The 119119-nt window shown below is 45.6% G+C and overlaps 13 protein-coding genes across 15 annotated transcripts; 6 read left to right on the top strand and 7 right to left on the bottom strand.

The window, feature by feature from the left end:
• Positions 1 to 4437: 4437 nt before the first annotated feature.
• Positions 4438 to 8972, top strand: LOC122726115 (lymphocyte antigen 6 complex locus protein G6f-like). Its single transcript, XM_043963633.1, has 6 exons — positions 4438 to 4501; positions 5759 to 6088; positions 6313 to 6576; positions 7978 to 8139; positions 8604 to 8670; positions 8826 to 8972. Exons 1-6 carry the CDS (start codon positions 4438 to 4440, stop codon positions 8848 to 8850), a joined length of 912 nt encoding a protein of 303 aa, XP_043819568.1. The 3' UTR covers positions 8851 to 8972.
• Positions 8973 to 19547: 10575 nt separating this feature from the next.
• Positions 19548 to 20764, top strand: LY6G6D (lymphocyte antigen 6 family member G6D). Its single transcript, XM_043963634.1, has 3 exons — positions 19548 to 19641; positions 19763 to 19903; positions 20476 to 20764. Exons 1-3 carry the CDS (start codon positions 19587 to 19589, stop codon positions 20697 to 20699), a joined length of 420 nt encoding a protein of 139 aa, XP_043819569.1. The 5' UTR covers positions 19548 to 19586; the 3' UTR covers positions 20700 to 20764.
• Positions 20765 to 21816: 1052 nt separating this feature from the next.
• Positions 21817 to 25109, bottom strand: LY6G6C (lymphocyte antigen 6 family member G6C). Its single transcript, XM_043963600.1, has 3 exons — positions 25016 to 25109; positions 23319 to 23429; positions 21817 to 22854 (listed from the first exon to the last, which is right to left on the bottom strand). The coding sequence occupies exons 1-3, from the start codon at positions 25065 to 25067 to the stop codon at positions 22649 to 22651; spliced, it is 369 nt and encodes a 122-aa protein (XP_043819535.1). The 5' UTR covers positions 25068 to 25109; the 3' UTR covers positions 21817 to 22648.
• A 736-nt stretch (positions 25110 to 25845) lies between these two features.
• Positions 25846 to 27748, top strand: MPIG6B (megakaryocyte and platelet inhibitory receptor G6b). Its single transcript, XM_043964101.1, has 5 exons — positions 25846 to 25903; positions 26116 to 26475; positions 26719 to 26809; positions 27270 to 27480; positions 27644 to 27748. Exons 1-5 carry the CDS (start codon positions 25846 to 25848, stop codon positions 27746 to 27748), a joined length of 825 nt encoding a protein of 274 aa, XP_043820036.1.
• A 320-nt stretch (positions 27749 to 28068) lies between these two features.
• On the bottom strand, positions 28069 to 31293 carry DDAH2 (dimethylarginine dimethylaminohydrolase 2). Of its 2 annotated transcripts, XM_043964099.1 has the most exons (8): positions 31043 to 31293; positions 30637 to 30720; positions 29774 to 30126; positions 29543 to 29642; positions 29335 to 29408; positions 28944 to 29063; positions 28548 to 28697; positions 28069 to 28348 (listed from the first exon to the last, which is right to left on the bottom strand). In XM_043964099.1, exons 3-8 carry the CDS (start codon positions 30071 to 30073, stop codon positions 28232 to 28234), a joined length of 861 nt encoding a protein of 286 aa, XP_043820034.1. In that variant the 5' UTR covers positions 30074 to 30126; positions 30637 to 30720; positions 31043 to 31293; the 3' UTR covers positions 28069 to 28231. The 2 variants fall into 2 exon arrangements, with proteins under 2 accessions (XP_043820034.1, XP_043820033.1); XM_043964098.1 differs by lacking the exon at positions 30637 to 30720.
• Positions 31294 to 31711: 418 nt separating this feature from the next.
• CLIC1 (chloride intracellular channel 1) lies at positions 31712 to 38400 on the bottom strand. The gene is made up of 6 exons (XM_043964102.1): positions 38158 to 38400; positions 35145 to 35254; positions 34727 to 34852; positions 34289 to 34395; positions 33617 to 33798; positions 31712 to 32110 (listed from the first exon to the last, which is right to left on the bottom strand). Exons 1-6 carry the CDS (start codon positions 38194 to 38196, stop codon positions 31949 to 31951), a joined length of 726 nt encoding a protein of 241 aa, XP_043820037.1. The 5' UTR covers positions 38197 to 38400; the 3' UTR covers positions 31712 to 31948.
• Positions 38195 to 59922, top strand: MSH5 (mutS homolog 5). The gene is made up of 26 exons (XM_044003355.1): positions 38195 to 38263; positions 43310 to 43500; positions 44263 to 44398; positions 44541 to 44664; positions 44977 to 45057; positions 45324 to 45386; positions 45761 to 45882; positions 46075 to 46184; positions 46613 to 46648; positions 46985 to 47067; positions 47733 to 47778; positions 53088 to 53226; positions 53357 to 53419; positions 54652 to 54780; positions 55281 to 55353; positions 55667 to 55776; positions 56271 to 56351; positions 56856 to 56943; positions 57123 to 57312; positions 57452 to 57578; positions 57945 to 58094; positions 58295 to 58369; positions 58624 to 58767; positions 59267 to 59404; positions 59544 to 59617; positions 59710 to 59922. Exons 1-26 carry the CDS (start codon positions 38195 to 38197, stop codon positions 59819 to 59821), a joined length of 2754 nt encoding a protein of 917 aa, XP_043859290.1. The 3' UTR covers positions 59822 to 59922.
• Positions 59923 to 60651: 729 nt separating this feature from the next.
• Positions 60652 to 62694, top strand: SAPCD1 (suppressor APC domain containing 1). Of its 2 annotated transcripts, XM_043999752.1 has the most exons (4): positions 60652 to 60837; positions 61207 to 61347; positions 61889 to 61972; positions 62299 to 62694. In XM_043999752.1, the coding sequence occupies exons 1-4, from the start codon at positions 60721 to 60723 to the stop codon at positions 62404 to 62406; spliced, it is 450 nt and encodes a 149-aa protein (XP_043855687.1). In that variant the 5' UTR covers positions 60652 to 60720; the 3' UTR covers positions 62407 to 62694. The 2 variants fall into 2 exon arrangements, 1 of the variants encoding a protein (XP_043855687.1); XR_006356210.1 differs by lacking the exons at positions 60652 to 60837; positions 61207 to 61347 and adding an exon at positions 61578 to 61719 and having other exon boundaries at positions 62299 to 62356.
• Positions 62695 to 62698: 4 nt separating this feature from the next.
• VWA7 (von Willebrand factor A domain containing 7) lies at positions 62699 to 74352 on the bottom strand. The gene is made up of 17 exons (XM_043999751.1): positions 74149 to 74352; positions 73438 to 73680; positions 72224 to 72505; positions 71789 to 71885; positions 71207 to 71317; positions 70418 to 70613; positions 70134 to 70303; positions 69321 to 69433; positions 68960 to 69076; positions 66226 to 66402; positions 65234 to 65366; positions 64905 to 65057; positions 64707 to 64799; positions 64310 to 64599; positions 63888 to 64027; positions 63511 to 63685; positions 62699 to 63293 (listed from the first exon to the last, which is right to left on the bottom strand). The coding sequence occupies exons 2-17, from the start codon at positions 73663 to 73665 to the stop codon at positions 63117 to 63119; spliced, it is 2652 nt and encodes an 883-aa protein (XP_043855686.1). The 5' UTR covers positions 73666 to 73680; positions 74149 to 74352; the 3' UTR covers positions 62699 to 63116.
• A 379-nt stretch (positions 74353 to 74731) lies between these two features.
• On the bottom strand, positions 74732 to 92425 carry VARS1 (valyl-tRNA synthetase 1). The gene is made up of 30 exons (XM_043963331.1): positions 92304 to 92425; positions 91094 to 91523; positions 89137 to 89271; positions 88780 to 88918; positions 88195 to 88319; positions 88020 to 88104; positions 87524 to 87624; positions 87208 to 87335; positions 86315 to 86479; positions 85840 to 85921; positions 84397 to 84516; positions 84149 to 84257; positions 83975 to 84069; positions 83352 to 83442; positions 82901 to 83025; positions 82584 to 82687; positions 82336 to 82494; positions 82086 to 82176; positions 81602 to 81707; positions 81435 to 81505; positions 81078 to 81203; positions 80468 to 80572; positions 80071 to 80139; positions 78736 to 78814; positions 78421 to 78548; positions 77902 to 78057; positions 77273 to 77479; positions 77046 to 77157; positions 76554 to 76879; positions 74732 to 74885 (listed from the first exon to the last, which is right to left on the bottom strand). The coding sequence occupies exons 2-30, from the start codon at positions 91478 to 91480 to the stop codon at positions 74817 to 74819; spliced, it is 3795 nt and encodes a 1264-aa protein (XP_043819266.1). The 5' UTR covers positions 91481 to 91523; positions 92304 to 92425; the 3' UTR covers positions 74732 to 74816.
• An 8014-nt stretch (positions 92426 to 100439) lies between these two features.
• On the bottom strand, positions 100440 to 105894 carry LSM2 (LSM2 homolog, U6 small nuclear RNA and mRNA degradation associated). The gene is made up of 5 exons (XM_044004264.1): positions 105621 to 105894; positions 104279 to 104346; positions 101216 to 101246; positions 101015 to 101074; positions 100440 to 100919 (listed from the first exon to the last, which is right to left on the bottom strand). The coding sequence occupies exons 1-5, from the start codon at positions 105621 to 105623 to the stop codon at positions 100794 to 100796; spliced, it is 288 nt and encodes a 95-aa protein (XP_043860199.1). The 5' UTR covers positions 105624 to 105894; the 3' UTR covers positions 100440 to 100793.
• A 3913-nt stretch (positions 105895 to 109807) lies between these two features.
• Positions 109808 to 111974, bottom strand: LOC122753725 (heat shock 70 kDa protein 1-like). Its single transcript, XM_044001358.1, has one exon. The coding sequence runs from the start codon at positions 111957 to 111959 to the stop codon at positions 110031 to 110033; it is 1929 nt and encodes a 642-aa protein (XP_043857293.1). The 5' UTR covers positions 111960 to 111974; the 3' UTR covers positions 109808 to 110030.
• A 1159-nt stretch (positions 111975 to 113133) lies between these two features.
• LOC122753724 (heat shock 70 kDa protein 1) lies at positions 113134 to 115598 on the top strand. The gene has a single exon (XM_044001357.1). It carries the CDS (start codon positions 113350 to 113352, stop codon positions 115279 to 115281), a length of 1932 nt encoding a protein of 643 aa, XP_043857292.1. The 5' UTR covers positions 113134 to 113349; the 3' UTR covers positions 115282 to 115598.
• Positions 115599 to 119119: the final 3521 nt, after the last annotated feature.

Below are 119119 nucleotides of genomic sequence, written 5' to 3'. Positions count from 1 at the left end.
GGCTAAACCAACTACAAGACATGAATGTAACGGAATATTACTGCACTATAAATAATGAGAAAATGCAGATAAGCATGGCAAGACATTAGAAACTGATGAAAATTGGAGTAAACAGAACCAAAAGGATGACATGCATGACTGCTGAACAACAATGTAAATGGAAAGAACAGCAGAAACTAAATGGTGTGTAATTACAATGACTAAGATACTTCAAAGAAGAGATGAGAAAATGCATCTCTTTCCTTCTTTCTAGAAGCATTTATTCTACTGGTGTGGAACACTGCAGACTTTGTCTTCACTGATGGATTGGTTAGTTTTGCTAAACTTTCTCTCTCTCTCTCTTTCTCTCCCTCCCTCTCTCCCTCCCTCTTTCTCTCTCATTCCTTTGATATAAAGAATACTCTTTTGGTAGGGGAGAATCCCTTTTTCAAATATTTTTCTGATATATTTGGAAATTATGGGAACAACCAATGCAATTAGAAGGACCCCTTCATGGAAGTTGGAGATCCATAGGTGTTGCACATTGCATACATATTCCCATTTCTTCAATGTATTGATCAGTTGTACTGCCTTTTTCATCTTCTTTTTGTTTAAAATATACTATTTTCTATATGGGATGGCTGGGGCGGGGAACTATGATGATATAAAAAACAGAAGACATTAACTTTTTAAAAAAAAAATTAGAAGGGAGATAATTTAGAATATCTTTGCTGTGAGTTTACCTGATAAAAATTCTTATTTCCAAAAGATACAAAGAACTGATTCCAATTTATGAGAATAAAAGCCATTCCCCAAATGATAACCAAGATATAAACAAGCAGTTTTCAAAGAAAAACATCCAAATAATATATAAACAGCCATATGAAAACATGCTCCAAATCACTAATAATTCAAATAATGCAAATTGACACAACCCCAAAATTCTACCTCACAACTATCAGACTGGCAAAGATGACCAAAAAATATAAGTGACAAATGAAGGGACTAGGGAAAAATGCACTGTTGAGGGAGATGTGAATTGGTATAGCCAATTTGAGAAATAATTTAGAACCATGCTCCCCAAATCATTAATCTATGTATACTCTTTTACCCAGCTACACCAACAGTAGGCCTATACTCCCAAAGGGGTCAAAGAAAGAAGAAAAGGACCTACATATACAAAAATATTTATAGCAGCTCTTTTTGTGGTGGCAAAGAACCAGAAACTAAAGGGTCAGTTGCCATTTGGGGAATGACTGAATGGTGGTGGTAGATGGATGCAATGGAAGTATTATACTATAAGAAATGATCAAAGGAAATCTGAGTTTTGGAGAAACCTGAGAAAATACTTGTATGAATTGATGCGGTGTAAAGTGAGCAGAACCAGGAGAACAATAATGGCAACAATGTAAAGACAAACAATTTTGAAAGACTTAAGAACTCTGATTGACACACTGATCATCTATGATTCCAGAAGATTTATTTTTGTTTTTGTTTTTTCAGAAGATTTATAATGAAACATATTACCTTCCTTCTGACAGAGAGGTAAAAGACTCAAGTATAGAATAAGACATATATATGTATATATACATATATATAATTTTTTTGGACATGGCCAATGTTATAATTTGTTTTGATTTACTATGAATATTTGTTTCAAGGGTTTTTTTTCCTTCTTTTTTCAATGGGGGGAGAAGGGAGAAAAATATTTTTTGTTCATTGAAAATAATTTAAAAAAAAACAAACCAAGGAAAGCTGTAGGCAAGTCTTTGACTGGAACACTACCTATAGGATTCTGGAGCCAATGGATATCCAAACTAGAGTTTTCCCATTATTGGATAAAAAAGTGTCAAAAAAAGCCATAATTTCTTTTTTTTTTTACTATTTATTTATTTTTTAAATTATAAAAGTATTTTATTATTTTCCAGTTACATGTAGAAATAGTTTTCAACATTTGTTTATATAAGATTTCCAGTTTCCAATTTTTTCCCCTCCCTCCCCCCTCCCCAAGACAGCAAGTAATCTGATATAGGTTATATATGTACAATAACATTAAACATATTTCTGCATTAGTCATGTTATATATAAGAGAAGAATCAGAACAAAAAGGAAAAACCTCAAAAAAGAAAAACAACAGGGGCAGCTAGGTGACACAGTGGATAGAGCACCAGCCCTGGGTTCAGGAAGACCTGAGTTCAAATCCAGCTTCAGACATTTGACACTTACTGGCTGTGTGACCCTGGGCAAGTCACTTAACCCCAATTGCCTCACCAAAAAAGAAAAGAAAAGAAAAACAACAGCACCAAAAACAAGAGAAATAGTATGGTTCAATCTGTATCCATATTCCACAGTTCTTTTTTTTTTTTTCTGGATTCGGAGAGCCTTCTCCATCATGAGTACTTTGGAACTATCTTGTACTATTGTATTGCTGAGAAGAACCGAGTCTATCACAGTTGATCAACACATAATGTTGATGATACTGTGTACAATGTTCTCCTGGTTCTGCTCATCTCACTCATCATCAGTTCATGGAAGTCCTTCCAGGTTTCTCTGAAATCTGCCTGCTCATCATTTCTTTCTTTTCTTTTCTTTTCTTTTTTTTTGGTGAGGCAATTGGGGTTAAGTGACTTGCCCAGGGTCACACAGCTAGTAAGTGTTAAGTGTCTGAGGGCGGATTTGAACTCAGATCCTCCTGACTCCAGGGCCGGTGCTCTATCCACTGCGCCATCTAGCTGCCTTTTTTTAATCTTTTTTTTTTTTAATTTTTTTTTTAGTGAGGCAATTGGGGTTAAGTGACTTGCCCAGGGTCACACAGCTAGTAAGTGTTAAGTGTCTGAGACTGGATTTGAACTCAGGTCCTCCTGACTCCAGGGCCAGTGCTCTATCCACTGCGCCACCTAGCTGCCCCATACTCATCATTTCTTACAGCACAATAGAATTCCATTACATTCATATACCACAACTTGTTTATCCATTCCCCAATTTATGGGCAGCCCCATAATTTCCAATTCCTTGCCACCACAAAAAGAGCAGCTATAAATATTTTTGTACATGTGGGTCCTTTTCCCTTTTTTATGATCTCTTTGGGAAAAAGACCCAATAGTGGTATTGCTGGGTCAAAAGGTATGCACAGCTTTATAGCCCTTTGGGCATAATTCCAAATTGCTCTCCAGAATGGTTGGATCAGTTCACAGCTCCACCAACAATGCATTAGTGTTCCAATTTTTTCACAGCTTCTCCAAACATTTATTATTTTCCTTTTTTGTCATATTAGCCAATCTGGTAGGTGTCAGGTGGTACCTCAGAGTTGTTTTAATTTGCATTTCTCTAATCAATAGTGATTTAGAGCATTTTTTTCATATGGCAATGGATAAAAAAGCCATAATTTCTAAAGAAGAATTGAAGGAGATTTAAAAATGTCAATAAAATTTTAAATTAAAAAAAAAAACATTTAGATTCCTCCTCTCAGGGAAACCCTAGTCTGATGGAGGAATAAGAAGTATACCTAGGAAACAACGACCACTACATTATAATTTTCTTTGCTAAGAAAAACTCAGTGACAGAGGGCTGGAGCTAGGTAAAAAAACAAACACACACACAAAAACTTAGAAATTACCTAGTTGGGGCAGCTAGGTGGCGCAGTGGATAAAGCACCAGCCCTGCATTCAGGAGGAGCTAAATTCAAATCTGGCCTATGACACTTGACACTAGCTGTGTGACCCTGGGCAAGTCACTTAACCCTCACTGCCCTTAAAAAAACAAACAAAAAAACAAAAAAGAAATTACCTAGTTCATTTTGAAGATAGGGAAACAGGTCTAGAAAAGGGAAGTAAATTGCTCAATTGATTTAACAGATTGAGTAAAGTGAGGATAGGGCAGAAAGGGTAAGCAATACAGAGCTGAGACAAGCTATTTGTCCATTCTATACATGATTTATTGTGTCCCCTGTTAGTCTCTAGCAGAGACTGTCTTCACCATAATGATTATACCATAAATCATATGCATTTTGGGACTCTCTAGCATTAAAAATATGTTCTTTTTAAAAAAGTATTAAAAACCGTCTCTTGTTTTGCCTCCTTGTGTGCTGTGTTGAAGACAGTGTGTGTTCCTAGTCCAAAAACTATGCATGGGCTTGAGAGTCTTTATTATGGAATAATGTTCTATCTAGTATAGTCCTTTTTGTGTTATAGGAAATGGTAAATGGACGCCTCCATATATGATAGCTCCAGGAGATGATGAAGGGCTAAAGGAACTCCCCCAACACATGCACCAGAGAGGCCACTCTCCCCTTATCTCCAGTGGACAGAATAGCTCTTGGTTTATTATTGCTTGCCTTCTCATCCTCATAGGGGAACCATGTCATCCAGGCCCCTGGAACTAAGGTCTGTTATCTTGACCCTCTTTCCTTCTAATGATACCCCATCTCCCTGTGAAAGCATTCTTATGTAGACACTCCCCATGGCTTGCCTACTCTTCTACTTCTTGTTTCTCCTGCTCCCATTCATCCCACAGATCTCATCTGGTAAGTAGGTAGGGACCTCAAAATGTCCTTAGGATTAGGGGGTTTAGACTTTTCTCTAGATGACAGGTGAGGAAGGAGGGGGTGGCCAGATGTTAAGGTGGAAGTGTCCTTAGTCTTCACTGCCACAGCAACAAAAGAGAATCACCAATTATCTCTACCACCCCCACATCTAATGATGAAATCCGGCCAGGGAGGCTGTGGAAACAATTAGGGTACAGAGCATAACCATTTTGATCCAGGGATGGTAGGAGGAACTGCCTAGAGGCAGAGCTGGGGAAAGAAAAAGAGACTGACTCAGGTTTCTCTATCTAGCAGTGGTGCTGGAGTAGGATAAGCACTGTCATCCACCACCCAATGTTAAGGTTCTCTGGAGTGATACTTCTGTTTAAGGTTCCTTTGGTTCCTTAAGTTTCCTTGTCTGGTGTTTTCAGATGTGTTTTGGTAACTCCATTCTTGGAAAGAGTCTTGAAAGGCAAGATGTAGATTGGGTTTGGTTCATTTTCCTATCATTTCCCAACCCCTTTGCATGATTCCATTCTTTTTTTTTTTTTTTTTTTTTTTGCGGGGCAGTGGGGGTTAAGTGACTGCCCAGGGTCACACAGCTAGTATGTGTCAAGTGTCTGAGGCCGGATTTGAACTCAGGTACTCCTGAATCCAGGGCTGGTGCTTTATCCACTGCGCCACCTAGCTGCCCCGCATGATTCCATTCTTGGGAAAGAGGAAGGGGAAATCCATTTCTCCCTCTCCAGCTAGAGCTTGGTTACATCCCCCATTATGTCTTCATTTCTATAAAAGGAAGAAATTTTCCTTCCATTCTTCTCCCCAACTACATCCTAAAGCTTGAGGAGTACCCCCCACCAGGTAATATTAATAATAACCTAACATTTATATAGTGCTTACTACATGCCAGGTACTGTGCTAAGTGAGCACTCTACAATTATTATCTCATTTACCTTACAACAACCCTGCGAGTTAGGTACTACTATTATCTCCATTTTACAAATTGGGAAACTGAAGCAAATAGGTTAATTGACTAGTCCAGGAATACACAGCTAGTTAGTATCTGAGGCTAGATTTGAACTCAGGTCTTCCTGAGTCCAGTCATGGTACTCTATCTACTTTGCCACCTAGCATAACCAAGAATCTGACAAAGCCTAATAAGGAGAAAGGAAGAAAGGGGTCAATCAGGTGTGGGTGGGATGGGGTCTGTTCCCTCTTTTTGGATTACCTCCTAACACTCACCCTCCTTCTACACAGATGATATCCTGTCCACATATGTGGCCCTCAGGGAGAATGTGGAGCTTCCATGCCCTGAACCACCTACCTTGTATGGAGACGAGACGCTATCATGGTTCCGAAGCCCCGTATCCAGATCCAATACTATCGAGGTGATCCGTATCTCCATGACCAACAAGCATGCAGAGGCTTGGAAGACAGTGAAGGAAGTCAGACTAAGTCTGCTGAGGAATAATTCTCTGTGGCTAGAAGAAGCTAAGGAGGAAGATGCAGGACGATACTGGTGTTCTGTGCTTGGCAACTATGTCAGGTACCAGAACTGGAGGGTATATGAACTCTCTGTGATCAGAGGTGAGAGGGGGTTTATGGAACCTCTTGGGGATGGGGGAAAGAGAGAGGATACAGGGGGCCAAGGGAGTCCCAAATGAAATGGGGAGAACACTGAGCTCTGAAGATGATGAAGAAAGCAAGGCAAAAGCTGTTAGCTGCCCCGGTTGTTCACTCTGACTGCAGGGGATTGGTGAACATGGGGTAATATAGTAGATTCTTCCATCCCTTTTTTTTTTTTCCAACAGGCTCCCAGCTATCAGCAAAGACTGCTGAGGGTTCTGTCTGCTCAATACTGGTGTGTTCAGTGGTCTCAGCAGTGTTCCTGGACTCTGTGGTTTGGCTGGAAGGGAAGGGGAAAGTGAAGGGTAGGGTGGAGACTTTCATGGGAAAGGATGCTTCCCTTCTCATGGTGTGTCCTGCAGAAGGTACATCAGAGTCCCGGATCCGAAGGGCCAGAAGTATCCGTTGCACTTTCCCTCAGGACAAGGGCATCAGTTTCAACCTGACAGGTGAATTTGGTGTAGGGAATAATAATAAAAATGATAGTTCACATTTGTATGGGTCTTTAAGTCTTGGGGAAAATACTTTCTTTTCAATAACCTTGTGTAGTAGATAGTACAATAGAGTTATGTTATTACTATTATTATTATTATTATAAAACAACCCATTATAGTATAGGAACTGGAGTTGTGACCTTGGGCAAGTCATTTACATTGAGTCTGTTTTCTCATCAGTAAAACATGGATAATAATACCTGTATTTCTTACAAGGTTATTGTGAGTCAAACAATTTACAAACACTGATGCACTATATAAATGTGAATCATATATATATGTATATACATATACATACACATATATCACAGAGGAGAGAGGATGATGAAACCAAGAACTTTGGGTAGAATGGTCTGCATTCCAAAATGATCAAATACAATGCTTTTTAGTAGAGTAGAAAGGGGAAACAATAACACACAAAAATGTTTCTGATGGAATTGCTGCTATAGAAAGTATATGTGGGCCCTGCTGGTAAGGGGAAGGGGAGGAGAGAAGAAGAATAATCCCAGTGGGATAGCTCATTAGACAGAAAAGAGCAACTTATAATGCTCTTTGGCGTGGCAGAGCCCATTTCCAGGGATTGGGGAAGAACCATGGAAAGGGAAAAGAAACCATCCACATATTTCAGGAAGAAAGGACCATTACAGGAAGTTTTTGATGGAATGGTATGGGCTGGGGGAAAGGCAGAATTCACTTTCATGTACTATTGCATTACTAGAAGAATCACCCACTATTATCAAGAAGTTGGAAAATAATGTAGTTCTTCAATATGGTTTTTCTCTTTGGAATTGAGGTAGACAGTAGAATGTGTGGCAACAGGTTGTTCTAATCACACTTACAATTGTATAGAAGGAAAGTCAAAGGCAATGAGCAGTGTTCAATCATTACATTTGGGTTTTTTGTTTGTTTGTTTGTTTTTTTGTTTTTTGCAGGGCAATGGGGGTTAAGTAACTTGCCCAGGGTCACGCAGCTAGTAAGAATCAAGTGACTGAGGCGGAATGTGAACTCAGGTCCTCCTGAATCCAAGGCTGGTGCTTTATCCACTATGCCACCTAGCTGCTCTCAAATCATCCATTTTTATATGGAATGTAATTTGGAATAAGGATTAGAGCTTTTCACAGGCATACACACACCCCCCACCCTTCATCCTCATCCTGAGTTCACATCTCACCTCAAACACTTAATTAACTATGTGATCCTGGGAAAGTTATGTAAACCCTTTCAGCCTGTTTCTGGGAGATAGCAATAGCACCTACATCATGAAGATCAAATGAGATATAAAGATCAAATGAGATAAGTATGCAAAACACTTTGTAAACCTTAATGGGCTAAATAAAATGATTATTCTCCTTCTAGCTGTGGCCTCCCCAGATGCCCCTCCTACCCGCTGTGTGGTCTCCCCAACCTGGGATATCCAAAAGATCCTGTTGCTGCTTTGTGTTCTGGGGCAGGGAGTCACCATCTTGGCCATGGGAATAGTTCTCTGGAGACGCCGGAACCACAGGGCTCAGTATGGAGGTTTGTCTACCTTCTCCAAAACACACACACACACACCTTGAGAGAGATGTTGAGGGGCAGCTAGGTGGTGCAGTGGATAGAGCACTGGCCCTGGATTCAGGAGGACCTGAGTTCTCATCCAACCTCAGACACTTAACACTTACTAGCTGTGTGACCCTGGGCAAGTCACTTAACCTGAATTGTCACACCAAACAACCCCCCCCCCCCAAAAAAAGAGAGAGAGGTATTGGCCAGAGAAGGAGGAAGGGAAAGAGGTATTTAAGCAGAACTATAGAAAAGGCTCTGGAACCTAGACTTCTCCATTCCTCAGCCTCTAAACTCCCCTTGATTTCTGCCAGTAGGAGAGAGTGGGCAGTAAGAGGTGAACAGGAGTGCAATTCCTTTGTGTGTGCATATGTGTGTGTGTGTTTGTGTGTGTGTGTGAGTGTAAAATCATTCTGTCACTTCTTTATGCTCTTCCACAGATGATTCCACTTCTCATTTCAAACCAGAAACCCAAGTTTATGAAAATATCCACTTGGCCATTCCCAGGTAAGAAAGAAACTAGAAGAAGTCCAGGTGCCCGAGTGCCTAATATGGTGCAATGAGAGGGAGGCAAAGATCCTGGACATCTGAAGACATGAGGACTATGTCAGTGGTCTGTTTCTCTATTTTCTTACCCATTTTCTCCTTCCTCTATCTTTTAGTCCACCTGCCCCCAGGACCATGTGATCTTGATGATGTCATCTGCAAGGAGAAGGCATTCGCAGGTCTCCTTGGAAACCCAGGATGAAATGAAGCCACTGTTACCTCATCAAAAAATATCAGGGCTCAGAAGACTGTATTAGCACTGTTTCTCTTGTCTCCTCTGGGGAGAGCTGTTGGAGGGAGGGAAGAGAGGGGAAAGAATGTTTCACAAATGAAATTATGTTGTCACCTATCCTAGTGTACACCTACACCAATCTTAACGCACTGGGGAATGCTGAGGTCAGCCAGGTTAAGGGGGGGGGCGGCATACTGCAGAAGGAAGGAGATAACATTAAAGAAGGGAGACTAAGGGACAAAGAGAAGAATGAGACTGAGGGAAGGAGGGGGGCCCAGAGAGGAAAAGACTGAGAGGACAAAGAGAAGGACTGAAGGACAGTGAGAGAGCGAAACTAATGGAGAAATTAAAAGGAAAAACTTCAAGGTGGACACATCTCCCATTGCCTCATCCTCCCAAAAGTGAGTCATGAAAGAAACCAAAAGGATCAGAAGCCTGTTAATCTCTTGGCATTACATAGCTAGCGAAAACTGGAGGGAGGACTGTCACTTTAATAGAAAGGTGAGTGAATGAATGCAGGCCACAGAGAGGTCCAGGGAGCAAAATCCCACCAGTTATCCAGGACACACACACACACACACACACCCCTACACACTCGCACACACACAGACATTCCTACACACTTGCACACTCTCTTCACCTTATTTTCCCAGAGAGAAATGTCCAAACCAGTTTCCAGCACTGGTATTCTCCACACCCTTTCCACTGCCCACGAGTCCTCTAGTCCCCTTCATGTGACCTCACCCTTCCTGCCCCCACATCTCCTGAGAGTGACCGTCCTCAAGGACTTGGGGGCCCAAGGACTGGGTGTTATGGTCACTCTCTTGAACATCCAAGCTAAAGAGAACTTTTTATCCCTTTCCTCCTAGGACTTTAAGGCTTGGTGAACAATTGGCCTCTTGCCAGCGTCTAGGTTAACCCAGGTTCTTAAAGGCATTATCTCCACTCTTCTGGTCTCTTTCCACAGACAACTCCCTCCTCTCTTTTTTTTCCCCTCCTCTTTCTCCAACAGAGAAACTTGGACTGAGGAGTTAGGGTAGGGTGAAAAAAAGGGTGACCCATACCTTCTCTATCCCCTGAGGACCTCTAGAAAAGAAGAAACATGCAGAAAGTGAAATGCCTAGCTCATGATTTGGCCCCTTGGAAAAGTTTTCTTGTGATTAAACCCTGCCCTGGGAGAGGAACAGAAGAAGATGATCTAACAACTGGATCTTGGTTTCCCACCTGTTGGGTCCACAGCTTAGATTACAGGTTCTCAACTTTTGGGGGGCCCTTGGCTTTCAGTAAACCTTCCCATCTCCCTTATTCAGTATAAAACTCTAGACATAAATTCTAGAGTTTACCATGCATGTACACGGGAGAAATAAAGTAGATCAATTTCGATTAGATGATATAGTTACCTACCAATATTCCCCATACTCTTTGACAAGCTTCTCCTACCTCCCTGGGGGTACATATACCCCAGGTTGGAAACCCCAGATTTGATCACCCTGTCCTTCAACACCCTGCCTTCTCCACTCTACCCCTCACCCCCAATCTCCTAGTTACCTGATCCCACAGGAAATTACTAGAGGAAGGGAAGGAGGAGGAGGAAAGACCCTTTGACTTAAAATCTCTAGTACTGGAAAAGGAAAGGAATTGGATTGTGACATCTCCTTTTCTTCAATATATTTCAATCCCATTCCCGTTCCCTTAGAGAAACTCATCTCCCACTACTGAGAGTTCTGCTAGCTGCTTCAGGCCCAGAAATCATTGACCTCTCTGCAAGCTTCCTCAGGACATTTATGGCCTCCATTTTCATTCCACACCCCCTCCCTCTTCTTTCTCCTGCTCAGGTCCTCCTGTCACTAACCCCATCCTTCACTCCTGACCTCTACCTTTATATATTAATCAAATGGATTGAGGGGGTGATCGAAGTATCTTTAGGAGTATCTATGGAAATGAGGATCCAGTTATTTCTAAGTTTCTGAGGGGGCATACGTGGTGGTATCAAGGGTTCAGACAGTGCCTTTGGATAGGGGGTCCACAAGATTATATAGAAGAGGAGTGCTGTTGCCTGTCACGATAGAGCCAATAAAACTAGGAGTCTGCAGCTGACTGCAGGCCTGTGCTCATCTCTGCTGTGGTTCTCAGTAGCATCAGCCAGGCATACAGCCCTAGGGGCACGAATTATAAAAGCTCCCCTTCCAATAAGTAGAATGTAGCTGGGAAAAGCAGCCCAACATCTCCATCTCTGGAAACAAAGGGCGTTTGGGTCAAAGCTAGATGATGGAGGGGCAGCTAGGTGGCTCAGTGGATAAAGCACTGGCCCTGAATTCAGGAGGACCTGAGTTCAAGTCTTACCTCAGACACTTGACACTTACTAGCTGTGTGACCTTGGGCAGTCACTTAACCCTCATTGCCCCACAACAACAACAAAACAAACAAACAAAAAAAAACTAGATGACTGAAGGGGGAGACTGAGCAAAGAGCTGAGAGAGTGGAGGGTGGAGAGAGATTCAGGCTGCCTACTCAGACTTCTCCAGCAAAATTTGAGCAAAGCTTCAAGTTTAACAGTGAAGCCATTGGGCCAGTGGGGTAGTGAGTCCAGTTGGGAGAGCAGGTCTACAGCACAACAAAGAAATAAAAAGGAAGAGACAGACACTGAGGGGAAAAACAACAACAACAACAACAAAAAGCCAGAGACAGATGGTGGACAACAGAGAGTGATGAAGGGATCAAAGGATTTAAAGATAGAAGGACCTTAGACATCATCTAATCCAAGATCCTCATGTTACAGATGAGTAATTCGAGGGGAGAAAAAAACAATTGAGAGAGGAGGGGGAAGAGATATCAAGGAAGGGGAAAGGAAAAAGAAGACAGAAATAAAGGATACAGAGATAGAGGGCAAGTCAAAAACTTGGAGATACATAAAGATAAGGAGATACAGTCAGAAAAAGTGGATGGAGAAAGACAGTGTAGGCAAAACAAGTGTCAAGTGTCTAAGGCTGGATTTGAACTCAGGTCCTCCTGAATCCAGGGCCGGTGCTTTAATCCACTGCACCACCTAGCTGCCCTCAAGCCAAAACAATTTTATTCACAACATTTCAACTATAACTTGTAACTTAATTATAATAGCTAGCTTTGATACAGCACTTTAAGGTTTGCAAAGCACTGTTCATATATTATCTCATTTGATCCTTAAAAAAAATAAAATTGGGAGCAGCTAGGTGGTGCAGTGGATAAAGCACTGGCCCTGGATTCAGGAGGACCTGAGTTCAAATCCGGCCTCAGACACTTGACACATACTAGCTGTGTGACCCTGGGCAAGTCACTTAACCCCCATTGCCCTACAACAAAAACAAAAACAAACCAAAAAAATAAAATAAATAAAATTGGGGCAGCTAGGTGGCACGGTAGATAGAGCACCGGCCCTGGATTCAGGAGTACCTGAGTTCAAATCTGACCTCAGACACTTGACACTTACTAGCTGTGTGACCCTGGACAAGTCACTTAACCCCAATTGCCTCACCAAAAAAAAAAAAATCCCGTGAAGTTTTCCTCCATTTCACTACCTTCCTTCCCAACATAGGCACAATTGTATGCACACACACTCATCTCCTGGTTCCCACATCTCAGTCACCTACTTCTTGCTTACTTGAATAACCAAGATCTTAAATCCCTCTCTCCTTTCCCAATGCTACTTTCACCCATAATTCTAGTGAGGATTAAGAGGTTCATTGCCCCAAGACTAGAGGAAGTTGAGGAGGGGATAGCTCTCTCCTACTATTCCAACAAAGATGAAGAAAGAGCATTGGACCCAATAATGATCTGGTATCCTAAGGAGAAACCACCATCCTTTTTCCAGACCAGATCGGCATAGGGAGATAAACAGAAGCCTGGCAGACTCTGGGAAAGGAATCTAGCCAGGAAGACCTGTGCAAAACTTTTTAGCTTCTTGGCTTGAGCTGCCTCTAATATCTTTGAAGAGCACAGCATGAATTTGGAATTATGCCCAAAGGGCTATAAAGCTGTGCATACCCTTTGACCCAGCAATACCACTTTTGGGTCTTTTTCCCAAGAAGATCATAAAAAAGGGAAAAGTACCCACATGTACAAACATATTTATAGCTGCTCTTTTTGTGGTGGCCATGAATTGGATGTTATGGGGATGCCCATCAATTGGGGGATGGCTGGACAAGTTGTGGTATATGAATGTAATGGAATACTATTGTGCTGTAAGAAACAATGAGCAGGAGGAGTTCAGAGAAACCTGGAGGGACTTGCATGGGCTAATGATGAGTGAGATGAGCAGAACCGGGAGAACATTGTGTACAATATCATCAACATTGTGTGTTGATCAACTGTGATAGACTAGATTCTTCTCACCAATATAACGGTACAGGAGAGTTCCAAAGGACTCATGATAGAAAAGGCTCTCCGAATCCAGAAAAGAAAAAAAAAAAGCAACTGTGGAATATGGACACTGATTGGACCATACTATTTCTTTTGTTTTTGGTGCTGTTGTTTTTCTTTTTTGATGTTTTTCGTTTTTGCTCTGATTCTTCTTGTATAACATAACTAATGTAGAAATATGTTTAATATTATATATATATATATATAAACCTATATAAGATTACCTGCTGTCTAGGGGAGGGGAGGAAGGAGGGAGAAAAATTTGAAATTGGAAATCTTATCTAAACAAATGTTGAAAACTAAAATAAATAAATAAATTTTTTTTAAAAAGAGCACAGCATGATGAAATAGTTTATCTGTCAGATTTAAGGACAGAGGAAGAATTTAGGACCAAAGAAGATATAGAGAGCAATACAAAATGTAAAACAGATCATTTTGATTATATAAAATTAAAAAGCTTTGCAGAAACAAAAACTAATGTAACCAAGATTATAAAGCAGAAAACTGGGAAAGAATTTTTGAAGCAAGTATCTCTGATAAAGGCCTCATTTCTCAATTATATAGAGGACTGAGTCAAATTTACAAGTCATTCCCCAATTGATAAATGGTTGGTTTTTGTCTTTTTTCCCCACAGGCATTGGGTTGATGTCTTGACATGCACTGAACTGTACTTAAGTGAGGGAAGGCTGTGTAAGGTTACCAATGTCACTCTCTTCTCCAGAGCCAGAGCTGTTTGAGTCCAGTGGCAAGATATACATTGAGATGACTAGAGATGCCCCTGGATGGTTGTGGGTTTTTTTGTTTTAAATCATAAAAGTATTTTATTATTTTCCAGTTACGTGTAAATATTGTTTTCAACATTTGTTTTCATAAGATTTTGAGTTCCAAATTTTTCTCCCTCCCTCCCTTCCTTCCCTCCCCCCTCCCCAAGACAGAAAGCAATCTGATATAGGTTATATATGTATAATCGCATCAAACATATTTCTGCATTAGTCATGTTGTGAAAGAAGAATCAGAACAAAAAGGGAAAACCTCAAAAAAGAAAAAAACAACACAAAAAAAGTAGAAACAGTATGGTTCAATCTGCATTCAGAATCCACAGTTCTTTTTTCTGGATGTGGAGAACATTTTCTGTCATGAGCTCTTTGGAATTGTCTTGGATTACTGTATTGCTGAGAAGAGCTAAGTCTATCACAGTTGATCATCACACATTGTTGCTGTCACTGTGTACAATGTTCTCCTGGGTCTGCTCACCTCACTCAGCATCAGTCCATTTAAGTCTTTCCAGGTTTTTCTGAAATCTGCCTGCTCATAATTTCTTACAGCACAATAGTATTCCATTATATTCATATACCACAACTTGTTCAGCCACTTCCCAACTGAGGGGCACTTCCCTGATTTCCAATTCTTTGCCACCACAAAGAGAGCTGCTATAAATATTTTTGTACATGTGGGTCCTTTCCCCTACCTTATGATCTCTTTGGGATATAAACCCATTATTACTGGGTCAAAGGGTATGCACAGTCCTATACCCCTTTGGGCATAGTTCCAAATTGCTCTCCAGAATGGCCAGATCAGCCTACAACTCCACCAACAATGCACCAGCATGCCCTGGATGGTTTTTGAAGGCATTTGGGGTTAATGACTTGCCCAGGGTCACACAACTAATAAGTGTCTGAAGTGAGATTTGAACTCAGGTCCTCCTGGCCTCAGTGCCAGTGCTCTTTCCACTGTGCCACCTAGCTGCCCTAAATTGATAACTGGTCAAAGGATATGAACAGGCAATTTTCAAACAAAGATATCAAAGTTATACACAGTCATATGAAAAAATGCTCGAAATCACTATTGAACAGAGAAATGCAAATTAAAACAACTCTGAGGTATCACCTCACACCCATCAGAGTGGCAAATACAACAAAAAAGAAAAATATTGGATATTGGAGGGAATGTGGGAAAACTGGGATGCTAATCCACTGTTGGTAGAGTTGTGAATGGATCCAACCATTTTGGAGAGCAGTTTGGAATTATGCCCAAAGATCTATAAAACTCTGCATAACCTTTGATCCAGCAAATACCACTGCTAGGTTTATATCCCAAAGACATCCCCAAAAAAGAGAAAAAGACCTACTTGTACAAAAATATTTCTAGCAACTCTCTTTAGGGTGGCTAAGAATTGGAAATCAAAGGAATGCCCATCAATTGGGGAATGACTGAACCAAGGTTATATGTGATTGGGATGGAATATTATTGTGTTATAAGAAATGACAAACAGGACGATTTCAGAAAGGCCTGGAAAGACTTATATGAACTGATGTATAGTGAAGTGATCAGAACTAGGAAAACATTGTGCACAGGGACAGCAATATTGTCTGATGAATTGTGAATGATTTAACTACTCTCAGCAATACAATGATCCAAGAAAATCCCAAAGGACTAATGATAAAGCATACTATCTACCTCAAAAGGAAAAACTGATATTGATTGAACACAGACTGAAGCACAAAATTTTTCACTTTCTTTAATTTTTTTCTTTTATTCAAGTTTTCTTATAAAAAATAACTAATATGGTAATGTTTTACATAATTGCACATATCTGATTGCTTGACACCCCAGGGAGGGGAAAGGGGGAGGGGAACAAGGGATAGAAATTAGAACTCAAACCTTTATTTATTTTTTTGGTGGGGCAATGAGGGTTAAGTGACTTACCCAGGGTCACATAGCTAATAAGTGTCAAGTGTCTGAGGCTGGATTTGAACCTAGCTGCCCAGAACTCAAAACTTTAAATAAAAGTATTTATTTTTGTTTGTTTGTTTTTTTGTTTTTTTAATTTTTGCAGGGTAATGAGGGTTAAGTGACTTGCCCAGGGTCACACAGCTAGTTAAGTGTCAAGTGTCTGAGGCTGGATTTGAACTCGGGTACTCCTGAATCCAAGGCCAGTGCTTTATCCACTGCGCCACCTAGCTGCCCCCTATTATTATTTTTTAAAAGAACAGCATGCAATACATGGGTGGAAAACAGCAATAGGAACCCAGAGAATACAGAATATGACCAAACAAGATTTCAACATTCCCTCCAAAAGTGGGGAGAGTCTGGCCCTAGCACAAAGTCCCAATTTAGGAAATGTGACTAGAAGAATGAATAAACAAAACAAAGGGAGGGGGAAGAAACATAATAAAGACCTTTTATGGAGCCAGGGATGTCTAAGATACAAACCTAGAAGGAAAGAATAAATCAAGAACATCTATAACATTCAAAGCTTCAAAGAAAGAGACAGCTTGTCCACACAATCAACTAGAATTACTAGAAGAAATAGAATAAATTTAAAAATAATATCAACAAATGAATCAATATCATATCAAAAGTGTTAGAAAAAGAAGTGAGTATAATTTTACTGAAATAAATGTAATTTAATTTAAAAATCAAAAAGTATAAGAAACAAGAGCACATGATAGGCTTGGAAGGAGATCAACAGTTTAGTAATGGACTCTTTACAAAATTAGAATACACTCCTCCAAAATTTTTTTTTTTTTGCGGGGCAATGGGGCTTAAGTGACTTGCCCAGGGTCACACAGCTAGTAAGTGTCAAGTGTCTGAGGCTGGATTTGAACTCAGGTACTCCTGAATCCAGGGCCGGTGCTTTATCCATTACGCCACCTCGCTGCCCCTCCTCCAAAATCAATGACTCCATGAGAAAACAATAAATATTAGAACAAAGTGCAAAGGCTGAAAAAAATTGAAGAAAAGATAAGGTACAACAAATTGAAAACAACTGATCCAGAAAAGATTTCAGAGAAAAATCCCTAAAACATTGAACTACCTTAAAAACCACAATTCACCCCCACCCATGCTTTAAAAAAAAAAAAAGAGTCTGCTGTGTGACCCTGGGCAAGTCACTTAAACCTCACTGCCCCACAAAAAAAAAAAATGAGTCTGGGTACCATACATCAAGAAATCATGGAGCAGCTAGGTGGCACAGTGGATAAAGTACCGGCCCTGGATTCAGGAGGACCTGAGTTCAAATCTGGCCTCAGACACTTGACACTTACTAGCTGTATGACCCTGGGCAAGTCACTTAACACTCATTGCCCCACCCAAAAAAAATCCTGAAGAAACTCCAGGACAAAGTGAAAAATACAAAGAATCTTTCACTTACCTCCTGAAAGAAACCCTAAAATGAAAATTCCAATGAACATCATAGCCAAAACCCCAAACTAGCAGTCAGAGAAAACATTTGCAGTCATTCCAAAAGATTTTAGATAACTGAAAAGCCACAGTCAGAATCACAAAAGATTTGGCAGCTACCACCAAAAAGGAAAGGAAATTAGATATAGGAAGTTGGAACAATATAGGAAATGCAAAAATCAGAATAAGAAATCCATGAGTCTGATACTAGTGTGCCATGTGTCCTGGGATTCTCAAATCTTAGGAAGTCACTGAGTTGCATTGGGAGGGGCAGAGAGACTAGCCTTGTTGGGGAATCTAGGAGAGAAAGAGCCTAGTGTTTTCCACATCTCTGTTCCCCTTAACCTAGGCAAGCCCTTCTCCCTGCCTCTATATCTTTTATCTTCTTTATTCCTCTTTCCTCTGATTTTTCACTCCAGTGATGGTGTTCTCTCTTTTTATCTGTCCATCTTATATCTAAGAATTTTTTCTGTCTCTGTTTGTCTGTCATTTTCACCTCAATTTTCCTTCCCTTTGTCTCTTTCTTATTCTGTTCTTTTTTCTCTTCTCTCTTCTCTCCCTTTCTCTTTCTTCTTTCTCTTTACTTTTTTCTGTATAACATTTCTTTCCCATATTGCTTCTCTTTCATTTTTCCTTTCTTTTTTGTTTTCATTATCTTCTTTCCTCACCTTTTTTCTTATCTCTTCTCCTTTTCTCTCTTCTTACTTCACCTCTCATTTTCCTTTTCTCTCTCTTCTCTCTCCTCTTTCCACACTCATTTCTTTCATCTTTTCCCCTCCTTTTCTTATTTTTCTTTTCTTTATCCTTCTTTTACTTTTCCCCTCCCTCTTTCCTTGCTCTTCCCTTTCTGGCCTCTTAATTTTCTCTTTCCTCCCTCTCTTTTATTTTCTCTTCTCACTTTATCTTTCCTTACTCATATCTCCTCCTCTTTTTTTTTTTTTTGCGGGGGCAATGGGGGTTAAGTGACTTGCCCAGGGTCACACAGCTAGTAAGTGTCAAGTGTCTGAGGCCGGATTTGAACTCAGGTACTCCTAACTCCAGGTCTGGTGCTTTATCCACTGCGCCACCTAGCCGCCCCCATCCTGCTCTTTATTGTAGCTGGTTTTTTCCCTTTCTCATTTCTTTTATCCTCTTCCATTTCTCTACTCTTTCCTTCTCCTTCCCTCTCTTAATGTGTTGGTACTTCTATTAGACTTTTTCCCACTGAATTGAGATGTCACCTAAGTTGCCCTACCTAAAGATGTATGTGAGAAATGTGGGAACCTTTGGGAAGGCCATTAGGGTGTGTAGAGTGGGATAGGGGAATGACCCCACCCAGCCTCAGTTCCCTTTGATTCATTGGAGCTTCTATGTTTCTAACCTATAATTACTCCCTCCCAGTTTTACTACTATGAAAGAAAGAGTTAAATCATTCTTTTGTTTTGTTTGTTTGAAAAAGATGGAGGTTATGGAGAGAATAAAAAGAGGGATATAGAATATGAAAGTTCTAAGAGACCTACTCAAGAGACACTGAGATCTCTATTGGGATTGAGTGGGGAGGTGCTATTGGTAAAGAGCTAGGCAAGGGGCATGACTTTCTTTCTTTCTTTCTTTTTTTTTTTTTGTGTGTGAGGCAATTGGGGTTAAGTGACTTGCCCAGGGTCACACAGCCAGTAAGTGTTAAGTGTCTGAGGTCGGATTTGAACTCAGGTCCTCCTGACTCCAGGACCAGTGCTCTATCCACTGCACTATCTAGCTGCCCCGGGGCACGACTTTCTAACAGAAAAAGGATGTAGCTAGGGGAGAATTGAGACCTCTGAGAGACAAAGGGCTGTCTGAAAAGGATGGGGGAAGGGTGTTATAGGGGCTTTAGAAGATGCTAAGATCTCCTTCAATGATTAGAGGCCCCACCCAAGCCCTACCTCAGGCCCCCTGGCGTGGTGAGGTGAGGCATGACTCTGACTCCCCTTTTTTTAATTTTTTTATTGCCCTGTAAAGTCCAGCACCAGGGGTATATAAGCCAGCTGCTTTGGTGTGGGGGGGGGTGGGAGGGAGGGAGGAAGAGAGAGACTAGAGGAAAAGTAACAGCATGAACTCTGAAATCCTGTGGATCCTTCTATGCACCCTGTTGGGGAAGACCCTAGGTGAGGGAGGAATACCCAAGTGACTGGTTCTTCTAGCCCCCTACTCTACCTTTTCCCATCTCCCCATCCCTCTTCTTCTCTCAGGGACCCAGGTATCTGATCTTCCCTATCTTTGGATCAGGTAATCGAATGCGATGTTATGACTGCGATCCAGATGGTCCTTGCTCTGAGATTATAAAAACATGTGGGGAGGGTGAACGCTGTGGATTCCTGGAGCAGAGACTCAACCAAGAGAAGGAGCAGGTCAAGTTTCCAGGGAACCGTGAGTCTGGCAATCTGTTTCCTCTACCCACCCCTGTGTAGAAGGAACCCTACTCCTGATCATTCATCTTTCCTTGAAGATCTAAGCATATATATATATATATATATATATGTGTGTGTGTGTGTGTGTGTATATATGTATATATGTATACTCCTTTTCTAAGACCTCACTCTCTTCTCCTTCCTTTCAAAAAGGAAAAGGATATGATAAACTCATTTAGACTTCTGTTAGAGTCCAGTACTTCCCAAGAGATGGCTGGGGGATGGGGATGGGGAGGGGGAGAGGGAGGATAGAAGGAGAATGGTCAAATTTTAATAGAGACAAATTCTTAAACTAAATGAGGTCTAATGTGGGAATTTCAGGCATAAGATAGAAAGTAAGGCAGACTTTGGGGGTGAGATATATAAAGGGACCTTCATTATCCTTGAAATTACCCCAAGTAGGCAACCCATCCATTCCACCTATAAATCATTCTGTAGCCACTTGTAAAAAAAAAAAAAGTGATCTGGAGCCAGTTTTTCTTGCTATCTTCTTTCCTCACAGCTCCAAATAGTACTTGTTCTCTCCCACAGCCACAGTCACCCTGATCCATCACCGCCCTACCTGTGTGGCTGCCCATCACTGTGAACAGGAGAAAACAGAGTTGGTGGGGGGTGTGCCCTACACCACTCACAGTAGCTGTTGCCATGGTGACCTCTGCAATGGTGCTGCAGCTACTATGGTTCCTAGTATTGCCTCGGTCACTCTGGTGGCTACCACACTGGCTTGGATCCTTCCAGGACTATGGGGAGGGTAATGGCATTTCTGTATGGGCAGAGGGAGGGAGTGGGGCTGGGATCCCTTCCTCCAATGTTAATTAAATTCTACTGACTGATGTACAGCTGAGCAGAAAATTCTCATGGTGTGATGGAGGTAGGGAGAGGAACGTGAGGGAGCAAAATGGAAAAAGGGCTCTGGGGCCTCAGGACGTGATCAGTTTCAGCAGCCAGAGATCCTAAGAGATGATGAGAGCACAACTGGTGTGACTACTAGATGCTGTTGTTAAGAAAAACCTTTCCCTCACAATCAGATTTCCTGAAACAAGGTATGTGGGTGGTAGGAGAGACTCTTCAATATTCAGTGAGGTGGCCAGGCCTCCCTAGAGCCATCTGTATGTCTTCCTAACCGCCGCGCCCCCCCCCCCGCCCCGTCCAGTCCCCCCTCCATACAAATAAAGGAGGGTTGTTTGGAACTCAGGAGACAGGAGACAGGAGACAGAGGGGGAATCCAGGGGTTGTTTCCCAGACCCGAGACTCCCCTAGAAAACTGAGTCAAAATCTGTGTTAAGAACCACCATAGGGCCACCTAGGTGGCGCAGTGGATAAAGCACCAGCCCTGGATTCAGGAGTACCTGAGTTCAAACCCGGCCTCAAACACTTGACACTTACTAGCTGTGTGACCCTGGGCAAGTCATGTAACCCCCATTGCCCTGCAAAAAAAAAAAAAAAAAAAGAACCACTATAGTATTATTGGGGAGAACTATCTACTAGATTCCAAGGGGAGGCAGGGAATTGTCCCTACCTCAATCTAATCTTTCCCCACCCAACTGAAATCTCAAGCCTACCTGCAGCTCTGGGTGGAAAGTTCTCCAAGGGTGTGGTCCCCATGTGGTGTGTACAACATGTTCTCCCAAACATTAGGTCCTCTGTACCAATTCTCCAGCAGAGGTAGGGACAAATAGGCCAGAAAAACTTGTTGGTTCAGCTCCTCCCTACCCCACTCCAAACAGAGAAATTCCCTGAGGGAGCTTCAGGGATAAACAACTTGGGTGCCCCAAGGGATCAGGAGTACTAGGTATAAAGATGGGGAGCGATGCCAAGGCTTAGGGGAGAGGACACCAGAATCTGTAGACAATAAAACACAGGATTCTTTGGAAAATAGACATTTATTTCAACAGGGCTAGTCATGAGTCAGAAGTGGTACTGGGGAGTGGCACTGTTGCCAGGTTTCAGGGAATCAGACCCTAGAGAAAGGACCATCACATCCCACATAGAATCTATATTGAGGATTGTGTAACAACTCCACTTCAGGTCCAGACTTCAGTCTCCCTGCTGGAAAAACCCTGTTGGGGAAGAGAACTGGGTAGAAGAATGGAAGTAGGGGATAACCATGAGGGGAGGTGAAGGAATTGGAGTGAGATAATTCTGTGAAACAGGGAAAGGTCCATTACAGCTCAAACATTCTACATTTCCATGACCATGGGAAACAATTGGGAGAAAACTGAGATGAGAGAGAAAGAGAAGTCTCGAGAAAGGTCATTAACTAAACTACATGATTCATAACATTTCAACATGGGAAAAACTTTAGAAATGACCTAGTCCTACCCTCTCACTTTTTTTTTTTTAGGTGAGGCAATTGGGGTTAAGTGACTTGCCCAGGGTCACACAGCTAGTACGTGTCAAGGGTCTGAGGTCAGATTTGAACTCAGGTACTCCTGAATCCAGGGCCGGTGCTCTATCCATTGAGCCACCTAGCTGTCCCCTGCCCTCTCACTTTTACAGAGGAAACCGAGATCCTGAGAGGCCAAGGTCACACGGGTGATAAGTAAGAGAAAGCCAGGACTTCTAACTCCCAATTCAGTACTATTTCCACAACACCAGAATATAGGGAGACACTCTAGAGGGACCAGGGAGAGTAAGGAGTTAAGCATATAGTTAAGTGGGAAGATGTGAGGGTGGGATGTGGGGCGGAGCAAACTGTTGAGTTTCAGTGTAGAAGCCAGAAGCCAAGGCCAGCAAAAGAGGTGAGGAGGCTGAGGCTCAGGGCTGGAGAAGGGCGGGGTGCAAAGCTATTGCAGGAGTCTCTGAAGCAGCAAGTGGTATTGTAGGTTAATTCATTGGTCCTGTTGATGCCCTCTATACAGGGTTCCTCAGGCGTACCGCACCGATATTTGGAGTAAAGCCACATCCTACCTGGGGGGAAAAGGACACAGAGGATCAGCCTGAAGAGACCCTCATACTGCCCCCACCTTCCTTACCCTCTCTAACTCAGTCTCAAGGTTGTGCCTTTCACTCTTTTTTTTTCCTTTTTTTTTTTTTTTAAAGTGAGGCAATTGGGGTTAAGTGACCCGCCCAGGGTCACACAGCTAGTAAGTGTTGAGTGTCTGAGGCTGGACCTGAACTCAGGTACTCCTGACTCCAGGGCCAGTGCTCCATCCACTGCGCCACCTAGCTGCCCCCCTGCCTTTCACTCTTCATCTCTGCTTTTTCCTCTGCTCTCCCACCTGCTCTTCTTTCTTGTTCCCATCTAGTTCTCTTTAAAGTTACTTACCTCTCAGTCTGGTATCAGCATTAGTCTCAGCCTTTCCCTTCCCTTTTACCATTTACTATTCAATTCTACCTCCACGCCCTTTCCCCTTAAAGCGGGTCCTTTTTACCTAGGTAGACATCTGTGGACAAACACTGATGTCCTTTTTCCAGGAGACAGGATTTTCGATCCACACAGCCAACCACAGGGAACTTGTTGCAGGAATGACATCGAACGTCAGCTGGGAAGATAGTAAGAAAGGTTCTGGTTGGGTAAACCAAACTCAGGTTCCTGAGTGGAATGGGAAGCTAAAAGGGAGGCAAATCATCACTTGGGGATCTCTACTATAAACTCCACCTGCTGCCTGTCCCAGTGAAGATAAAGCTTAAAAAAGATATTAGAAAAAGACTCTCCACAGGTGTGGGGTGTGGCTGTTGGATTTGAAAAGATCCTCACCTCATTCTTGTTAGCATCAGTCTCTTCTCCTCCACCCCTGCCTAGTGGCTGAGTCACAAAAGAGGCAATACTGCCAAAGAAAACATTGACTAAGGGAGGGAGAGACAGAATGAAAACTTTTCATCAGAAAGAACGGGACTGGAAGAAAAAACCTGGAAAATGAAAGAGGTGGAGGGAGCAAGAGGGGAAGAGACCATGGAGAAGACAGGAGGATGGGACTGGACAAGAGTCAATATGATTAGAAAATGGAAAGATGGAAATTGGAATAAGGAGAGGGAAGGTGATAAGGAAGAATTGAAATGTAGGATACCATAAAAGAAAACTAGAAGGAATTGGGAAAGACTATTATGGAGAGTAAGAGTTGTAGAAAGGACTCAGAAATTTGGTCTGCGGGATGATTGTCCTCTGGGAACAGTCAAAGGAACTATATCCTGGAGTTGCTAAGAGCAAAGGGGAGAGCAGGCAGCTTCAAATTCCTCATCCTGAACTACCCTATAATCTGAAGAAGACAATTGGTTGGAGAGAAAGGATCACCTAAACAGTCCCACAGAGCATTCCAGAAATGAAAGAGAGTGAATTCAGAAATCTCTGCCCGAGTTCTCATCCTTAGCTAATTCAAGGCTTATGATGGTAAATGACCTCATTGACACTGGGTAGTTGGGACTCTAATCCTTGGAGAGTCTGAGACCTGGATCCCAAACTGAGTAGGGAATACTTGAAATGGAAGCCTATCCACTCCCCCACCCCACAAAAAAAATACCCTGCCCATAGAATGATTCAAGTATCCCTTCCATAGTAACTATAATGATTTCTCCCAAAGGAGTCGTAGGGACTCTTCTGGAGTTGACTCAGAAGCTAAGAGCCATCTCACAGGTCCCTTTAGCTCCAATGTGAAGAAGTAGTTGCCCCAAATCTAGGCTTTGGAAAAGGTTCAGGGGTGGGTCCTAAGGGGAGCATAGGCAATAAGAGCAAGGACTAGGAGAACTATATATCTTGACCCCTAAAAAAAGTGGATCCTAGTTCAGGAAAAGGGGGAGAAAGGAGAGCAGAAAAGAGAATGCTAAATACCTGAGAACTAGCACAAAGAGGGCACGGTGTTTGGGGAACTGGAGAACTTGGTCCTTGAGCAATGAGAACTGGGGGAGGGAGGGAAAAGAATACCAGGGAACTAAACTAAGATATCCAAATCTCTGAGGTTGGCCAGGAGAGCAAGGGACTTTGGGACTTGGATCTCTTGAACCCTAAGAAGAGTGCTGGGGAGAGGGAATGGAAATCAGGAGCCTAAGAAGCTCAATACCTAGATCCCTAAGCAGGAGCTAAGGATTGAGAGCAGAAGCCAATAGGACACCTGGGTCCTCTATAGGAACTCACCTGAAACCCAGCAGACCAGTACTGAGAGGCTGAGGAGCAAGAAGGCATTCATGGTAGGGTTGTTGGAGATGACAGCAGATCAAGGTTTCCAAGGATGCAGCTCTTGGAAGGGAGGGAGATATTTGGGATTTATAGCCATAAAGGCCCCTCCCCTTCTGACCCAGGCAGCACCTCCTTTCTCAGTTTCATCTGATTAGGGACAGAGACTATAGGGTGGTGAAAGGAAAGTTAAAGACTGAGGGAATGAGGAAGCCCCTCTCCCACCAAAAAAGATTCTTGGGAAACTTTATTGGACAAAAACTATCTATAGTTCAGGATAGCCGCCCCCCCCCCCCAATCCTTTTACTTTCCGGAGAGAAACAAATAGAGAGGGGACTTTGACATCACCAAAACCCATTGTGATGTCATAGTTCCTGAGGCAGTGTAGGCTTTGGAACAACACCCAACAGGGTGCGGCTAACAGGTGGAGGATTGAATACCGCCCAGCCCCAAACCCAGCTCCCTTGAGAGAGGAATGCCAAGCCCCCTAGCTCCTGGTGGTCCTCTCCAGTCCTGGTGTGACTGTCTGCCCTAATGGTCCCCACGTGGGAAGCTCTAGGGTCTGAAGGGAGAGTGGGAAAGGCAGCAGTGAGGGCTAAGCCTGAGGGAATGATAGAACGTTAGGCCACCAAAACTCCCTTTGGGACTTAGTGTCCAGGGGATTTAATCCCCGCCTAGTCTCCTTATCTGTGCCCCCAAGCCAGCAACTGCCCCCTCTTTCTAGCCAACTTCCCTCCGGTCTCCCTTGCTGACTCAGCTCCCCCGTTTCTGTCCCCACCAGATGCCTGACCATGGTCCCAGCTCTGGGACTTTTGCTGCTGCTCTCAGGGACTGGAGGGAACTTGGGGGGTGAGCGGGGGTGGGGTAGGAGATGGGGGACTCGGGGAGGAAAAAGGACTGGAGCGGGTAGGGTCGTCTCCTGAATCCCAGGAACAATCCAAGAATGGGTGCGGGGGAGAGGAAGGGGTGTCTGACCCCTCAAGGAAAGCGAGGCTTCGGGGAGAAAGGTTAGTGGTAGAAGGTGTGACTCAGAATCCCACCCTCACCCCAACTCTCCACAGTTCTTTTGGAGGGACGCCCAGGAGATCGGGTGAATATCTCTTGCACTGGGGTCTCTCAGGCGACCCGCTGGGCTTGGGCTCCCAGCTTCCCTGCATGTGTGGGCTTGCTTCGGGGCCGCCGCCCTGTCTTCTGGGCCTCCACCCCAGGAAATCCCACCCCAGCCTCCTCCTCGCCCTTTGTCGGCCGCCTGCGTACTGTGGACCCCAATGGCATTCAACAGCTGGAGCTGCTCCTGGCTCGAGGAGACTCCGGTACTTTCTTTTGTACCGGAATTGGAGGTCGCCAGGACAATGAGAGCCGTACCTTACTCAAAGTGCTTGGGGACTTGGCTGCGTGCCGAACCCCCAGTCCCACCTCGGGTGAGTAGGGGAAAGCATGGCCGCATAATGGTTTGTCGGGAGAATGATCTGATCCTCCCCGGGGGGGAGGGGGGAAGCTATTTAGGTTTTGTTTGGGGTTTTTATCCCCTGCACTGGGCATAGGACAGGCACAGAATTGGTCGAATGAATGGGTGGAGATGGGTATTGGTTGGGAATTAAGGAAGGGTTCCTTGCAAGGGGAACTCTAAACCCCCCCCTTTTTGACTCTGCTCCCCGCTTTAGGATCCTCGTATCCTCTGCTCCTGTACTCTCTGTTGGGCGTCGGGTTGGCTTTAGGGCTGGCGGGGCTGGGGATGGCTTGGAGACTTCGTCAGTAAGTGCCAGGAACTACAGGGTGGGGAACGCAAAGAAGGGGAAGGGGTTGGATCTAAGGTGAAGAGCTCAAAACTGAGGAGTGGGGCTACCCCGAGTGAGAGTGGAACTGATTTCTGAGGAGACTGGAGGGGGCGGTGGTTGTGCAGAAAAGGGGAGGGATCAAAATTTGAGAAGGGTTTGAGCTATGTCCCAGAGGTTAAAGTTTGGCTGGGGATGAAGGGAACGGCGGTAGGGCGAGCTCTGACCAACCAATCAATAGACACTTATTAAGTACCTATTGTATGCTAGACTGGGAAAAGACTGTGGGTTGTAGGAAGTGACTGGTTGAAAAGCAGGAGCCTGCTCTGCGATTTTGTGCGGGGGAAATTTAAGGAGATAGCTGAGGCTTGTGTTGGCTAGAGATAAGAGAGTAAAAGGTTGATCAGAGCCCTAAATTTCCCTCCCCCATCCCTTTCTAGGCTACCCTCTTCCGGGCCAGTCAGAACCACCCCAAGATACGGTGAGAATAGCTCCTCTTCCCACCTCCATTCTATGACTTGGCATATACCCTCTCCCCATCCCTCAGCTCTGCCCCCGTCCCCCCCCACAAAAACTCCACCCGTGAACACCGAGATCCAGAGTCGATCGAAAGAGGAGACCGGGAAAAAAGGGGACTCGGACGTAGAAAGGGTGAGGACTAGAGGGAGGCGTGAACTGGGGACTGGGAGAGAGTGGGTTAATGGGAGTGTGCATGAAAAGGGCCCATCGTCTGGGTTCCCAAGGGGAGGGTGTAGTCCGGGACTAGATGGTGGATCCCTGTTCTGAATTCTATCCTCCTTTCCCATTTTTCCAGAGTCTTCTTTACGCTGATCTGGATCACATTCCCGTCAGAAACCCTAGATGGTTGCGCACCACCGTCCCCAAGGATGCTGCCACTATTTATGCGGTCGTGGTTTGAGAAGACCTCATCCCAACACACAAAGTGGTACTCTCGACTTTCCCTCCCACCTGGCACTTTCTCACTCCCAAAGAGTCATCAGAAGCTAATTGTGCCTTGGACACTCCCTGCTCCCTACAGCTCTCAAAAGATAGACCTGAATTCTAAACTCCACCCTTTCCCAAAATTATAGGCCCACCCAGGGCCACTCCAGCCCCTCCCCACATTGTGCCGCTCTTGGTGCTGGACAGGAGGAGACCAGTTTCTACTAGCCCAGCACCCAATTCCATCTCCCCAAATCAGACACTAACACACAGTGAAGCCTAAAAGGTTAGTTCCATTTTATTCTCAGGGAGATGATGTTTCCCCTTTCGTTTCCCCACGCTGTCCCACCCCAAACCCTGGCTCCTACCCCATACCTAGCTGCTTCTACGCATCATCCTACGGGTAAGCTAATCCGTTTTCTATTCTTCCTACTTTCCTGCTCCCACATTTGGGGATCTTTTAGCTGTGGGGGCGGGTGCTGAGAACCAGGCAAAGGGAGCTGAGCCCGGCCCCAGCCTTTTCTAGCTCGGAGCAGGATACAGGTACGAGAGTCACATCAGGCAGTTTCTGCAGCACCTAGGAGAAAGGGGTGGGGTTAGTGATCAGCCCCGCCCATCTCTCGATTCCCCTCCAGCCCAAAGCTCTCTCCCCGCCCTGCCTAGGAAGTCCAGAAATCCTGCTTCTCTAACTCCGAGGCTTTGTGACTTATCCCCTTCCTCACCTCCAAGAAAGGTTCCCTTCCTTTTGCGCTTCTGAAAAAATGCCACCTTCTCACCTCCTGGCTGTTGGGCAAGTCTCCACCTCCGCGGTGCAGCAAGAAAGGGGAAGCCCCAGGGAGCCCGGGACGCAGAAACAAGCAGTCTGCCGCGGCATCATCTGGGAGAGTCAGGGAGGCGTAGGGGTGATCGGTCAGCGCTGCCATAGCCTAGAGGGCAGAATGAAAAAGAAAGGATTTTGAATCTGGTTCCCAAATTACCGGGCTTTTCGGTTTCTAAAACGTCCACGGAACAAATGATCGGGGGTTAAACTAGGCTCAAGCATTTTCAGCAATTTCATATTCCTCCCCGTCACACATATGCCCATCCCGGTACCCAAGGCCTTTTACTCATCCAATAGGCTCCTCCCCCAATCATCAAGTCCCGCCCACCTGTTGCACCCTGTCCCTCCTCACCCTCACAGCCTTCTGGGCAGCTTCGCTGCTGCCAGCGACAACAGTTCGTGGCCCCCCCATCCCACAGAGCCCCCGCAAATGGGAGGGGCCTGAGACAGGCACGGTGGAGACTGCAAAGTCCTAGGGAGATGGATACGGGTGGAGATATGTGTTGGAAAGGCGAGATGATAAACAGAAACCTCCCGAAATCCTAGAGAGCAGCACCTGTTCCCCTAGGTCTTGCCCACTGCTCCTCCTCCCAACTCCTCCTCTTCTCTCGTCCCGCCTCTTCTCGAGACTCAGTCCTTCCACTCCTGAAATCATCTACCACACCCAGCTCTCCAGTTTGGGGGCCCCTGGCCCACAACCCCCTGAGACCTTTTCTTAGGAACTAATCAGTTCCTCTCCTCACCCGGAACGTGTCGGCAACAATTTCAGCTCCTCGGTGGTTGGTCCACTTAGAGAGGCCTACAAAAAACTCACGGCCTGGAAGAAAGAATTCAGAAAAGAAATCTGTCTTCCAGCCCCTTCTCATAGAATCTTTCCCTAGAACCGTGCTCTCCAGGGCACCCAAGCATATTGTCCTTCCTCTCCCCATCCCTCCCTCCCCCAGGCCCCACCTGTGAACAGCACATCTGTCCCATCCAGTGTGGCATTCTCATCTTTGATCTCCACAATCCGAAGCCCCAGGTCCTGTAGGGCTCTTCTGACACCATCGACCTGGGAGCAAGGGAAGAGAACCTGAGTTTTAAGATACTAGTGTCCTGCTACACCAGCCTTGCTTTCTTAAAAACTCTGGACCTCGACTTCTCTTTCCCCTCTTCCCGTCCACTTCCCTCTCCTGCACTCACTTCTGGCCGCCTGGCAGGACTCCAGGGTCGAGTGATGAGGGCTGTATCCCCGTGCACCACAGCTGTATCTCCTAGCAGGGGTCCAAGTGGCAGTTGCTCCTCAGGGGGCAATTCCAATAGCTGAAGTCCCAGGCGCTGCCTCAGTTTCCCTCCCAGCACCCCGTGCTCTCGCTGTGCCTTCGCCAGGTCCAGAGGTGGAAGACCAACTGCCACTCCTTCCCCTTCTTTGCCCAGACTTTCTGGGACCCCCCGGATAAGAGCATGGGAACAGCGGCCCAGCCCCTCCCCCGGGGTCCCCATGCCCGCTACACACTCTTGTCTCGTTGTCTTTATTCGTTTTTCTTTCACTTTACCTGCCAGAAGGGAAAGACAAGCAGTTGAAACAGATAGGGAAGGGTAGGTAGGGGTTTAAGGATTCCTGGGTCTCTAGCCACCCCCTCCTGTTTTTCCATCTGTCATCTTAATTCCACTTTGAATCTGACAGCCTGTACTGGAGAGAAAACTGGGACCTTCCCCCCCACCCCAAACCACCACCACCTGTTGTCTTTTCACCCTGAACCACCACTCCGCCCCCCCCCCCCCGTCTCCCCCCTTCTATCCCTCTTCATTAGCCTCTCCCCGCCTGGTCACCGCTAGGATGCGCTCACTCCCTAAAAATGAGACGGACCCATCCCCTTAACCCTCCGTTATTTGTAGATGATGGGGACTCCGCGGTCAGATGCTTGGGACTCTGAGGGAAGTAAGAGCTATGCGAGGGGGAAGGAGAGAGGAAAGACAGATGAGTTGGATGCCTGGATCCTTAAGGGAAGCGAGGACTAGAGGAAGGAAAGGAGAGATTGGAGACTATGGAGTTAATCATCTACCCCAAGGGCCAGTCTTGTAGCTCTTAGTGGACCCAGTATAAATCAGATCGAGTCCCACGAGACTGGGAGAGGTCCGGAGTGAAACTAGAAGGGGCGGAGAAAGTGGGGGAGGGGGGAGGGAGGACATAGTTTTAGACAATGATACTTAGCACTGCCCTGGATCGCGCCCCCCAATAAATTTTCTCTATGGAATCCTACCTTCCCAGTCCTGGGAATTCAGGCGGTCGGCCTCCCCACCCAGTTTACTTTAATGTCCCAGGCGTTAGACTCCTCTATTGCTCATTCCCCTCAGGACCCCAGACGTCCTCACCCCGCCCCAGGACCACCGCTTTCCTCAAGAACCCAAGCAGTCCGCACTTGCCCCCCGCCACCCGGCCCCTGTCCGCTATATCGTCAGGTCACTCACCGCTGGCTGCCTCACCCCGCCCCTTCCCCTTTCCGACCAGGGTTCGGGGGTCCCCTCCCCCCCCGGGTACAGGGAGTGGGGGGGAGGGGAATTCGAGTCTGTAGGCCTTGGGAGGGGCTGGGGCCCAGGGTTGGGATGAGGGTCCCTGGACAAGCGGACAGTCTCAGAGGGAGCTGAGGGGTGGGGGCGCGGCGGACTGGCGGCTTCGGGGCATTGTCTGATCGGGTACGGGCTGGACTCCGGGAGGCCACGCCCCTGCCGCCCCTCTAGACCACACCCACTCTTCTGGGGCTTCCTTCGCTCCAGCCCATAGCCACACCCCTTCCCTTCCTGGATTTCTCCTTTTGCGCCCCCCCCCCCCATTCTTGAAAATTTGGGACAAATCATTCCCCGTCCCAGGCTTCCTCAAGCTTCTACTTTGTCGACCACGCGACTGCAAACATTGCAGGAACAAGAGGAGAAATAAATTGTTTCCCTCCCCTCCCCAAAGTTTGGCCCTCCCGGCTTTCACATCAAAATACCCTTCTGGAACTTGAGAGTTCTGCTTCCCGGTTCTCACAAATAACACCTAGTCTAATTCCTGCAATCTTCACTCAGATCCCTCAATACCTCAAATGCATCTGTCTTACCAGACCCAGGCTCCCAGGCTTCCAGCCTCCCAACACCAAGTACAAAAACATCACTGTATTTTAATGGTTTTATTATTGAAATATTTTCATCCTATCCCCTTAAAAAAAAAAACAACCTCATTTTCCTCCCCATCCTGCCTCCCAACAACCTTCCCTGCCCTTCTGTATTTTATTTCAAAATTCTGGATCAGTGGCCATCTTGAAATGTGTTCATTGGGTTGCCTTATGAAGCCATTTGGTAAAGAAGGGGAAGGGAGGAAAGAAGCTCTGTCCATGGCTACTGTAGGGCTTTGGCTACGAGCTCATAGGCTAGCTCTATCTCCTCAGCATCTGGACAGGTAGAGGCAAATTCCTCTCTGGCATAAGCATTGCGCAGATATCTTTGCACCCCTCGAAACTCTTCTGGGATAGAAAATCCCCTATATTTCTTACATACAACCTGATGGGGAAAGAGAGGAGAGACACAAACATACCATTAGCTGGTGCTCAGTATCAATGATGGTGGCCATGGAAGAGGTCCATTGATAGCCTGTCGATATCTCTAACTGACTCTAAAACCATCAACATTTCTTATAGCATAAATCCCAAGCTCTTTGGCCTGAAATGTGAAGTGTCTATAACCTGACCCCAACCTCCATCTCAAGTTCTCTACTACCCCTTGTCCAAACCCACCACCCATATCAAAGTAGTCTACTCACTATCCTGACTCTGACTCTTTATTCTTGCTCCCTAATTTAGAATGCCTTCCCATCTTTTCCCCCCTCTATTCTACCTACCCAAATCCTACTCTTCATTTTCAAGGCTTCAGGAAAAGACTCCACTATGAAATCTTTGTCAGCCCAGTTAAAAGTTCATGTATTCTCTAAACTTCTCCAGGGCTAAGTAATACTAATTTTTTGGGGGGGCGGGGCAATGGGGGTTAAGTGACTTGCCCTGGGTCACACAGCTAGTAAGTATCAAGTGTCTGAGGTTGGATTTGAACTCAGATACTCCGGAATCCAGGCACAGTGCTTTATCCACTGCGCCCCCTAGCTGCCCCTGAAATAATACTAATTTACTACTTGTAAATTGTCTTATGTTGTTAGCTCTTTGTGTGAATGTTCTATCTCCTTAACTGGACTGCAAGCTCTTTAATGGAAAAAAAAATCTCCCCCTCTTCTCCTCAGTGTTTCATACAACATTTGTTGTCGATTGAAGTTGAGTTTCTCTTCTAAGGAGGCCACCAATACATTTGAAGATTATGACAAAAAGGAAAAAGTCATTCATCTTCCACCAGGGGGAGTAGATTGATAATGCAATGGGAAGAATGGAGGTTAGACCCAGAGAGAATTCCTCTCCAGAAGAGATATCCTCCATCTATTTGACAGAAGGGTAGTCCACAGGATGACCTCAGTAGTGATCATAATATTGATGACTGTTGGATAGGCAGACTTAAAGCAAGAGTCCTTAACCTTTTTTATGTCATGGACCCTTTTAGTTAGGCTGGATCCCTTCTCAAAAATGTTTTTAAATGCATAAAGGAAAACACAAAAGATTACAAAGGAAAACAATTAGACTAAAGTAGTATCAAAATATATAAAGGTTTGCGAAGCACTTTATGTTATCTCATTTAATCCTCACAATACTGTATTATACCTATTTTATAGATGGGGAAAAAACAACAGACTTGAGAAAAGAAGTTGAAACTTGCCCAGGGTCACACTACTAAAAAGTGTCATAGATACTAAGAACCTCTGGGCTGAAGTCTAGGGAGCCAACTCAATTGAGCAGAACCTAGACATGAACATCTAGGGACACTGGGTAGTATTTCCCATTATCAGCTACCTTGGAAAGTCACCACTGAGGAGTAACCATGATTGGATGGTGGTCCTTATGAAGACGGTTGTGGTGACAGTTCCCAAAGGAAAGTTACCTTAGCTACTTCCTCCTTACCCTGCTGACCTACCTGTACGATGTGAAGCTTGGGCAGTAGGTTGCAATCGGCCAATGTAAGCTCATCACCATCCAGAAACTTTCTGTGGGAGACACCCTCATCTTCTGCACTTGTCTCATCAATCTCCTCAGGAAGTGGTGATGTCAGATAGTTGTCCAGAACCTTCAGGGCTTTCAACAGCCCCTTCTCCAAGTCTATTGAAAAATTAGGACCAAAATGGTGGGGACAGTCTCACAGAAATGATCAGTACAGAAAAGAATGTAGGCTCGAAGAAAAAATGAATTGCTAATCAAGAGAGACCTGAAAGTAGTTCTGAGAATGAAGCAGTCAATTAATGGTCCAAATGTCTTCTTATGGAATGAACCACTAGACATTGGGTGGAACTAATAGAAGAAGAAAGCCTGGGAAAACATTGCTGGAGATTCAAAGGGTCCAACTAATGAAAATGGAGGGAGATGCAGGGACTGGCATGAAAGAGGATTTTATAATGCAAGGTTAAGGATAAAATATTAGTCAGTAACTGCTTCCCTCACTTAAAAACTATTAGCATTATTTTCCTTCTTCTATCCTCTGTTTCCTAGACTTTGTTTGACCCTGGCATCTAGACCCTCCCAGTCCCTGACTTTGCCCACCCAGTTCCCACATTCCAACAGGACCCAAGCCTCTGGACCATAAATAACTTACTGGCATTGAGTGCTGGGTTTGAATTCTTGATGTAGGCAGAAAATTTGGCGAAGACATCTAGGCCAGCTGTGTTAGATTCTGGGTTCTTTGCTGCCAACTTGGGATACCTGAGATTAGGTGGAAGATAGGGCAGTAAAAAGATGTCCTAAGTAATACCTGACAACCTGGGGGCTGCCCCCATCCCAGACTTTTTAGATTCTTACTACATTCTTCCTCATTCCCCTAATCCTTCTGTTCTTTCTTTTATGTATTTATTTATTTTAATTTTAGTGAGGCAATTGGGGTTAAGTGACTTGCCCAGGGTCACACAGCTAGTGTTAAGTGTCTGAGGCCGGATTTGAACTCAGGTACTCCTGACTCCAGGGCCAGTGCTCTATCCACTGCGCCACCTAGCTGCCCCCTTTCTGTTCTTTCTTAACCCACATCCCTCATACATACCTAGGAGGACTAAGCACCTCCTCCAGAAACTCTTCAATCTTGTTAGTGTCTGTGTATACTTCATTGCCATACAGTAAAAATGGGAGCTGACCTCCAGGACACAACTTCTGTACTGTCTCAGTTCTCCTGCAGTAGGAAGCCAGTCATCAGGGGAATGGGGAGGTGGCTTGGGATTTCAGAAAGTCAGAGACTTAGCATGGGGAAGGAGCTAGAAATAAGAACAAGAAGGAGTGGGGAAATCAAGTCTGGGAATGAGAAAAAGCTTTGTAGTAGGAAGTAGCCTCCAGGAGAGAAATTCAACATAACAAAGTGGGGTAGAGGTGGGACTGAGGTATAGAGAAGGAGGAATAGAGTAGAGCTAGAGAAAAAGTAAGAGTGAGGAAAGAAAGGGTAGGAGTGGGTAGGAGCAAGCTCTCACCTCTTGGTGTCTACAGTGGTGACATTGAAGGTGACACCCTTAAGCCAGAGTACCATGAAAAGTCTTTGAGAGAAGGGGCAGTTCCCAATCTTGGCACCATCACTGCCGGCCTGAAATGTACCCCCACAAAAGTCAGAAAGGGCTTCTTTAGAAGAGTTTGGAGAAGGCGCAGGCAACACAAGGTGTGTATGAGGGACACTCTTTAATATTACTCTTAATAAATATTAATGCTGGAAAAGTCTGTTTTCGGCATGTAGGAATTCTATGCTGTTGTTATATGTGTCATAGTCATGCTGTAGTCATGACAGACAGGGTGACACTTTCAAATATTTCCCTTTTTTTTGGTCGGGGCATGAGGATTAAGTGATTTGCCCAGGGTCACACAGCTAGTAAGTATCAAGTGTCTAAAGCTGGATTTGAACTCAAGTCCTCCTGAATCCAGGGCCAGTGCTTTATCCCCAAACATTTCCTAGCATCACTGAATGTTGCAACTGGAAGAAACTTCAGAAATTTAGTCTAACCCCTTCACTTTATAGCTAAGAAACTGAGGGGAAATGACCTGTCCAAGGTCATAGAACTAGAAAGTACCAGATCTGGGATGAACCCAAGTCTTGATAATCTTTTTTTGTTTTTTTTAGTGAGGCAATTGGGGTTAAGTGACTTGCCCATGGTCACACAGCTAGTAAGTGTTAAGTGTCAGAGGCTGGATTTGAACTCAGGTACTCCTGACTCCAAGGCCAGTGTTCTATCCACTGTGCCATCTAGCTGCCCCGAGTCTTGGTATTCTTAAATCCAAAAGTCTTTCCACCCTACCATGTTTCTTTCCAATATAAATACTGTGTTTCAGCTCTGCCCCTGACTTTGCTTACCATGTTTCTCCCCTGACTCAACTGCCTTCTGTTCAAAGACTCCATAGCCTGGCCCTATCCGAACTGCATCAAATTCTCCAAAGCAGTCCCCTTGGCCATTTCTGGGGGAGGAGCCAGCCTGGACCTAGGATTGGGGGAGTATTATTTCAAGGAAAACACTTAGTTCCTGAATAAAACTTGGGACTAGGAGGAGGTAAGGGTCAGAATTATGGGGTTTCAGGAAAAGGAGTGGGAGGAAGGGAAGAAAGTGAGGACTATATTATAAGGAGAAGCTTATAGGGCCAGTAGCCTTGATTCTTAAGTAAGCAAGGGATGGAGAAAAGAGAACAGGAATTTGGTGCCCAATGCCTAGCCCTCTCAAATCCATCTATGCAGCTGGGTGTGGAAGGAGGGTTCCCAGTCACGCTCGGGGATGGGTGAATGGAGAGGGGCCATCAAAAGGGGCAGTACCCTCTGATTGGCAAGTGGTGACCTCATCCCCCTGGGGACACCCCTCCTCCCCACTTGACTGAGGGTGATTCATTTCTGTCTCCGGTCTGAGCCCACTTCCTTCCTGGAGGTGAGGGAAAATGGCATAGTTTCCAAGGCCTTGGTAGCCTAAGGCTTATGTATGGTCCCTCTCTTTCACTAAAGCCTACATTTCATTTTTTTAGATACCACATAGGATCCCTTAGCCTCTAGATCTCCCCTGTCAGGGGACATCTAGGCCCCTAGCTTCTCCTTTAGTCATTTCAACTAGATCTCAGGCTAAAAATAGCCCCTGAGGCTAGTGTGAGAGTAGGGAGGTAAGGACCACGCCTAAGCCAGTGCTTCTACTCTTCACTTGGGGGTGAGCTAAAGGAAAGACATAAAACCAAGGCACAGACACTTGGGGGGGGGGGCAGAGTTGTAGCAAAGACTGAGAGAAGAGACAGTTTTAGGAAGGAGTTAAGAGAAGGAATGTAAAGCATAAGAAAAGGAAAGGAAAGGAGACAGGTCACCTGCAGGAGGTTGAAAAAATGAGGGGGGGTGGGGAGGAGGAGCAAAAAAGAGAGACTAGTTGAAACCGGGGAAAAAGAGGAAACAGAAAAGAGAAGACCAGACAGGTCAGGGAGTGACACGGAGACATGACAGAGAGAAGCTGAGGGGAGGGAGTGGGGGAGACATCCCACCCAGGGTGGGGTGGATAGGGGAACAGAGCAGAGGAAGAGGGGAGGATGAGGAGGGAGGGAGATGACTAAGGGAAATAGCCCCAAGTCTGCTCCTCACCTTGATACCCAAATCTTGGATGCCATGAGAAAAGAGTTTTCTTAGATTCCTAAAGTTCTAAGAACCTCTTATTGATCACTTTACAAAGAAAGGAGAAAATGGAAGTGAAATCCCTTATGATCTCTTCATTCATCACCCTCATTTCTCCCTCTTTTTAATGCCCTATAGCTCACCCCCTCCCTCTCTCTCCACTGGACTATTCCCCTAAATTCTCTGCCCTCCAGCCTTTTGGTTCCCTCCCAATGGGTTACCCATTCCTCCTTTCCTTTTCCCCTCAGATCCTTCCCCTCCCCAAGTCTATCTCCTATCAATCCCTCTTCTCACCTCAGTCTGGTTATCCTTTTCCCCAAGCTTTCCCAAGCCTAGAAAAGTAACCCCGGTGCCACCACTTTTTCCCTTACTTCTTTCTACCCACCCTAGACCTCACTGCTGCGCTCCCACCCCACCCCCCAAAACCCTTCTTATCTTTTCTAACCTCTAATCTTTGGGCAGTGTGGGGGCGGGAAAGAATTCCTCCCCATACTGCCCCCACAATCCCGTCACCCCATATAGCCCCCCTTTCCTCGAAGCCCAGATCTGTTCTGAGCCTCCCATCATCCCAGTTTTCCCAACTCTCCTTCCCTCTTGTGTTTTCCCTTTCTCCACTTTCACAAACTTTTGTTGTTGTTGCTGCTGAGTCCGAGGGACGCAAGGCTCCTGGTGCCACTTTCCATTCTCCACCCCACCCCTCAAAGAACCCAGCCCCTTGGGCTCCCTGCCTGGAGGAAAGCCCAGACAAGGATTGGAAGGAAAAGGGTAAAGGGACCAGGGGAAGGGGACCAGAAGGGTATGGAAACAGGCAAAGTTGAATTCCTTGATATGCGTGAGGGACTGAAGGACAGACGGGGTGATCTTACCTTGACGAACAACTCGACCTGTGTCTGCTCTTCAGCCATGGCTGCGACTGGGACCAGGAAGCAGCAGGCGCTGGGGGAACTGGGAGGGGCCGGGGGTGGAGGAAAGGTGGGTTGTGAAGTTTAGGGAGCTTTCCCCTCAAATGTCCTAGGACTCCCTCTCTTAGGTCACCAGGCAAGACACACACTCTCACACACACAGTCACACTTAGACACACCAGCTTGGTCCAGATCCTCCCCCACCCCCCATTCACCCCCCAGCTCCTCCTCTACCTTGCCCCCGCCCAGGCTAGAACTGATGACTCACCAACCAACCCCGCCCAGGAGAAGAGGGGAGGACTCCTGGATCCTGGAAATGGGGAGGGAGGAGAACCTAGCTCCCAGAGAGTCCTGGTTGGGGGAAGGGGAGAGTGGGACTAGGCACTTAAAGCCCCTTCGCTCCTCCGATCTCAACTCTAGACCCCTTCCTTCTTGTCTCATTTCCGTTATTGGTGAAAAGGAGAGAAGCCCTGCTTTCCCCCTACTCCATACATGTAACCTGACACCTTGAATTAGGGAGCCTTGGAGAACCAGGGTAGGTAGGGGTGTTTTAGGAAGGGTAAGGGGAGATTATTTTCACCACATCCCTATACCTGTCCCAGAGCCAGGGGGCTGCAATTTAGTCCGGGTCAGGGAAGTTAGAACAAGATCCAAGGTGGGCGTAGGCTGGTAGAAAGTTTGTAAAGTGTGCAGAGTGTGATGGAAACAATCGGCCCGTGTGTTGAGGGGATCAGGCGGTTGAGCCAAGAGGCCCCATCGGAGGGGGAAGGTCCTCTCAGAACTCTCATCCTTTCCACCCCTTCTCTGCTGCTCAACCAGTGATCCTTAGTGTTGACTGGTTGCCCAGGGAGAAAGGATGATGGAGTGGTTGGGGTATATAATTCCTTGAGTTATAAAAAAATGTACCTGAACCCTGAGGTTTGCTTTGCTGGACTCACACTGAGTCAAAGCAAAAATAGAGATAAGATGAGAAAAATTAACAGTGAAGAACAAAGAAGACTTTTTTCCATTAACCTACACTAATGGGGTACTTGGAGATGGCGGTGGGAGGGTAATGGTTAAGTTATCATCCTAAAATCCAATATTTCAGTGTTTCCTCAGAACCTGTCTTCCCTGCTACCATTCCTGGATCCCAGATCTTGGACTTCTCTGCTTCTTTCCTAGTATTAACCCTGTCATTCTATTTCACTAACCAATGCCTCTACTTCCGAAGTGGAGAAACTCACTAAGAGAAGGGGTTAGAAGAAGGAGAAGAGGAGATCTTAGAGACAAGGCAAAATGAGGATGTAGTATGAAAGAAACTAACAGTTGGTGGCTTCCTCTCTGGTTTCAAGACATCCCTCCCCTGTTCTCTGTATGCCTGGAGAGCACTAGTATTCTTTCATCAACTAGAGAGAACGTGTACCTGGGTTAGAATGTTCTAAACTAGAGACAGGGATCAACCACTCTATTTTAATGTGTTTTAGGTTGTTTGTGGATGATTCCCAATGCTTGTACTTCTTTGCTATGAAGAAAGTGGGATCAGGTTTTCTTTACTTAAGTATTTTACCTCAAATTGATGACCCCTGTTAGGGGCAAGTGAGAGTGGCAAAGGAATGGGGCCCCATAGGGGGCTAAAACAAGTCCAACAGTCTCTTCCATCTTTTGCTACCCTTACCAGCCTCCCCCACCCCCACTTGCAAAGCAGCTTCAGCTGTCTTTATCATTAATATTGTCTTTGGCCTGCAGCCCTGGACTGCTGAACCTCTTCTCCCTGATTGCCAAACAACTGCCACCCTTTCCTTGAGACATCCATCAAAGTCCCATGAATTTGAGAGTAGGGGATTTCACCTCTAAATTATGCCATCAGAGACAAATCCCATTTCCTACCTTTCTGGATACATTTCTTCTCCTGCTCCCACTTCTCTTTTCCCTTTATTTCTCCTCTATCTCTCTCTGTCCATTTCTCTGTGTGTCTCTCTCTGTGTCTCTGTCTCAGTTTCTCTGTCTCTCTGTCTCTCTCACACACACCCCTTGAGCACACATTAAATTTTTTTTCTTCCCTTCCACCTCCTAATCCTCTCCTAGTTTCTACTCCTTCACCTTTCCTTACCTTTCTATAAATCAGCACCAGTGTCTGTAAAGCTATCCTCAATCTATCCTCACCCGATTTGAGTTAATCTGCCAAGGTGTGGCCCTTTGCCCATCCCCCTGATTTGACACTCCCTAGCTCTGGTACCCTCCTCCCACGTGTTTCCACATTGTTATTATTGCTCCATAATGCACCCAGGGTAACAATTAATTTAGGTCTCCTCACATCTACCCCTCTCCATCAAGGGGATTTTCCAACCACTAGTCTTTTCCCTTACTCATGCCAAATTACCCAAATCCTCATACTCTCCTCAATTCCCATCTCTTCCTGCAGGGCTCATTTATGTCAACTATTCTTTTTAAAATTAATTTGTATTCATATCTTTTGTTTTTACATCACCAAAATTTCTCACAGTATCCCTCACCACCCCCTTCCAGAAAGCTATCCCATATAATATAATATTTTTAAATAAAGAGGAAGAGAAATGGAGCAGCTACCTAGCACAGTGGTAGAGCACCAGCCCTGGATTCAGGAGGACTTGAGTTCAAATTTCACCTCAGACACTTACTAGCTGTGTGACCCTGGGCAAGTCACTTAACCCCAATTGCCTCACCCTAAAAAAGAAAGAAAAAAAATCAACAAAACACAATACATTGAAAAGATCTGAGAACATATGCTTGTCCTTTGTAATCTTGCAACATTGCCATTTGAGTGTTTTTTCCATTTACATCGTTGTAGTCATTATGTATATTGTTTTCCTCCACTCTGCTTACTTCACTCTTCATCAAATCATACAGTCTTTTGACCATCCACCTGTTCACACAACATAGAAAAGAGGCATGGAGATGTATAACCAGAGGTGTGCTGGTAGAGATGTTTTCTTTTTTTTTCTTTTTTTTTTGGTGAGGCAGTTGGGGTTAAGTGACTTGCCCAGGATCACACAGCTAGTAAGTGTTAAGCGTCGGAGGCCGGATTTGAACTCAGGTACTCCTGAATCCAGGGCCGGTGCCTCATCCACTTTGCCATCTAGCTGCCCCCTGGTAGAGATTTAAAAAGGAACTCTCCAGAAATACAAAACATATTTTTACATATAATCATTATGAACATTTTCTCCATCACTTTTTAAGTCTACAAGACAATACAATAAAGCAATAAATTCAAATCAGTAATTAAAATAATAAATCAATAAAACAATAAATGGCTTTTATCATTTGCAAATTTTCAAGGTGTAAATGCTCACACTAAAAATTAACAATCAGTTTTTTCCACCACAGTGTAGCTCCAGCTCATTAGTGTACCCTACTTAGGGTGTAGACATATTGGGGGAATGGAGAAGTTACCCCAATTTACAGTTTAGCTTTAAGTTGTCTTCCAGGAAAGAGGTATGGGACATGTGCTCTGTACCGGAAAGGGACATTATGTGAGTGGTAAAAATGAGGAATTTGAAGTAGACACTTATCTTTATAACCCATCTCACCTTGTCTGTCAGTGGTGCTGATCTTGCTTTTGGAATGCTTTTGGAATTTAGCTGTCATATATAAAGACCAAGTTTGGCCCTAAAGCAGAAAAAATGCCTTTCCCTCCCTTCCTCAAGGGGTTTGGGAATATTGCCTATAGCATCAGACTTGGTTGAGGGGTTAGTTAGTTTTGCTGAACTGCTTTTAAAGAAAAACTTTTTTAAAAAAATTAAATTAATTAAAGAAAAAATTAAGGGATGGCTTTCTGGGTAGAGGAAAAGAGAGATATATTTGGATATGATAACAAGAAAAACAATGGCAAACTAATTTCTAAAGTAAAATTAATAGTTATAACAAAAAGACTAAAATCACCCACCTACTTTTTCTTTTGTATTATTGTCCTTTGTTTTTATTCCATTATGTTTATTTTTTTTAATTAAGAAGCTTTTTTTTTCTCCCTCCTACTTGCACCCCCTCCTTAGGAAAAAACAAAAATCGGGGGCAGCTAGGTGGCGCAGTGGATAAAACACCAGCCCTGGATTCAGGAGGACCTGAGTTCAAATATAACCTCAGACACTTGACACTTACTAGCTGTGTGACTCTGGGCAAGTCACTTAATCCTCATTGCCCTCCAAAAAAAAAAAAGGAAAAAAAAATCTTGTAACAAATATACATAGTCAAGTAAAAAAAAATTCCCAGGTCCAAAAATGTAGTCTCATTCCAAGCATCTTGAGTTCTATCACCCCTCTATCAGGGAATTCCTTCATTCATTATTGATGCTCTTAGTCACTGCTTTGATCATAGTTCTTAACTCTTTTAAAGTTGTTTGTTTTTACAAAACAAACTTATTTTTTATAAACTGTTTTCCTTGTTCTCCTCACTTCACTCTGAATCAGTTCATACAAATCTTCCTAGCTTTCTCTCAAATCATCCCTTTCACCATATCATAATTTTTTTTTTGGTGAGGCAACTGGGGTTAAGTGACTTGCCTAGGGTCACACAGCTAGTTAAGTGTTAAGTGTCTGAGGCCGAATTTGAACTCAGGTCCTCCTGACTCCAGGGCTGTTGCTCTATCTACTGCATCACCTAGATGCCCCCACCATACCATAATTTGCTCAGTCATCCCCAAATTGATGTGCACCCCTTTAGTTCACAATTCTTTGCCACTACAAGTATTTTTTTTTGCACAGAGATCCTTTTCTTCTTTATTTTATTTCTTTGGGGCACAAGTCTTATTTATTGGGTCAAAAGGAATACACAGTTTAGTTACTTTGGGGGGCATAAAAAGGCACACACATCTGCTTTTTTTAGGTCAGATGAACAGATTTAAAAAATAAACCCAGGGAATTTTATTTTATTCATTCATCCACTCACTATTCACTCATTCATTTATTACTCAATTGATTAATATGTATTGTTTATTCATCTGCCATAGTGTCTTCCTCCTTGCCAGGGGCCTCTGCCTCTGCCTCTTTAAGAATCTCCCCCTCCCCTCCCCAGCTCTCTCGCTCTCCAAGAACATCCTCCATTCCCACTCCCTCCTCTCTCCTCTCCTCCTCTCCCCTCCCCTCCCCTCCAACTCGAAAAGGCGGGAAGTTCGAAAGCTGAGCCCGACCCCCGAATGTGGATCCACCAATCAGCTTTCAGGTTTGGGTCACGCGTCTCTGTCTCCTGGTCTAAGAAGGCGAGGCCGACCCCCACCCCCACCCCCGCCAGTCCAGGGCTTCCGCCCAGACTCACCCCACCCCCAGGCCCTTACCGCGTGCACCGGAGCTGCGCGTGCGCAGTGGACGGGGGGGAGGGGGACCCTTCTCTTGTTCTAAGATAAGTCTGTGGGTGTGGTCGATGCCCGGAGGAAGGGCTGGAAATACGAGAGAGAACGAGAGTGGGCTCCCACGTTTTGCGTTACTTAATGCCTCCTGTATCCTTTCCCACCCTCTCAAACTCCAGGGGGAAAAAAGCAAATTCCAAAGTCAACCGGCCTTGCCGGGGCCGGGGAGGGGCCCTGCTGGTTTTGTCCCAAAGCCCTTGAGCAGGTCCCCTTCCTCCTGAGAGTCATCCTCAGCCACCACCACCCACTTCCCCCCTTCCCCCGCATCCCATGCCATTTCCCACAGTCCTCCAAGAAGGCCTGAATGCCAACGAAAGGTTTAGGTGCAAGTAATGGCTACAGGTTTTGAAGCACAAAGACTGCTGTGTGACCCTGGGCAAGTCAATCAAGTGCTGTGGTCCTCGATTTCTTCACTTGTAAAATTGATGGGATGAACTAGAAGAGCTCTTAAATTCCACTTCCTCTTGTTTTCTAGGATCCTTCATTCTATATAGATTCAACATTTATTGAGCATGGGGGGGAGGGGTTCTTTGCTAGGTTTGGGGAGGAGGGAGAAGATAAAAAAGTAAAGATGGCTCGGTCCCTGTCCTCCAGGAGCTTAGGGTAAAATCGCTCATAGTCCCCAAAGAGAAGCTTTGTCCTCCTTGTGAGACATTTGGGGGAGGGGGGTGAAGAAAAGGAAGACAGGCTGACACTTTCTCTTTTTCTAGATCCCCGGAGTTCCCAAGAACCATGGCCCAAGCAAGGGCTATCCCCCAGGATCAGGAAGTAGGAGCACCTTCTGTTCCCCTCCTCCCCACAATCCTCGTGCAGGATGGAGAGGAAGAAGAGGAAGAACAGGGAGAGGTGTTTGGGGGCAAGGGGAGCATTGGAAGCCTGAGTCTCTGCCCTGACAGAGGGGGTTATTGGAAACCAGGGGCCTGTAACCCCCAAAGGAGAGTTGGGAATGATGGGAATTTGGAGATGACTATGGGTACTTCTCTGACAGACCTACCTGTGTGTGCTGTGGCATTCTGGATGCCTGGGGATAGCCTATTATGACAGTGCTGACTCCACTATCCATTTCTTGCCCGACACCCCTGACTGTGATAACCTCAAACTTCTCCAGAGAGGTGAGAACAGTCCTCTGGAGGTGCCAGCACTGCACCCATATTCATGTATACATGATAATACCTGTCCCTAATTAATTTTGTTCAACCCTTCTTGTTCAGTGTATTATAAGAGATCTCCTGGGAGGCTCTCCACCCAGATAACTTTACTGCTCTCCCTCCCCAAGTTCCCTGGGCATTCCTGTCAGGTCCCAATGTGCAAATGAGCTCTTTGAGTAACAAGAATGAGTGCTTTGGCAGAGAGTGGGAGGTCTTCTAGGTTGCACAGAAAGGTGAAGTTTCATTTATTAACCAAGTCTGCTTTCTCCCACCAAGTTGTGGATGAAATCAACCCAAGATCCATCATCACAAGTGCCAAGCAGGATGAGAACATGGCTCGGTTTCTGGGGGACCTGGGTGAGGACTTGAGGGGAAACTTTGAGTGTATGTATAAAGGGCTTTGGTGTCTAGAAGATTAGGTGTTAGATGGCAAAGAGCTGGAGGTTTTGGGGGAGGACTAGTGGTGTCTGGTGAAGGGCCCATGTATCTGGGAGACAACTAGGTATGTCTGGAAAGGGTTGGCAAAATCTTGGGGGAGGGTGAAGATGTCTGATCAAGACTAGGGGGAAAGAGACAAACTGGGGACCTCAAGCTAAAGTCATCCTTCTCTGCTTCTCCTGTAGTCTCATCTGAGCACAAGGAGCTGGCAGCCCCTGAAACTGTACTGTTGCCTCGGGTGGATTTTGGTATCAGCTCCCCCCCCCCCAACCTTTGTCCTGCTCCCATGCCAACGATCATTCTTTAGCTTTTTTTTTTTTTTTTGGACAGGGCAATGAGGGTTAAGTGACTTGCCCAAGGTCACAAGCTAGTCAAGTATCTGAGGCTGGATTTGAACTCAGGTCCTCCTGAATCCAGGGCTGGTGCTTTTTCCACTGTGCCACCTAGCTGCCCTCTTTAGCTTCTTTTCTTATCCGCCATCACTCATCACCATCACCAGAAGTCTCTACCTCTTTTCCCCAGTCCCAGACCTAAAATGAAAGGTTTGGACTAAGTGATCTCTAAACACACTACCAGCTCTGACATTCTGTGACTTAACTCTCCAATCACCCTATCCTCACAGGTCTAGAGATCAGCAAACAGCGCATCCTCTCTGGTAACTTTTCCTTCATGCCAGAATCTTTGACATGCACTGAGAAAATCCTCTTCCTCTCTTCCATCATCCCATTTGATTGTCCTCTTATGGTTAGAAGGGTCCTTGGGGGGGGGGGAAGGGAAAGTTGGTCTGGGAGGAAGAAAACTGCCCCAGACCAGATCAGAGGCCATGGGAAGGACCTAGCCAATCCCTAGAAAAGCTTCCATTTGGGTTCTGCCTAGGATTCATATAATCCCCCAACAATGATCTCAGAGGGACAACTCTCTTTCTGTTATCACTAGGTACGAGCCCTAGGAGGCTTGCTCAAGTTTCTGAATTGGAGAAGAGTCGGTGTGGAACTGGAAGACGGTAGCATCAGTGTCCCAATTCTAGGCTTCAAGAAATTTGTCTTGTAGGTAATCCCCCACCCCCCAAGGGGGTGGGAGGAGTTAGGACTAGGGGAAGGTGATACAGGGCAGGGTCATAAAATCTTAGGGAATCTCAGAAGCCTCCTCTACCGACTTAGACCTGAACACAACTCCCCTGTACAGTATCTCCACCTGACAACAGATCATCCTGCCTCTACTTGAAGACCTCCAGGGATGGGGAACTCACTACTTCATAAGGCAGCCCTTTTCACCTTTCCATAGGTTCTAATTTTTAGGAAATTTTCTCATATAGACTTTGGAAAAGACATGGTCAGCATAGATGACATACAGATGATCAGAAAACAGAGGGCAGAGAAGGGCTACAAAGTGAGATTCCTGGCTAAGATGACATTGGGAGAAATGGGAGTTTCTCCGATCTCACTTGCCTTTTTGCTTTGTCGTCTATCCTCAGGACAGATCTCGTGAGCATAGACCAGGACACATATAGGTGAGGAGATGAGAGAACAGAAGGGCCTTAGGGGCAGGTGGAAAGGAGGATTAAGTCCCTAATACTCTAATAAGCCTACTGAGGCTCCTTCTCTAACCCAGGGTCTGTCTGGAGGAGGAGAGCAGAAGGGATTTGGGGTGGGGGGGGCGGAGAACAGATGTGTATCATTTTTTTCTAAAGTCAAAGGGAAGACAATTGAAGGAAGAATCTATTTCTGGATCCCAGGCTTGTGTGTCCCACTCCCACCTACATATATTCTTCACGCCCCTCAGGGCATGTCATCTGGACTCCTAGATTATACCTTCCTCTTCCCTCCCTCCCCAACTATTCCCACAGTGTCCTACAAATATTTAAGAGTGAGACCCACCCATCAGTGTACAAAGTGGCCAGTGGACTGAAGGAGGGGCTTAGCCTGTTTGGTAGGTGGCATCTCTTCCACTCTCCCCGAAAACGCAGGACACTCATTCACTTCCCCCACACAGGTTTTGTCTGCTCTGTGTGTTTGTGTACAGGACGGCTTAGTGCCTAGCAGCTAACTGTGTGCCACTCACTATGTTTGTCAGCTGGGTCCCCTTTGTGTGAGAGCTTTTCTATAGTTAGGAATCTCTGGATTTTGTGTTTCTTTGATGGAGAGAAGCAGTGTAACTATTTGTGTTTAGTTTATACATGTCTTTTCTTCACTATCTTTGCTGCTTCTATAGGTTTTGACTTTTCTTTTGTTCTGACAACCTCATATCCACGTTTCCTCTCTGTATATAGCTCTGTCACGTATATGTCTGCTATCTTTATGTGAAATTAGGTATGTGAAATTCTGTGATTTGTGTGTGTGTGTGTGTGTGTGTGTGTGTATACCCAGCCCTGCCCCTTTCCAACACCCAGTAATCCTGGCTCAGGATGTGGCCTGGCACCTGGCTCTGGCTCCCTTTGTATACTAAATCCGGGAACGCCCCCGAGCATGCCTCACCGACCCTAGGGCCCCAGGCACTGATGCCCCAGCCCTAATCTCCCTGCTGGGTCATGCCCCCTGGTTGGTCTGACACACCCATTCCCCCTGACGCTTGACACACCCACTCCTCTTTCTCAGGAATTCTCAATCGCTGCCGATCCAAGTGGGGTGAAAAACTGCTCAGGTGAGTCTGTTAGAATCACTGTACCTCAGAGTTGTATAGTCATTTACAATTTACAAAACACATTCACATTCATTGTCACACTTTTCAACATTAAAAAATATTTATTTAATTGGGGAAAAAAAAGTGACCAACTTTTGGGGGCAAAATGGGGAAGAAGGAGCCATAGCCCCACTCAGCTTTACTGATCCCCAAATGCAGCACCCATGGAAAGCAGGAAATGGGAGATAGTACAACCTCTGCTACAGTTTCTGGTTTCAGCAAGGGCTCCTGGGCAAACAAAATGCATGGAGATAGGGAGGGCAGGGACTATTATCCTGGTTTCTTTTAATAAAGAAACTGACCCAGAAATGTCAACTGACTTTTCCAAGGTCACACAGTTAACAATCATAGAGCCTTGAAACCTAGGCTTCTGTGTCTTTAAAGATACATTACCTTACATATAAACGCTCACAAACAAAACCACTTAGTATGTAGAGACACACATGTCACACCATAATACATACTGAACACTTACACAAATAAAGTGCATGAATACACACAGGGACAATATACATATAGAACACATGCAGAAAACACTGACATGGCACATACATATACAATAATATACTTTAATGCAAACACATGGTTTATATTAGCACTCATTATAGTTTACACACACACACACATACACATACACACAGACACACTCATCATAGCACTGAGACTTATACCACTCACTCACCAATGTTTACCTGTTTCTTCATCTGTATACTAAAGAAATTCAGCTAGGTAATTTTAAAAGTTGCTTCTATCATTGGACTAGAGGCATCGAATAGTAAATAATAGCTAACATTTATATAGCACTCACTATGTAGCAGACATTATGCTAATTACTTTAAAATTATCATTTCATTTGATTGTCACATCAACCCTAGGATGTAGATGTTATTATTATCTCCATTTTACAGATGAAGAAACCAAGGCAGACAGAGGCTAAGTGACTTGCCCAAGGTCACACAGATAGATTCAAACTCCTCTTTCTCACTCTAGGCTCCCAGGCACTCTCTCCGCTGTGCTACCTAGTTTACCCCAGAATCAGGAAAAACTTGGGTTCAGGTCCTACTCTGAAACACAATGGCAAAAAAAGAAAAGAAAAGATTTTTTTTTAAAAAGGCAGCTAGGTGGCATAGCGGATAAAGCACTGGCCCTGGATTCTGGAGGGCCTGAGTTAAAATCTGGCCTCAGACACTTGATACTTATTAGCTATGTGACCCTGGGAAAGTCACTTAACCTTCATTGCCCTGCAAAAGAAAAAAAGAAAAAAAAAGACATAATAGCTATATGTGAATGTGACCCTGCTCTAAGTCAGAGATATCAAACAAAAGACCCATAGGCTGGGCTAGCAACACTTTGAGTGGCCCAAACCAGATTAAAATATAATTAGAAAGATTTAACAAAATAAAAATACAACAAGACAATGTTAAAATGTGGTTAATAAGTCAATATGCACCCACAGGGATCCCTAAATACTGTTTAGTGACCATGTTTCTATTTCAGCTTGACAACACTGTTATAAGACAAAAAGCTGGGAAGAAGGCATTTCCTTATTTTAGGGAATTCCCTCTATCATTGAAGTCATGGATTTGGTTCCTTTCCCTATTTAGTTCTAATATTCTATATCCATGAATATGGGTGACATTTGAATTGATCCAGATATATTTGACATTGCTAGGTAGATTATAGAGCTGGAAGAGACCACAGAAACTATTTCTTCAAGCCCCCTCATTTTACAGATGAATCCAAAGCTTAGGGAAATGAAGCATCAGAGGTGGGATATGAACATATCACAAATGTTTTCAGGCTTATTTCACAGATTAAGAAACTGAGATCCACGGGACGGGAGTCCCGGAACTAATAAGTGTCAAACCTGTGATTTAAACATATGGCTCTCCTGAGATTTATTCTACTACAACATGCAGCCTCCCATGATACTGAAAATGAGCTAACAAATAGGGCAGTTTCATAACCAACATGCTCTCCAATGCTTTAGGGACAAGTTTCTGATCCCAACCTAATATGTATGGTAGACATTCCCTTTGATTCAAAACAGTTTTTGAATAGAGTCATCCTTCATTTCTCCTCAAAAACCATCAATGAGGTAGCTAATTGCAGATTGTTGTTATTGTTGTTGTTGTTTGTCCTTCATTCTTGAAGAGGACCATGACATCAGGAGGTGATGTCATGACTTGCAGTGAATTGGATTTAATTGAGGGAGGGCTGGGCAAAGTCACCAGCCTCCCTCTCTCCTTTGGAGCCAACTGGGTTCAGTGGCAAGATATATATCAGGACAACTGGAGATGGCCCTGGATGTTTGAGGTAGTTAGGGTTGTGACTTGCACAGACAGGGTCACAAAGGTACTAAGTGTCAGAGGTCATATTTGAACTCAGGTCCTCCCAACTTCAGGGCCAGTGCTCTATCCACTGCACTGCCCAGCTGCCCCTTATTTCCACATTAGTCATGTTGTGAAAGAAGAAACAGAACAAAAGGGAAAAAAAAACACCAAAACAAAACAAAAAAGTGAAAATATTATGCTTTCATCTGCATTCAGACTCCATCAGTTCTTTCTCTGAATGTGGATAATATTTTTCTACATGAGTCTTTTGGAATTGTCTTAGATCATTATATTGCTGAGAACAGCTAAGTCAGTCATAGTTGATAATCACAAAGTGTTACTATTACTGTGTACAGTGTTATCCTGGTTCTGCTCACTTCACTCTGTATCATGATGTTCATGTAAATCTTTCCAGGTTTTTCTAAAATCCACCTGCTCATCGTTTCTTATAGCACAATATTCCATTACATCCATATGTTACAACTTATTCATCCATTCCCCAATTGAAGGGCATCCCCTCAATTTTCAATTCTTCACCACCACAAAAAGAGCTGCTATAAATATTTTTGTACATTTAGATCCTTTTCCTTTTTTTAATGATCTCTTTGAGATATACCTAGTAGTGGTATTGCTGGGTCAAAGGATATGCACAGTTTGATTGCCTTTTGGACATAGTTTCAAATTGCTCTCCAGAATGCAAACCTGGTTGTTCTTCATCTTCACCATCACCTCATTGATTCCATATCCTACTCACCACCATGGTCACCCCAAACATTTTCTTCTCTCTTCAAGCCCCTAATACCACTTCCTATCCAAACTTTCTCTCCTGAAGATCTAACTTCATACTTCATTGAAATAATTGAGGCCATCATAGAAAGCTCTCTCTTGTCCCTTCTTTCTCATCTCACATCCTTTTGACATCATTTCCCACCATCTCCTTCACCCTAGTTTCTGAGCCCTTCTGCTTACCAAGACCAATTCCTTTAGGTGTATCCTGGATCCCCTATCATCTTCTGCAGCCCATTGCTTCCATCATAATCCCTGTTCTCTCTTGAATCTTGAATGTTTCCCTATATAGTAATACCTTTCCTGCTACCAACAAACAAACCTATATGTTCCCCAGCTTCAACAAACAAAAATCCTCAGTAGTTTCTATCATACCTGCTATGATAGCCCTATATTTCCTCTCCTAAATTCCCTTAAAATACATTTATAGGGGCAGCTAGGTGGCGCAGTGGCTAGAGCACCGGCCCTGGAGTCAGGAGGAGGTGAGTTCAAATCTGACCTCAGACACTTAACACTTACTAGCTGTGTGACCCTGGGCAAGTCACCCCAATTGCCTCACTAAAAATACATTTATAATTGCCTCCATTTCCTAAACCCTCTGCAATCTGACTTCCCACATCATTCAACTGAAATGGCTCTCTCCAAAGTGACCAAAAATCTCTTAATTCTCCAGTTGAGGGTTTCTTCTCCTAAACTCCAGGTCAGAATCATCAATTATTTCATTAGACATTTCAAATGTGGGGGCAGCCAGGTGGTACAGTGGATAGAACACTGGCCCAGGAGTTAGGAGGACCTGAGTTCAAATTCAGCCTCAGATACTTGACACTTACTAGCTGTATGACCCTGAGCAAGTCACTTAACCCCAATTGCCTCACAAAAAAAGGACATTAAAGACATTTCAAACAGACATCTCAAATTCCACATGTCCAAAACAATTATATTTCCCCTTGAAGCACCACCATCTTTCCTGTCCTAATCTTTGAAATTTTGGCATAATCTCTGTTCTTTTCTCTTAAATTAATTGCCAAATCTTATAATTTCTTTCTTTACAACATCCCCCAACTATATCCCCTTATTTCCACTCAAATTGGCACCAGTATAGTTCAAGTGCTCATCACATCTTGCCTGGACTATATAGCTGTATGTATATATATTTGGACTCCCTGCCTTGATTCTCTCCCTAACCCAATTCACCCACCATATAGCTGCCAAAGTGACTTTAGTAAAGTACTTTACAACTTGGCTCCTTCCTAGCTTTCTAATCTTCCATTCTACTCTCCTCTGCCCATTCTACAATTCAGCCATACTGAGCTACTTTCTATTCCTCGCACATTACACTCCAATCTCTCATCTCCACAACTTGTACCAGTCCCATGCTTGGAATGTTCTCCCTCCTCTCTAACACTTAGAATCCCTGGCACCTCTGGCCCCTTCTAGCTCTAAATCTGTAATCCTGGGACACATGAAGACTGTCCCACACACATTAACAATGATACTAAAAAAAAAAAAAACAACAAAAAACAATACTACAAGGTTTTGAGAAAAGCTTTGTAATCCCGAAATTAGGAAATAGTTATGAGTTGCTGTCCCTTGTATTTTATTTTATTTTTGAGGGCAATGAGGGTTAAGTGACTTGCCCAGGGTCACATAGCTAGTAAGTGTCAAATGTCTGAGGCCAGACTTGAACTCAAGTTCTCCTGAATCCTAGGCCAGTGCTTTATCCATTGTGCCACCTAGCTACCCCTGTCCCTTGTAGTATTTCCTTTGCTTCTTGGTAGGTAGGTGGTGCAGTGGATAGAGGACTGAGTCTGTTGTCAGGAAGACCTGAATCCAAATTCTGTGTTAGACACTTACTTGCTGTGAGACCTTGGGCAAGTCATTTAGCCTTGCCCAAGTTTCCTTAACTGTAAAATGTGGATGATATTCTTGTGAGGATCAAATAAGATATTTGTAAAAACTGCTTAGCTCAGTGCATAGTAGATGCTAGATAAGTTCCTTCTCTTCCTACTAGGAATACAAATACAGAGCCACACAAATACATTCTAGTGCATCATCACAGTGACACACACTTTGTAACACTGACTTTTGAGCCAGAAGCCCACAGACGGACAAAAAAAGATAGACCCAGCCTCTCTCCTGTCTGTATCCCAGGCTGTGGCTGATGCGGCCAACCCAAGACTTGGAGGAACTGAATTCCCGTCTGGATGTTATCCAGTTTTTCCTGCTGCCCCAGAACCAAGAGTTGGCACTGACCCTGCACAGACTCCTGAGCCACATAAAGAATGTGCCTGTAAGCCAGGCGGCCCAGGGTGAGGGTGGAGGAAGTAGCATAAAGGGAGAGACTAGGGCTGCCCTGGGAGTTTGGAAACTGGAGTCCCTTTGAGGAACGGGCAGTGACAGGTGCCCTGGTTTGTTGGTAGCTTATCCTGAGACGAATGCTCCTGTCACACACCAAGGTCAGCGACTGGAAAATTCTCTATAAGGTAAGAATCCCTACCTCCCCCATTCCTGGGTGACTTTCTGCTCCTACCCCATCCTTTACCTGCTAGGGTCCAGAGAACTTTCCAGACTAAGCCCAGTGAGGGCTGGCACTCTGTCTTCTCTGAACTTTGTATCCCCCAATACATAGCACAGACGTCTCATTCTTGCTCCACATCTTTGGGCTATTGGGTCCATGCTGGAATGGAGGCTTTGCTATCCAAATCTGCACCAACCTTCCAGGCTTAATTCAAGTTCCTCCTCCATGAAGCTTTCCTCAACTACCCTGGCTTACACAAATTATAGGAGCATGGGATTTAGAGCTACAAGGGGCCTAAGAGATTATCTAGTCCATTTCCTTAATTTTACAGATGAGGAAACTGAGGCTCCAAGAAAGGGCTTCAAAAAAGGCATCCAAGGTCTCCTTTTTCTCCCCATATAATTTCTTGTTACATTCATTATGCCACATATTATAGCAATCAATTGTTCTGTGCTTCATGTACTAAGATCCTGCTCTCATGCCATACTTCATTAGATTCTTAAAGGACTCGCCACTGAAGCACAAACCCTGGCAGATCACAACAAGCTGGAAACTTTGAGTATGGGTTCACCTCGATTCTCCTCCGAGGTCTCTTTATCCAACCATGTCCCTCCTAGAAGTATTCCTTTCAATAATGTACTATCTGTTGTCTGAGGATCAGCCTACCAAAACTTAGCGAAGCTTTTTCAGCCATAGCAATTGTTTAAGATTGTTTATATAAGACTGAATTATAGAGAGGAACACTCATGCTAAGGATCAAATCCTTAAATATATTTAAATATTTATGTACTTTAGTTGCATTTCTCTAGCTAAAATATAAGCTACTTGAGAGAAGAGATTATTTTCCACCACCTCCTCCCCACCCTTTAATAGCAGGAGCTCTTTAAATATTTGTCCCAAATTGATATCCCCAAGCCTTCCTCTTGTTTACTCTTCCTTACCCGAATTCAATTTCTGCCAGACTCTGCTCTCTCAAGTATCACTTCCTTTCTTCACCTGCTTCATCCTAACCATGCCTCTCCTTCCTGTATTTCTCTGTCTTTTTGTTTATAGGTCTTTCTTCATGGCCTATTTCTTCTTTTTCTCCAACCTTGGTCTCACTTTTTCTTTTTCTCAGTGTCTGTCTGTCTTTGCCACTTTTTTCAGGGTGCCCTAGAAAGGGTACCCCCCTAATTGTTCACCCATCCTCCTCTGCAGACAGTCTATAGTGCTCTAGGCCTTCGAGATACTTGTCAATCTCTGCCTCAGTCCATCCAGCTTTTCCGGGATATCGTCCAGGAATTTTCTGATGATCTCCACCACATTGCCTGCCTTATCAACAAAGTGGTGAGGGAAAAGAGAGAAAAAAGGAGGAGAACAGGACAGAGAGATAAGACTGGATTGTGGGAGCGGCTAGGTGGTGCAGTGGATAGAGCACTGGCCCTGGATTCAGGAGGACCTGAGTTCAAATCTTGTCTCAGATGCTTGACCCTTACTAGCTGTGTGACCCTGGACAAGTCACTTAATCCCAATTGCCTCACCAAAAAAAAAAAAAAAAAAGAAGACTGGATTGTGGCAGAATGATGACAGAGGGAGGGTCAGGGTTTTGGGGGACAGCAAAGGATGTGGGCTAAGGGGAAGGGATGGGAAATAGAGTAAGGAAACTGGGAGATGAAGAACAAAATGGAAATAGAATGGGATTGGAAGATGGGAGGGATGGGCTGCAGAATATTAGAGATTAACCTGGAGAATGGAGGAGAAGGACAAAACCAGGAAGACCTATGGTCTGGGGGAGATAGGAAGTAGGGTTGGGATTGTGGTGACAGGAATAGGCTCTCTCCATCTAGGTGGACTTCGAGGGCAGCATTGCTGAAAATAGATTCACAGTCCGACCTAACATTGATCCAGATATTGATGAGAGTAAGTGAGTTTAGGTTGAGAGAGGGGCCCCATCCTCCTTGAAACATAGATTTGCATCATCACAGGATATTTATTGTTCCTGGAAACCTCCCTCCCCTACCCCTATGGCTGAAACCTAGAGAAGGGTGGAGGGAGGAGATAATCTGTCCTTATTTTTTTGCAACAGCAAAGATTTGCAGAGCTCTCTGCTAGGTGCTGGATAGAGGATATACAGATTAGATCAAACAAGGTCCCCACCCCTATGAAGTTTACAGCTCTGTCCTCATATGTGATAAATACATCTGTGTCATTCGATCATCACTATCTTCTCTAGAGAAACGGAGGCTTATAGGACTCCCCAGTTTCCTCACAGAGGTTGCCCAGAAAGAGTTGGAGACTCTGGATAGCCGTATTCCTTCATGCTGTGTTCTCTACATCCCCTTGGTGAGGGAAGAAGGATTATGACATCTCCTTTACACAAATCCTGACACTTTGGGGCAGTGGTGCACTGGTAAATGTTTGACAACCGGATCTCCAAATGGAAGAAAGAGTACACCAACACACTGTTCAGTTTAATTTATATTATTGACATTTTCCCCCATCACTTTCTTAAGTCTAGACAATAAACAAAACAGTAAACCAGACTCTCATAGTGTGTGCCAGTTTCTGAGCTGTAAATGCACACACTGAAAATTTAACATTGCTGTTTCAAGCTGACTCCAGCACAACTCTGCTTTTAGGGGACAGAAGTCCTATTCTGATTGGAGTATAGATGGACCCAAAGGCCTCTGGGGGAACCCAGTGAATATTGAGGGAAACGTTAGAGCCTCTTGGGAAGACATGAAAGACAAAGGTCTTTTGAGTTCCCCTTGGATATCTAGGGAGGGTCAAGCCTTAGAATAACTTCTACATTTATTTGTCCTTATTCACCCCTCCAGATTGGCTTCCTTCTGTCTATTCCCCGCCTGTCCTTTATGAAAGATCCAAGTGACTTTGAGATCGTGGGCCTAGATTTCATGGTGAGAACCTGGTCCTGTTCAGGATAGGAATGGTGGTGAATGAGGTGAGTTAGGGACCAGGGTGTGCTGTAGGAATGGTGATGAATGAGGTGAGTTAGGAATCAAGGCAGTTCTATTTCTCAGCCTCAGCCCAAGGTGGTGGGCCTCCATAGTCTGATCTTTAATTTGGGGGGGGGGGCAATGAGGGTTAAGTGACTTGCCCAGGGTCACACAGCTAGTAAGTGTCAAGTATCTGAGGATGGATTTGAACTCAGGTCCTCCTGAATCCAGGGCTGGTGCTTTATCCACTGCGCCACCTAGCTGCCCCCACAGTCTGATCTTTGTAAGCTCTAGAGCAAAGGAAGAGAATAGAGAAGAAAGGAAAAAACGTAGAGAGACAGAATGGTTGGAGAGAGGAGGAATGAGATGGGAGAGAGAAGTAGAAAAAATTGAAAGTGGAAAAGGGAACCCCCGATGGAGAAAGGTTGTGAGTACCACTATGGGTTCAAGCCCTTGTCTCCACAGTTTTTGTCTGAAGAGAAGCTACACTATCGAAGTACCCGAACTAAGGAACTGGACTCCATCCTGGGAGACCTTCACTGTGAGATAAGAGGTGAGTGTTGACCTGGAGAATCCTCCTCTCTCCCCCAGCTGGCTGCTTCTCTCCATCCACGCTTCCCCTATCTGATCCTATGTTTCCATGTTCCCCTTTTCTGTGTCCCTTCATCTTCCTTGATCTCCCCCAACCCTTTCTCCTGCCCTCCCTCATTGGCTCTCTGTTTCCCCACCCAGATGCAGAGACACTACTGATGTACCAGCTGCAGTGCCAGGTGCTGTCCAGGGGGGCAGTGCTGAACCGAGTGATAGATCTCGCTTCCCGACTAGATGTCCTACTGGCCCTGGCTGGGGCTGCCCGGGACTATGGTTATTCACGACCCCAGTATTCCTCTAAAATCCTTGGGGTGAGAATACAAGATGGCAGGTCAGTACTATATACTGTGGGAGTCAAGATGGGATCACAGGGACGAGTGGGCATGATGGCTCCCATATCACTGCCCTCTGAACATCCGATAGAGGTCAGGAATAGGCAATATAATTGACATTTTTCTGGCTATCCCCAGACACCCACTGATGGAGCTGTGTTCCTGCACCTTTGTACCAAACTCTGTTAAGAGTGGTGGGGACAGAGGAAGGATCAAAGTCATCACAGGCCCCAACTCGTCAGGAAAAAGCATCTACCTTAAACAGGTGAGGGGATTCCTGCCTTAGGATCTATCACCATCTCCACCATATAGACAAATGTTGAAGAGCTTTCCATTTCTGTGCCTTGATTTGGCCTTGATTTTCTTTACACCCAGTTCCTCCTGAGCAAACCTATTCCTTAACCTCAGAGTGACATGAGAACATTAGATCAAGGATCTTGGGGCTGGGTGGTGGGAACAAACTGTTCTGTCCCCCCCTTAAATTTTGTCCATTTTTCTCACTTCCATAGCTCCCCCAAATCCTTTAGATATCTTAGCCTAGAGGCTCACCTCACCTCAGCCCACAGACCTTGGGCCTTTCTCATTCCCCAGCTCCCCTCCCCACTACTTTTCTTTCCTCTCCACCATCCAGATAGGTCTCATTACATTCATGGCATTAGTGGGGAGCTTTGTGCCAGCAGACAAGGCTGAAGTTGGAGCAGTGGACGCCATTTTCACCCGAATCCACAGCTGCGAGTCTGTCTCTCTTGGTCTTTCCACATTCATGATTGATCTCAATCAGGTCAGGGGGAGCAAAGGGAGCCAGAGGTGGCAAAGAAGTGGAGGGAGGGGCAGGTCAAGGGAATCTCTACCCTGAAAACCACTCAGCTTATGAGACACATCCCCTGTTTGAGAGCAAGGTGGGGGGGATGGGATTTACCCACTGCAGAGTCTGGGGAATGGATGAAATTAATCCTCCCATCTCCATCTCTCTATTGTCAGGTAGCAAAAGCTGTGAACAATGCCACTGAGAGGTCCCTGGTCCTCATTGATGAGTTTGGGAAGGGAACGAACTCGGTGAGGCAGGAATGAGTGGGAACCAGGGAGGAAGAGGAGGAACTGGGAGTGGGTGAATGGGAAAAAGAAGGAAATGGAAAGCCACGTGGAAGTGAAAGGAAGGGGAAGTTTCAAAGAAAAAGGACAAGGGAAAATAATGGAGCGAAAGATTAGGGCTGGGGAAAGACAGATCAAAGCAGGCTAGAGGAAAAGGGAAACTATAAATTAGGATATGATCTGTTATACCCATTCTGCCCTCCTATATCCCTCCCCAGGTGGATGGATTGGCACTCCTGGCCTCTGTTCTCAGGCACTGGGTGTCACAAGGGCCCAGCTGCCCCCAGATCTTTGTTGCCACCAACTTTCTGAGCCTCATTCAGCTGCAGCTGCTGCCCCCTGGACCCCTTGTAGAATGTCTGGTGAGGATAACAATCTTACCTTTCAGATGAAAGCATCTTCTAAATCTAAAATTCAGAACCCCGGGCTGGAAGTTTTCTAAGAGCAATGATGCTCTCTTCTTCTTCTTTTTTTTTGTTATTTTGTTTATTTTAATATTTTTTGCGGGGCAATGAGGGTTAAGTGACTTGCCCAGGGTCACATAGCTAGTAAGTGTCAAGTGTCTGAGGCCACATTTGCACTCAGGTACTCCTGAATCCAGGGCTGGTGCTTTAACCACTGCGCCATCTAGCTGCCCAATGCTCTCTTCTGATAAACCAGAAGCTAAGGGTGGGAATTCTTGCTTGCATCATTCTGTGAGCTTCCCAAGGGTAGGGATTTTGTCTCTACAGTCAGACTAGGAGCTCCCAGAGGGCAGGGAAATGTGTCACCTCTTTCCTCTGTCTCTCAAAGAAGCAACTCATCCAGAACACTCAGAAAAATAAGGTATGTGATAGATTGTCCATTTCTTTCTTCCACAAGACCATGGAGACCTGTGAGGATGGAAATGACCTCATCTTCTTCTATCAGGTCCGAGAAGGTATTGCAAATGCCAGTCATGCCTCCCACACAGCAGCTCAGGCTGGACTCCCAGCTAAACTCATCACTCGTGGATTGGAGGTAATGAAACATAGCATCCAGCTCCGTAATCACACAGCTCTTTTCCCCTTGAGTCCCCACTCCATTGTGGGACCCAGGTATCTGGTCTCTAAAATCTTTAGCCCTCTCCTCACCCTATCTTCCTCCTTTCCATTCCCAGGTCTCAGAGTTGATCCGCAAGGGAAAACCTATTAAGCCTGATAAAGGACTTTTAAAAGAGAATCAGATGGAAAAGTAAGCATCTAACCCCAGCTTCCATGTTACTCAGTTCCTTCTCTTCTAGGAAACTCAAACATATTCTTCCCCCAACATCCTCTCTACTTTAGTTGCCAGGCCTTGGTGGATAAGTTCCTGAAACTGGATTTAGAAGATCCTGAATTGGACTTGAGCATTTTCATGAGTCAGCAAGTTCTACCTACAGCCTCTTCCATCCTCTGATCAGCCCTCTCCAGGATACCAAGTGCTCTTCTATCTCTTCTCAGCTCTGGACCCTCTACCCCTAACTTTAGTATTGTTTGCCTGGGGGGAAACTGTATGACTTGGGGAATAAAGTGTATAATTTGGAAAAGGCATTGCTTTGGACCCTCCAAAAACAGTCAGGTGGAAATGAAGCACCCCCTTAGAGAAGTAGGCACTTGTCCAACACCACCAAGATCCTAGAAGAGTGACAAATAACTTTTTTTATTTTTTGCGTGGGGCAGTAGGGGTTAAGTGACTTTGCCCAGGGTCACACAACTGGTAAGTGTCAAGCGTCTGAGGTCGGATTTGAACTCAGGTCCTCCTGAATCCAGAGCCAGTACTTTATCCATTGCACCACCTAGCTGCCCCGACAGATTACTTTTAAGAAACCATATGGATAACACAGGAGAGACTTAGCAATAACAAATCACTTCATGCTGGGAATCTATTAACTGGCTCTTTTGATCCAAACTGAGCCAGCTGTGGGTTATCTGGTGAGTAGAATGGCAGCAGCACTATGGCTCAGTGAGAAAACCCCTGGAGAAATTTGGACCCAAACCCTGGTTCTGCCACTAACTGTGTAACCATCATCCAGTTGTTTCCCTTCTTGGGACCTGTTTATCTGTAAATGTTTTCTAAGGTTCCTTCCAACTTCAACATTCTGTAATGCTATAAGATCCTTCCAATTCTAAAACAGAATGTCCCCAAAAGAAACAGAAAGATACATGGGAGGAAAGGTGCAGTCAGAAAGAAAGAATGAGGCACAGAGGAGGGCTGTATGGAGGGAGGGTGGTGGGAGGGATGTGTCCTCTGGTGGGTGGGGCTGTGCCCTGGGCTGCATATGTGTGCTGGTCTCTGACCTCCATCCAGCAAAGGCCATGGGGACTCAGAAGCTTGGAGGGTACAGGGTCTCGGTGCAAACCCCTTATACTGTCTTGTTGCTGCCACTGGAAACCAACCGTCAGGATCCTGGAGCACTGAGCTTCTTCCTTTGGGTGAGGTGGGGGAATGAATGGGGGACGTCATCCCTCTCAGGGCCTCAGACATCCTGTCCTTTCAGGCTTCATTCAATCTTGGGTAAAGGAGCCTTTCCCATCCTAGTTTTCAGCACTTCCCCCTCTCTACTTTGGGGTCTTAGCTAGCTAGTACTGGATCTCGTACTCAGTAGCCAGACAATGAACCCATCTGAGGATTAATAGGGACAAAGAGTGATGTCCAAGGACCACCCCCCACCCCCAATCCTGAAAGGGGCCCTAGGAGCTTGAGGGAAGCAGCTCAGCTTCCTCTGGTGGGAATGGAAAACAAATGATCTTGAGTTATGTCGTGGGAGGTTGGTCACCCTCTCATACCCTACCCTCTCATAGCTTCAAGGGATGCATGCCATAGAGAGAGAGCAGGATGCCCTGTGGCAGGGGCTGGAGCTTTTGGAAAAGAGCCAGGCCTGGTACAAAGGGAGTCTAAAGGAGGCTCAGAGATGGCAGCTGCATCTGGGAAACCTTGGTGAGGTATGAGGGATGAGAGGGGAGAAATAGGAAATTGGAGGAAGAAATCTCTGGAAGATCCCTGGAAAGGAAGAAGTTAATGGTGGATATCTGAATGGGATTGGATCAGACCATTGTACACGGGAGGGAAGGGAGGGTGGTTAAAATTGGTCAATTGGATGGGGGATGGGTAGACTATTAGGCCGTTCCATTGTTATGGGGGGCACTGGGATATTCCACTGTCATAGGGGAGTATAGCGAGTTCACCTGGGGGTGGTAAATTGAGATACCTAAAGAGAGATTGGGGGATGGGGAGAGGGAATGCTGGGTTTTCATGGTGTTGGAGGTTATGGAATGGTAAAAGAAATATGAGGATGAATTGGATAAATGAAGACTGTAAGGAAATACAATACTGAAATTCAGGAAGGAGGGGAGAGGGCAGTGGGATTAGTTTTTCTTTGTGGCTGGGGTGGAGGGAGGGTGAAACAATGGATTGGAATGTTTTACCCTGAAGAGATTGGGGGTGGGGGAAGATGCCATCCTTCTCTCTCTCCTCTCTTCCTAGAATTTCCATTCTGAGCCCAGGGTCCCCCTCCTGGCCCAGATCCAAAAAATGAACAACTGCCTGAAGAGTCTCATACAGGGGAAGGTAAATTAGGTTTTTCTTTTCTTTTCTTCTGGGGAGACTGGCTAGGGGACAATTGAAATCGATTTCCCCCAGTTTTCTCTACTTTCTCTGAAAGTGTCTTATCCTTCCCTACCCTGGGCCCTGTTTGACCCAGCGAGATGGGCTGGGACGAAATGCCAATTGAACAGAACGTGGGGCTGCTGCTAAGAGAATGGAGAGAAGTAGCAAGGGGCAGAATCTCTTATCAGTGAGGGATAAGGGGTGAGGAGGGTGCTGGATGTACGTGATCTCCCTCCCTGCCCCAAAAACAAAAATACACACAATTCTCTACTTTTTCCCTCTTCCAGGACCTGCAAGGGCAGCAAGAACACAAGCAAATGGCCCAGCCTGAGGGGGAAGAAGAAGCTATTCAGCTGGGCCACATGAGAAGGCAGAGGGGTCCCACTCTAGTCTAAGACTCTCTTCCATCCCACTTTGTTGAGAGAAGAGATTGCTAGAAATCCATTACTTCCTCTATTCCCATTCTTGTCCAAGCTGAAATAACTTTGGATGGCAAATACATGGATATTCCTACTTCTCAGGCCTCACATGGGAGAGAAAAAGAATTAAAGTTTCTTGCTAAACCCTCTCAGGCTCTTTATCTCCTTTAAATCTTCCCAGTATATTCTGTTCTCCCATCCCACGTCCCCCAAAAAAGCAATACCATTTATTGAGAATTTATTTAAATTATTAATATCAATTTCCTGTCATCTTTCCCTACAAAAATAAAACAGAAACCAATTCACAGGCCCCAAATTAAAACTTCCATAATCAATAGTCTCTGGACTAGAGAGAAGGGGATTGCGGAGAGGGGGTAGGGGGGAATGCCTAAGGGAACAAAACTAATTTTATCCATAAATAAAAGTCCTTGATTCCCAAAAAAGGTTGTAGGGGAGAAGGCAAAATAGTGCATTATGGGAAAATCTTTCTCCTGATCTCCCTCCCCCAACTCTTTCACCTGAAAGGTAACAAAATGACTGCCAAGATTTGAAGGAGAAACCCCAAACTCTGGAAGGTAGAGGACAGGCAGGGTCAGGGCCTCCTTATCACTAACAGGATCTGGGCAGGGTCATGGAATCTCCCTTTCCTACCCAGCATCATATTTGGGGATGTGCTTAGGAAGATATCACCAGGCTGCTATGCCAAACACCAGCAGTAATGCCCTCACTGGCCCCCACCAAGGACCAGCTCCCATGGTACCCCCAGCCCCACCCCTTGGAGGCCCCATACTGGAGGTGTACAGGTCTGGCCTAGCTATATTGTGACTTGGCCTTGAAGAGGGGCCAGGGTCATCCAGCTGCTCCTGGAAGGAAAAAAAAGGGGTAAATATAGGGCACAGGAGTGTGTGAAAGAAAGAAAAGATGAGAAGAAAGGCAGGAGAGAAGGAAACAAAGACAGGGTGAGACAGTCAGAATGGAACTGAGCTTCTTTCCCACTCACCCAAAGCTAAAATCTAATCCTTATGGTTGCCTCCTGGCTTCAACCATCTAAGGGGTTGGTGAAGGGCAGGTAGGTCTCACCTGTGGGGGGAAGGCCTGCACCAAGAACTGGACCAGAGCATGTGCAGGGGCGGGAGGGTCGTTGGACTTGGCTTCTGCTGTCACTGTTACTGTTACCAGTGAATCCAGTGTGGCTGAGTCTGGAACCTGTAGCCAGAGTTGCCCCCAGGCTGACTCATTCTGCCCCATGTGAACCCTGTGAAATTAGACATATTTTGCTCACTGCCCTTTTACACAGATGCTAGGGTCCTCTTAATAAAGCATCCCAAAGTGAAAGGTCTCAGAAGCTCAGAATTAATCTGAGCCCCAATGAAGTAGGTGGGGTCAAGGAGACTAGGGTTGACAGTCAAAATCAGGGAGTGGTATTTAGAAGTAAGTCTAAGGAGGCAGATACTTACCTAGAGATGTTGGAGGTGAGGGGGAAGCTGGGGCTGACGGAAGCTGTAATGATGAGATCCCAAGGGCCTGAGAAGCTAGAGATTTGGAGGCTAAGCAGAGCCAGGTGGCCAGGGTTAAGAGGGCCAGAAGGACCACTGAGCTGGAGAAGGGAAACGAGGAGGGCTGGGTTGTGGATGGAATGTCTTCCCCTCCTTTAAAAATTCAGCTCATAAATGCATCCATCACTAGAGCCGGACAGGGACCTTAGAAATCAAGTCCAATCCTCTTATTTCAGAGATTAAAGAATATCTCAAAAGGGGAAGTTATTTACCCAGTTAAATTCACCTACTATGTACAAGATACCACTCTAGGATAGAATGATGAAAAACAAGTCTATTTCATTTTCCTTCCTTTCCCTCCTACCATAACCTCCAAATCTTACCTCAAGAAGGACGGGAACCACAGTGCAAGGCTGAGAGGCTACTCTCTGAAATCTAGATCCCCTATCATCTTGTCCATTCAACTCTAGGATGAAAGGTCTTCGGGTGAGGAGGATCTTGGGATCCAGGAGGGCAGTGAAAAGTCCCCGTTTAGGGGCCCCACTTGGCTGCAGGACCACATGGCCCAACTCTTCACCCTCTGGGCTTCCCCGAAGGATAACATGAGAGTGATTCATGTTGGGGATGCCAGCAGTCAGTCCCATCACTTCTACTAGAAGCAGAGTGTAGAGACCTAGGGTGGGACAAAAGCAGAAAAGATTGTGGAGAAGAAAGAAAGATGTGTCTCTGAAGCCTGGAATGGAAAGTTGTGGATGGAGGAGCAGAGAGTAGAGTAAATACCCGAAACTGGTTGGCTTAGGAGATAAAGGCCCGGATGGGGTCCATTCTCAATAGGAATCCCAAAAGAGAAGAGGAAATCCAGGGAAGTCTTAGCTGGAGGAGGAAAGAGGGGATGTGAGCCACTTACCTGCTATCTCAATCATCTCTAGAGGTTCCTGTGTTTCCTGCCACTGCCCCGCTCCCCAGCCTCTTCCTTACCTTTCACTCTTACTCCAGGTATCCCCTGTGCTGTGATCTCTATCACCCAGGCCCCCACCTGAGGGGGGTCATTTAGGTCCACTGTCCAGAACTGACCAAAGCATTGAATATGACCCAGAGGCCCCCACTCCTGATAGATAGCCTGAGAAATACCTGGAGGGCATAATGAGGAGACAATCTATTTCTATCTCATATATAACAGAACATCTCTAAGGGGAGGGAATATTAGGCCTCTTTAGCTTTCTTTGTTACACTGAATCAGACATTCTCCAACCCAAATTTGTACCTCTTTTACTACCAGTCCCCTTTTCTGCCTTCCCCCTAAGTACCTGTGGGGTCTGAGATCCTGAAGGTGCTTATCTCTCCATGGAGATGGATGATGATGCCATGAAGCATCTTGTCCACATGGAACATAAGAGACCCCATAGGGGGCAGGACAGGAGGCACCAGGGCTAGAGTCACCTTGAGGTTGTATGGGAAAGACATAAAAAGAGAGATACATAGGACAGGGGAGGGGGGAAGAACAGAGACAGAAATTAGGTGACAAAGAAAGGAGAATAAGAGATGGAGAAGAAAGGGGAGGAATGATTCATAGGAACTGATGAGGCTGCATTGTAGGTGATCATATATCTTTTTTTTTTTTAGTGAGGTAATGGGGGTTAAGTGACTTGCCCAAGGTCACACAGCTAGTAAGTGTTAAGTGTCTGAGGCTGGATTTGAACTCAGGTACTCCTGACTCCAGGGCCAGTGCTCTATCCACTGCGCCACCTAGCTGCCCCTGTGACCATATATCTTGTCCCCAGCCTTATAAGATGACTGTACTTTCTTTTTAGTTTGTTTGTTTTTGGGGGGGGGGGCAATGAGGATTAAGTGACTTGCCCAGGATCACACAGCTAGTAAGTATCAAGTGTCTGAGGCCAGATTTGAACTCAGGTCCTCCTGAATCCAAAGCCCATGCTTTATCCATGACTGGACTTTCAATGCATGCCCCCAGAGCAAGAGATAGTAGACCAAAATGGGTGTCATTGTTTATGGTGGGTAGAAACTGGAACTTTCAGGATAGTCCAGGTGGTTCTGTATGTCTGATGTCTTACCAAGCTTCTAAATGGCAATATTTTTGATGGGACCTATTTCCTTTGCTCTAATAATGAAAAGAAACTGGGGAAATCCAGAGGGAGACCATGAAGCAACCCCCCTCCTCCTTCCTCGCCAGCAAAGGATTTATTTCCTATTTCCCTCACCCTCACAACACGATTGCATTTCCTGTGTAAGTTTTCTTGGGTTTCTATTTCCCCACACCCAGTATGCTAGGGCTACTCACCATATCCATCATGCTCTCCCCCACCACACTTGCCACATTCTGAATATACTGATCCTTAGTAAAAATGACTTCTCCTCCTGAAGCCGTGGCTATTGTCTGGTACGGCACAAACCGCTTTGGGGAAAGGACCTCTCTTCGAACCCGCCTTGATGGATCCTCTGTCACCAAGAATGTCACCTGTGGTCAGAGAGGCATCAAATGATCAGGCACATTATTAACAGGTTTTGCAATTGTTGTCCCTGACTCTGGAGGCCTGTAGAATATCTCCAAAGCTAGGGTGTTATGGGTAGGGTCTCATGCATCCTCTGGCTGTTGGCACTGACTAGTTATTGCAGTGTTCCATTTGCCAGCTATGTTAAGAAGGAGTCTGCAATCTCAGCCTCAGGTCACCGGAAAGTCTCATGCGCTAACACTATGTCAGCATTGTAGGTTCATTCTCTTGAATATCTCCCATAACATAACCAAAGTTCCTTAAGGCTGGAGACCATGACTTCTGTTGTCACAGACCCCCCCCACCCCGCCCCCCCCAACCTCCATAGATTCATACCTCTATCTCTCTCTCTCTCTCTCTCTCTCTCTCTCTCTCTCACACACACACACACACACACACACACACACACACACTTCCCATTTTGATTATGGGATGGGAAAGGCTTATTTTTGTGTACTTTCTGAGGGGGTAGATAATTTTAATATTATTATTATTTATTATTATTTTTTTTAGTGAGGCAATTGGGGTTAAGTGACTTGCCCAGGGTCACACAGCTAGTAAGTGTTAAGTGTCTGAGGCTGGATTTGAACTCAGGGTACTCCTGACTCCAGGGCCAGTGCTCTATCCACTGGGCCACCTAGCTGCCCCTAGATCATTTTATTATTAAGTTGATGAGATGAAGTTTAATTGTATGGGATAGTTCCTTCTATTCCTTCCCTACTTTGGTTGAGGAAAGGAAGACAGCTAGTTAGCAGAGTGATAAGATCTTAAGCTAGAGGGAGCACCAACAGTCATTGGATCAGGAAGCTTCCTAATTTGCTGAGAGGAAGACCAGGATTGCAGAAAGGACTAGTGAGCTTTAAATCCAAGGCACCACTCTAAAGCAGGTAGGGAACTGCAAATTTCGTAGAATAGGGTAAGGCTTTTCAATATTTTAAAGCCTCATATTTTGTTTCTTTAAATGCTATTTCTATGGGATTTTTGGGGGGGGTGGGGCAATGAGGGTTAAGTGATTTGCCCAGGGTCACACAGCTAGTAAGTGTCAAGTGTCTGAGGCCAGATTTGAACTCAGGTCCTCCTGAATCCAGGGTCAGTGCTTTATCCACTGTGCCACCTAGCTGCCCCCTTAAATGCTATTTCTAATTATATTTCTCTGGTATATAATTTCTGAATTTGTTATAGTTGCTTTTCCCTGGAAAAGAAACCCTGGAAAGCAAAGTCTAAGGTTCAAGGTAGAGTGAAAGGAGGAAAGGAGTAGATGTCAGAACCAGGTGAATCAAGAGAACAGGAAAGGCAATTAGGGTTTGAGCATGACAGATCTCTGAATGCCCAAAGCCAAGCTTAGGTATATTTGGGATCTAGTAATGAGGGAAGGTTTAGCAAGTAGTGAGAGTTAAAAGGCCCAAGAGCAAAGAAAGGCAAGGAAGGTTTCAGGCTCAACCTCTGAGAAGAGCTGGCCCCCAGAGAAACCAGCACATCAGTGGCAAGGCAGTAAGCTCCAAAGCTAAGGGGGTGTTTCTCACAGCTTGTTATAGAATATAGCATGGGAGGGGTGTTTGATTCATGTTAAGAATATATGCTTCTGGGGCAGCTAGGTGGTGAAGTGGGTAAAGCACCGGCCCTGGATTCAGGAGTACCTGAGTTCAAATCCGGCCTCAAACACTTGACACTTACTAGCTGTGTGACCCTGGGCAAGTCACTTAACCCCCATTGCCCCGCAAAAAAAAAGAATATATGCTTCTGGAGGCAGCTAGGTGGTGCAGTGGATAAAGCACCGGCCCTGGATTCAGGAGGACCTGAGTTCAAATCCGACCTCAGACACTTGACACTTACTAGCTATGTAATCCTGGGCAAGTCACTTAACCCTCACTGTCCAGCAAAAAACAAACAAAAAGAATACATGCTTCTTTGTGTACCACTAAATAATACAATGACATACACAATTATGCTCATTTCAAGAGTGAAAGATAAATAATCATTGGGGAGATTAGGAAAGGTCTTATATATGAGGTGCCCCCTTTGTTGAGCCCTGAAGGAAGGCAGAAATTCTCAGTGGTGAAAGTGAGGTAGGAGTATATCCCAGCCATGGAAGGTCACCTGTGCAAAGGCAGAGATAGGGGAGATGGGAAATCATGTATGGGGAAGAGCTAATAGAGCAAGTTAATTAGATTGGAGAGTACATGAGGGCAAGTTATATGAAATAAGGCTGAAAAGGTAAACAAAAGCTGTATTTTGAAAGGTTTTATGTGCCAGGCTAATGATTTTATATTATATTCTAGGGCAGAAGTCTCAAATATGGGACTGCTGGCTGCATGGCTGGAACCAGAATAAAATGTAACTGAGAAATAAGAAGAAGGGAGAAAGAAAAAGGAGGAGGAGGAGGAGAAGGCAAAGTAGGAGAAGATGATGATGAAGAAGATGATGAAGAAGAGCTTCTTGAATTACTCTTTGTTTTGACACCTCCTATCATTAACACGGGGTCCCTCCCAGCTAATGCTCACTGCATTATTGTGGGGTGCTCACCTTGCAGTGCTGCTTCTGGCTCAGGGCCTCTACACGATTGGTGAGATAGGCATCCTTGGGGGAAGCATCGGTGAAGACAAAGATATCTGAGAATTGGGGTGTGTGGAGAAGGGCCAACTGGGATGGGGAAGAGAGAGAAGAAAAAATTAAAAATTGAGTAGAAAGAGTAAAAAGCTAGAGCCTTTTTCATCTAAGGAAGAAAGGGACATGGTCTAGAAGCAGCAAACTGTTGGACAAAGAGCAAGGGGCTAAGTTATAGAGGAGAAGGATTCTTGCTCCCAAGGGAGAGAAGGGAAGGACAACCCTGGGGACAGAGATGGGAAGGAAAAAGGCAGGGTGGGGACACTTAAAGGGGAAGGACCTCCAGGGCTGACAGACACATCTCAGGCTCATCTCCACCCCCCAGGGCATGGATCTCATTAAGATGTTTCCAGAAAGTATCAGGGTCACTGGTCTTAAGGACGGGTCCAAATCCTGAAGGAGAGAAGAGGATGCAGTAAGTGAAGGAAGGTAGCAGCCCCAACCCTATTTCTGAGTTATTTGAGTAATTCCTTATCCCCAAAGAGCCCTTTCTACCTGGAATGGGAAGGAAACACAGATGGGAAAATGCTACCATTTTGAAATCATGTTAACAATAACACCTCCAATGTGTACAGTGCTTTATACTCTTCAAAGAACTTTCATGTCCGTTATCTCATTTAATCTTCACACAGCAACCCGGGGAAGTAAACCAGGTGGGTATCATTACCTTCATTTTACAAATAACAAAAATGTGACTCGGGAATTTAGTCATTTGTCTAAGGTCACAAGCCGTTGGCAGAACAGGACTAGAAGAGCAACAAATATGATTGCCATTGCTACCCCTTGGACATCTATGCGCTCTCTGTTTCACACTGAGCTCTACCAGCAGATTCCAGTCCAGCTCCCAAAACAGAGGAAACTGGAAATGATTAGTTGTCATTTAATTCCCTTCCCCTGTCCCACCCCCAAGATAAGCCCCTACTGCTTTCATACCACTCACCCTCCTAAAGATAGGCTGTCATTTTGGAAAGCAGGGCAAGAGCACTCACTACTCTTGGACTGCCACAGAAAGCACTGCTGTTTTATAAGGGAAAAAATAGCAAGTGGAGGCATAACCCAGGGTCCCTGCCCTCTGCCCTGGGGCCACTGTTACCAGGATCATGGAAAGGCACAAGAATGTAGTGGGTAGGTTCCATGGGGCCACCACGACGTTGGTCAATGATTCTCCGAGCCTGAATTTTGGCTGCATTTATTTCTTCCCCCATACTGCCTGTAGTGTCCAGGACAAAGCTCAGGCCTGAGGCTGGGGAGATTTGCAGGAGCCTGGAGGGTGAAGAGGCCCCAATGAGGGGCCTAGTTCTCTGACCCTCCCCTCCCTGAGGTGACAACTCTCATCTGTCACCTCTCACCTGCCTCCTACCTCCACATCCGACTCACCTAGAAAATCCAGCATCCCCTAAGCGGCCCCAGAGGAGGTTCAGGGCCTGGATTGAGGCCTGGAGAGCAAGCTGGGCAGCTTGAGGGTGCAAATCATGGTGTGGCGAGAAAGCTGGAGATGTGCTGTCTTTGTTGATGCCCCCTCGTGGGACATCACGGCTGCTCTGGTCAAAATGGCCCCCGTGGCTACATTTCCCTAAATTAAGGAAAAAGGTCCAAGAGAGATAAACAAGGGAAACATCAAAACCTCCCTGCCCCAGACTAGAGGGAAGCCCCATTTCCTGAACCTCAACCTGCTTCAAACTCCTTAGGGACCAGGAAACTTTCAGCAGCAGTTAGAGCCATTTTGTGGAGTTCAAACAAGAAGTGAGAGGGGCAGCTAGGTGGCACAGTGGATAGAGCACCAGCCCTGGAGTCAGGAGTACTTGAGTTCAAATCCGGCCTCAGATACTTAACACTTACTAGCTGTGTGACCCTGGGCAAGTCACTTAACCCCAATTGCCTCACACACAAAAAAAGAAGTGAGAGAGTTGGCATCACACCAGTAACCCGGAGGCAGCCCCTCATTGTGTCTTATATGCAATAGAAAGCTATTCCCAGAAAGATGCTGCATGATTTTGAGAAGACAAGAAGAAGAGGACTACCCCTCCCCACTCCCTGCCTCTTTTATTTTCATTCATTGGTCATGGTCATCCCAATGGTGCCAACTCTAATATTATCCTTCCCCTAACTTTTCAGAGGAAGTGGCACCTTACTTTGAAAGAAGTGGGACCCCTTCCTGTGCGATACCTGGAGGCTTGGGGGGCTCTGCTCCAAAATAGCCAGAGGTGAGAAATATGGAACCCAGCAAATTTCCACGGCAGCTCAGCTCTTCACAGTCAGAGCACATCGGGTCCCCAGCTGAAAAGAAAGGATTGCCATGGTGGGGAGGATGAGGTAGTGATGGGACAGAAAATAAAGAGCTTCCCAGTTCCCCAACATTTTCCCCCTTCTCCTACTTGTCTACTTGTCCCGCTTCCCAAGAAAAGGAAAAAAGACTAACATAATTGGTGCCTCGACATTCTTATTGGCAGGACAGAGTAAACTCGGGGATGGGCTACACCAGGTAGTTCCTCTCCCGCCTCCCCAAAACAAAAAGAAATAGCAAGTGATGTAGGTGGGAGGCAACATGGTACTTTGGGCAAGTCAAGTCTCATTTCTCTGAGCCTCAGTATATCTGTCTATAAAGTAAAGGGATGGTCCTAAGCTGTCCCTTGCAGATTCTCTCATAAATACCCTGCATGGGGACACTTCTGCCCAGGTGGGTGAGTTAACCAAATTGACTCTTAGGACTTCCTACCCCAGTCCAGGTGGTATGGCTTGTAACCATACCCTGTGCCAAGTTCTTGAGCTTCCGTCCTGGCCACAGGAGATCAGGGTGGGGCTTCTGTTCTCCCAGCTCTACCCAGTTGCTATGACTGTAGAAATCCTTGTGGTAGAAAGAGGTCAATAATGGCTCATTCCTTTCTCCTCCAATTTTAAATTCCATCCTTTGTCTCCATCTCTCTGCTGCCCCATCAGGAGACTTTCCTTTCATAGCTCCTGTTCACCATGACACTGTCATGGGTACCCCATGAGGCCAATTCCCTACCAATCTCACCACTGAATTTCAATTTTCCAACCTGAAGACAAACCTCTTACTGGAAGTACCACCCTCTTGGAAGAGGGGAGATAGGAAGGGGCCTCAAATCTCTCCCTCATCCTAACTTTCTCTTCACCTTTACTAATATCTATCATACTCTTCCTCTCCCTTGGTCTCCAGCCTACCTGTAAGGCATGTAGCATGGCTCCTAGGTGTTGGCGGGCCAGAGAGTATTCTAGGGCATGGGCAGCACTGAGGGCTTCCCGAAGGTTCCCCACAAGGCGGGCCCGGCTCCCCACCAGCCGTTCTGCATCAAAGTGCAGCTCAGGATCATGCCTGGTCACTGAGAGGAAGTCCTGGGCTGCATTGGCACGAGCCACCTCACCAAGGGCCGCCCGGAAGCGGCGGGTTGGAGTCCCGAAGCCAAAGTAAGCAGCAAAAAGGTCATCAGCCAGCAGTGTCCGGCCCTGAAAAAGAGGGAAAGATCTAGGGTTTAGGAATCTAGAAGGAACCCCACTGTTCACCAAATAATGCAATGAGCACCCTCAAAAAACCATGTCTCTAGACTATGCAGGGGAACTAGGCACGCACAGGCCTTTGTCCTAAACAATACACTGGGAAGACCTTTCCCTAGAAATCAAATTACCTTTAGTTTACTTATCTGTTGTCTTCCCTGGTACAACATCAATTATTTGAAAGCAAGGATTATTTTGTCTTGGTGCAGTTAGTCAGTCAATAAACATTTATTAAGCACCTACTGTGTGCTACAGTGTGCTAGGCACTGTGCTAAGCAAAAAAAGGCAATCTAGGTGGGACAGGTGCTCACTGTCTAATGTGGGAAACACCATACAACAAGCTAGATATGTGATAACAAGTAAGTAATCAATCAAGGGAAGGGGTTAGAATTAAGAGAGATTGGGAAAGGCTTCCCAGACAGGGTGGGATTTTAGCTGATTTTACACTTGATGGTGGAAGTAGAAATGAAGAGTTCCAGGCACAGGCCACAGATGGTGAAAATGCTCAGTCTGAAGGTTCAGTGTTTTGTTCAAGGAGGCTAGTGTCATCATGTGTATTGGAATAGGGTTCCCCACCCCCAACCTTGGGACTCATAAGAATATGATCTGATATTTAGAGCTGGAAATGGACCTAGAGGTCCTCTTGTATGTGACTTGATCAAAGTCTTACAGGTGGCAAGGAGAGAATTTGAACTCAGATCCTCTGACCCCAAATTCTGTATTCCTGCCAATTGGTGGGGATGCCCCCCTTCCCACTAAATCAGTTTGCTGAACTGAACAGAGGGTGTCCTTCCCTTAGCAACCAGAAGGATGGGGAACTTCTAAGAAACTCAGTGGGGACATAAGGCTCCTGGGAGATTTGGGAGCAGCACATGGGGTCTTACCTGGAAGTCCTCCAGGTGGAGGGGATTCCTGCCAGGGGGTGGCCGTTCCAGGAACAGCTGTAAGGTAACGTTGAGAACAGCTTCCTCTGTCAGATCCTGGTGGGTGATGGAACTGGGGGCAGCCACCAGGCTCCAGATGTTGGGGAAGAAGCCAGATGCTGAGTGAAGCCATGGTAACAGCAGGAGTAGGGAGCCCAGGCAGGGGCGAGGCACTTTGAGAGGGGCCATGGCTGAGACATGGACCTGGGGGAGAGGGGAGGTCAGACACGGGAGCAGGTGTGCCTGTGGGGTACAAAACCAAGTACCCAAATTCCTGAAGAGAGGGATAGGTGGAGTGGCATACTGAGGAGCTTTGGCTCCTCCCTCCCTGGCCCTCTTTGGGTCTGTTTCTGTCTCCCAGGGCACCTGCCTTCTCCACCCCCAGCCTCACTTAACTACTCCAGCTGGACTCCTGTCTTGTCACCAGGACAACCAGGGTTATCAAGAAACAGACCGGGTGGCTTATGCACCCATAGCCAGGCAGCCAAGCTCTTTCCTAGCTTACAACCTGGTGGTCTGCCCACTCAGCTCCCTGAAGGGTCCAGACATCCACCCCCCACCCCCACCCCCCCCTCTCAGGTGTCAGCTTCCTGTGTTTTTTCCCCCTCAGGAATCCAGGCACCGATCCCTCCCACAGGGAATAGAAGTTTCCCCTTAGGACCCCAGCCTTACCTGGTTCCTGGGGTCTCCTCCAGGACAGGGTCCCAGGTCAAGCTAGGCAAGCAGTGTGCGTCCCGTCCTGGACTTTAGGTCAGAGTTATATTTAACCCAGGGCAGGGGGTGGGGTGTGGGTGGGGCAAATCAGGGAGTAGAGACATAGGTCCAGGAGTCTAGAGGATCCCCAATTGCATTGTCCCCCAAATCCAAATAAGCCCAAACAGGGGCACTGTGTGTAGAATAGGAGGCATACGTAGAGCTGCCCCTCCCTGACCCACCCCACTGCACTGCAGAGACGAAACATGCAGATGAGAGTGCATGAGTCAGGGCCTGGAGTCCAGCCAAGGCTGGACCAAGTTGTACCCCCTTCGTTCCCTTCCTCCACGAAGGAAACTCAGACTTTTGGCTCCCCAGCCTTGAAATGCCACCTTGCCCCCAACCCTGGGTATCTCCCAGAGACAAAAGCATCCAGTTCCCCTCTAGCTCCCCCACTTTCAGACTCTTGACCCCTCCAACACCCCTCCTCCCCAAGGAATTAGACACCCGATTCCTGTTCCCTCAGGGGAACCTTTTCCTCATCACACAAAGAAATAGAAGGTTTGTGCCAAAATATTTTATTGCTCCAGCACCACCCCTCCACCCAATAATGGGAGGTCAGGGTGTTGAGAAGCTGTCTCCAGGTCTCACAGCATCTTCTCAAACAGGGCAATGGCTTCTTCTACCTTCTTCAGTTCTGCCTCTGTCTGTTGGAGCTGGGGAGGGGAAGGAGATAGAGTTGGTGAGAACCCCAAGGTCGAAAGGAGATTCCCCTTGCCTCCAAAATCCAGGTAAACCCTCTAGCCCAGGAAGGGATCAGAGAGGAAACACCATAGGGAGGGGCTAAAGGGAAAGAGGAAATCACCAAGAGAAATAAGAACAGGGACCAAACCCTGTTCTGCTCATTTTTCCAGCAGCCCCTAGTTTCTATGAATTTCTTTTGAGGTCTAGCCCCAATCCTGTGCAGTCTCACCTACTACCCTATCCCTCCACTGCTCCCTTTTCTCCCTCCTCTGGGCTCCCAGAGATAGCATATCCAGGCTGCACATTTAATTAGAAAACTTGGACTTTAGAAGCCCATTTTCCCATGAGGTGGCTGAAGCATTGTACCAAATGTACTTTCTCATCATCGTCCACAGGGGTGTGTAGGTCTTTGAAGTTGGAGTTCCAACCAGACCCCCCCCCACTTCCCCCCCCCCCATGCCACTCCCATATCAGCAACATCATGAGGCGTTCGTGAGTCTAGGGGAGGATCAGGGGCACCAGGTGAGAGCCAAATGGAAGGTGACAAACACTCTGTTCAGGGGCATATCATTCCTTTACCCTAATACACCTGCCTAAGGAAAAGCACATGAGTCAGTCAGGCCCTAGAGATTTTCTCTGGGAACAAACTGGGGTTTTTCCATGGGGAGTTAAGAGATAAGGGCCTCCCTTGTATTGTATACCACAGGCAGGGACTACCTTTTCTTCCTACTTTCAATACTGCTGTATTGTCTCCCCAAATTAAATTATCTGCTTCCAAAGGGCATGCAGAGAAGCCAAGGTATCCTCCCCACTGCCAATGGAGTAGGTAGAATATAAATGCAAGCAAGGTTACTTAATGTCTGATTGACCAAATCCACATCTACCCTGGGAAATAGAGTGGGAAAGCATCCTAGGAACCCTAATAACACCTGCCTACTTGCTCATATCCCAATGTCAGTCCCCTTTAGTAAAAGAGATACAGCATAGGGCTAACTCAGAAGAAAACACAAGATGAATGTGGGCTTCCCTGATAAGTTGCTATGTGACCTTAGGTAAGGGGCTGAGCCTTCAGGTTCTTCACCTGTAAAACCAAGATGATAATATTTCCACTAATTTCATAGAAGTATGAGTTGTAGAAATATGAGTGGCTACTACTGTTGTTAAAATACTTCCTTTCCCTAGACCTATTTCCTCATCATCAGATCTTCCCAGATCTGATATTTTTAGGTATACATGAGATGTAAGTGGAAAAGCCCAGCCAGGGATCTATTGAAAGACCAAGCCTTCCTGCCCCTCTCCCCAACATTCATGTCAAGGACCCCAGGAAAACAGCTAAAGGCTTGGTAAGGCTATCTTGTACTTATAACCTTCCGAATTCTTACAATTACCGGTAATAAAAATCCCTGTGGAACTGCCAAGGAGCTGTGTGCTTGCTTATGTAACGAGAGATGGAGGAAAACTGGGAAATTGCATCCTACTGTACGATGGGAGAGAAGAAACTTGGATGCAAAAATAGGTGTTGGTAGCCAGGCAGAAGCATATAGGCCAGTGCCTTGGGCCTTTTACCAAGAGGGAATCAGGGAGGACCCTGAAGTGGGGATTAATGTGGGGTGGGAGGACGCCATCAAAGACCCACACACCTTGGCCTCCTCAGACTCCTGGACTTGGGAGGGAACCTTGGTGGCATAGTCGGGAACAGCCCGACGCTCCCGAAGCCTCTGGGCCTGACGTTCAGCTTCCCCACGTTTGGCCCGGAGCTTTGTCAGCTCTCGGGCAGGATCCACCAGCCCCTGCAGCTGCAGGTGGACAGAGCAGCGGTCAGAGGCCAGGCCCACAGCACAGCTCTGTGGGGCAGGGGACCCAGGGAGAAGAACAGTCACAGTTCCAGTGTTGGAGAGGGCCTGCACATAGCCTGACACTGCAGAAGCCTGGGTTCCTGTCGCCTCATCTGCCACTTCCAGGAAACCTGTGGTTGAAGAAAGAGGGAGAGGTGAGGCCAGATGCCTGGACAGCTGGTGGACGAGGGGGGTGAGGGAGGTGAGCAGGAGCTGGCAGAGGGACCAAGATGGGATGGGATGCCTGAGGGGCCCTGGATGTGACGGAGAGAGAAGAAAGCATGCTGGGTCCCTCACACTCAGGCTGGCTCCGGGTGAGGTTGTAATCTGCTCGGAGAGAGCGCACAGCCCGGGTAATGCTGAGTGCAAGCTCAAAAGCGGCCTCGGCCTCAGGATCCTTCCAGGAGAACTGTAACAAGGCAAAAGTGTTCATGAGGCAGCAAACAGGACAGGCCTTCAATCCTCTCTGTGTCAGGCTCCCTTGTGCCCCTCAGCCCCACGCCCACTTCCCCATCAAAACGAACCTCACTGGGTTCTGGATAGGGGGTAACGCAGAGACTGGGTGGGGCATGGGGCCCCCGACGTGGCAGGCGCTGATACAACTCCTCAGTCACAAAGGGCATAAAGGGTGAGAGGAGTCTCAGGCCCACATCCAGGCAAGTGTAGAGGGTCTGCCGGGCAGTATCTGCTGCAGCTTGGTCTGTCCCAGAGAGCACAGGTTTCAGGCACTCCTAGGGACAAAAACAGACCAATCACAGCCTGTAGGATTTGGAAGGGACCTCAGAGATTACCTAGACCAGTTTTCTCACTTTAAACAGGAGAAACTTGAAGCACCCTGACACCCAGGCTACTTCGCATCCCCACTGTGGAGCCCTGAGCTCCCAAACAAGTCTCTAGGTGCTATGGCAACATCTTAGTCAGGGCCAGTCATAATTTTCTTTCCCCCAGGATCCCAAGTCGCCTTCTGCATTGTCCTGTCCCAAATCCCTTCTCTCCAGCCTCCCTCACTCACTTCTTTCACTTTTATAGGCCTGGGTACCAGAGAGACCTCCTGAGCCCTGATGAGCACTGGTGCACCCCGTATGGTTCTCTGGGAGAGAATACATCTACCCTCCCCAATCAAAATGTACCCCAGAACCCATCCTCCCCTTACCAGGTAGACATTGCAGAGCTCATAGAGCCAAAAGCTGTAGTGGGCAGTAGTGACAGTGGGGAAGTCATAGGCATGGAAACCCTGGTCGCTCAGGCTAACAGCTTCACTCAGGCGGCTCCTAATCCAGCGGTCAGCCAAGCTCTCCTGATTGTTGGCCTACACAGGATGATGGTAGGTAGTGTGTGTAGCGGGGGTATAAGCAGGGAGAATATCAATCCCAGGGATTGGAATGAGTCAGCTCAGCAGAAACTGCTGCCATATTTGGGGTCAAGCCCTCAGAGGACCTCAAGCCATCTGCATCTGGCCAATGGAAAATTCTACTGTCTGGGGTAAGGAACCATATAAATGGATAGAATCTCAAGGAATTGGTTTAAACAGGTTTAAGGTAATCACTCACATGTGGGTGGAACTGTCCTCAGAAATCCCATCACCCCCAAGAACAACCTAGTGCCTATTCAACTCTATTTGAAAAGAGTTTGGGGGTACTGTCCTCCCCCTATCAGCCCCTAAGGCCCTAACCTGGGGAGTAGGTGAGGGTACAAATCCAGCTCCCAAAGCCCTCAGGGCAAACTTGGTGGCATTCCAGAGCTTGTTACAGAAATGTCGATACCCAAGGATTCGATTCACATCCAGGTTAATGTCCCGGCCTGGGGAGACAGTGAGGAGTGAGCAAAGGAGGATCAGGATGCACACTTTTCCCACCTCCCCATACTGTCCGTCACCCCACCCACCAGGGCCCCAGGGCTAGCAGGCTCCATGTAGTACAGCAGGAAGACAGACCTCCAGCACAGCCTGGGAGAGCAGGGTGGGTTAATGGGGGGTGTAAGGTCATACCCTGAGAGGTGTAGGCACAAAGTCCAAATCTGAGAGCATCTGTGCCGCACTCAGGGATTCCATTGGGGAAATCTGCCTTCTACATGGGGAGATAAGATATGTCAGAGAGAAGAGATCCTTAGACGCCCCTACAAATAGCCCTCCTTTCTCTCTTCTTCAATCCCAAAGGGATCACAGATGCAGAGCGGGCAGGAAAACACAGGGTCTTCCATCTCCAAGCCTCGGTTTTGGATGTTCCTCTTGTCTACAACTCTCTGTCTCACCTCGATGTCAAAGCATCCCTTCAAGACTCCTCCTCCATGAAGCCTTTTCTGATTTCCTCTCCCTCGCCTTTTACTCCTTGGTACTGATTTGTTTTTGTTCTCTTTCCAGTTACTCTGTATATTGTCATATATGTAACTGCTGTCTACCCTATCAGGAAGTAAGTACCTTAGAGGAGAGGGAATGTTTCTTTTTTTTTTTTTTTGCAGGGCAATGAGGGTTAAGTGACTTGCCCAGGGTCACACAGCTAGTTAAGTGTCAAGTGTCTGAGGCCAGATTTGAACTCAGGGAGTACTGAATCCAGGGCCGGTGCTTTATCCACTACGCCACCTAGCTGCCCCATGTTTCATTCTTTGTGTCTCTATCACTAATGCCTAGCACATAGCAGTTGTTATTGAGTCATTTTTTTAGTCCTGTCTGACTCTTCATGATCCCATTTGGACTTTTCTTGGCAAAGATCCTGGAATGGTTTGCTGTTTCCTTCTCCAGCTCATTTTACAAACGAGGAAACTGAGGCAAACAGGGTGAAGTGACTTGCCCAGGGTCACACAGCTAGTAAATGGCTGGATTTGAATTCACAAAGGAGTCTTCCTGACTCCAGGCTCTGCATGCAATCCACTGTGCCACCTAGATGCCTAAGCATCCAGTAGGCAATTAATAAATGTATATTGATTGACTGATTGATTAGAGGCTATCTAGTCCACCTCCTTCATTTTTTTAGGTGGGGAAAATGGGGCTTGGAGAGGTTATATGACTTGGCTCACGGTCACATAGCCACTAAATAAATTCATGGAATCTGGTGATATCAGTTTCTTTTCTGGCTTCAAGATCCAAGTTTCATGAAGGACCTGTGGACACTGGGATGCTAACCAAGGACAACCGGCAGGAGCTGAGTCTCATTCCCTTTACCTTTGCCATGTAATGAGGATCCTTCTGACTCCAAAGCCAGCACTTGATGGAGTACGACATCCTCCTTCTCCCCTTCCTTTCTCCTAGGGCTTTGTACTCTCCAGTTCCTTCCCCATTTCTATTCCCCTGAGCTTCCACATCTCCCCAGCCTCTAATACACTATACCTGCCCCTCCTTGGCCTTCTCCATTTCACCAGGGTCAAGGTTGCTGTTCAGTAGCTGGTCATGGAGTCCCTAAGTAGAGATGATAGAGCGATTGGAAAAACTCAGCAGAGAAGGTCCAGCAATTCCTGAGAAGAGGGGAATCTTAACTTCTTTTTTTTTTGGTCATGGAACCCTCTGGTGGTCTGGTGAAGCCTATGGACCCTTTTCAGAAGACTGTTTTTAAATACAAAATATGCAGAACTACAAGGAAACTAATTATATTAGAATATGGTTATCAACACACACACACACACTCACATACTCACTCATTCTCACAGACCCGAGATTAAGAAATCTTTTTCTTGATCCCCAAAGTCCCCTTCACTCCATTCTCCAGGCCCTGCATATCTAGCCTTACCTGCAGAGAGAGCCCACTGATGACATCCAGGGGGTCAATGACATTGCCAAGTGATTTGCTCATTTTCCGGCCATGGGCATCTCTGACAAGGGCATGAAGATAAACCTTTGGGGACAGTGCAGGGGGTTGGGGGAAGGAAGGAAATAAGGGGTCACAAGTCAGATGGCTTTTCTCTTTCTACTCCTACTAGATCCAAATAACAGAAACACTGAAGGAGTTCTCTACCCCCACAATCCTTGACTCAATTATCCATCATGCAATTCACCTTAATTCTCTATAGGTTTCTAGTGGCCTACAATTTGGCTTATCCCTCAGACCCCATCCTTTCCCAGAGGTCATGCAGATGGCTTTGATATTCTGGGGGTAATATGCTGAGTGTCCCAGTGGAGGCCCTCAAAGCAGATGTCCCAGGATAGGGAATGTTTCCCAGGTCACAGATTTCGAAGATATCCTTTGTGGAATTAGGTTTTTTTGTGGGGGGCAGGGAGGGGTAGGTGCAGTGGTATCAGAAGTTGACTCAAACTGAAGATGGAACCTCCAATATTGGACAGAGCTGGGGGGCCCAGTGCCAGAAGCCCCAGTTTACATAGGGAAGGACTGTTGTTCCTACCTCTTTGAAGGGCAGTTTCCCTGTTAGCTTCAGACCCAGCATCACCATCCGGGCTACCCAGAAGAATAAAATATCATGTCCTGTCTCCAGGAGGGTCCCTGGGTAGAATATACTTAGGTCCTCCGTCTGAAGGGAAGGTAGAACATAACAGGGACCCAGGTTTCTAAGGTGCAAAGGTCCAGGACACAGACACCTGCTTCCCCATTCTATTTCCCTCATAACCAGTATCGACTCTTCCATTCTCATCCCCCAACCTACTGGCCAGGCTTCAACCCCCAAGTCTCTTTCACCAGTAAGCCAGTACCTTGCCCTACAAGGCCTATGGGGGATCCAAACATTAGAGCCCAACCTCTGTACCTGGTTGGGCCATCCAAAGATGGAAAAGGGAAAGATGCCGGAGGAGAACCATGTGTCCAAGACATCCTCATCTGCAAGGGGGAAGAGCAATCAGGCTGGGTCGTCAGGCGGGAATGTGGGGTCCAGCTCTAGCACAGTTGTCCCCTCGGACTCCTCAGTGCTCTTACCCTGGGAGAGACTGATCTTGTCTGGGGATACTCCAAACTCCTTGGCTGCCTTCTCCTTCGCCTCCTCCTCGCTTCGACCGCTCACCCAATACCGACCATCAGGATCCTGTCCCCAGAGTGAGAAGACATGTGACTGATACCCTTGGCACTCGACTCTCCTTGGACCATGCTTCTTCCTCTTTCCTTTGCAGGTGTGTGGGCATCGGCCCTGCCCCATCTGTGGATCCCCAGCCTCTATCCCCTCCCCGCTGCCCACGTTCTCATTCTCCTCAAGAACCCTGGAATTCAGTCCTTCATGCCCCTAATTCTCCCAAAGGGATCCCTGTTCGCCTTGTCAGTTTCACTTCATCTACTCCTGCCTCCACCCCCAGATCCCAGAAGGTCTCTGAGCACAGATGTGAAATATAGTTCCTGAGTCTTTGACTTTGCTTGCCCCCCATATCCTCCCCTCTCTCCCAGGTAGGCCAAGATCCAGTTCTTTCACCTCCCCAGGGGGTACTCCAGGATCGTTGACCGTGACAAAGTAGGCAGGGATTCGATGACCCCACCACAGCTGCCGAGAGATGCACCAGTCTCTGGGGAGGAAGGGAAAGAGTCCAGAGTTAGGAGAAGGGGCTAAAGACCACCATCCTCCTCTCCTGACTAAATCCTTGCCCCTTTCTTCTCCTCCAGTCCTGTCTCACAACCCCACACTGGTCTCTGCTTTTAGCCACCCCAGCCCTCCCCTGACATACCTGATGTTGTCCATCCAGCTGTGCCATATTTTCTGATGGATCTCAGGCACTATCTTAAGGTCACCCCGGGTCACAGCTGCACTGGCTGCCTGGGCCATCTCCCCGCACCTCACATACCACTGGGGCTTAAGCAGGGGTTCAACTACATCCTTGGAGCGGCTGCAGAGCAGAAAGAGAAAGACACATGAAAAGTGAGACCCTTTTCCTGGAGGTCTGCCCTGGTCTCCAGGTGAAAGATTTGCACTTACTTGCACAAAGGTACCACCATTGGATTGTCCTTCACTGAGCGGAACAGTCCTTTTTCTTTTAGGGCTGCCAACACTGCTTTCCTTGCCTCAAACCGAGGAAGGCCCTACAAGGTGGAAGAAATGTCAGCTGGAGCCCTAGGAGCACCCACCCCCTCCACAGCACCCAGGGCTCCACAGCCCTTTCTGTTTCCTCAACCCTAAGCCTGTCCCTGTATCTAGCCCCACAATTGTGGGGCTTCTCTCTTCTCCCCTTCTCCTCTCTGTCTGTCAGATTTCCCATCCCCCTCCCAGCTACTCCACCTGTTAACCCTTCTCACCAGAAAGGGAGGGGGAACATTAATGAGGTTGCCTCGGTGGTCCATGATGCTCACTGCCTCTAGCTTGTGCCTCTGCCCAACCTCATAGTCATTCTGATCATGGGCTGGTGTGATTTTCACAGCGCCTAGTGGCAGGAGAAGACAAGGGCATGAGGGTTACAGCATCGGTTACCATGAAACAAAGGTTCCTAATCCCAAAAGAACTGGAGGTACCCACACTCCCCAGGCCACTGTCCAGATGGGTCACCGCAAGAAGAAGCTTCTCCCTCAAATCTCTGGGAAAGCTCCTGCTCTAAGCAAATCTACTTTCTGTATCCGCTGGAGAAATAGTAAGGGAAGGAATGCTCTGCCCCTTCCCTAGTCCCCAAACTTATGAAAAAGGCCTCCTCTCATCCTTGTCCCCAGAGGGTTGCATGAGAAGTCTACTCCTTCCTAGCTCTTCCCAACTCACCAGTGCCAAACTCCATGTCTACAAACTCATCAAAGATGATAGGAAGGCTTCGAAGGAGGAATGGGTGCATAACACTCTTTCCCCGAAGGTGCTGGGGACAAAGGGAGCAGGACAGAAAAGGTCAGCACTACCACCCAGGCTTAGATGCAGGATCCTTCTGGGCCAGGGGCATGAGGAGGGAGAGTCAAACACAAGGGATAGAACACAGATATCCTCCCTGATGTAAGCCAGACTGTGACTGTCCTTACCTCCCCAACCCCAAAGGACTTCATTCTCAAGAATGGATTTATAGCCTTCTTCAATGTTCTCAACCATTCCCATGTCTAGGAGAAATCCCACCCAGTCTGTCCTTCTTAGAACCCCCTGTAGCTCAGTCTGGGGTCCACTGAACAGAAATACACAGCACCAGATAGGGAAACAACCTGCTTTATGTGAGTCTTCTCCTCGGAACCCTCATGTCCCCTCCCACCCACAGCCCCTTCTTCTGAGGACAGATTTATTCTAGTTGCTTCTGGAGAGCAGGGATTGTTGTGCTTCTGTCCTGGAGCCTGGCTAACATAGAGGTTGAACTTAATAAGGAAGACTTGTAGTTGGGTAGACGGGTGAGAGAATCTTCCCTTTACCTGGTATCTAGGGTCGTTGGGGTGCACAGCCACAGCTACATCTCCCAACATGGTCTCAATTCTAGTGGTTGCTACCACCACCTCCTCATTGCTCTCTGGGGAAAGGGAGGAACAAAGACTTAGCCTCTGCCTTTTACCCTGGGATAGGGGACCCCAGTTGTCCTTGGATCCTACCTGAATCTTGTATTTTGTAGGCAAAAGAAACAATGACCCCAAATTCCACCTTCTCCTGATAGCCTGGGACAGAGAGCAGGGTTCGGCCTGACAGCTCCTTCTTATCCACCTTTGGAGAAATCAGGGGAAGAATCAGGGCAATCAGAAAAGGAGCTTTATGTGACAGGAAATGAATGCATTAGGACAATGGAGAAAAGCCAGGAAGCTAGACTGGTGAGGCCTGAGATCTTCCTGGGGATACAACTCACCTCAATGTCAGAGATGGCAGAGTTGAGACTACAGGACCAATTGACAAGGCGGGTACTCCGGTAAATGACACCATCAGTATGGAGACGGACAAAAGCTTCTGTGACCGCTGCTGAGAGTTTCTGGGAAGGGGTAGGATGGGGGACAAGGGTTAAAGAGGAGGATCTTTTCCTCTTGGAGAGAGGGCTACTAGTTGCTAGGGTGAAGGGGAAAAAGAAAACCCTGGTGGGGGCCTGGTCACTCCCACCACATGACTGGGGAGAACAGTCTTCTCTCTGTCAAGGATCATGAGGGCAATGGTTTTCAGCCTTTACTGTGGTTCCCTTCCCTCTACTCCCCTGTCCCCATGTTTAGGGACACAAGACTGGCCCTGGGGGGCAGCTAGATGGTGCAGTGGTTAAAGCACTGGCCCTGGATTCAAGAGTACCTGAGTTCAAATCTGGCCTCAGACACTTGACACTTACTAGCTGTGTGACCCTGGGCGAGTCACTTAACCCCCATTGCCAGCAAAAAACCAAAAAACCCCCCAAACCAAAGACTGGCCATTGTAAGAGAACTGTGTGTTTCCTCCAGCAGTAATGATTCTGTCTGCTGATAACAGCCTCAAGTATACACTGGCTGTGTCTTGGGAACACCGAGGAGTCCAGCCTGTTTAAGAGCAGACAGAGTATGCTGGGAAAAGTCCACTGGGACCTGGAACCGGGAGACCTGGGCAGATTCCTGGTTCTGCCCATCTCTGGGACAATGGACAAGCTTCACTTAACCTCCCCAAGTCTCAGTTTCTTCATCTATAAAATGACGGGGTTGGACAAGGTGGCCTCTAAGGACCATCCCAGCTCTAAATCTATGATCCTATAATATCTCTGGGCCTCAATTTCCTCATCTATCAAAGGAAGCAGTTGGACCAGATGATCTCGGAGCTCCCTTCCAGTTCTAAACCCTATGATCCTAGGGCCTTGAAAACCAGGCACAAGAGTTTGGACTTAATGCTACCATCGAGGAAAGATGAAAAAAGGCTTATTTGCTTAAGCTAATACTTTATTGTCCCCTGTTGTTTTTACTCAATCTATGGGCTGATCAGGAAACCCCTTAAAGAGGGGCACAAGAGGTTGTACCTAATAAATAATACCTGTGGGTGGATGGACCGGCTAGTGAGACTCTGCCCTTTACACCTAATATCTGGGTCAATGGAGTGCATAGCCATAGCTACATCTCTCAAAATGGTTGCTAACACCACCTTCCCTTACAAGGGGCTTCTTGTAAGCCCACTGAAAGCAAGGACAATATCTCCTATTTTTCTCTCACTGCACTTAGCTCACAGTGCTGTGTGCATAGAAAGCAATTCACTAAAGATTTACTGGTCCATAAGTGATGCTGCTGGGTCACCAAATCTAGTGAACTCCATACTCCTGATCCCAATTCCCTGGGACACCTTCTAAACTCACAGGGTCCATGGTGAAACAAGCTCGATCCCAGTCCAAAGAGCCACCAAGCTTCCTTAGCTGATGGTAAATCCGGTCTCCCTTCCTGGAGATAAATGAAGGAAAAGCTTTGGGTCACATACCTCTCCCTTTCCACTCTTCCTAATCCCTAATCCTCATGTCCCCTCTGGCTGCTGAGAACAGACATGAAGACACACACACACACACACACACACACACACACACACACACACACACTCTCTCTCTCTCTCTCTCTCTCTCTCTCTCTCTCTCTCTCTCTCTCTCTCTCTCCCTCTCTCTCTTTCTCTATAGTACACCTCACCATCATAGAACCAATGACAACTGAGCCCCATTGTCTTTAAGAAGGGAGGACCTAGGTCATCAAAGTTCTTATATAGAGAGAATATGGAGTCAGCTATTCCTCCCTGACTCTGTGAATCCATCCATGCAAAGAAAAGGACACGTGTTGTGCACTCACTCATTCTTCCATTTCCAGACCTCTTGCAGGAAAGCCTCTCGACCAAGCTGGTGGCGGCTCAGCCCACGCTCCCGCCATAGTTTCTTCTCCACAACCACCTGTGTGGCAATACCAGCATGGTCACAGCCTGGATTCCACAGGGTTGTCTCTCCTCTCATTCGGTGCCTGGAAGGGTTAGGGTTAGGGTTAGGGGAAGCAATGTTTCAGTAATAGTATGGCCTCATTAAGAATGAAAAGAATCAGGGCAGCTAGGTGGAGCAGTGGATAAAGCACCAGCTCTGGATTCAGGAGAACCTGAGCTCAAATCCAGCCTCAGACACACTTGACACTTACTAGCTGTGTGACCCTGGGCAAGTCACTTAACCCTCATTGCCGCTGCCCCCCCCCCAATAAATAAATAAAATAAAAAAAGAAAGGAAAGAGCCAACAGTCCAATTGGAGAAGAGACTTGGTGGTTATGTTGATAAGGAAGGGAAGCACAAACATAGAAGGCCAATGGACCAACTTAGAAAAAAAGGGAATCAGGTTTTGAAGGTGGATGGGTCAGACTGCATTACTACAAGTTAGGGAAGGGACTCTATAAACCACTGAACTGGAGAAGGATGACAAAAGAGCCCATTAAGACACCAAAGGTTATTCCAAGATGGATAAATAAGAATTTAGTCATGGAAATAGCAAGGAAAAGAAAAGGAAACAGAGGACAAAGAAGCCAATGGGAAATAAAGAAATAAGGGGAAAAAAGGTGAACCAGTGAGAGAAGAAACAGGACCATGGAGAAAAACTTATCAAAGGAATAGAAAACAAAGGGGGAGAGAGGGAAGCCAATGAAAAGAAGGAACTGGAAGTGGACCAGGGACCACGGAGAAGGATCTTGGGAAATAGAAGGGCCTCACCATCGGGTCAGTGAGTCCTGGATGGCATTGGTGAGGGCATGGCCAAGGTGTAGGGACCCTGTCACGTTGGGAGGTGGGATGCACATCATGAAGATGCCTCGAGGATTAGGCTCTGACACACTGGAACGCTAAGGAGAACATAAAGGAACAAATGACCTTTAGACTTTTCAGCCTCCCTCAGCTCTGGCCACTCTAGCCAACACTCCCTTCTCAGACCCCAGTATCTAACCCCGCCCCCAGCTGTTGGTTCTCAATCTAGCCCTCCACTTTAGCTCAGAGTCCTTTTAAGGGGAACAGCAACCAGCCACATCCTTACCCCATACTCTGGTTTGAAGAATCCTTGGCTCTCCCACCACGAGTACCAAGCAGCCTCAACATACTGGGGGCTATAGGAATCGGGCATGGAGCCACTGACATCTGAAGAAGGAGAAGACAGGTCAGTGAGGTCATTGGGCATAGAGGAAGATAGGAATGGAGGGGAGGGGGAAGGACTAGACCTCTGCTTTCAGTAGCCATGGGAACTCCCGGATAAGGAAACTCCCACTAGCAATGCAGGTCAGCGACTTCTCTGCAACATATATTTTTAAGAGAGTTGCCCAGAGTAGAGATAGGTAAAGTAACTTGCCAAGAATCACACAGCCATTATGTATCAAGGCAGGGCCTGAATCTAAGTCTTCCTGAATCTGAGTCCAATTCTCTATCTACCAGGACACACTAGCTCTCCTTCTCCCCAGATAGAGGAGATGGATTCAGCTTAGGAGTCAGGGGGAAGGAAGAGATGCTGCTATGTTTCTCCTCCTCCTGCCCAATACCTTTCTTCTCCCCTGGTGGGGTGGGGATGTCATAAGTTATGACCCCAGGGTCTCGTTTCTCCTTCTTCTCAGTTTTCGGCTTCTTCTGTACGGCAGAGAGAAGATGATTCAGATCCTGTTCTAGGGCACTCCCACTCTTGGCCCCTTCTCCCTCCCTTTTCTCCCCAGCCCTTACCTCCCCAGGAGGGGGCTGATGCAGCTGGTTCTTTTGCTTCTGTTGAAATTTTTCCAGCTTTTCCCGCTTCTTTGCTTCCTTTTTCAGCTGGGCTGCAGTCTTGGGAGGCCCAGAAGCGTCAGAGCCTGAGAAAAAGGTTCAACCCTCTGGGAGTCTTTGCAGAAAGTAGCTGTTTCTTTCAAGTCAGAGTCAGAAAATGTTAGCTTGGTACCACTTTGCTCATTGCTTCCTCCTCTACTGTTTGACTAACTCATCTCTTCCTCCATCAGTCCCTGAATACCACTTCTCTCTCCATCCTCTCTCCAGTTCTCCACAACTCCTCTCTCATTTATAAGCCAAAGACAGGAAGTGAGCTCTATAGAGGATGGGGAATGGGTATCCTTGAGAATACTATATGGTAGAGAAGAAATTTTGAACCATGAATTTGCAATCAGAGGACCTGGGATAGTCACTTCTCTTTGGGTCTCAGTTTCCTCATCTGTAAAATGAGAGAGTTGCACTGATTGCTTCTAAGGTCCTTCTAACTCTAAACCTGTGATCCTACAATTCTATGATCCACTCAGCTTCCCCTTCTACAATCCTTACCTGGTTGTTGTGGGACAGGCCGTACCCCTGAGCACAGGGCCACTTCCCCTAACACAGCCCGAAATTCTGGTTGCTGGATGCATGTCATGAACCAGCGGCTCACATTGCCCCAAGCCCAGCGAGCAGGAGGGTCTAGAACCTAGGGAGGAGGAGGAGGTATAGAGGGCCAGATGAAGGGAAGCTATAGCATCCCCCCTACTCAGCCAGACTGACCAGACATCCCCCTCCTTTGTCTCCACACACTGCCCTGACACTCACCCTTTTCACTGCACCCTCTCCTAGGTCTGGTTTCTCTCCCCGCTCCCGCCCCCCCAAAGAGTCCTCTTCCTCAGTCCACCCCAGGGCAGGGCAACTCACATAGCGGAAGGGTAGCAGAAGGGCTGTAACAGCTGCCAGGTCAGCCAAAGTGGGGGCTTCTCCTGCCAAATAGGTGTGCATCCTGAGTCTCTCCTCCAGTGGGCCCAGTGCCCGTCCTAGGGCTCCCAGAGCTGCCTGAGAAGAGGGAATAAACAGGGGGTAAAAAGGGAAGGCAATAATGAAATTGTAGTCAAAAGAAATCTGGGTTCAAATCCCACTTGGGATATTTGAGGCCACTGTTCAGTTCAGTCATGTTTGACTCTCTGTGACTACATTAGGGATTTTCTTGGCAAAGTGGTTTGTCATTTCCTTCTCCAGCTCATTTTATAGATGAGGAACTGAGGCAAAACAGAGTTAAGTGACTTGCCCAGGGTCACAGAGCTAGTAAGTGTCTGAGGCCAGATTTTAAGTCAGGAAAATGAGTTTCCCTGACTTCAGGCCCTGTACTCTTATGTTTTCCAAATACTGAAATGCCACAAAAATGTCAGCTATTTTTCCCCACCACCCCCCAGGATTCATTCCCATCTTAGTGTCATACTATTAATTTTCTTCTTAATGATCTTCAGAAATAAGATTTTTCTCCTACCTACAAGCCCAAACGCCTAACTTTGGTCTTGGTTCCCTTCCCCTCCATCTTGTTTCCCAATCATTTAAATTCTCTCTATTGTTCTCTCATTCCTCAGTCTCTCCCCTCCCCTTCAAATCAATTTCTATTCATCATTCTTATTCTGTCTCTCCTCATTTGTGTAATTCAAAACCTAAATTAACAAGCCACAATGGTAACTATGACTAAGTCACAGAATTAATGTTGATCTACATTAGTGTATGGAATTTCCACACCAGGAATGACTGGCACCAATGAAATCACAAGTCTAGGCAAAAAAACCCCCCAAAAACCCTCCCAGTAATACCACTACTAGGTCTATATTCCAAAGAGAACATAGAAAAGGGAAAAGGACCCATGTGTACAAAAATATTTATAGCAGCTCTCTTTGTGGTGGCAAAGAATTGGAAATCAAGGGAATGCCCATCAATTGGGGAATGGCTGAACAAGTTGTGGTATGTGAATGTAATGGAATACTACTGTGCTATAAGAAATGATGAAAAAAAAAAAAGAAATGATGATCAGTCAGAGTTCAGAAAAACCTGGAAAGACTTAAGTGGACTGATGCTGAGTGAAGTGAGCAGAACCAGGAGAATACTGTACACAGTAATAGCAACATTGTGTGATGAGCAACTGTGATAGACTTGGCTCTCTTCTTAGCAGTACAATGATCCAAGACAATTCCAAAGAACTCATGATGGAAGATGTTCTCCATATCCAGAAAAAAGAACTGTGAATTCTGAATGCAGAATGCTGTTTCTACTTTTTGGCTGGTTTTTTTCTTTTTTAAGGTTTTCCCCTTGTGTTCTGATTCTTCTTTCACAATATGACTAATGCAGAAATATTTTAAAATGTGACTGTACATATATAACCCCTATCAAATTGCTTTCTGTCTTGGGGAGAGGGGAGGGAAGGGAGGGAGAAAAATCTGGAACCAAAAATCTTATAAAAACAAATGTTGAAAACTATCTTTACACGTAACTGGAAAATAATAAAATACTTTTATGATAAAAAAAATAAAGGCTTATATTTGTAAAGGGTTTTATGGTTTATAAAACATGTGTGTATATGAATATCCTTTAGCTTGAAAATAATCCTATAAAATAGTTGGTGTAAGTACCCCAACTTTGCAGGTGAATAATCTCTGGCTCAGAAAGATGAGACAAAACTTGAGGTCACACCTGGAAAGCAGCAGTTCTTGAACTCCCTAAGCCTTCCGATTCCAAATCCAGCACTCCTTTCACTGCACTTATCTCACCATCTCCTTTTCCCCCCATAACCCACCCTCTAATTCAACCTTTCCCATTTTCTTCCCAATTTCCCAATTCCTTCCCATGACCCCCCCCCCTTCACCTGAGGGTCCTGGGTTGGGTTCCGAAGCCCTAAAGCAGGTAGTGTGGCCCCACAGGCAGCAGGCACAAGCTCTCCATCAGCATAACTGACCCACTGCTGGACAAGGGTGGCTCCCCTGCTCCCTCCAGGGCCCCCCATCCCTGCGGGCCACAGCAGCTGGGCAACAGCTGCTGCTCCCCACACCCTCAGGCCCCCTGGTCCCTGCTCCAGGACTGGCAGACGTGGTGGAGGGATGGAAGTTCCACTGGTAGGGGGTGGCTGGAGGCAAACCCGAGGAGGAGGCCCTCCCCACCCTGGGCCAGATCCAGATTCCCCATATCGAGCAGCAATGAGGGCCCTGAGACTGGGGAAGGCATCAGGGTGAGGAGAGACATATAGGATGGACATGGTCCCCTGGTGTGGCAGGAGCCTCCACCACACTTGGAGAGACCTGGGAAAAGAAAAAGAAAGCCTTAAGGGAGAGGCAGGACACAAGGGGATCTCAAAGAAAACAGGATAGAGGCCATGGGGTAAAGCACAGACAAAACTTTAGGCTATCAGGCTTCATCAGTCCTCACTTCGAACTCCCCATCCCCTACAGGCAAACGAAAGTGAAAAATTTGTGAAATGGGAGTTGGGATGAGGAGATGAAGATAATAAAATATTAGGGAAGGGGTTTAGCCAACGATCCTGAGGCCACTGTCAAGAACCGTTTCCTCTCCTATACCCCCTCCTTTGGGCCCCAACTGTCTCCAGTACCATAGTAGGGAAGTCGGGGACGCTGGGGGAAAAGCACTTAAATCCCATCTTGGTGTCCCCTGGACGGGGAAAGGTTGGAGGCTGGGGTGGGGGTAACAGGCCTCTATGATGAACACGGAACGATGGCTGGTGAGGGAGTAGTGAGGAAGGGAGGGAGGCGGGACGCTGGTCCATCGCTTGTGGACCCAAGTGTCAGGGAATGAGGGTTTCTTGACAGGTAGACTACGAAGGGAAAGGGGCGTTAGGGAAGGCTAGACGGCGATCCTGAGGAAATCTATCGCTGAAGAAGGGCTAACGACTTCATCTCCGGACTATGGGGAGGGACAGAGGGGCAGGGTATCTGCCGGCCAGGGGGCGTGGGGGGGGGGGGACTGGTGAACAAGTTGGCCGGTCGCTTCGCAGCCATCAAGGCTGGAGAAGGGCCTAAGGAGAAGGGCAGCGGATGGCAGCTTCGGGGAAGGTGGGACCGTACCCTGAAGCGGAGCGGCGGGAATAGCTCGGGGTCCTCCCCGGCTACCAGCGAACACCGGCTCCAACCAAAGCCGCGACTTCCTCCACGTGTCTTGTCGCCTTTGTGACAGACCAACACTTCCGGGTTCTTCGAAGGCCCCCAGGTCTCATAGCTGTTTGGCCCGGCGCCTGTTCCAAAAAAAGGAGAGGCACTACCCTGGCGGGGTGGGGAGGGGACAGGGCGGGGAGGGGCGGAGGACAGATCTCGTTCCCGGAATGGGGCCTGACCCTGGTGGTTGGGGTGGTTAGGGATTGGGGGGGCGGGCGGGGGGGCGGGGGAGTTAGGGTCGGTGGGAGGGTGGGGGCAGGCCTTGGGTCCTGAGGGGTAAGGCTCGGGGACTCCTGGCGGGAGGGGGTGGGGCACGCATTCAACAATCGCCCCAGTCTGGGGCTTAGAAGCGCGCGCTGGCTCCAGTGACTCCTGCGTGATTTCCAGCACTACCCCCCGGAGTCTTGGGCCCAGACCCACGCGTCCGGCCCTCCGGCCCAGTGATCGCCCTTTCGTGGGGGCAGGTTCCTTTGGATGGGTTTCCTGCTCGCACGTTTGGTCTCCCAAAGCAGGAGGCATTTCAACAAGTATTTCATATTAAGCGCTTATTACGAAACGCTTTAGGGATACAAATAAAACATGAGAGTAGAGTAGTGAGAGATGCCCGCAAACAAAAACAAGATATGTACAGATCAGTGCTGGGGGCAGTGATGGGGGTGGGGGTGGACGTGGGGAGAGGAGCACTACCGGGGAATCTGAGACTTGAAGGGAGTTGGGTGGAAGGGATGGGGGGGGGGGGGGGCAGCCCGTGCAAAGTATGGAGAAGGGAATGCCCCGGGAACATCAAATAGCACAATTTGACTGAAATGCCGGGTGCACGGGTGGGGGTAGGGTGTTAGTGCCATGGAATGGGGCTGACATCAGATTGTGAAGGACTTTAAATGCCAAACAGAGGACTTCGTATTTTATCCTAAAGGTGACGGGGACCCACTGGTTTCTTGAACATTTGCTCAAGTACTTTAGGATTATCGATTTGGCGTCTGTGTGTGGGATGTACTGAAGTGAAAGTGGTAGCAGGAGCAGATTAGGCTATTGGAATAGTCCAGATAAAAAAATGATTAGAGGTCTGAAAGTGAGTCGAGAAGCATTTATTAAGTATCGACTATGTGTGCCCCGATGATGGAGACACAAAAGAAAGCAAAATCCCTGTTCTCAAGGAGTCAAGTCTCATGGGGGGGGGGGGGGGGAGTCCTGATCAATTTATCAAATAAATGGAGTAGGGACAGGAAGATCAGCAGGCTCTCATAGTAATGCAGTTATCAGGTGAGGTGGTCAGGAGAGGTTAGGGCTGAACACGTAGATCTGGGATCGTTGGTGTGAGAAAATAATTAATAATGGATTTCTTGGGGGACCCAGGCATCAGTTTCTCAGTGTTCCCCCCCCCAACCTTTGGTGTAGGAACAGGGCTTGGATTTGAGAGACACTGAGGAAGTAGAACTTAGTAAAACTTGACAACTCTGAATATGGAGGATGAGTGTGAAAAGCTGAGGATGACTTCTAGGTTTCAACTGGGTAATGTTAATGCTGGTTTGACAGAACAAAGGAAGTCATAAGGAGTGGCTTTGAGGAAAAGATAAGTTCTGTTTAGGACATGTCATAAGAAATACTATAAGAAATCAGTGGAGATGTCAAACACCTGGCTGGAGATTCAGGGACTAGAGTTGGAGAGAAAGATGAATGGCTGGAGATGGTGATTGTGAATCATCTGTATAGAAATGATAGTTTAATAGAGAGCCCAAGTTAGAGTCCTGGGATAGACAAAGTACTTACCAAGCATTATGTGCCAGGCACTGTGCTATCTTTTAAGGATACAATTACAAACTTGGCAATTCTGCCCTTAAAGGACAGGTTCTAATGAAGGAAAGAAAATACATTAAAGTTGGAATGCAAGGTGCAGGGGATGAAGAGCAAGATAGCTGGCAAAGAGGTGAAATCCAGGCAGTAAGTGGAGCTGGGAGTGATACCCTCACTTCTTGTTCTGTTGTGACTGAACTCTTCTTGACTCCATTTGGAGTTTCCTTGGCAAAGATACTGGAATGGTTTGCCATTTTCTTCTCCTGTTTATTTTACAGATGAGGAAACGGAGGCGAAAAGGGTAAAGTGACTTCCCTAGGATCCCACTAGTGTTTGAATCTTGATCTGAACTCATATCTTCCTGGTTTCAGGCCCCAGCTCTATCCACTGTGCCACCTAGCTACCCAAATACACCCACATAGTAGGGCAAAATATGGATCAGCCTCCATAGGGGATCTAGGGTTCAACAGGTACTAAAAGTCACAAGGAAGCAGTGTCACTGAAACTTAGGGAAGTGAATATTCAAAAGAAGGAGGTGGCCAATAGGGTCAAATGCTGCATCAAGGTCTAGAAGACTGAGGACTGAAAAAGAGACTATTGAATTTAGCAATCAAGAGATTTTTGGTAACTGGAAAGAACAGTCTTGGTCAAATGGTGAGGCTGTAAACCAGATTACAAAGTGAGAAATTAACAAATGGAAACAGGGTGTAGCCAGTTTGTTTTTTTTCTGAGTTTGGCTATCAAAGGAAGGAGATAGAGAGGGTACAGCTTGAGGGGATAGTTTTTTAAGAATGATGGAGGGCAGCTAGGTGGTGCAGTAGATAGAGCACCGGCCCTGGATTCAGGAGGACGAGGGTTCAAACTCAGCCTCAGACACTTGACACTTACTAGCTGTGTGACCCTGGGCAAGTCACTTAACCCAAATTGCCTCAACCCCCCCCAAAAAAAAAAGATGGAGAAAATGGTCAAAGTATATGAACAGGCAGTTTTCATATGAAGAAATCAAAGCTATCTCTTTATATGAAAAAAACATTCTATATCACTATTTTTTTCCCTTTTTTTTTTTTTAGTGAGGCAATTGGAGTTAAGTGACTTGCCCAGGGTCACACAGCTAGTAAGTGTTAAGTGTCTGAGGCCGAATTTGAACTCAGGTACTCTTGACTCCAGGGCCGGTGCTCTATTCACTTCGCCATCTAGCTGCCCCTCTATATCACTATTGATTAGAGAAATGCAAATTAAAACAACTCTGAGGTACCACCTCACACCTATCAGATTGGCTAAAAAAGGGAAAACGATAAATGTTGGAGATGTGAGAAAATTGGGACACTGATGTATTTGTTGGTGGGGCTGTGAACTGATTCAACCACTCTGGAGAGCAATTTGGAACTATATCCAATGGACAATCAAACTGCATACCCTTTCACCCAGCAATACCACTACTAGGTCTATATCCCAAAGAGATCATTAAAAAAGGGTAAAGGACCTACATGTACAAAAATATTTATAGCACCTCTTTTTGTGGTGGCAAAGAATTGGAAATTGAGGGGATGCCCATCAATTGGGGAATGGCTGAATAAGTTGTGGTATATGAATGTAATGGAATTCTATTTTGCAATAAGAACTGATGAACAGGCAGATTTCAGACTTACATCAACTGATGCTGAGTGAAGTGAGCAGAACCAGGAGAATACCGTACATAGTAATGTTGTGCAATGATCAACTATGATTGGCTTAGATATTCTCAGCAATACAATGACCCAAGAAAATTCCAAGACTCATGATGGAAAATACTATCTATACCCAGAGAAAGAACTGAGCATCTATTTTTTTTGGGGGGGGGGGGAAGGCAGGGCAATGAGAGTTAAGTGACTTGCCCAGGGTCACACAGCTGGTTAAGTATCAAGTATCTGAGACTGGATTTGAACTCAGATCCTCCTGAATCCAAGGTCAGTGCTTTATCCACTGCGCCACCTAGCTGCCCCTGAACTGATAGAGTCTGAATGCAGATCAAAGCATACATCCTATTTTCCCTTTTTTTTTTCTTCCTTGGTTTTTTCCTTTTGTTGTTTTTTCTTTCACATCATGACTAATATGGAAATGTTTTACATGATTGCATATGGATAACCTATATCAGATTGCCATCCTGGGGAGGGGGGAGAGGAAGGAGGGAGAAAAATTTGGAACTCAAATCTTTCAAAAAATTGATGTTGAAACTTGTCTTTACATGTAATTGGAAAAAAAATATATTTTTTTAAAAAGAAGAAAAAGAAAAAGAATGAGGGAGACCTGGGGTTATTTGTAGGTTGCTAGCAAGATAAGAACCAGTAGATGAGGTTAAATATAGAGATAGAGTATTTGGTTTTGGCAAGAAGGACCACTTCACCTTCTGAGACTACTGCAAAGGACAAGATTGATACCATGCCTATATGAAGTATGGATTTAGGGAAAGGGAGTTTGACCTTCCCCAAATCCATGGCTGACTGACTGCCTCGGCACAAGGTAACTAGGGAAAATCTGCAACAATTTTCTCTTATAAAGGACTTAAATCCAAGATATAAGGAATGAAAGTTTTAAAAGCAATTCCCCATCAGATTAATAAAAAATATGAACAGGCAGTTTTCAGAGGAAGAAATCTCTTGAACTTTCAACAACTGCATGTTAATAATACTTTAAAATCACTAACAGACTTGTATTCTTATAGATTTGACAAAGTTATATATTTTAGATATAGAGCTAAATGAGCAGAACCAAGAAAACATACTCAGTAACAGCAATACTAAGAACTTTGAGCAAATGTTATTTTGAATACTAAAAATTCCCAATTTAACTACAAAGGACATATTAAGAAAGGTGGTGGGGCAGCTAGGTGGCGCAGTGGATAAAGCACCGGCCCTGGAGTCAGGAGTACCTGAGTTCAAATCTGGCCTCAGACACTTAACACTAGCTGTGTGACCCTGGGCAAGTCACTTAACCCCAATTGCCTCACTAAAAAAAAAAAAAAGAAAAAAAAAGAAAGGTGGTATTTGCATTCAGAGAAATAGATGTATAGAATGTTTTTACACTCACACTCCTCTATTTGTATCTATAGGTTGGATCTCTATAGGATGGATCAGAAGGTATGCATAGTTCTATATCCCTTTTGCCATAGTTCCAAATTTATGCTCATAAAGTTAACTGACCATACCATTTGACCCAGCACTATCACTACTTGGCCTATACTCCAAGTAAATCAAAGAGGAAAAAGGTTTATATTTATTTAAAATATTTATAGCAGCTCTTTTCATGGTAGCCAAAAATTGAGATCTAAAGGGCTTAGCCTCACTTTAGGGAAGTTAAAGCAAGTTTTTGGTATATGAGAGAATATTATTGTGCCATATGATAAAATATACAAATTTTGGAGGAAAGAAGACTTATGAGATGATGCATACCAAAGTGAGCAGAACTAGAACAATTTATACAATGATAACATTGAAAGATTTTAGAACTCCAGTCAACATAATGATAAAGCAGGAGTCCAAAAACTGAAAATGAAACACCCATTTGCCTCCTGACATAGAGGGTTGAACTTAAAAATGAAGACAGACAGACATTTTCAGACATGGTTAAGGTGGGAATTTTTTTGATGGACTACGTAAGTATTGAAGAATTTGGTTTTTGATTTGCTTTTTAAAAATTTGCTCAGTGGGGAAGGGAAAATAGTGGGAAAAATAAAATGTTTAAATGATTGTTACTTTGAGTAGCTAGGTGGCACAGTGGATAGAGCCCTGGAGTCAAGAGAACCTGAGGTTCAAATCCAGCCTCAGACACTTGACAGTTTATTTTTTTAAAAGTAATAAACATTTTTATCCTTCCCTCCCTCCCCTTCCTGATCCTTGATATGGGTTATACATGTCCAATTATGTAAAACATTACCATTGTGAGAAAATAATTATTAATAATGGCTTTCTGGGGCAGCTAGGTGGCACCGGCCTTGGATTCAGGAGGACCTGAGTTCAAATCCGACCTCAGACACTTGACACTTACTAGCTGTGTGACCCTGGGCAAGTCACTTAACCCTCATTGCCCCACCAAAAAAAAAAAAATGGCTTTCTAGGAGAAACCCAGACATTAGTTTTAGCTGCTCTCTTCCCCCTCACCCCAGAAACTTGCCTAAGATGAATCTACATGAACACAAGGAATGCAGATTGATTCTTTTGTTTAGCTAAGGGAAAAAGCATCTCAACTTTGGAATTTGCCCTAAGACCATCCCTCAATTCATGTCAATCAATGGAGCTAAATGATGCTATAACCAATTAGCTTAGATCAATGTATGATGACCTGCCTCTATCTAAGGGAGATAAAACACTAGGACACACTAGAGTCAGCCTCTCTTTTGCTCCCCACATACTCTCTCCTCCCGCCGCCCCCCCCCCCCCCAACTCCCAACCCCTGCTCGACCTCTTGGTTTAGAGGGCTGTTTCTTAGTTAGGTCTGTAAGCCTGTGGCTAGAGGGAAAGTCAGGGAGACACATGGTGAATACTTTTCTAACATGTGATATCAATTAAGAATGCTTACTGCCCAAACTGGTGCAATAGCCATTAATATATAAGTAGCAATAATTTTTAAAAGTTTAGCCCCAGGGGGCGGCTAGGTGGTACAGTGAATAAAGCACTGGCCCTGGATTCAAGAGTACCTGAGTTCAAATCTGGCCTCAGACACATAACGCTTACCAGCTGTATGACCCTGGGCAAGTCACTTAACCCCCACTGCCCCACAAAAAACAAAACAAAAAAAAAGTTTAGCCCCAATAATTTAAACAACACCATATTAAGTCATTTAATACAAGAAAACTTGAATAAAAGAAAAAAACTAAAATGAAAAATAGCATGCTTTAATCTGTTCCATCAATATCAGTTCTTTCTTTGGAGGTGGATAGTATGTTTCATCAACAGTCCTTTGAGATTGTCTTGGATCATTGTATTGTTAGGTATAGTTGTCACTTGACACTTTCTATCTGTGTGATCCCCAGCAAGTAACTTAACCCTGATTGCCTCTCAAAAAAAAAAAAAGGGGGGGGGCAGCTAGGTGGCGCAGTGGATAGAGCACCGGCCCTGGAGTCAGGAGTACCTGAGTTCAAATCTGGCCTCAGACACTTAACACTTACTAGCTGTGTGACCCTGGGCAAGTCACTTAACCCCAATTGCCTCACTAAAGGAAAAAAAAAAGGTTACTTCAAAGATAAAAAAAAGTCACAAAAAAGGAAAGGGAACTTTAGACAAATAGTTTCAATTTTATCAGTTAATAATATGAAAATTGTACCATCTTCTGCTTACAAGAAGGGGTGATATCGGCTTGAAAAGAGGTTTGGAATAACTGCTGTAGGAATTTGATAGTTGTTCAGGGAAAAGAAAAAGGACTGGTATACACCAGTGATGACCCAAGTGATACCATTTGGAACAAATATAAGGAGGAGATAATATGCTAAAATTTAACCCAGGGAGTAGCCCATTCACCAGTATTGTGAAGGTTTCCATTAATTCAACTATCAATAAGCACCTCTATAATACATAATGCTGGGGGCAGCTAGGTGGCGAAGTGGATAGAGTACCTGGAGTCAGGAGTACCTGAGTTCAAATCCAACCTCAGACACTTAACACTTACTAGCTGTGTGACCCTAGGCAAGTCACTTAACCCCAACTGCCTCACAAAATAAATAAATATCATAATACACAATGCCTTGCTAGGCAAGTCAGTCTTGTCAAGGCCATAAAATCATATATAAAGAGCTGAAAGGGACCTGAGAAGCCATAGTTAAACCTTCTCATTTTACAGATGAGGAGACTGAGTCCCATGAAGGGTGAGTGGTTTGCCCAAAGTCACAGAGTTGGGTAGTGGGATCTGAACCCTAATCCTCTCTGCACTGTACAATGTTACCTGGAGATAGTGGTATGATGGTAAGAGCACCAACTCTAGTATTAGAGAACCTCCATTCTTTCTCTAACCTTGGGCAAGTCACAACCTTCCTGGGCTTCAGTTTCCTCATGTGTTAAAATGAGCAGGGTTGAAGCTGGTTGGCCTCTGAGGTCCCTTTTGGCTCTTGATCTAAATGAGTGAAGTACTATTGACCCGAAGCTAAGTAGGTAAAGGAAAGACAAAACAGTAGTGATGGCCTGAAAAATATTCTTACTCTTTTTCTTTTTTGGACTGCTTGTTTCCCCAGAAAGTGTAATTTTGATACCTTCAATCCCATCTTGAAAGAAACAGACAACTCCAAGATTCAAACTTTATTCCCGATGTGGGACAGATTCTTTTTATTCCCCAATTTGAGATATATGTCTATCCTGGGGAGACAGTCCAATTACCTTCCACTCACTTTTCACCGTTACAACAAGGAGAAAGGAACAAGTAGTTTAGGAAGAGGACAAGATGAATGCTTTGTGCAACACCCCTCCTCCCCCCAATCCATCCTTCCTGTCACTACAGGGGATAACACCTCCCCTGCACTATCACTTTTAGCAACTATTCTGTTATTCCCCTTGCCCCGCCAAAAAAACCCTCACTTTGAAAAAAGGATCCTGAGCTGAGGTGGGAGGTGGGGAGTAAATGTCACACAGGTAGTGGTGACAGTCACTACTGTTTCTGCTGCATAGCCTCCTTCCGAGCTGCATCCTGTAGGAGCTGGGTATCAACTTCATCTGCTGGCAGCTGTACATATCTGACCACAGAGCCACGGATAAAACAGTTCTTCACAGAGAGCTACATGGAAAGACAGAGAGGGCCACTTTTCACTGAGGAGCCTCTTTCCCACACCCTGCTGCAGCTCCTCCACTCATTCCCCTTCTCCAACTCACCATGTGAGGGTATTTCTCAGGGTCTGTAACACTGATATCTGTTAATTTGATGTTGAGATACTGGAGAAGGGAGGAGAGAGACACACCATTAACACTGAAATCAGGACCCAAGTACCTAGTTTCACCTCCAAGCTCCTCCCTTCCATCCCTTGTGTTCACATTTCCATCAAGGAACCTGATATAAGGCCACTTCTTTCTCACCTGGTCCACTGAGTGCAGGGTCCCACAGATGCTGTGAAGGGAGAGGGAGGATTGCATTAGTTAGAACCAAATTTGGCAAAAGCAGGATCCTTCCTACTGCTACCACCTTCCATCCCTGAATTCATGTCTGAATTAATACAGCCACCAAATGGGTATGTGCCAGACTGTTTTCTTTCTTGACTCATAAATCAAGAAGTTATAGATGTTGTTTAATTTTAAGGAAGCATTCCACAAAATCTCTCATGCTATTTTTGTGCAAAAGACAGAATAGACATTAATGATTCTATGTCAGCTTGGAAGAAGCTCTATAGCAATCTGTCTGGTCATTTTATCCAGTATCTTGGAAAAAGGCATAGATGGTATGCTTATTACATTTAAAAGTGTCATGAAGCTGGGAGGAATAGTTAGCAGACAAAGCAAAGGATTATATATTCATAGGAAAATATCCTTAGGAGAATTTGAGGAAAATATCTTTACAAGGCAGATCTTTCCACCAAATCTACTAAAATGAAATTTAATAGGGACGTCAAATTTTATACTTGACTTTAACAAATCAACTTTACAAGCAGGAGATAGAGGACATGTAGCTAGATTTTTTTAAAAAGGTATGAGAAGCTTTGTGGACCAAAAGCTCAGATTGAAAGCCATGGTGCCAGGATAGGGAAACAGCACTGCTGTCTCCATGCCTCATCAGACCACACATATGGAAAAGAGCACTGAATTGTGAGGAACCATTTTAGGAAGGTCATTCATTAATGAGCTAGAGGGTATTCAGAGGAGAGGATCCAGATAATCAAGGAACTCACAGTTTTGTGCCATGGGAGGATCAGCTAAGGAAATAGGATATTTAAAAACCTAGAGAAGATTTACAGGAGGGGATATAACAGCTCACTGAGCTTTTAAGGGCTAGTCTGGAAATTAACCTTGTTCTAATTGGCGCTAGGATAGAACTGGGAGAAATGGGTGGAAGTTGAAAAGAGACAAAGTGACATTTGATGCAAGGAAAAACTTATGTCAGAAGTACCCAAAAGCAGACCCAGGAAGAAGTGAGACTCCTTCACAGGAATAATGCACCTGCAAGTGCATTATGACACACTTGATTACTGTTCAGGTAGCTAGCCTGGGGTCCCTTTCATATTTTGGATCCTGTGGTTTTCCATCCTCTCTCCTCCCTCTTCCAATCCATTAATACTACATCGCCATGATCAAAAGTCTTTTTTTAATGGTCCTTAATAGGAGGAAAACCTTTTAAAATGTGTCTTGTTATAAGTATATCAAGCCTTCTTTTGACACCTATAGAATAGCAAAGGAAGGAACTCATGAGGAAGACCACTGATAGGCCTCTTTCACCCCTAATCATGCCTTATGATTTCTGTATTAAAGTAAAACTGTCCCTGAGAATAGCTCCACTTTAAGCCCTTGAGAGCTTGGATTTTTTGTAAAATGCTTAATGAGGCTGTTACATAGAAATGACACACAAGACCTATGTAGGATACTAGAAGATAAGAAAGGGGAGGGGGGGAGGAGATAAAACAAGGTAAATTTTACTTCCTTCACAATTTTGCCCAGGACTCACTCTGTCCCTTCACATAGGCCTTACTCTACAACCCTGGCTTCCATGCTACTAAAAATTTGTGCTTGATAGCAAAAATGTCAAAGCAATGAATTCTCATCCATATGATCAATCTATTAGCAAACATTTATATTAAATGATTACTATTTTCCAGGTATTGTGCTAAGTGCTAAGGATACAAAGAATGGAAAAACAGTCCCTTTTCTTAAGGAGCTTACATTCTAATGAGGGAGACAACATGTAAATACATAGGTAATACAAAGCATATGGAAGGCAATCTTAGAGGGGAAGGCTCTGGCAACTAGAATCAGGAAAGGTCTCCTCCAAAGATGACATCTGTGCGAACTCTTAAAGGAAGCCAGAATTGGAGGGGAGGAGAACATTCCAGGAATGTTGGACTACCAATGCAAAGGCATCTAGAGAGGAGATCCTAGAGTGAAGAACCAGGAGGCCAGAATGGCTAGATTACAGAGGTCTTGGAAAGGGGTAATATATAAGAAGACCAGAGGGGTAGGAAGGGGCAAGGTTGTAGAAGGCTTTAAATGCCAAATTAAGAACTTTATACATGATCTTGGAGGTAACAGAAACCCAGTGGAGTTATGGGAAGAAGGGGTGGGGGGGGTGTGAGGAGCAGAATTATATGATTAGACCTGGACTTCAGGAATAATTTTTGGTAGCTGTATCAATTGGAGTGGAGTGAGACTTGAGAAAAAGCCAGCAAGCAGACCAGAATGGCTAAACTGTAAAATTCACAGTGTGGAAGAAGGCTGAAGAGGTAGGAAGGGGCCAGGTGGTAAAGAATTAGGATCCTGGAGTTAACAAGAAGCCTCTGGAGTTTGAGCAAGAAGGGGGTATGACATAGTGAAAGCTGTACTTTAAGAAAATCACTTTTGCTAGCTGTGTTAGAGAAGAGACTGGAGTGGGAAGAGACCCAAGACATAGAGATTAATTATAAAGCTACTGAAATTCTTCAGGCAAAAGGTGAGGAGGGCCTGATCAAGTTCAAATTCTTTGCCAGTAAGACCTGACTGGTTATCTTCTGAAAACACTGTGTTTACTAGCCATGGTGTTTCACCTGGAATCCCTTCTCCTATCTCAATGGTAATATCTCCATGCTTATTCAAATTCTACTCATTTCTCAAGGTCCATATTCCCAGGCTACTGGGCATTGATCTCTATTGACCTCCCTCTCTTCCCTGAATTCCTTCAAAACATACTTTGTATACCATATCATTTAGTACCTGGTAATATACTGTCTGGTACTGTTCTTGAATTTCTCCCTTCTGCAAGATTGATATTCCATTTAGATTATAAAGGTTAAAAGTAGGGATTACATCATATACTCTTGTATCCTGCACCCAGTGCCCACTGCAAGGCATAATTATACAACATTAATTAAGAAGCCTCTTTTCTCAAAAGAACTGTGGAAATCCAGCAAAGTTGCCTTCTTAGGTTCTGCATGAAGACTCATTTGCTCCTGTGTACATTACCTCAAGTCATTCTTGAGTTCCACGACCACATCCTTTCCCACAAGTGACTTGAAGAAGGAGTAGAAGAGCTGAGGGAAAGGAAGAGGAAAAAAGATCATGAAGGGGGACAGAGGCAGACCAACTACCCATATTCCATTCCCTTATTGGTGAATTCTTTCCAGAACCTCCCTTTGAGGGAAGAGCCCAGATCAGCCATTCCTCATTTTCTGGACTTCATCACAACAGCTGTTTGTCCTTCCCCATCCCCACCCCACCCCCTTTTATTTGTAGTGTTCCATTACTAGAATGTTAGTTCCTTGAGGACAGGGATTGTCTTTTTGCTTAATTTGTATCCCTGATTAGCAAAGTGCCTGGTGCATAAGAAGTACTTAACACATGCTTGTTGAATGTCTGTCTAGTTTAGCTGGAATCCAGCCCAATTGTGAAGTGATGTGGAAAGAACCCTGGACATAATCTCAGCTGTATCCGTCACAATTTTGGTCAAATCAACCCCAATTACCACACCTGTGAAAAAATCTCTAAGATACTTCCCAGCTGTAGAATTCTGTGTTCTGTGGTTCTAACAGGTTCTTTGTCTCTACCCCCCCACACACACACACACTAGGAGTATTTACCCTTTCATGGAGAATCACGGACCACCATCATTTAAAAAAGCAACAATGGGCAGGAATCTTCTCAATTACCTATTATACTGACTGTCCCCAAGAGTCTTATTGCTGTTTTGAATTAAAACTTTTGGACATCCTGTACTATTTCCTGTGGGGAAGAGGGGTATCCAAAGCGCTGGGATGAGTTATGTGGCCCGTGTTGGATAGAGCACCCTAAGTGGAGTCAGGAAAGCCAATGTTCAAATGTTACCTAATTGTGCGACCATTCCGTCACTTATGAGTGCCATGAGTCTGTGCTTCATTTTCCTCATCTGGATAATGATGGCACCCACCAAATAAGTTAGCATATGAAGAGCGCTATACACGTTAGCTATTTTTTCCATATCAACAGTCCATCATGTAATAAAGCACCAGATCAAGGATTTGAAGATGAAAGGGAGCTTGGTGTGTGTGTTGGGGGGGTGGGGAGGTTTAACCCTTTAATTAAGAAATGAAAAAAACAACTGAGGCCCAGAGCTGGGGGAAGGCGAAGTCCCGAGGTTCGCCAGAGCGGGTGGCAGGGGCTGAGATTCGAACCCCAGGCTCCCCGCACCGCCCGACCTCGCGCCCTTGCCAGTTTTCCCGAGGGGGGAGCAGGCGCTGGTCGGGAGGTCACTCCCTCCAGCGCGCCCATTAACCGACTCAACGGTCTCCCCGGGGAGCGGTACCCCCGTCTATAACGTCACGACCCCTACCATGGTCCTCGCGCCGCGGCTCGGGTCCGGAAGAGGAGGAGGGGCGGCTTAGATGGGGTTGCGGGGAGCTGTGGGCCGCGTGAACCGGTCGCCGACAGCAGTCCGAGCCTAGGACTCACGGGCGCGGAGCGAGGGCGAGTGCGCACGCGTGGCCGAGAGCGGAAAGCGGGAGAATGGGCGAGAAGCAGCGAGTGCGTTAGGAAGAAGCACCGGACTGAACTCCCAGCTCCTCAGCCAGAGAAGGGGGAAGGCCCGGAACCTGAGGATTGAGATCTTGGGGCTGGGCGGAGCTTATATTCTCTTACCCAGGTCCGGAGTCTCCTTGCGCAGGCGTTGTTCTGAGCAAAGGGGCTGGGCGCTCTGAGGTCAATGAAACAAATAATTGTCCTGTGTTTTGCAGGTAGAAAGATAAGAAAAGAAATGACAACATACCAGGTTGGTGTGGGAAGAAAAGTATTTGCTAAGAACATTCACTCAACATTTATGTGCCTAATGTATGTAAGGCGCGGTGAATCCAAAGATAGATGGCTCATTTCATCTTCACTAGAGCTCCGAGTGTGCCCTGCAAGTGTTAACCACACTTTATAGATGAGGAAACAGACCAGAGTTTTTGTCTTGTAGAAGCTCAGCCTGCTAGTGATGGCGGAGCTAGGATTCCAAAACACATTCTGGCATCTTTCCGCCACAACTGGGTGACCTATCTATGATAGTTCACGTTTAAAAAAAATAATAACCTCCAAGGTTCTGTCTTGAAGCTGCTTCTCACTCCATACTATTTACCTTAGTGATTCTCATCAGCTCCTGTGGATTCAATTATCATTTCTATGCTGATGATGGCTAGATTTACTTATCCAGCCCTAACCTCTCTCCTGACCTCCAGTTTCTCATCTCCACTATCTATTGGATACCTCATATTAAATGTCCAATTTATTTATTTTATTTTATTTTTTTAGTGAGGCAATTGGGGTTAAGTGACTTGCCCAGGGTCACACAGCTAGTAAGTGTTAAGTGTCTGAGGCCGGATTTGAACTCAGGTACTCCTGACTCCAGGGCCGGTGCTCTATCCACTGAGCCACCTAGCTGCCCCAAAATGTTTACTTTTTTGTGGTTAATAGTTCAGATTTTTAATATATATATATATATTTCTCTCTTTTTTTGTGGGGCAATGAAGGTTCACATTTAAAAAAAATAATAACCTCCAAGGTTCTGTCTTGGAGCTGCTTCTCACTCCATACTATTTACCTTAGTGATTCTCTAGCCCTAACCTCTCTCCTGACCTCCAGTTTCTCATCTCCACTATCTATTGGATACCTCATATTAAATGTCCAATTTATTTATTTTATTTTTTTTTAGTGAGGCAATTGGGGTTAAGTGACTTGCCCAGGGTCACACAGCTAGTAAGTGTTAAGTGTCTGAGGTCAAATTTGAACTCAGGTCCTCCTGAATCCAGGGTCAGTGCTTTATCCACTGTGCCACCTAGCTGCCCCCAGATTTCATATATATATATATATATATATATATATATATATATTTCTAAAAGTTTCCAAAGCCCTTTCTCCTGAAGGCTCTCAATCTCTCCCTTATCTATCAGCTATGGTGAATAGCACATTGAGGTTCAGAAAAAGCACATGGAATTGATTTACTTACTCCCCTCTTCCTAATTTTGTTTTACTGGTGAGGGCACCATCATCTTCACAGTTAGCCAGACTCACAACCTAGGTATCATCCTTAATTCCTCATTCTATCATTCTCCAATTTGCTGACAAGTCCTGTTGATTTTATCTTTATGACATCTCTCATACATGTCCCCTTCTCTTCTTTTCCCTTACCATGATTCTAGGCCAGATCCTTTTTACCTCATACCTGAATTATTAATAATAGCCTCTTGGTTGGTATCCCTGCCTTGTCTTTCCCACTTCAGTATGCCCTCCATTCATTTGTCAAATTGATCTTTCTAAATAACAGGTCTGACCATGTTATGTCCCCACCCCACACCCATTCAAGAAATGTCAGTGGGTCCCTATCACCTCCAGGATCAAATATACAATCCTCTATTTGACTCTCAAAGTCTCTCATTACCTGAACCTCATCTCCTATTTTTCCAGTCTTCTTACACCTTACTTAGCTCCCCTTAACCTTCAATCTAGTGACACAGGCCTCTGTGCTCTTCCTTGAACAAGATAATCCCTACTCCTAGTATGCCTGGAATGCTCTCCTTCCTCATATTCTCTGGCTTCCTTCAAGTCCCAGCTAAAATCCCACCTTCTACAAGAAGTCTTGGCTCCCTTAATGCTAGTGCCCTTCCGCTGAGATTCTATTAAATTTATTCTGTACAAAATTATTTGCATGTTGTCTTCCCCATTAAACTATGAGCAGTGTCTGGGTTTCTGTTTTTGCTATGTCTTTCTTTGTATCCCCAATATTTAGCACACTGTGCTGGGCCCATATTGGGAGCTTAATAAATGCAGGTGGTGTCATTCCAATTGTTACAACATGGAGCAAAAGAAGGGGGACAACTCCTCCAATGTTACTGAGTCTTTTAGGAAGAAAAGGAGCCAGAAATACAAAACTGAAGAAGGAGCATATTCCAATTATTGAGTATTCTTCATTTGAAAGATTCGAGGTAGAATGTGGTATGTCAAGTTTGGGGAACAAGTTAGTAGTCCAATTTTGCTATAACAGAGTATTTGAAGGGGAATAATGTAAAATAAGTCTGGAAAGCTAGAATAGAGTCAGCTTATGGGAAATCTTTTTTTTTTTTTAGGGGCAATGAAGGTTAAGTGACTTGCCCAGGGTCACACAGCTAGCAAGTGTCAAGTATCTAAGGCTGGATTTGAACTCAGGTCTTCCCTGAATCCAAGGCCAGTGCTTTATCCAAGGCACCACCTAGCCACCCTCTATGGGAAATCTTAAACAAAGTGGTTTGCATTTTATCCTCAAGGCAGTGGGGAGTCACTGATGGTTTCTGAGAAGGGGAGTGTCACAACCAGACTTGTGCTTATTTTTATTGTTAAATTATTTTAAGATATAAGGGACTGAAAACAAGGCAACTATTTAAGAGGCTGTTACAATAATATAGATGAGGGGTGATGAGCACCTGAACTAAGGTTGGTGTGGCTAAAGGAGAGTATGGAAGTATGAGAATGTGAGAGATCTAAAAACAGAATGGATGTGACTTGGTAACAATTGGATATGGGGAGTAAGGAAGAGTGAAGAATCTAGAATGACTGCAAGGTTTCCAACTTGGGTGGCTAGAAGTATTCAGTTCAACTGAAATAAGAAAGTTTAGAGGAGATGAGTTGGAGAATAGCTGGTGGGAAGGGATGAATTTTCTTTTTTAATACATTGAATATGAGAGATACTGGTGGCATATTTGGATATATACATTCCACAGGGAGTTGACAACAAGCAACTACTAGAGTTTTGGCAAAAGATTTGGGCTGCGGGGGGGGGGGGGGGGGGGGGGGCCGGCTAGGTGGTGCAGTGGATAAAGCAGAGGCCCTGGATTCAGGAGTACCTGAGTTCAAATCCGGCCTCAGACACTTGACACTTACTAGCTGAGTGACCCTGGGCAAGTCACTTAACCCCCATTGCCCTGCAAAAAAAAAAAAAAAAGATTTGGGCTGGGTTTACAGATTTGGGAATTAACAGTTTAGAAATAACAATTAAGTTCATAGAAGCAGATGAAATCTCCAATTTTCCATGTACTCATGCAGAGAGAAAAAAAGAAAAGGAGGCCCAGGACAGTCTTGGGAAACTGATTAAACAGCATAAAATGGTATTGATAATTCAGCAAAGGAGACAGAAGGAATGATCGGAGAGGAGAAACAGAAGAGTGCAATGTTGTGGCAACATTTAGAAGTAGGTGGTCAAGAGCAAGCATTAAAAACTGCAGAGAGGTCAAGGAGAATGAAGACAAAGAAAAAAAAAATTGGCTTTATTAGCCCTATGTCCTTGCCTAAGCATCTTCAGCAATCAGGCCCACAACATACATTTATAGCAATCTTTCTCATGATAAACAGATACCCCATCACTCAGAGCCCCAAAATATCACACATCATTTCCTTTAGGCACAAATTTATTGAGTAATAAACAACTCAACCTTCCTGGATGGAAAAGAAAATCCAGGGCTGGATTAAAAATAAACAGAAATTCAAATTCACCTAACTAGTCCAACAAGGGCCTTGCTATTCTAAGAGTACTATTCCACTGTCCAAAAATAGGATTGTGAGATGTGGAAATGGAAAAGTAATCCCCAAAATCCTTCCAGGATGGTCAAGGGCAATTGAAATACAGATGCAGTTAATTCAGAAGGCACAACTGGTGCTGGGGGAAGGGGGAAAGGGGGCAAGAGGCAAGAAGTGGGCTAGGGGCTCCTCCGGGCCCTCTATTCCCACATGGAGCAGGCTATTAATCCACTTCCTCTATAGTGGGGCCAGAGGCGGGACCTTTGGGAGGAACATACCCACAAGTGCCTGCCGTGGGTCCCCCACATCCCTGGTAGAGTCTGGTGATGATAGGGTTACACACCTGCTCTAATTCTTTCCTCTTATGCTCATATTCCTCCTTCTCAGCTAGTTGATTGGACTCCAGCCAAGAAAGGACCTCTTGGCATTTATCTAGCACTTTTTTCTTGTCATCTTCACTGATCTTTCCCTTCAAACCTTCCTCACTCACTGCATTCTTCATGTTGAAAGCATAGGATTCTAGAGCATTCTTGGCAGAGACTTTCTCCCGTTGGGCCTCATCCTCAGCTTTATACTTCTCTGCATCATGCACCATTCGTTCAATCTCTTCCTTGCTCAGGCGCCCTTTATCATTAGTGATGGTGATCTTGTTGGCTTTGCCTGTGCTCTTATCCATAGCTGTGACATTCAGAATTCCATTGGCATCAATGTCAAAGGTCACCTCAATCTGGGGGATACCACGAGGAGCAGGAGGGATGCCACTCAGGTCAAAACGACCCAGGAGGTTGTTGTCCTTGGTCATGGCCCTTTCTCCCTCATATACCTGGATCAGGACACCTGGCTGGTTGTCAGAATAGGTGGTGAAGATCTGGGTCTGCTTCGTGGGAATGGTGGAGTTGCGTTTGATCAATGTTGTCATCACACCTCCTGCTGTCTCAAGCCCCAAGGAAAGGGGTGCCACATCCAACAGCAACAGGTCCTGCACTTTCTCTGATTTGTCACCCATCAGAATGGCTGCCTGCACTGCTGCTCCATAGGCCACAGCCTCATCAGGGTTGATACTCTTGTTCAGGTCTCTGCCATTGAAGAAATCTTGTAGCAGTTTCTGTACCTTGGGGATTCGGGTAGAGCCACCCACAAGGACAATGTCATTAATTTTGGTTTTGTCCATCTTGGCATCTCGAAGAGCTTTCTCTACAGGCTCCAGAGTCCCCCTGAACAGATCTGAGCACAGCTCTTCAAACCTTGCCCTAGTGACAGAGGTATAAAAGTCAATGCCTTCAAATAAGGAGTCAATTTCAAGATTGGCTTGAGTGCTGGAAGACAGGGTTCTCTTAGCTCTCTCACAAGCTGTCCGAAGTCTTCTCACAGCACGCTTATTCTGACTTATATCTTTCTTATGCTTTCGCTTGAATTCCTCAACAAAGTGGTTCACCAGTCGGTTATCAAAGTCCTCCCCACCCAGATGGGTGTCTCCTGCAGTGGCTTTCACCTCAAATATCCCATCATCAATGGTGAGAATGGAGACATCAAAAGTGCCACCACCCAAGTCAAAGATCAGGACATGTCGTTCTCCCTGACTCCCTTTATCTAGGCCATAAGCAATGGCAGCTGCTGTAGGCTCATTGATAATTCTCAGTACATTGAGGCCAGCAATCACCCCAGCATCCTTGGTGGCCTGGCGTTGAGAGTCATTGAAATAGGCTGGGACAGTAATGACAGCGTTGGTTACTGGATGGCCCAAATAGGCCTCAGCAGTCTCCTTCATCTTGGTCAGCACCATAGAGGAGATCTCTTCAGGGTAGAAGGCCTTGTTCTCACCTTTGTAGGACACTTGAACTTTAGGCTTGCCCCCATCATTTATCACCTGGAAAGGCCAGTGCTTCATATCAGATTGCACCACTGCATCTCCAAATTTGCGGCCAATCAGTCGTTTGGCATCAAAGACTGTGTTCTGGGGATTCATGGCTACCTGGTTTTTGGCTGCATCCCCAATGAGTCTCTCTGTGTCTGTGAAGGCCACATAGCTGGGAGTGGTGCGGTTGCCCTGGTCATTGGCAATGATCTCTACCTTGCCATGCTGGAACACCCCCACGCAGGAGTAGGTGGTGCCCAGGTCGATGCCAATGGCGGTACCTTTGGCAGATGACATGACTCCTTACTACAAGTTTTGGGAAGGCTAAAGGCTGGGTCCCTGTCAGGGTGACTATTGGGCAGGGTTACAAACAGGTCCTCTCACTGTGGGGGTTGGGAGATGTTTTCCTTTCTCTGAGTAACACCTGGGGAGAGACCGGGCCTGTCTCCCTGCACCCTGTCCCACTAGTTTTTTTTCAGAACCAGCGTCTCCTTTGGCAAGTTGAGTTCACCTTTCCTTGGGGGGAAAGGGTAAAGGTGGGGTCACCTCAGGAAGGCCTCACTCCACCCCTCATGAACATCCGGCCCCTTTCCTCAGCTGTCACTCCACCCCTTCTCGTTTCAACCAATTATGGTCCTGAGATGCTCCCGAAGAGTCCTTCCCCCTGGCACCCTGCCTCCGCAACGTTCGCAACGGTCTGAACCGCAGGTCCCGCCTCTTTCAGGCAGGGCCAACCAATCACGATTCCCATAAGCCCCACCCTCCCGCCCATCTCTCCTTCCCTGCTCCGCCCAAGGCCCCGCCTCCCTCCCGGGGCGCTGGTTCAGGTCCTTCTCCGGAACATTCGGGCACTTTCTCTGTCTCAGTCAGCCGCCCTTCCCCCCCAACATTCGGGGTCCAATCAGAATCTCCAGCTGCTTTTCCCCCAACTTCCTCCCACATACACACACCTCCGTTCTAACTTCAGTCTAGAATTTCATGCACCTTTCAAACACTCTCCTAGCTTTCTGTCCTTCGCGTATGTATAACGTTGCGGTCATTAACGTAAACAAAGCCCCATCCGCTCCATATGCCAAGTGGCGCAGCAAACACAATCCTCTTTATCCAGTTTATTCTCATTTCTAAACAGGGGAGTGAGCCAGCGGTCCGTTTCCATGGTGACGAAGCGCAGTGGGCGGCACCAAAATCGGCAATCCGCACATACGTAAGCGTACTCTCGTCTATTCTCTCCCGCCCCCCAAGCTCGTACTTCCCAGGAATCCCCAGAAATATCCCGAAAGTTCTGAGGAGGGGCGGAACGCCTGCGATGATTGGTTCGAGTTGCTTTTCGGGAGGGACTGGAAGCCTAAAGGCCTCACCCATGGCGCGAAATCGCTGGAAAATTCCTGAGCGGGAGGGGAGAAAGGGAGGGGGACACCACCCCATGAGCACTGTGATTGGCTGAGACATGCGAAAAGGTGGGGCCTTAGGAAAATATTTAAATACTGAGCATTGCAGCTGCCACTGACAGCTTGCGAACTGGAGAAACTGCGCAACAGAAGCTGCTGATTTTTCACGGAAGATAAACTCCGAGACGACTGCGAGACAGCCAGAACTGTGAGTCTCCTGTAAGATCCCGAGTAAAGGCGTATTTTTCCAAGTCTTTTGCGCTCCCACAAGAGGAACAGTTCCGGAGAAAATTTCCAGGATGTCGTCTGCCAAAGGTACCGCCATTGGCATCGACCTGGGCACCACCTACTCCTGCGTGGGGGTGTTCCAGCATGGCAAGGTAGAGATCATTGCCAATGACCAGGGCAACCGCACCACTCCCAGCTATGTGGCCTTCACAGACACAGAGAGACTCATTGGGGATGCAGCCAAAAACCAGGTGGCTTTGAATCCCCAGAACACAGTCTTTGATGCCAAACGACTGATTGGCCGCAAATTTGGAGATGCAGTGGTGCAATCTGATATGAAGCACTGGCCTTTCCAGGTGATAAATGATGGGGGCAAGCCTAAAGTTCAAGTGTCCTACAAAGGTGAGAACAAGGCCTTCTACCCTGAAGAGATCTCCTCTATGGTGCTGACCAAGATGAAGGAGACTGCTGAGGCTTATTTGGGCTACTCAGTAACCAACGCTGTCATTACTGTCCCAGCCTATTTCAATGACTCTCAACGCCAGGCCACCAAGGATGCTGGGGTGATTGCTGGCCTCAATGTACTGAGAATTATCAATGAGCCTACAGCAGCTGCCATTGCTTATGGCCTGGACCGGTCTGGTAAGGGGGAGAGAAATGTCCTGATCTTTGACCTGGGTGGTGGCACTTTTGATGTCTCCATTCTCACCATTGATGATGGGATATTTGAGGTGAAAGCCACTGCAGGAGATACCCATCTGGGTGGGGAGGACTTTGATAACCGAATGGTGAACCACTTTGTTGAGGAATTCAAGCGAAAGCATAAGAAAGATATAAGTCAGAATAAGCGTGCTGTGAGAAGACTTCGGACAGCTTGTGAGAGAGCTAAGAGAACCCTGTCTTCCAGCACTCAAGCCAGCCTGGAAATTGATTCATTGTTTGAGGGTATTGACTTCTACACGTCCATTACCCGTGCTAGGTTTGAAGAGCTGTGCTCAGATCTGTTCAGGGGGACTCTGGAGCCTGTAGAGAAAGCCCTTCGAGATGCCAAGATGGACAAGGCTCAGATCCATGACATTGTCCTTGTGGGTGGCTCTACCCGAATCCCCAAGGTACAGAAACTGCTACAAGATTTCTTCAATGGCAGAGACCTGAACAAGAGTATCAACCCTGATGAGGCTGTGGCCTATGGAGCAGCAGTGCAGGCAGCCATTCTGATGGGTGACAAATCAGAGAAAGTGCAGGACCTGTTGCTGTTGGATGTGGCACCCCTTTCCCTGGGGCTTGAGACAGCAGGAGGTGTGATGACAGCATTGATCAAACGCAACTCCACCATCCCCACGAAGCAGACCCAGATCTTTACCACCTATTCTGACAACCAGCCAGGTGTCCTGATCCAGGTATATGAGGGAGAAAGGGCCATGACCAAGGACAACAACCTCCTGGGTCGTTTTGACCTGAGTGGCATCCCTCCTGCTCCTCGTGGTGTCCCCCAGATTGAGGTGACTTTTGACATTGATGCCAACGGGATTCTGAATGTCACAGCTGTGGATAAGAGCACAGGCAAAGCCAACAAGATCACCATCACTAATGATAAAGGGCGCCTGAGCAAGGAAGAAGTGGAAAGAATGGTACAAGATGCAGAGAAGTATAAAGCTGAGGATGAGGCCCAACGGGAGAAAGTCTCTGCCAAGAATGCTCTGGAATCTTATGCTTTCAACATGAAAAGTGCAGTGGAAGATGAAGGCCTGAAGGGCAAGATTAGTGAAGAAGACAAGAGAAAGGTGCTGGAGAAATGCCAGGAGGCTATTTCTTGGCTTGATGCTAACCAGCTGGCTGAGAAAGAAGAGTTTGAACATAAGAGGAAGGAGTTGGAGCAGGTGTGTAACCCTATCATTACCGGTCTTTACCAGGGAGCTGGGGGTCCCCCTGGAGGAAGTTGTGGGGCTCAGTCCCAGCATTCAAGCTCTGGAACAGGCCCCACTATTGAAGAGGTGGATTAATTGTACTCTTCCCACCACTGGACTATGTTACACTTCTGAGATTCTGGGGATTTGGGGAATCTTTGCTTCCACTATGATTTTCCTCTTTTAAACTTATCATGCCTATATAATCATTATGAAATATAATTATAGACCCATGTCCTTTTAAGAGCTGTTTTGTTTTTCTTATCCTTTTCCCAAACTCAGGAGTGAATCAACACTGCCTCCCTACTTGTGTTTTGCTGTGTAATACATTTGTGCATATCTCAAATATTTTCTATTTTTATTTTCAGTAGTTACTGGCTTAGGAAGTAGGAAAAATAAACTATCAAAGTGAATCACCAGTGTCTTTTTTTTTAAATCTACTTGGGTTTAATTAGTAATACATGTTGGGTTTGGGTTAAATGGCAATGGGATTATGTAAAACATAGCTTTTAGTAAGGTAAGCAATTTCTGAGGGAAGAGTATAATGAGTTTGGTGAGGGGAAGGTGTCTAGTTTGTGGGTGGGTCAGTGAAATGGATCTGGGTTTGGAAGAAGGGGAGGGTTAAGGGACCTTTGAATTCTGAGAGGGTAATGAGTCCTTTGCTGATAAAGGACTTTGGGTAGAAAGGGCAAGAGGATGTTAGGTCTGTTCACAGATTGACTACAGTGTACAGAGCCCTGGGATTGAAAGGTGGTTCCTTTCCTTTCTGCATTTTAGATTTTCCTTTATAGGAGAATTCAAAGATAGAATACGTGGGGTAGATTGTAATAATCTTTGGTCTGAGGGTTGAGGGTACAGGTGGTTGGTTGTAGATGGGAATAATCTTTGGACCAGAATGTCCTCAGATGGGACTCGAGGGAATAACCGAGGGGTTGAGGGTATAGGCAGTACAAGAATGGGCTTTTAGTGGCTGACAATAAAACACTAAAAACTTAAGGGAAGTGTCAAAGTACCCAAAGCTTTAGATGCTGGGTTAGTGGGAAGGAAGGAGGATGGTAGTTAAGTTGCTAAAGAACAAAAATTGTATCATGGATTTTGAGCTTGCAAGGGAACTTAAAAGCCATTTCCCACCACATTCTTTGACTTTCCAAACCTAGGGCTCTTTCCACTCTACACCATGATTTATTTATTAAACGATGGGTTCTGGCACACAACCCCAGAGGGATGAACTACATTTTTCATGGGATGAAAGAAAGTATCCCAATCAAGTTTCTGGCTGAAAAGAAAGAATTAGGAAGGCACATTGTGAATTGGGGAACAGGGATAGAAGTTGTCAGTTGTCTGGGTCAGGAGTAATTCTTAAATTGGGAAACAGTGAGCTGAAGTGTAGCCAAGATCCCAACCAGGTGGTTAGGAGGGGAAGCACCACCTTCTTCAGGTTAGGACATGCTCATTTGGATTCCTGTTCAAGCTAGTTAATCTGGATAAATTGAGGGTTGTGCATATTGAGGCCATCATAATTTTCAGTTCCCATCTAATTTTATAGGGAAAATCTGAGCATTTCCATGAATAAATGTATGTATTTGGTTGCATTCCTAGTGTGTCTCCTAGTGTATGTCTATTGATATGTTGTATCTACTTGTATCAGTGTGTTTATTTCTCAGCACCTCAGTATGTAGATATTTATTTCCACAGCCAAGCTCACTTCAAACTTTAAAACTCTTTAATTAAAAAAAACTTAGAAAAATCTTTGTCTCTGTAGATAAAATTATTTAGTTGAATATAGCACTGAATATTGTATTGCTATGTAATTACTAATTAATTCAAGCAGCTAGGTGGTGCCGTGAATAGAGACTGGCCCTGAAATTGTAAGGACCCAAGTTCAAATGTGATCTCAGACACTTACTAGCTGTGTGACTCTAGGCAAGTCACTTTTACCCCAATTTCCTTAAACATCTGGGACCATCTCTAGTCAGCCTGATATATGTCTTGCCACTGGACCCAGATGGCTCTAGAGGAGTGAGTGAGGCTGGTGACTTTGCATAGATCACTGCCTCACTTAAATCCAATTCACTGCAAGTCATGGTTTCACCCCAATGTCATGGTCTTCTTAGAGAACAAAGGACAAACAATTAAACAAATTAATATAAAACATCTACAAGGTATGGAATTCTGTACTAAGTACATGGAGGAATGGACAAAACAAGAAACAGGAGACATTCTTTGTCTAGGCAGACTAAAGAAGAAAGACCCAGGCAGCTAAAGAGGCATGGGGTTAGACAATGTTTTTGTTTTATTTAAATCTCTCTTTCTCTCTATCTAAAATTATTGTTATTCTGTTTTGCTCCTCGAGAACAAAGATATTTGTCATCCAAAGGTTGACATATCCAAAGGTCATAGTATGGCTGTGATAACTTATAAAATTATTCCACACAAAACATGAATAAACTCAAGATTAAAATTTAAATTGCTGAAGTTTTCTTTAAAAAGTTTAAACACAAGGGGCAGCTAGGTGGCACAGTGGATAGAGCACCGGCCCTGGATTCAGGAGTACCTGAGTTCAAATCTGGTCTCAGACATTTGACACTTACTAGCTGTGTGACCCTGGGCAAGTCACTTAACCCCAATTGTCCAGCCCCCCCCCCAAAAAAAAGTATAAACACGGGGGCAGCTAGGTGGCTCAGTCGATAAAGCACCAGCTCTGGATTCAGGAGTACCTGAATTCAAATCTGGTCTCAGACATTTGACACTTACTAGCTGTGTGACCCTAGGCAAGTCACTTAACCTTCATTGTCCCACCAAAAAAAAAAAGTATAAACACTATAGGTCCACAACCTTTCAAAAGTGGAGTGCTAGGGGGCAGCTAGGTGGCACAGTGGATAAAGCACTGGCACTGGATTCAGGAGTTCCTGAGTTTAAATCCGGCCTTAGACACTTGATACTTACTGGCTGTGTGACCCTGGGCAAGTTACTTAACCCCCACTGTCCTGTGCAAAAAAAAAAAAAAAAAAAGCGGAGTGCTACCTCAATTCTTTCTTTTCTGGATTAAGCTGTAGTGGCAAAAGGGATAGGCAAGTGCCATTGGAAACCTCAGCTCCAAAAACATGACCAAATATTCTATCAATTGGATATTTGGGTTAATAAGTACTTCTTTAAAAAAAAAAGTCCTATTAAAATGAAAGTTGTCCCTAAGAAAGTTGAGCCTATCAAATCATTAACATTTAGGAAAAGTCATTAGTAGATCTTTTTTCCCATATATATATATATATAGTCAAACATGATTATTAGGTTCCTTAGCCAATTTAACTCAAAATGTAGATAAACTATAATATTACATAATCTCACCACTATATAGGGTTTCTATGGGAAAATATATATGAGGTTTTCCTGTTTGGATTGTAGTTAAAAACAAATCCCTTACAGCCACAATTGTTAAAAGGAGTTTTCTCTATCCTCATCAGCCAAGCCAGTTGATGAGGGAACTCCAAACTTCAAGCCACTGACTGGTTCCAAGGAATTGTAAAGGGAGAGAGTAGGAGCTGTTTAGGCAGGGACAAGGGCTTCGGTGGAACCAAGGGGTAGGGACTAGAAGGGGAATGAAGAGTGGTAGGATGCTTCAGTGGTGAGAGAGGGCTGGCGATGGTTGTGTAGTGGAAGGATAGGAAAATCATAAGATCATAGAAATTGAGCTGAAAAGACCTCAGAAATCCTCTGGAACAGCTTTGTTGTAGAGGAGAGGAGAATTACTGTGACCGTATACCAAAGGGTCACAGAATATGGTATAATGGAAAAGTACAAGAATGAGGCAAAAGATGAGATCCTGGTGCTAGCTCTGCCACTAGCTTGTTATGTGACCTTGGGCAGGCCTCTTTTCTCTATAAAATGAAGGTTGGGTTATTTGATTTCTAAGGTCCCATTCGGGCAGGTGGGGCTC

The sequence above is a fragment of the Dromiciops gliroides genome, chromosome 4, assembly GCF_019393635.1.
Source record: "Dromiciops gliroides isolate mDroGli1 chromosome 4, mDroGli1.pri, whole genome shotgun sequence".
In the NCBI taxonomy this organism is placed as follows: Eukaryota; Metazoa; Chordata; class Mammalia; order Microbiotheria; family Microbiotheriidae; genus Dromiciops; species Dromiciops gliroides.
This window is presented reverse-complemented; position numbering and strand designations above follow the sequence as displayed.

Bases quoted from the DNA above. Each gene is read 5' to 3' on its own strand.
- MPIG6B (XM_043964101.1), top strand. From the start codon at position 25,846: ATGGTCCCAGCTCTGGGACTTTTGCTGCTGCTCTCAGGGACTGGAGGG. The intron at 26,810-27,269 runs GTAAGTGCCAGG...ATCCCTTTCTAG, and splicing joins ATGGCTTGGAGACTTCGTCA to GCTACCCTCTTCCGGGCCAG. The intron at 27,481-27,643 runs GTGAGGACTAGA...CCATTTTTCCAG, and splicing joins GGGACTCGGACGTAGAAAGG to AGTCTTCTTTACGCTGATCT.
- VARS1 (XM_043963331.1), bottom strand. From the start codon at position 91,480: ATGTCCATCCTATATGTCTCTCCTCACCCTGATGCCTTCCCCAGTCTC. The intron at 87,336-87,523 runs GTAAGGATGTGG...TGTTCTCCTTAG, and splicing joins TCTTCAAACCAGAGTATGGG to CGTTCCAGTGTGTCAGAGCC. The intron at 80,573-81,077 runs GTAGGAACAACA...CTGTCCCCAAAG, and splicing joins GGAAACTGCCCTTCAAAGAG to GTTTATCTTCATGCCCTTGT.
- LSM2 (XM_044004264.1), bottom strand. The intron at 101,075-101,215 runs GTGAGAAAGAAG...TCCCTTCTCCAG, and splicing joins CCCTGCACTCAGTGGACCAG to TATCTCAACATCAAATTAAC. The intron at 100,920-101,014 runs GTGAGTTGGAGA...CTTTCCATGTAG, and splicing joins CTGAGAAATACCCTCACATG to CTCTCTGTGAAGAACTGTTT.
- LY6G6D (XM_043963634.1), top strand. From the start codon at position 19,587: ATGAACTCTGAAATCCTGTGGATCCTTCTATGCACCCTGTTGGGGAAG. The intron at 19,642-19,762 runs GTGAGGGAGGAA...TCTTTGGATCAG, and splicing joins CCTGTTGGGGAAGACCCTAG to GTAATCGAATGCGATGTTAT. The intron at 19,904-20,475 runs GTGAGTCTGGCA...TCTCTCCCACAG, and splicing joins GGTCAAGTTTCCAGGGAACC to CCACAGTCACCCTGATCCAT.
- MSH5 (XM_044003355.1), top strand. From the start codon at position 38,195: ATGGCTGCGACTGGGACCAGGAAGCAGCAGGCGCTGGGGGAACTGGGA. The intron at 43,501-44,262 runs GTGCGCAGTGGA...CTCTTTTTCTAG, and splicing joins CGCGTGCACCGGAGCTGCGC to ATCCCCGGAGTTCCCAAGAA. The intron at 58,768-59,266 runs GTGAGGATAACA...TTCTTCCACAAG, and splicing joins GACCCCTTGTAGAATGTCTG to ACCATGGAGACCTGTGAGGA.
- CLIC1 (XM_043964102.1), bottom strand. From the start codon at position 38,196: ATGGCTGAAGAGCAGACACAGGTCGAGTTGTTCGTCAAG. The intron at 35,255-38,157 runs GTAAGATCACCC...GGTACATTTCAG, and splicing joins AGGTCGAGTTGTTCGTCAAG to GCCGGCAGTGATGGTGCCAA. The intron at 33,799-34,288 runs GTAAGTTATTTA...ATTTTTCAATAG, and splicing joins AAACCCAGCACTCAATGCCA to ACTTGGAGAAGGGGCTGTTG.
- LOC122726115 (XM_043963633.1), top strand. From the start codon at position 4,438: ATGGCTTGCCTACTCTTCTACTTCTTGTTTCTCCTGCTCCCATTCATC. The intron at 4,502-5,758 runs GTAAGTAGGTAG...CCTTCTACACAG, and splicing joins CATCCCACAGATCTCATCTG to ATGATATCCTGTCCACATAT. The intron at 8,140-8,603 runs GTTTGTCTACCT...GCTCTTCCACAG, and splicing joins CCACAGGGCTCAGTATGGAG to ATGATTCCACTTCTCATTTC.
- SAPCD1 (XM_043999752.1), top strand. From the start codon at position 60,721: ATGGGGACTCAGAAGCTTGGAGGGTACAGGGTCTCGGTGCAAACCCCT. The intron at 60,838-61,206 runs GTGAGGTGGGGG...ACCCTCTCATAG, and splicing joins CACTGAGCTTCTTCCTTTGG to CTTCAAGGGATGCATGCCAT. The intron at 61,973-62,298 runs GTAAATTAGGTT...TCCCTCTTCCAG, and splicing joins AGAGTCTCATACAGGGGAAG to GACCTGCAAGGGCAGCAAGA.
- VWA7 (XM_043999751.1), bottom strand. From the start codon at position 73,665: ATGGCCCCTCTCAAAGTGCCTCGCCCCTGCCTGGGCTCCCTACTCCTG. The intron at 72,506-73,437 runs GTAAGACCCCAT...CCTCTTTTTCAG, and splicing joins TCCACCTGGAGGACTTCCAG to GGCCGGACACTGCTGGCTGA. The intron at 71,886-72,223 runs GTAGGCTGGAGA...TTCTACCACAAG, and splicing joins CCATGCTACATGCCTTACAG to GATTTCTACAGTCATAGCAA.
- DDAH2 (XM_043964099.1), bottom strand. From the start codon at position 30,073: ATGGGGACCCCGGGGGAGGGGCTGGGCCGCTGTTCCCATGCTCTTATC. The intron at 29,643-29,773 runs GTGAGTGCAGGA...CCTTGCTCCCAG, and splicing joins GTCCTGCCAGGCGGCCAGAA to GTCGATGGTGTCAGAAGAGC. The intron at 28,349-28,547 runs GTGAGAAGGTGG...CCTTTCTCCTAG, and splicing joins ACTTGCCCAACAGCCAGGAG to GTGCTGCAGAAACTGCCTGA.
- LOC122753724 (XM_044001357.1), top strand. From the start codon at position 113,350: ATGTCGTCTGCCAAAGGTACCGCCATTGGCATCGACCTGGGCACCACC.
- LY6G6C (XM_043963600.1), bottom strand. From the start codon at position 25,067: ATGAATGCCTTCTTGCTCCTCAGCCTCTCAGTACTGGTCTGCTGGGTT. The intron at 23,430-25,015 runs GTGAGTTCCTAT...CTATCTTCCCAG, and splicing joins ACTGGTCTGCTGGGTTTCAG to CTGACGTTCGATGTCATTCC. The intron at 22,855-23,318 runs GTAAAAAGGACC...TTTTCCCCCCAG, and splicing joins GTCCACAGATGTCTACCTAG to GTAGGATGTGGCTTTACTCC.
- LOC122753725 (XM_044001358.1), bottom strand. From the start codon at position 111,959: ATGTCATCTGCCAAAGGTACCGCCATTGGCATCGACCTGGGCACCACC.